Source organism: Dama dama, chromosome 4 (assembly GCF_033118175.1).
Source record: "Dama dama isolate Ldn47 chromosome 4, ASM3311817v1, whole genome shotgun sequence".
NCBI lineage: Eukaryota > Metazoa > Chordata > Mammalia > Artiodactyla > Cervidae > Dama > Dama dama.
Genome location: NC_083684.1, coordinates 21150907 through 21295085, shown reverse-complemented (window position 1 = coordinate 21295085; position 144179 = coordinate 21150907). Strand labels below are relative to the sequence as shown.

Here is a 144179-nt window from a genome sequence, read left to right as displayed (position 1 = left end):
ATTCCTTGCAATCCCAAGGACTGCAGCATACCAGGCTTCCCTGTCTTTCACTAGCTCCCAGAATTTGCTCAAATTCACGTCCACTGAGTCGATGATGCTACCTAACCATCTCATCCTCTGCTGCTCTCTTCTTTTGCCTTCAGTCTTTCCCAACATCCAGGTGTTTTCCAATGAGTTGGCTGATCCCATCAAGTGGCCAAAGTATTGGAATTTCAGTTTCACCATCAGTCCTTGCAATGAATATTCAGGGTTGATTTCCTTTAGGATTGATTAGTTTGTTCTCCTTGCTGTCCTAGGAAATCTCAGCAGTCTTTTCCAGCACTACACTTTGAAAGCATCAGTTCTTTTTTTTTTTTTGAAAGCATCAATGCTTTGGTGCTTAGAATTCTTCATGGTCCCACTCTGATATCCATATATGACTACTGGAAAAACCATAGCTTTGACTATACAGACCTTTGTCGGCAAAGTGATGCCTCTACTTTTTAGTACACTCTCTATGTTTGCCATACCTTTCCTTCCAAGGAGAAAGCATCGTCTAATTTCATGGCTGCAGTCACCATCCATAGTGATTTTGGGACGCAAGAAAATAAAATCCGTCACTGCTTCTATTTTTCACTCTTCTACTTGCCATGAAGTGAAGGAACTAGATGCTATGATCTTAGTTTTTTGAATGTTGAATTTTAAACCAGGTTTTTCACTCTCCTCTTTCATCCTCATCAAGAGGCTCTTTGGTTCTTCTTCATTTTCTTCCATTAACATGGTATCATCTGCATATCTGAGGTTGTTTATATTTCTCTGAGGAATCTTGATTCCAGCTTGTGATTCATCCAGCCCAGCATTTCATGTGATGTACTCTGCATATAAGTTAAATAAGCAGGGTGACATTTTTCAGCCTGTCGTACTCCTTTCCCAATTTTGAACCAGTCAGTTGTTCCATGTAAAGTTCTAACTGCTGCTTCTCGACCTGCGTACAGATTTCTCAGGAGGCAGATAATATGGTCTGGTATTGCCATCTCTTTAAGAATTTTTGACAATTTATTGTGATCCACACAAATGCTTTCACATAGTCAATGAAGCATAAGTAGATGTTTTTCTGAAATTCCTTTGCTCTCTCTATAATCCAAAGAATGTTGGCCATTTGATCCCTGGTTACTCTGTCGTTTCTATACACAGCTTGTACATCTTGAAGTTCATACTGCTGAAATCTAACCTGAAGGATTTTGAGCATAACCTTACTAGCATGTGAAATGAGTGCAATTGTACAGTAGTTTGAACATTCTTTGACACTGCCCTTCTTTGGAATTAGAATGAAAACTGACCTTTTCCAGTCCTGTGGCCACAGCTGAGTTTTCCAAATTTGCTGACATGTTGAGTGAAGAACTTTAACAACATCATCTTTTAGGATTTTAAGTAGCTCAGATGAAATTCCATCACCTCCACTGGTTTTGCTTGTAGCAATGCTTTCTAAGGCCCACTTGACCTCACACTTCAGGATGTCTGGCTCTAGGTAAGTGACCACACACACCTTTATGATTATTCTGGTCATTAAGACCTTTTTTGTATAGTTCTTCTGTGTATTTTTGCCATCTCTTCTTAATCTCTCCTGCCTCTGTTAGGTCTTTCACTGCACCCATCCTTACATGAAATGTTCCCTTGATTTCTCCAATTTTCTTGAAGAGATCTCTAGTCTTTCCTATTCTATTGTTTTCCTTTACTTCTTGCATTGTTCATTGAAGAAGGCCTTCTTGTCTCTCCTTGCTATTCTCTGAAACTCTGCATTCAGTTGAGTATATCTTTCCCTTTCTCCCTTGCTTTTAACTTCTTTTCTTTCCTCAGCTATTTGTAAAGCTTCCTCAGACAACCACTTTTCCTTCTTGCATTTCTTTTTTTGGGGGATGGTTTTTGTCACTACCTACTATTATTAACCTCTGTCCATAGTTCTTTAGGCACTCTATCTACTAGATCTAATCACTTGAATCTATTCATCACCTCCACTGTATAATCTTAAGGGACTTGATTTAGGTCATACCTAAATGGCCTAGTAGTTTTCCCTATTTTTTTTCAATTTAAGAATGAATTTTTCTATAGTGACAAAGGAATCAATCCATTGATAAGATATCAAAATTTTAATTTTTATGTACCCAATATTAGAGAACCTAAATATGTAAAGCAATTAGTAACAGAACTAAAAGAAGAAATATACAGTGATATAATAATAATTGAGGGGAATTCCCTTAAATAATAATAGGGGACTTTAGTACTCCATGATTGAAAAATTCTTAAAGAAATGGGAATACCAGACCACTTTACCTGCCTCCTGAGAAATGTGTATGCAAGTCAAGAAGCAACAGCTAGCACTGGGCATGGAAGAACAGAGTGGTTCAAAATTGGGAAAGGAGTACAAGGCTGTATACTGTCACCCTGCTTATTAAATTTATATGCAGAGTACATAACATGAAATGCCAGGCTGAATGAAGCTCAATCTGGATCAAGTTTCCTGGGAGAAATATCAATAATCTCAGATATGCAGATGATACCACCCTTATGGCAGAAAGTGAAGAAGAACTAAAGAACCCCTTGATAAGGATGAAAGAGGAGAGTGAAAAAGTTGGCTTAAAGCTCAACATTCAGAAAACTAAGATCATGGCATCAGGTCCCATCAATTCATGGCAAATAGATGGGTGAGCAATGGAAACAGTGGCTGACTTTAGTTTGGGGGGGGCTCCAAAATCACAGCAGATGGTGACTGCAGCCATGAAATTAAAAGATGCTTATTCCTTAGAAGGAAAGTTATGACCAAACTAGAGACCATATTAAAAAGCAGAGATGTTACTTTGCCAACAAAGGTCTGTCTGGTCAAGGCTATGGTTTTTCCAGTGGTCATTTATGGATGTGAGAGCTGGACTGTGAAGAAAGCTGAGTGCCAAAAAATTGATGCTTTTGAACTGTGGTGTTGGAGAAGACTCTTGAGAGTCCCTTGGACTGCAAGGAGATCCAACCAGTCCATCCTAAAGGAGATCAGTCTTGGGTGTTCATTGGAGGGACTGATGCTGAAGCTGAAACTCCAATACTTTGGTCACCTGAAGTGAAGAACTGACTCATTTGAAAAGACACTGATGCTGGGAAAGATTGAAGGTGGGAGGAGAAGGGGATGATAGAGGATGAGATGGTTGGATGGCATCACCGACTCAATGGACATGAGTTTGAGTAAACTCTGGGAGTTGGCAATGGACAGGGAGGCCTGGTGTGCTGCTGTCCATGGGGTCACAAAGAGTAGGACACGACTGAGCAACTGAACTGAACTGAACAGATATATAGCTTGCAAATTTTTTTTCCCCATTTTCCAGTTGCCTTTTTGTTTTGTTGACTGTTTCCTTTGTTGTGCAACAGATGTTTTCAAATTTGATGTATTTTTGTTTATTTTTTGTTTTGTTGCTTTCCTTTTGGTGTGATGCCCCAAAACATCACTGCCAGCACCAGTGTCAAGGAGAACTCCCTGTATGTTTTCTTCTAGGAGTTTTACAGTCTCAGGTCTTACATTTAAGTGTTTAATCCATCTCAAGATCCTTTTGTAGTATAGTTTAAAATCAAGATGTTTGGCATAGTCTGGGGGTCCAGTTTCATTCTTTTGCATGTGAGTATCCATTTTCCCAACACCATTTACTGATGAGATGATCCTTTCCCAATTGTATGCTCTTTGGTGCCCTTGTCAAATATCAGGTGACTGTATATATGTTGCTTTATTTGGGGGCACTCTATTTTTTTAAAAAGTAATTTATTTTATTTTGGTTGCACTGGGTCTTCATTGCTGTGTGCAGGCTTTCTCTAGTTGTGGAGAGAGGGGGCTACTCTCAAGTTGTGGTGCAGAGGCTTCTCATTGCAGTGGCTTCTCTTGTCATGGACAACAGGCTCTAGGTGCAGAGGTTTCAGTTGCAGCACACAAGCTCAGTAGTTGTGGCTTGTTGGCCCTAGAGTGTTCAGGATTCAGTAGTTGTGGTTGTTGTCATGTAAGTTGTGGCTTAGTTGCTCTGTGACATGGACATGTGGAATCTTCTTGGACCAAGAATGGAACCCATGTCCCCTGCATTGGTAGGCTGATTTTTATCCACTGTATCACCAGGAAAGTCCTGGGCACTCTATTTTGTTCCATTGATCAATGTGCCTACTTTTATGGCTATCCCATACTGGTTTCTTTGTTTTGTTTTATTTTTGGACATGCTGCTTGGCTTGCAGGATCTCAGTTCCCCAACCAGGAACTGAGCCTGGGCCATGATAATGAAAGCCTGGAATAACCACTGGATGACCAGGGAACTCCAGAACCTTACAGTTTTGATTACTATGTCCTTATAATATAGTTTATTAAAAATTTTTTCCATGGGAAAGGCATTTTATTTTAAATATCACAGACTGCACATGTCAATCTCAAACTCCAGTCTACCCACCCTTCCCCTTGGTAACTATAAGTTCCTTTTCTAAGTCTGTGAGTCTCTTTCTGTTCTGTAAGTAAGTTCATTTGTATCATTTAAAAAAGAGTCCAAATATAAATGATATCACAAGACATTTCTTTGTCTGACTTACTTCCCTTAGTAAGATAATCTCCAGGTCTATCCATGTTTCTGCAAATGGCATTATTTCATTCTTTTTAAAAAAACTTTAATTTTTTATTGGGGTATATCCAATTAACAATGTTGTGGTAGTTTTAGGTGAATAGTGAAGGGACTCAGCCATACATATACATGTATCCATTCTCCTCCAAACCTCACTCCCTCCAGGATGTCACATAACATTGTGTAGAGTTCCATGTATTATATGATAGGTCCTTGTTGGTTATCCATTTTGAATATAGCAGTATGTACATGTACATTCCCTGCTCCCTAACTATCCCTTCCCCCTGGCAACCATAAGCTCACTTTCTAAGTCTGTGAGTCTCTTTCTGTTCTGTAAATAAGTTCATTTGTATCATTTCTTTTTAGATTTCATATATAAAGGATGTTATATGATATTTATTCTTCTCTGTCTGACTTACTTCACTCAGTATGACCCTCCCTAGGTCCATACATGTTGCTGCAAATGGCATTATTTCATTCTTTTTAATGGCTGAGTAATATTCCATCATATATATGCATCACATCTTGTTTATCCACTCAGCTGCTGATAGACATTTAGGTTGCTTCCATGGCTTGGCTATTGTAACCAGTGCTGCAGTAAGCATTGGGGTAAATGTATCCTTTTAAGCCATGTTTTTCTCTAGATATATGCTCAAGCGTGAGATTGCAGGATGATATTGTAGACCTATTTTTTGTCTTTTAAGCAATCTCCATACTGTTCTCCATAGTAGCTGTCCCAATTTACATTCCCACCAACAGAGTAGGAGGGTTCGCTATTTGCCACATCCTTTCTAGCATTTACTATTTGCAGCTTTTTTGATGATGGCCATTCTGTCTGGTGTGAGGTGATATCTCATTGTAGTTTTGATTTGCATTTCTCTAAAAATTAGCAATGCTCTCTAAAAGTTGAGCCTCATTTTATGTGTGTCTTGTCCATCTGTATGCCTTCTTTGGAGAAATGTCTCTTTAGGTTTTTTGCCCATTTTTGGACTTTTTTTAAAATTTATTTTTTGATATTGTACTACACAAGCTGTTTGTAAATTTTGGAGACTCATCCTTCATTGGTCACATTGATTGCAAATGCTTTCTCCCATTTTGTGGGTTGTCTTTTCATTTTGTTTATGGTTTCCTTTGCTGTGCAAAAGCTTTTGAATTTAATTAGGTCCCATTTGTTTATTTTAGTTTTTATTTCCATTACTCTGCAAGACAGATCAAAAATATAGTGTCAACATTTATGTCAAAGAATGTTCTGTCTTTGTTTTCCTCTGAGAGTTTTATAGAATCTGGTCTTACATTTAGGTGTTTAATCCATTTTGAGTTTGTTTTTGTGTATTGTGTAAAAGAATGTTCTAATTTCATTTTTCTTTACATGTAGCTGTCCAGTTTCCCCAGATCCATTTGTTGAAGAGACTACCTTTCCTCCATTTTGTAGTCTTTCCTCTGTTGTCAGAGATTAATTGGCCATAGGTGCGTGGGTTTATTTCTGGCCTTTTTATTCTGTTACCTTGATCTATATATCTGTTTTTGTGGTAGTACCATACTGCTTTGATGACTGTAGCTTTAGTGTAGTCTGAAGTCAGAGAGCCTGATTCCTCCAGCTCTGTTTTTCTTTCTCAAGATTGCTTTGGCTATTGAGGGTCTTTCATGTCTTCATACAAATTTTAAAAAGATTTTTTTTTTTGTTCTAGTTCTGTGAAAAATGGCATTGGTAATTTAACTCAAATTGCACTGAATCTATAGATAACCTTTGGTAGTTTAGCCATTTTCACAATATTGATTCTTCCAGTTCAAGAACATGGAATATCTCTCCATCTGTCCATGTCATCTTTGATTTCTTTCATCAGTATCTCAAAGTTTTCCAAGTATAGGTCTTTTGCCTCCTTAGGTAGGTATATTTCTAGGTATTTTATTGCTTTTGATGCAGCTGTAAAGGGGACTGTTTCATTTCTTTTTCTGATCTTTCATTGTTGGTGCATAGACATGCAACAGATTTCTGTGTATTAATTTTGTATCCTGCTACTTTACCAAATTCATTGATGAGCTCTAGTGATTTTCTGTGTATAGTATCATGCCATCTGCAAACAGTTGCAGTTTTACTTCTTTTTTTCCAATTTGGATTCCATTTATTTATTTCTCTTCTTGATTGCTTTGGCTAGGACTTCCAAAACTATGTTGAATAATAGTGGTAAGAGTGGACATCCTTGCCTTGTTCCTGGTCTTAGAGGAAATGTTTTCAGTTTTTCACCATTGAGAACAATATTTGCTGTGGGTTTGTCATATATAGCCTTTATTATGTTGAGATAGGTTCCCTTTATACCCACTTTCTGGAGTTTTTATTATAAATGGGTATTGAATTTTATCAAAAGCCTTTTCTATATTAAGATGATCATATAGTTTTTATTCTTCAATTTGTTGATGTGATGTATCACATTGATTGACTTGTAGATATTGAACAGTCTTTGCATCACTGGGATAAATCCCACTTGATCATGGTGTTCAGTTCAGTTCATTTCAGTTCAGTCACTCAGTCGTGTCCAACTCTTTGCGACCTCATGTCCATTGAGTCGGTGATGCCATCCAACCATTTTGTCTTCTGTTGTCCCCTTCTCCTCCCACCTTCTATCTTTCCCAGCATCAGGGTCTTTTCCAATGAGTCAGTTCTTCGCATCAGGTGGCCAAAGTATTGGAGTTTCAGCTTCAGCATCAGTCCTTCCAATGAATATCCAGGACTGATGTCCTTTAGGATGGACTGGTTTGACTTCCTTGCAGTCCAAGGGACTCTCAAGAGTCTTCTCTAACACCACAGTTGAAAAGCATCAATTCTTCGGTGCTCAGCTTTCTTTATAGTCCAACTCTCTTACATGACTACTGGAAAAATCATAGCTTTGACTAGACAGACCTTTGTTGGCAAAGTAATGTCTCTGCTTTTTAATATGCTGTCTAGGTTTGTCATAGCTCTTTTTCCAAGGAGCAAGCATCTTTTAATTTCATGACTGCAGTCATCATCTGCAGTGATCTTGGAGCCCAATAAAATAAAGTCTGTCACTGTTTCCACTGTTTCCCCATCTATTTGTCATGAAGTGATGGGACCAGATGTCATGATCTTAGTTTTCTGAATGTTGAGCTTTAAGCCAACTTTTTCACTTTCCTCTTTCACTTTCATCAAGAGGCTTTTTAGTTCTTCTTCGCTTTCTGCCATAAGGGTGGTGTCATTTGCATACCTGAGGCTATTGATATTTCTCCTGGCAATCTTGGTTCCAGCTTGTGCTTCATCCAGCCCAGCGTTTCTCATGATGTACTCTGCATATAAGTTAAATAAGCAGGGTGACAATATACAGCCTTGACATACTCCTTTCCCTATTTGGAACCAGTCTGTTGTTCCGTGCCTGGTTCTAACTGTTGCTTCCTGACCTGCATATAGATTTCTCAAGAGGCAGGTCAGGTGGTTTGGTACTCCCATCTCTTTAAGAATTTTCCAGAGTTTGTTGTGGTCCACACACTCAAAGGCTTTGGCATAGTCAATAAAGCATAAATAGATGTTTTTCTGGAACTCTCTTGCTTTTTCAATGATCCAACAGATGTTGGGAATTTGACCTCTGGTTCTATAGTTCTTCTGTGTATAGAGGTATAGAGGAAAACAATAGAATGGGAAAGTCTAGATATCTCTTGAAGAAAATTAGAGATACCAAGGGAACATTTAATGCAAATGTGGGCCCAATAAAGGACAGAAACTGTATGGACCTAACAGAAGCAGAAGATATTAAGAAGAGGTGGCAAGAATACACAGAAGAATGATACAAAAAAGATCTTCATGACCCAGATAATCACAAGGGTGTGATCACCAGCCTAGAGCCAGACATTTTAGAATGCAAAGTCAAGTGGACCTTAGGATGACTCAGTAGTTTCGACTCACAGACTGGAGTTCAGGCTCAATAATTGTGAATCACAGGCTTAGGTGCTCTGCAGCATGTGAAATCTTCCCAGACCAGGGATCGAACCCATGTCCCCTGCTTTGTCAGGCAGACTCTTATCCAATGCATCATCAGGGAAGTCCTTATAGTTGATTTCTAATCTCATGAGAGTTGTGGTTGGAAAAGATACTTGATTTTATTTCAATTTTCTTAAGTTCACCGAGGCTCACTTTTTAGCCCAGGATACGGTCAATTCTGGAGTATGTTCCATGTGTACTTGAGAATAATAGGTATTCTGCTGCTTTTGGATGGAATGCTCTATAAATATCCATTAAGTCCACCTGATCTAATTTGTCATTTCATGCCTTTCTTTACTTATTGGTTTTATGTCTGAATGATCTGTTCATTCATGAAGTAGGGTGCTAAAGTTCTCCACTATTATTGTGTTACAGTCCATTTCTCCCTTTAAGCTCTTAGTATTTGACTTATATATTGAGGTTCTCCTATGTTGAATACATATATATTTACAATTGTTATATATTCTTCTAGGATTGATCCCTTGATATTGTGTAATGTCCTTCTTTGTCTCTTGTAATAGTCTTTATTTTAAAAAGTCTATTTTGTTTTAAATGAGTACTGCTACTCTAGCTTTCTTTTGATTTCCATATGCATGGAATACTTCTTTTCCATTATCTTGCTTTCAGACTATATGTGTCTCTAGATCTGATGTGGGTCTCTTATAGATAGCATATATATGTGTCTTGTTTTGTAACCGTTTAGCCAGTCTGCTGGGACATTCAGCCCAAGCCTGCCAGGACTGCTGGTTGACCTGCACTGTGGAAAGGAAGAGAGCAAGGGCCAATGACTGACAAGTCCCCTGGCCCACACTTGTGCCAGTGATGGTGGAGGACCCAGGCATGGATTAGTATGGTGGCATGCACATACCACCACCATCTCCTGGTCCTGCATTCCCTTCCTGGGAAAGGGGTCCATGGAGTCACCCACCAATGCCCTCTGTCTCTCATCTGCATCTGCCTCTCCCCTTTCCCAAGGGTCACCAGCTTTCTTCTTTCTCTGGGTTCATCTGGCCATTCAACATCTTTTGTGATTGCATGTGAATTTTTGGCAAGCAGATTGTTATCCACTGTACCACCACGAAAGTCCTATAATTTTTATATCAAGTAGTAAAACATCTGCTTGCAATACAAGAGAACTGGGTTTGATCCTTGGGTCAGAAAGATCCCCTGGAGAAGGTAACAGCTACCCATTCTAATATTCTTACCTGGAGAATTCCATGGACAGAGGAGTCTGGTGGGCTACAGTCTATGGTGTGACTGTAAAGAGTGAGACACAAATAAGCAACTAATACTTTCACTTATAATTTTTAGTGTAAAGATATTTCACCTCTTTGGGTAAAATTATTCTTAAATATTTTATTACTTTTGATGCTACTATCAATGGGGCTGCTTTCTTAACTTATCTTTCCTGTAGTTCATTGTTTGTGTTTAAAAATACGACTGATTTTTTAAAATATTTATTTATTTAATTAATTTATTTGGCTATGCTGGGTCTTAGTTGTGGCATGTGGGATCTTCAATATTTGTGGTAGCATGTGGGATCTAGTTCCCTGGATAGAGACAGAACCTGGGGCCCCTGCATTGGGAGCACAGAGCCACTGGATGGCCAGGGAAGTCCCCTGCAATGGATTTTTTGCATACTGAATTTTTTTGTTCTGTAACTTTATTGAATTAATTTACTAGTTCTAATGACTTTTGCTGTTGTAGTTCTAGCTATATAAGATTGTGTCATCTGCAAACAGATAAATTTTCTTCTTCCTTTACTATTTGTTGTCATTCAGTCACTCAGTCATGTCTGACTCTTTGTGACCCCATGGACTGCAGCATGCCAGGCTTCCCTGTCCTTCACTGTCTCCTGGAGTTTGCTCGAACACATGTCCATTGAGTTGGTGATGCCATCCAACCATCTTATCCTCTGTCATCCCCTTCTCCTCCTGCCTTCAGTCTTTCCCAGCATCAGGGTCTTTTCCAGTGAGTCAGTTCTTCACATCAGGTGGCCAAAGTATTGGAGTTTCAGCTTCAGCATCAGTCTTTCCAATGAATATTCAGGGTTGCTTTCCTTTGGGATTGATTGATTTGAACTCCTTGAAGTTCAAGGGACTCTCAAGAGTTTTCTCCAACACCACAATTCGAAAGCATCAATTCTTTGGTGTTCAGCCTTCTTTGTGGCCCAACTCTCACATCCTTACATAACCACTGGAAAAACCATAGCTTTGACTATACAGACCTTTGTTGGCAAAGTGATGCCTCTGCTTTTTAATGAACTGTCTAGGTTTGTCAAAGGTTTTCTTTCAAGGAGTTTTCTTTTGATATCATGACTGCAGTCACCGTTCGCATTGATTTTGGAGCCCAAGAAAATAAAGTCTGTCACTGTTTCCTTTGTTTCCCCATCTATTTGACATGAAGTGATGGGACCAGATGCCATGATCTTCATTTTTTGAATGTTGCATTTTCAGCCAGCCTTTTCACTCTCCTCTCACCTTCATCAAGAGGCTCTTTAGTTCCTCTTCGCTTTCTGCCATTAGGGTGGTGTCATCTGCATATCTGAGGCTGTTGACATTTCTCCTGGTGTCATGATTCCAGCTTGTGCTTCATTCAGCCTGGCATTTTGCATGATGTTACATAACTTATATAAGTTTATATTATATATGTTAACTTATATAACGTTCATATAAGTTAAATAAGCAAGGTGGAAATATAGAGCCTTGATGTTCTCCTTTCTCAATTTTGAACCAGTCTATTGTTCTGTGTCCAGTTCCAGCTGCTGTTTCTTGACCTTCATACAGGTTTCTCAGGAAGCAAGTAAGGTGGTCTGGTATTCCCATCCCTTTAAGAATTTTCCAAAAATAATTTCCACTTACGTAGGCTATATATCTTTTTCTCATTTAATTGCTCTGGTTAGGACTTCCAGTACCATGTTGAATAGAAGTGGTGAGAGTGGGCACCCTTGTCTTGGCCTGATCTTTCCCCTAAGATCAGGCCAAGACAAGGGAACCCACCAAAAAAAGATACCCCATGTCTAAGGACAGAGGAGAAGCCACAACAAGATGGTAGGAGGGCTGCAGACATCAAAATCAAACCTGATACCTGCCAGAGACTCTCGGAGGGGACAGATAAAAACTTGTGTGCACCAGTACCCAGGGAAAAGGATTAGTGACCCCCAAAAGAGACTAAACCAGACCTGCCTGTGAGTCTTTGAGGATTTCCCACAGAGGCATGGGTCAGCAGTGGCCTGCTATAGGGATGGGCACTGGCAGCAGTAGTCTTGGGATGTGTGGAATGGTGGCATAAGTCCTCTTGGAAGAGGTCACCATTAGTCCTACCATAGAGCCACCGGGTGGGTGACCCACAAACTGGAGAACAATTATACCAAAGAAGATCTCGCATGGTTGTGAAGGTTCTAGGCCCCACATTAGACTTCCCAAACTAAGGCAAAGGGCTCGGAATCCCCAGTTTTTAAGGTCAATGGGATTTGGTTACAGAACTTCCACAGGATTGGTGAAAACAGAGACTTTTGGAGGACACAAACAAAACCTTGTGTGCACCAGGACCCAGGGGAAAGAGCAATGACAAAAGTCCATATAGTCAAGTTATAGTTTTTCCAGTAGTCATGTACGAATGTGAGAGTTGGACCATAAAAAAGGCTGAGCACAGAAATATAGATGCTTTCAAACTGTGGTGCTAGAGAAGACTCCTGAGAGTCCCTTGGACAAGGAGGACATCAAACCAGTCAATCCTTAAAGGAAATTAACCCTGAATACTCATTGGAAAGACTGATGCTGTAGCTAAAGCTCCAATACTTTGGCCATCTGATGCAAAGAGCTGACTCATTGGAAAAGACCCTGATGCTGGGAAAGATTGAAGGCAGGAGAAGAAGGGGACAACAGAGGATTAGATGGTCGCATGGCATCACTGACTCAATGGACATGAGCTTGAGTAAACTCCAGGAGATGGTGAAGGACAGGGAAGCCTGGCATGCTGCAGTCCATGGGGTCACAAAGAGTCAGACACAGCTGAGCAGTTGAACAATAACAGCAATAAAGTTATTAGCTATGGGTTTATCATATGTGGCCTTTATTATTACTATACATAATTTGTTGAGAGTTTATCATGAAAGGATGATAAATTTTGGCAAATGCCTTTTCTTCATCTGAGATGATCATATGATTTTCATCCTTGAATCTATTAAAGTGGTGTATCAGCATTATTGATGTGTATATGTTGAATCTCAGTGTTAACTTCCACTTGATCACCACCATATAATCCTTTTACTCTGCTGTTAAATTCATATTCCTAATATTTTGCTGAGGATTTTTACATCTATGTTTTTCAGGGATATTGCACTGTTATTTTCTAGTTTTCCTTTCTTGTTTTGATGTCAGGGTAATTGGCCTTCTAAAATAAACTTAGAAGTATTCCTTTGCCTTCAGTTTTTTGCAAGAATTTGAGAACAACTGGAATTAATTCTTTAAATGGTAAAATTCACTAATAAAACCATCTTGTCCTAAGCTTTTCTGTTTGGGAAGATTTTAAAATTACTAATTCAGTCTTCGTGCTTGTTACTGGTTTGTTCAGATTTTTAATTTCTTCATGATTCAGTCTAGACCTTGTACTGACAAAATCAATTTTACTTTTCCCAAGAAAGTGAAAGTCGCTCAGTCACTCATGACTCTTTTTGACCCCATGGACTATACAGTCCATGGAATTTTCTAGGCCAGAATACTGGAGTGGGCAGCCTTTCTCTTCTTCAGGGAATCTTCCCAACCAATGAATCGAACTGGGGTCTCCTGCATGGCAGGTGGATTCCTTACCAACTGAACTATCAGGGAATGTTGAAGTTTGCTTTCTCACAGTTTTGCAGAGTTGGGCCAGCTTTCTGCACGTGCTCACAAGCTTTGTGCCAATGCTTGTACTTGCCACCTCAGGGGCACACACAGGATGCTGGCTGCAAGGCAGAAGACTGTGTGGGTGAGGTGTCGAGAGTGTTGGGAATGCCTTTGGGCCAGTTGCGGGGATCCACTGGTAAGGCCTCTTCAGAGGTTTGTGGGTGATCCTCTAATGGAGTCTGCAAAACAGTTAGAAGAATTCACATCTCTTTGATGCATTCCAAGCACTGCCTGCTGTGTTCCCAGCCTCTCCTCACTCTTAGCTGTGTAACTTACCTTGTATTCTGGATAGGGTAAGGAAGAACTGGGCCTCTTTGACAGTGTCCTGCACAGCTGGGGGAAAAACTGGGCACTCACTCACATGCTCTCACTTGCCGCTGTGAAAGAAATTCCAGTCCTAGGAGGTCTCTTTTGCTCTGAGATGTGCTACACCAAGGGAGGAATGACAAATAATGTAAAACTGCTTTTTTGGTCCTCTTTAATGTGTCCAGTCTTGGATTTGCATTTGGCTCCAAGGATGTGCTAGAACTTCTTCACTGGACTCCTCGACTTTCACAAAGATACCTTCACTTGTGCGTATTGTCAAACTAGTGTTCTTTGAAGGGAGGATGGTAGAAAACTCCTATTCTACCATTTTGTTGCTGACGCCCCTGTGGTTTACTCCATTGAATGGTTTTTGTATGTTGAACATCCCTGAATTCTGAGAATAAATCTCATTTGGGTCATGACATATAAACCTTTCATATGTTGCTAAATTTGGTTTGCTAGTATTTTGTGAAGGATGAAAGTAGTGAAGTGCAAGTGGTAGTAGCTTAGTTGTGTCCAACTCTTTGTGACCCCATGGCTCCTTTGTCCATGGAATTCTCCGGCAAGAATACTGGAGTGGGTAGTCCTTCCCTTCTCCAGGGGATCTACCTGACCCAGGGATCAAACCCAGGTCTCAGATTCTTTACTGTCTGAGCCACCAGGGAAGCTTTTTGGATTTTAATGTATCAGTGGAAGGAAGGAATGCAAGTACGGCAGTTAAGACTGAAGAACAAAAATTTAAGTTAGAAAGTTGGAAGAACAGTTTCATGTATTGTTATTTCATATTCTAACAAAAATTATCAGTGAAAGAGACCATGAGCTTGACATTGCATATGTGAAAAATTATAATTAAATATTATACAAATATTATAGAACAGTTTGAATTGCACTTTCCCTCAAAAGAAGATCCCCATACAGGAAAATCATGGATCTGGAACCAATTTATTTCATTGAAAGACATTTTAAATTCTAACCATTACTCTTGGATAAATTGTTAGCTCTAGCTACTCATTAAGATTGAATATGAATTTCTTTTCTTGTTCCTTGGCATTTTTTTTTTTTTTTCAAAATTGCAGCTAAAGGAAAAAAATCAACGGCAGCCCTGGGGAGATCCAGCCTGAAAACAGAGATGCAGATTTGGGGTCAAAGTGTTTCCTAAACATCTTGACCCCACAGTCCTTGACCACACAATACGGAGCAGAGGGCAGTACAGATCCCCAAGGCCTGAGTGGCAGGGCTAGAGGCCAAGATGCCTGGGTCAGGCCCTTATGACTTTGGGAGTGTACTGTGGGCACACCAGAGACCCAGGTTCCTCTGTCTTTTATTTCATATCACTTCAGGTGAGTCACTGGTATGGAGGTGAAGGTCCAACCGGGGTGGATGGTCCCTGGAGTGAGTGGTCCGGCATAGCCTGCAGCATTGCACTCGGAGCATCCTTTTGTGGGCTTTTGATCCGTACTGGGTCGCCTTCAGCTCCTTGTGGAAGTGGAGGATAAGCTCAGCCCCATTTTCCTTAGTGGGAATGTGGAAATGCTTGCCTTGGTACAGGATTTGATGCTCACGGCAGACCTGACAAGCAGTTCCTGAAGCATAGACTCCTCCAGCGCCCGCAGGAACACGTTCATGGTGATCTTACACTCCACCATCTGGAACTCACCCCAGGTCCGAGCCAGGTCCAGCAGACTCTGTCGGACTAGTCAAGGCAGGATGACACGGTCCAGTGTCGGAGTCACCAGTTCCAGCGCCCCATCGTCGTGGGTCCAGAAGACGAGGATGTTCATAGTGCCCACCTTGATGAATTGGAGGTCAGGCTCGTATAGCCAGAGGACCTGTTCGCAGCCCTTCTTTTGTGCCTCCTGCTGCACGAACGCGGTGGGCGCTTAATTTTCCCTCAGCTTACAGTCGCTGACCCCACCTACCCAGGCTCAGATGAAGGATGGATCCGTCAGGAGGGAGACAGGGCTCAAGGCAATTCCAGGGAAGATTGCAGACACCTAGCGAGGGTTCCTTCCGGATTACCACCGGCCTCACAGAGAGGCTGGAGTCCACGCCCTCAGGACCCAGTCCTTGTCTTCTTCCACCAGCCGGCGGATGCACTCCAACAACTCAGCTTTGTCAAAACTGCAGGCAGAGGCGCAGGGCTGAACACAGCCTGAGTTCCATGTTGAGCCAAAGTCGGAAGAGGCGCATGCGCTGGTTCCCCGCGTTTGAACGCCTTCAGGTCTTCGAAGAGCTGCAGGGAGTAGTGGAGAGCCGAGCTGGCCGAGAGCAGAGTGAGGTTTTGGAAGGGCTGGATTTGGGGCTGACCCCAGCCCTTCTCCCTGTTCCGTCCCACCATCAGGATGTGATCGGTCAACGCCTTCCTGAACAGCAGGGGTCAGGCTTCTTTTGCAGCTCCTGTGTCATTTCCAGCTGCCCGTCAGCAGCTTTGAGGCTGGATGAGGCATATCGTCTGGGACCACACAGAAGCCAAAGAACAGGGAGAAAATTTGGGGTCCAAATCTCTCTCCCTTCATCCCCTCTAAAGCCTCGTGCTCCTTTCTGAGGGGGCCCCTCCTCCTCCGAATATGAATTATGAAACTACATCATCAGATCATTTTGGATAAAGGGTAAGAATGAATCATGAATTTACTAAAATTGCTTTAAAATCTATTCTTCCATCACCATTAACATAGTTTAATGGTTTAAGATAGTTTTCCTGTCACGAGAACCCAGAGACAGTTTCGATATAAATTTTTCTCTACAAGTGGTGCTTTTATCAATCCAAACTCATTTAGGTAAATGACTAAACAAGAAGCAACCTTATTTGTCACATTGAAAACTTTAAATATTTATATACATTGTCTTCATTCAAAGTGTGCTTACAGGTATTAACATGTAGAATAGAAATTTCACTAATGCCTTTGCTTTCCTTAAAATTGTAGAACAGATATCAGTGCAATAGCCATTGTAATAAATGCTCATTGGCAAATTTTGTCAGAATAAAGTTTACTTTTTTTTTTTCTCTCAGTCAGCTCTTATAACTGCTTTATTCTTGTTCTCTTGTGCTGTTTACAGTGTCTCCCAGAAAAGGAAAACCCCAGTTGGCAGGGAACGTGATGAGGGACCTTCACTGAACCAGCAGTAACCACAGGAGAATCCAGGGGTGGGAGGGAGAGACAAGGACCTGAGGCAGAAGGACTGTGCTAGTTTGCCCATCTCCAGTTGCTCAAATGGGAATAAAAGAGGGAATATTAAATGATTGTCTATGGGACAGAGAACTTGGGAGATCTTGGCCATGATCAGGACGGCAGGATGAAGGCCCAGATTTTAAGCATCTTGTTCGGGTATCACTGGGAGACACTGTGTGGGAGAGGGTGCAGTGCTAAGAGATGGTGGAGGGTGCTGGGGAAGGGGCCCAACTGTGACCAGGGAGGAGGGACCAAGGGCTCTTCTGGGTGGCAGAGATAGGCAGAGCGAAGGGCAGAGGCGCTCATTCTGTCCAGTCCTTCTTAATGGACAGGTTCCACTCCCAGGTGAGGTGGTCATGCTTGTCATGTCGGTGAAGAAGGACTTGTTGTGGTAAGTGCCTCGGGCCAGCATGCCCTTGGGGGCCTGCTCAACTGGAGTCAGAAACTCATATTCCTCTGGCCGAGGCCCATAGCTGCCCACCATGAACGTTGCTTTATCCGCTTTTACCCCCGTCCGATAGGTGTGTTGAACATACTTCAGTCCTGACACAATATCCTTGTTCACTTTGAAGTTAATTTTTACTCTATATTCAACACCTTCCTTTAGGACAAAGTTTTCTTTTTTAAGGGCTTCCAGATCCCCAGTGAGGTCCATGGTGATTGGTCCTGGGGCACTTTCACAAACGAGGGTCAGGCGGGTGACCGTGACGTTGGGGGCTGTTGGGTCTGCTACCACAGGACCGTCCCCCAGGAGCGTTTTCTTGTACTTAGTTAGACTTTCATCATCTTTGTCCATCTCCTGCACCTCCTTCAGGGATTTCTTGGGGGGGGGGGGGGGGGTTGTAGTTGAGCTTGCCATCCAGCTCATCGTCATCCTCCTCCACGTGTGGTTCTGGGGCCTTTTCAGTCATTTTGATCGTGCACCAGCTCGGTTCGAATCAGCTTGGTTCTACAGTCTTTTTGCTTCTTAAAGTTTACTTTCTTAAATTATTTTCTTTGTTATGTTTGCTCCGATTGTTGAAATGTAATTTTTTTAAGTGTAATTTTATGGCTGTCGAATTCCACATTTAAAAATAAACTTGTATTTTGTATATATATTTTTCACTTCATTTTACGAGTAATATTTTTTCTTAAAAATACATGATGAATTTAAAACAAACTGGTCTTTCATTGTAGACTCTTAAGTAGTAACAGATCTAAACAGCTAGACGGTTTTGGAGGGCAGACAAATTGCATATTATTCAAATTTGCCCACTAGGGCCTTAGGCCCTATCATATCGTTAAACGAATGAATTTTTAATCACCAACGCTGGGTCCAGGGCGTTAATGACATCTCTACTCCAATTCCTCAATGATTAGACTTGCGAAACTGAAGTTTATCAAACATGAGGATCTGTGCTAAGCAACTCACTCTCCACCTGCTTTTCACTCTCTCTTCTTCCTCTCAGAGAGGGGGCATGCTCAGCACCATGATCCTATCTGTGCTCAATACCACGACCCATTCATTGGTCGAGCCCGACGCCCTTCACTGCGGAGTCGCGGCAAGCCACGCCCCCATGCCGGCCTGGAGGGGGCGTACCCATTGTTGCGCCAGAAGATCCAGGCCAAGCAATCTGGTGAGAAGCTGATCCGTGTGAAGGGGGGCTGTTCCGCAGACCCTCAGAGCCGGCGCACGTCGCGCCTCGCCCCCTCGGCCCGCGGGCTCTGAGCGAGAGCGCCCGCTCTCACCCGTCAGAGCCTGGGTCTGGCTAGCCTGGGCCTGGCGGGCTGAGGCTGGGCGGCTGAGGTACGAGGGGCGGAGCCCGAGCCGCTGCTGCCGCGGCTGCCTTCAGAAAAAAGCTTGTCTGCAACTTGAGCCAAGAAAGTGAAGATGGCCACCAAATCTTGCCCCGAGTGTCACCAACAGGTGGGCGCCGGGAGCCGGGCACCGAACACGCGGGCCAGCGGAGCGAGTGCGCGCGGGCAGGCGGCCGTTGCCCGTGGCGGTTGGCTGTGGAGAGGCCGCTTCGCCGGGGTCCCGGCGGCCGAGCGAGTGGGCCAGCCCTCGGGCTCTGTGGCCACCGCGGGAGCCCCGAACCGGCCCGGCCGAGCCGAGGGGTTGCCGGGGGAGCGCCCGGAGCCGCGGCCCGGCCGGTGTCCACCTGGCGGCGGTCAGACGGGCGAGTGTCTTGCCCTGTGGCTGGGCTGCGTGAGAGGGGGCGTGGGTTTATCCTGAGCCGACGGGGCGACCTGTCCGGAGCCTCCTCGAGGAGCCTGGCCGGCTCCGGTGACAGCGGCAGGAGTGTGGGGCAGCGGCCCAAGTGGACGAGAACGGTCCCTCAGCCCCCTGCTGCCCCGACGAGAGTGCCTGATGTGCAAACTCCCAAGTCAGGGCTCCTGGCTCCCAAATCCCCCTCCTGCCAGTCAGGGTTGCTTTGTTTCCATTTCAGATGTGTACGGTGGACCCCCCAAACTGTCCCCCCGCCACCTGGACGGATGCTTAAATGTGACAGTAAATAAGGCCTGCAGTGTAGTGATGCTTTCCTTTTAGACTTAAGTAATTAGTGATCTATATACTTTTAAATAATTTGCATAATATCACAAGTCATTAATTTGGTCTAGTTTTTAGTAGAACACTTTAAAATACTAAGACCTCATTAAAGTCCTATTTTTCTGAGTTCTCTCCTCTATAATGTTGCATATTCTTCTAACTTTTTAAGAGGTGAGTTTGCCTTATGTGGTTTCTTGAACTTTCAATATCTGCTTTCTAAACTAAATTCATTAGGTCATGAAGTGGCTTTATGACTGCTGTTGATCTGGGGATCAGATTGACATTTAAACTTAAAAGCTCTCAGCTATGACAATAAACACTGCATGTGATGAGAACAGCATCAGAAGTGTGGTCAGTAAGGATCCTCACAGCATTCCTGAGGCTTTCTCTGCTTCCCTAAATGACAGCCCAGGTGTAAAGAAGAAGAAAAAAAAAGCTCACGCCAATGGTTGCAAGTTATCATGGCTTGGTAGTTTCATGTTTCTTAGCCCATGAGCAAGGCCTTAACTTCCAAGGTTTTGCAGAGAATGGAATGATTATACTGCATTTAGGGAAGCCCAAAGCTGTGGCTTCTCACCAGGAGCCTTCCAGTCCAGATGCCAACAAAGGGTCAGTTTTACTTTAAGCAGTATTGCTTAGTAACACTGCTGCCATTCCATCTTTATTGGGTTAACAGGGTCAGAGTGACAGAAAGGTGACCAAAGGTATTTTTTTCTCATGATGGAGTTTTTTTTACCCTTTACTAATGTGTCATACGTAACCCAATGGAAAAAATTTTTTTACTGACTCCTACGAACAAAGCTAGTGGATATGATGGAATTCCAGTTGAGCTATTTCAAATCCTGAAAGATGGTGCTGTGAAAGTGCTACCCTCAATATGCCAACAAATTTGGAAGACTCAGCATGGCCACAGGACTGGAAAAGGTCCGTTTTCATTCCAATCCCAAAGAAAGGCAATCCCAAAGAATGCTCAAGCAACTGCACAATTGCACTCATCTTACACGCTAGTAAAGTAATGCTCAAAATTCTCCAAGCCAGGTCAGCAATACGTGAACCATGAACTTCCAGATGTTCAAGCTGGTTTTACAAAAGGCAGAGGAACCAGAGATCAAATTGCCAACATCCACTGTATGATTGAAAAAGCAAGAGAGTTCCAGAAAAACATCTATTTATGCTTTATTGACTATGCCAAAGCCTTCGACTGTGTGGATCACAATAAACTGTGGAAAATTCTGAAAGAGATGGGAATACCAGACCACCTGACCTGCCTCTTGAGAAATCTATATGCAGGTCAGGAAGCATCAGTTAAAACCGGGCATGGAACAACAGACTGGTTCCAAATAGGAAAAGGAGTATGTCAAGGCTGTATATTGTCACCCTGCTTATTTAACTTATATGCAGAGTACATCATGAGAAACGCTGGTCTGGAAGAAGCACAAGCTGGAATCAAGATTTCTGGGGGAAATATCAATAACCTCAGATATGCAGATGACACCACCCTTATGGCAGAAAGTGAAGAGGAATTAAAAAGCCTCTTGATGAAAGTGAAAGAGGAGAGTGGAAAAGTTGGCTTAAAACTCAACATTCAGAAAACTAATATTATGGCATCTGGTCCCATCACTTCATGGGAAATAGATGGGGAAACAGTGGAAACAGTGGCTGACTTTATTTTTGGGGGCTCCAAAATCACTGCAGATGGTGATTGCAGCCATGAAATTAAAAGACGCTTACTCCTTGGAAGGAAAGTTATCACCAACCTAGGGTCGCACAGAGTCGGACACGACTGAAGTGATTTAGCAGGAGCAGCAGCAGATAGCATATTAAAAAGCAGAGACATTACTTTGCCAACAAAGGTCTGTCTAGTCAAGGCTATGGTTTTTCCAGTGGTCATGTATGGATGTGAGAGCTGGACTGTGAAGAAAACTGAGCACCAAAATATTGATGCTTTTGAACTGTGGTGTTGGAGAAGACTCTTGAGAGTCCCTTGGACTGCGAGGAGATCCAACCAGTCCATCCTGAAGGAGATCAGTCCTGGGTGTTCATTGGAAGGACTGATGCTGAAGCTGAAACTCCAGTACTTTGGCCACCTCATGCGAAGAGTTGACTCACTGAAAGAGTCCCTGATGCTGTGAGGGACTGGGGTCAGGAGGAGAAGGGGACGACAGAGGATGAGATGGCTGGATGGCATCACTGACCAGATGGGCATGAGTTTGAGTAAACTCCAGGAGTTGGTGATGGACAGGGAGGCCTGGTGTGCTGGGGTCGCAAAGAGTTGGACATGACTGAGCGACTGAACTGAACTGATATGTATAAAATTTTATTATTTTTAACTAGAAAAAGTATTCAAGTTCTCTCAATTAAAACTATTTGTAAGACATCTTTTATGCCAAAATGTGGGCCTTAATATATGTTTCTTTTAAAATTCTTTTTTACTTTCCCTCTGAGCAAGAGAAATTTACTGCTTCTACTTTCTCTCAGCAGTGCTTTATTGTTTTCAATGTATAGATTTTGTACATATTTGTTAAGTTTTCTGTTATGAATTTAATTTTTTCGATGCTACTATAAGTTGAATTGTTTTAAAATTTTCATTTTATCAATGTTCATTAATTATATATAGAAATAAAATTGATTTTTTATTCAAAAATATAAAATTCACCATATAAACCATTTTAAAGTATATATATACTTCAATGGCATAATATATTCACAATATGGTATAACCATCACCACCATCTAGTTCTAGAACATTTTCATCACTTCAAAATGAGACCCTGTTTTCAATTAAGCACTCACTTCCTGATTCATGCTCCCTCTAGTTCCTAGTAACTACGAATTTGCTTTCTGTTTCTGTGGATTTGCCTATTATTGATATTTCATATAAATGGAGTCATGCAATGTGTCCTTTGATATCTGACTTCTTTCATTTAGTTTATCCATATTGTTCTGTATATCAGTACTTTGTTCTTTTTTATGGCCAAATGACATTCCATTGTGTAGATATATCACATTTTGTTAATCCATTCAGCAGTTGATGGACATTTTGGTAGTTTCCACCTTTTGGTTATTGTGAATAGTGCTGCTGTTAATATTCATGTCCAAATTATGTGTGTGTTTAATATATTCTTTTTAGGACATTACTACTCAAGTTTTGTTTTTTGGCTGCACTGCATGGCTTGTAGGATCTCAGTTCCCCAACCAGGGATTGAACCTGGACCATGGCAGTGAAAATGCTGAATCCTAACCAATAGACTACCAGGGAACTCCCACAAGTTCTGTTTTAACATCTGTTTTCATTTATTATATTCCCATGAGTGAAGCAGAAAGATCATACTGTAATTCTGCATTTAACTTATTGAGGAACTGTCAAACTGTTGTTCACAGGAGTTGTTGCATTTTATATTCTCACCAACATCATATGAAAGTTCTAATTTTCCCACATCCTCACCCATACTTGTTATTTTTCATTTTTTAAAAGAAGTAGTATAGTTTGACACCAAAAAAAAAAAAAAAAAAAAACAAGAAAGAAAGAAAATTGTCATGTTCAAAAAGCTTTAAGCTGCAGTGGCTCTTTACAATGATTAACCAAATCCAACAATGGAGAAAAATGGATACTAGTTCTGGAGGCTCCTCTGAAATGTAATTTCCTAGAGCTTGTTATTAATTTAACAAATATTTATTACGTACTTGCTTTGTGTCAGAGACTGTTCTAGTTCAGGAAATAAAACAGTGAATAAAAGAGGCAAATAGTCCTTTCTCCTTGGGGAGGTGGGATTAGAATAGTCATCTTAGTACATGTGAACTGGGATGTTGTTGTGGTTTTGATTTGCAATTCCCTAATAATTAAAGACATTGAACATCTTTTCATGTGTTTCTTGGTCATTTATATTTGTTCCTTGGAGAAATATCTGTTCAGGTTCATTGCCCATTTTTTAAAAAAGTTAATTTTATTTATTTTTGGCTGCACAGGCTTGTCTCTAGTTGCAGCAAACAGGGTCTACTCTTTAGTAGTGGTGCTCAGGCTTCTCTTGAGGTGGCTTCTTCTTGTGGAGCACAGGCTCTAGGGTGTATGGGCTTCAGTAGTTGTAGTATGTGGGTTCAGTAGTCATGATTCCCAGGCTCTGGAGCACAAGCTCAATAGTTGTGGCACACAGGCTTAGTTGCTTTGCAGCATGTGGGATCTTTCTGGATCAGGGATCCAATTCGTGTCTCCTGCATTGGCAGGCAGATTCTTTACCACTGAGCCACCAGGGAAGCCCTCATTGCCCATTTTTAATTGACTTGTCAATTGGGTTGTTTTATTTGAGTTCTAAGTGGTTTTGTATATCCTGGATACTAGATCCTTCAGTTTGGTTCAGTTCAGTTGCTCAGTCATGTCTAACTCTTTGCAAGCCCATGGACTGTAGCATGCCAGGCTTCCCTGTCCATCACCAACTCCTGGATCTTGCTCAAACTCATGTCTATCGAGTCAGTGATGCCATCCAACCATCTCATCCTCTCTTGTCCCCTTCTCCTCCTGCCTTCAATCTTTCCCAGCATCAGGGTTTTTTCCAAAGAGTTCTTCGCATCAGGTGGCCAAAGTATTAGAGTTTCAGCTTCAACATCAGTCCTTCCCATGAACATTCAGGACTGATTTCCTTTTTTTTTTTTTTTTTAAGACTGATTTCCTTTAGGATGGACTGCTTAGATCTCTTTGCAGTCCAAGGGACTCTCAAGAGTCTTCTTCAACACCACAGTTCAAAAGCATCACTTCTTTGGCACTTAGCTTTATGGTCCAACTCTCATATCCATACATGACTACTGGAAAAACCATAGCTTTGACTAGACCTTTGTTGGCAAAGTAAAGTCTCTGCTTTTTAATATGCTGTCTAGGTTGGTCATAGCTTTTCTTTCAAGGAACAAGCGTATTTGAATTTCATGGTTGCAGTCACCAGCTGCTGTGAGTTTGGAGCCCAAGAAAATAAAGTCTGTCACTGTTTCCATTGTTTCCACATCTATTTTCCATGAAGTGATAGGACCTGATGCCGTGATCTTCACTTTTTGATTGTTGAATTTTAAGCCAGCTTTTTACTCTCCTCTTTCACTTTCATCAAGAGGCTCTTTAGTTCCTCTTTGTTTTCTGCCATTAGGGTGGTGTCATCTGCATATCTGAGGCTTTTGGTATTTCTTCTAGCAATCTTGATTCCATCTTGTGCCTCATCCAGCCCAGCATTTTGTATGATGTACTCTGCATATAAGCTAAATAAGCCGGGTGACAACATAGAGCCTTACGGTACTCCTTTCATAATTTGGAACCAGTCTGTTCCATGTCTGGTTCTAACTGTTGTTTCTTGACCTGCATACAGATTTCTCAGGAAGCAGGTAAGGTGATCTGGTATTCCCATCTCTTTAAGAATTTTCCACAGTTGTTGTGATCCACACAAAGTCTTTAGCTTAGAAGTGGATATTTTTCTGAATTCTCTTGCTTTTTCTATGATCCAGTGGGTGTTGGTAATTTGATCTCTGGTTCCTCTGCCTTTTCTAAATCCAGCTTGAATATCTGGAAGTTCTCGGTTCATGTACTGTTGAAGCCTCACTTGGAGAATTTTGAGCATTACTTTGCTAGCGTGTGAGATGAGTGCCTTATCAGACATATGATTTGCAAATATTTGCAAAAACCCATTATGTGGGTTGTCTTTTTACTCTCTTGATGGTACCCTTTGATGCACAGAAGTTTTTCATTTTGATGTAGTCCAATATATCTGTTTTTTCTTTCATTGCTTGTGCTTTTTGGTGCCGGAACTAAGAAACTATTGTGTGACCCAACGTTATAAAGATTTACCCTTTCTCTCATCTAAGGGTTTTATAGTTTTAGTTGTTATATGTATGTCCTTGATTCATTTTGAGTTAATTTTTGTATATAGTGTGATGTAAGAGTTCAGCTTCATTCTGTTATATGTGCATATTTCACTGTTCTAGCACCTTTAGTTGAGACTAGTTTTTCCTCATTGTGTGGTCTTGGCACCATTGTTGAAAGTCGGTTGATGACAGATTAATAGGTTTATTTCTGGACTCTCAATTCTATTACATTGATCTATATGTCTGTTCTTATTGCCAGTATTACACTCTTTAGTTTTTCTTTTCCTACTGATACACAGGATTCTTTTAAAGACTGTTTAAAAAAATTGAAGTATAGTTGATTTACAATGTTGTGTTAGTTTCAGGTATACAGCAGAGTGATTCAGGTGTATGTGTGTGTATATTTATATATCCCTTTTCAAATTTTCCCATTATAGGTTATTGCAAAATACTGAATATAGTCCCTGTGCTATACAGTAGGCCCTTGTTTTTTATTTTATATATAGTTATGTGTATCTGTTAATCCCAAACTTCTCATTTTCCCCCCTTCCCTTTTTGGTAACCATCAGTTTATTTTCTACGTCTGTGAGTTTGTTTCTGTTTTGTAAACAAGTTCATATTGTATATTTTTTTTAAGATTCCACATATAAGTGGTATCATGTAGTATTTGTCTTTCTCTGTCTGATTTACTCTACTTCATATGATAATTTTTAGGTCCATCCATGCTGCTGATTATGGCATTATTCCATTCATTTTTAGAAGGAGTAATACCATGTCTTTATCCATTCATCTATTAATGGACACTTAGGTTGCTTCCGTGTCTTCACTATTGTAAATAGCGCAGCTATAAACATAGGGGTACACGTATCTTTTCGAATTACAGTGTTGTTTGGGTATGTATGTCCAGGAATGGGATTGCTGGATCTTATGGTAACTCTAGATTTTGAGGAACCTCCACACTGTTTTCCATTATGTTTACATTCCCACCGAAACTGTAAAAGGGTTCAGTTTTGTCCGCATCCTCTCCAGCATTTATTTGTAGATTTTTTGATGATGGCCATTCTAACTGGTGTGAGGTGTTACCTCACTGTAGTTTTGATTTGTATTTCTCTAACACTTAGTAATGCTGAGCATCTTTTCAGGTGCCTACTGGCCATCTGTATATCTTCTTTGGAGAAATATCTATTTAGGTCTTTTGCCCATTTATTAATTGAGTTGTTTGTTTTTTTGATATTGAGCTGTAGGAGCTGTTTATGTATTCTGGAAATTAAGCCCTTGTCAGTCACATTATTTGCAAATATTTTCTCCCATTCCATAGGTTGTCTTTTCATTTTGTTTACAGTTTTCTGTGCAAAAGCTTGTATATTTGATTAGGCCCCATTTGTTTACTTTTGCTTTTATCTCTATTGCCTTGGAAGACTGATCTAAGAAATGTCAGAGAATATTTTGCGTATGTTCTTTTCTAGGAGTTTTATGGTGTCATGTCGTATATTTAAGTCTTTAAGCCATTTTGAGTTTGTGTTTGTGAGGGAGTGTTCTAACTTCATTGATTTACGTGTGACTGTCCCGCTTTCCCAATCCTACTTGCTGAAGAGCCTGTCTTTTCTCCATTGTATATTCTTGTCTCCTTTGTCTAAAATTAATTTTTAAAGACTATTTAAAAAGTGAGGTGTAATTAAGGGGGGATGGGCAATATAGGGGTAGGAGATTAAGAACTACAAGCTGTCATGTATAAATAAGCTAAAAGGATATATTGTATAGCGGGATATAGCCAGTATTTCATAACTACTGTAAATGGAGTATAACCTTTGAAAATTTTGTATCAATGTTTTATTATATACATATAGCATATAACATTGTACATCAACTATAATTCAGTTTTAGAAATTAAGGTGTAATAGTGTATAATATACATAATTATGATTACATGTGGTTTAGTTGCTAAGTCGTGTCCAACTCTTTTGTGACCCCATGGACTGTAGCCCACCAGGCTCCTCTGTTCATGGGATTTCCAAGGCAAAAAGACTGGAGTGGGTAGCCATTTCCTTCTCCAGGGGATCTTCTTGGCCCAGGGATCAAACCCCTGTCTCCTGCATTGGCAGGTGGATTCTTTACCACTGAGCCACCAGGAAGTCCTATATATTACAAACATAATTATAAATTTAGTATATAATTGTGGAGAAAATAATTGTACATGATATGACCAACAAAGACTTAATTTCCAGAATATATAAACAGCTTATCCAACTCAAAAACAAAAAAAGAAGCAACCCAATGAGAAATGGGGAGAAGACCTAAGTAGGTATTTTTTCAAGAAAGACATACAGATGGCCAATAGGCACATGAAAAGTGCTCATAATCGCTAATTATTAGAGAGATGCAAATCAAAACTATAATGGGGTACCACCTCACTTTGGTCAGAATGGCCATCATTTAAAAGTCTGAGGTGTGCTCAGAGTAGGGGGCCTGAAGAAATGGCTCCTTTGCTTACAACACACCCAATAGGAATCTGGGTTCATTGTAACAAGAGGCACAAAATTTGTGGTCTTCTATGAACAAGTATCCAACACATGTCCCCCTGTACCTCCACGTGGCTGCTGGGCAGGACCAGTGGGACAGGGCTCAATATTTGAAGGAAAGCTACAGTATTTAGTAGGTGTTTGCCACCTAGAGCCTATTTGGTCCATACATGGGGAGGCCATGAGTGATCTTACAGACATAAAAGCTTTGAACCTCTCTGTTTAAGGAAAAAGAAAAAAAAAATAGATTCTATATGCCATTCTGGAAAAGACAAAACTATGGAGACAGTAAAAAGATCAGTGCCAGGAGTTTGAGGGAGTGAAGGGGAGATGAATACACAGATACAGAAGTTTCTATGAGCAGTGAAAATACTTTGAATGATATTATAAAAATGGTTATATGTCATCAAACTTTTGTCCAAATCCGCAGAATGTGGAACACTATTCGTTTCACTAAAGTGAAACCTAAACGTGAATTGTGGGCTTTGACTTTGGTGCTATGTGTCAATGTAGTTCATTCTTGTTTTTTTTTTTTAAAGGTACTACTCTGTTGATATTGGTTATGCATGTGAGAAGAGGGGTGATATGGGGAATTTCTGTACTTTCCTATCAGTTTTGCTGTTAACCTAAAACTTCTTTTAAAAAGTCTCAAAAAAATTAACGCTCAGGATAGAAGTTTTTGGCAAAACTTTTGTTTCACTTTTATAAATATATGTATATTATATATGTGTATGTGTTTGTTGGATTGTGATTTTTTTTTAACATCAAAAAAGTTTCTAGGCCACTGTAGTTAAATTATACTGACAAATAAAAGCACAAATTAACCTAAAAAAAACAAGTCTACAAGTAATAAATGTAAGACAGGGTATGGAGAAAAGGGAACACTGTTGGTTGGAATGTAAAGTGGTTCAGTCACTGTGGAAAACAGTGTGGCGGTTCCTCAAAAACTAAAAACAGAATTACCATATGATCCAACAATCCCACTCTTCAGCATATAGCCAGATAAAACTATAATTTGAGAAGATACCTGAACCCCTATGTTTATAGTAGCACTATAAACATGGGAGCAACCTAAGTATCCATCAACAGATGAATGGATAAAGAAGATGTGGTGTATCTATACCATGGAATATTACTCATTCTAAAGAAGTATGAAATAATGACATTTGCTGCAATGTGGATGGATCTAGGGTTTATCATACTAAGTGAAGTAAGTCAGAGAAATACAAATACCATATGATATCACTTGTATGTGGAATCTAAAGCAACACAGATGAACATATCTATGAAACAGAAACAGATTCACAGACGTAGAGAACAGACTTGCAGTTGCCAACAGGGGTTGTACGGGAGAAGGATTGGGAGTTTGGAATTAGCAGGTGCAAACTGGTGTATATATAGTGGATAAACAACAAGGTCTTCCTGTGTAGCACAGAGAGCTATATTCAATATCCGATGATAAACCATAATAGAAAAGAATGTGAAAAAGAATATATATATATATATATATATATATAAAACTGAATTACTTTGCTGTACAGCAGAAATTAACAGTGTGGATCAACTACAATAAATATTTTAAAAATTGATATAATTGATGTAATGTTATATTAGTTATATGTATTAGTAATAGCAGTGGGTTAGTTTCAGGTGTATAATGATTTGATATTTGTATATATTTTGAAATGAACACAGAGTAAGACTTTATTTATAGCAGTTTTAGGTTCAACCAAGTTGAGAAGACGGTACAGAGATTTCTTATATACCCTTTGCCCTCCCACGTGCATAGCTTCCTTCATGGTGGCATCTTCCACTAGACTGTAAATTTGTTAAAATTGATGACCTTACATTGACACATCATTGTCACCTGAAGTCCATAGTTTACATTATTATTCACTCTTGGTGTTGTACATTCTGTGTGTGAATAAATATACAATGACATGTACCATCATTACAATATAACTGAGTATTTTCACTGTCCTAAAAATCCTCTGTGCTTTGCCTGTTCATCCCTCCTTCTCCATGATCCCTGGGAACCACTGATGTGTTTACCATCTCCATAGTTTTGCCTTTTCCAGAATGTCAGATAGTTGGAATCATATAGGGTGTAACCTTTTCAGATTGTCTTCTTTCACTTATTAATATCTATTTAATCTTCCTCCATGTCTTTTCAGGGCTGGCTAGCTCTTCTTTTTTAAAAGAATAATATTCCATTTTCTGGAAGTTCCATAGTTTATCCATTTGCTTACTGAGGGACATCTTGGTTGTGTCCAAGTTTTGGCAGTTATGAATTGAGCTGTTTTAAACATTGTGTTCAGGTTTCTGTGCAGATATGTTTTTAACTGTTTAAGGTGAATATCAGGAAGCATAATTGCTGGACTGTAAGATAAGAGTGTGTTTAGATGTGTAAGAAATTGCCAAACTGTTTTCTAACGTGGCTGTAGCATTTTACATTCACAGCAACAATGAATGAGTGTTCTCATAGCTTTACATCCTTGTCAGCCTTTGGTGTTGTCAGTGTTCCAGATTCTGGTTATTCTAATAGATGTGTACTGGAGTCTTGGGATGGGGAATACATGTAAATCCATGGCTGATTCATGTCAATGTATGACAAAAACCACTACAATATTGTAAAGTAATTAGCCTCCAACTAATAAAAATAAGTGGAAAAAAATAAACTAAAAAAAAAGAAAAAAGCTAGACGAAATTCCAGCTGAGCTATTTAAAATCTAAAAGATGATGCTGTTAAAGCACTTCACTCAATATGTCAACAAATTTGGAAAACTCAGCAGTGGCCACAGGACTGGAAGAGATCAAGTTTTCATTCCAGTCTCAAAGAAGGGCAATGCCAAAGAATGTTCAAACTACCGTACAATTGTGTTCACTTCACATGGTAGCAAGGTTATGCTCAAAATCCTTCAAGTTAGGCTTCAGCAGTACATAAACCGAGAACTTCCAAATGTACAAGCTGGGCTTCAAAGAGGCAGAGAAACCAGAGGTCAAATTGCCAACATTTGTTGGGTCATGGAGAAGCAAGGGAGTTCCAAAAAAACATCTGCTTATGCTTCATGGACTATGCTAAAAACTTTGACCATGTGAATCTCAGCAAACTGTGGAAAATTCTTAGAGATGGGAGTACCAGATCACCTAACCTGTGTCGTGAGAAACTATATGTGGGTCAAGAAGCAACTGGACATGGAACAACTGACTGGTTCAAAATTGGGAAAGGAATACAAGGCTGTATATTATCACCCTGCTTATTTAACTTACATGCAGAGTACGCCATGCAAAATGCTGGGCTGGATAAATCACGAGCTGGAATCACGATTACTGGGGGAAATATGAACAGCCTCATATTTAGGTGATACTACTCTAATGGCAGGAAAGTTATGACCAACCTAGATAGCATATTAAAAAGCAGAGATATTACTTTGCCAACAAAGGTCCGTCTAGTCAAGGCTATGGTTTTTCCAGTGGTCATGTATGGATGTGAGAGTTAGACTGTGAAGAAAGCCGAGCGCCGAAAAATTGATGCTTTTGAACTGTGGTGTTGGAGAAGACTCTTGAGAGTCCCTTGGACTGCAAGGAGATCCAACCAGTCCATCCTGAAGGAGATCAGTCTTGGGTGTTCATTGGAAGGACTGATGCTGAAGCTGAAACTCCAGTACTTTGACCACCTGATGCGAAGAGCTGACTCATTTGAAAAGACCCTGATGCTGGGAAGGATTGGGGGCAGGAGGAGAAGTAGACGACAGAGGATGAGATGGCTGGATGGCATCACCGACTCGAAGGACATGAGTTTGAGTAAACTCTGGGAGTTGGTGGTGGACAGGGAGGCCTGGTGTGCTGTGATTCATGGGGTCGCAAAGAGTTGGACATGACTGAGCGACTGAACTGAACTCTAATGGCAGAAAGTGAAGAACTAAAGAGCCTCATGAGGGTGAAAGAGGAGAGTGAAAAAGCTGACTTAAAACTCAACATTTAAAAAAACTAAGATCATGGTATCCAGTCCCATCACTTCATGGCAAATAGATGGGGAAAAAGTGGAAACAGTGACAGACACCATGTTCTTGGGCTCCAAAATCACTGTGGATGGTGACTGCAGCCATGAAAGTAAAAAACACTTGCTCCATGTGTAAAGTTGTCTCTTGGGTTGTTGGAGGAGGGTGTTTGCTATGACTAGTGTGTTCTCTTGGCAAAACACTGTTAGCCTTTTCCGTGCTCCATTTTGTACTCCAAGGCCAAACTTGCCTGTTACTCCAGGTCTCTTGATTTCCTACTTTTGCACTCCAATCTCCTATAGTGTAAAGTAGATCTTTTTTTGGTGTTAGTTCTAGAAGGTTTTGTAGGTCTTCACAGAACTGGTCAACTTCAGCTTCTTCAGCAACAGTGGTTGGGGCATAGACTTGAATTACTGTGATGTTGAATGGTTTACCTTGGAAACAAACAGATCATTCTGTTGTTTTTGAGATGCACCCAAGTACTACATTTTGGACTCTCTCTTGTTGCTTGTGAGGGCTACTGCATTTCTTGTATGGGATTCTTGCCCGCAGTAGTAGATATAATGGTCATCTGAACTAAATTCATCCATTCCTGTCCATTTTAGTTCACTGATAAGTCCTAAGATGTTAATGTTCAATCTTGCCATCTCCTGCTTGACCACGTCCAATTTTCCTTGATTCGTGGACCTAACATTTCAGGTTCCTATGCAATATTGTTCTTTACAGCATCAGACTTTACTTTCACCACCAGACACACCCATAGCTAAGTGTCTTTTCTGCTTTTGTCCAGCCACTTCATTCTTTCTGGAGCTATTAGTAATTGCCCTCTGCTCTTCCTCAGTAGCTTATTGGATACCTTCCAACCTGTGGGGCTCATCTTCCAGTGTCATACCTTTTGCCTTTTCATACTGTCTCTGGAGTTCTCCAGGCAAAAATACTGGAGTGGATTGCTATTTCCTTCTTCAGTGGACCATGTTTTGTCAGAAAACTCTTCACTATGCCCCATCCATTTTGGGTCCCCTGCACAGCCTGGCTCATAGCTTCATTGAATCATGCAAGCCCCTTTGCCGTGATAAGGCTGCAATCCATGAAGGGGATTGGCCCTCTTGGCAGTGTTCAAATAAGCCTAATATCTTTTCAGCTCTTTGAGCTTTTGAAGACAACACATTTCTCATTTACAAATTTTACTTAAGCCTATTTATACTATTACTTACAGATACCTTGAATGGAGACCCTATAAAAAAATGCTCTGAAATTTTGTCCAGGTTGAGAAAAACATGCAGTCCCCTTATGTCTTGCTGGTTATATGGTTCACTGAACCCAAGGTAGATAAGGTGCGACCGGGGAAGCTGGAAGGAGACTCGAGGAGCTGTGGGGACTGCAGACATGTTTATTCTCTCTGGGCAACAGCAGCCAGGAGTCCTCAAATAGTACTGATCTACCAAGACAGAACAAAAGTTGCCCATGGTCAAGTGGGTATGCAGGCACAGTGCTCCAGCTGCTACATAACCATGCAAGGTCAGCAATATTGTTTACAGAACACACGGTAGGAGGGCGTGAGGGAGTGGGGCAGGGGAGCCTGACTGATGCCATGTTGTCTAGGTATTTTCCCCACACCTTAGTTCCTCCAAAGACCTCTTCGCTGTAGAGGCTTTAGCAACCTCTTCCATTGCTGCCTAAAGTCTCTCAGCTACCCATTATGGCCATAAATTGTCTGGAAACTTTTGATGCAAGAAGCTGCCCTCCTTGATCCCATGCTATACACCATTAGTGGTAATTGCTGGCTACATATTGATTTTCCTGGAAAATCTGATGGGTCCTGAGACCATGACCCTGCTTCCTCAGCTGCCTATTATGCCTTAGGTCATGGAAGTACTCAGTACATCATCAAGGCCTCCTTCCCAAAACAAAAGCAGTACCTACAGTATAGTTAAACCTGAGCCTCTGGCATATTCCACCTACAGGAGGGATTGGTTTCCCTTGTCCTCCGTCCTTTGCTAGATGCCATAGTGCTGAAGGATGTCACCCTTCTGTTGGACCTTTTAGATACTTGGGGAGCACCTGGGGATCAACTTAGTGAACATTAAAAGGAGTTTGTACAGTTTTGGATGGCATCACAGTTGATGGAGCCCATGGGAAAGCTGTTGCTGTTAATTCCTTAAGCAGGATGTTCCTGATCAAGGGCAGGATCCGAGGGCTGGCACTACTGGCCAAACTTCACACCGTTATCTTAGCACTATATGCTCTACCCAACAGTCAATTCTTATTAACATTCTTTCTGACTCTTGAGCCATGGCCAATAGTTGGTTGTCTGGTCCTGCCAGTGACAGCAACAACTCCTTACCCAAGGTTGCTCCTTTATGTAAAAAGAATTCTGGGAATCTCTTGCCTTACAAGATACTCAGTATTAACCAAATATTTCTCTGCACATGCTAAAGCCACAATACAAGACCTCATCAAGACATTCTTTATCCCTTTTGAAGTTCCAGATATTATCCACAGTGACCAAGGCACTCATTTCACTTCTCAAAATATACAATGCTGAGCTGCTGAACATGGCATTCAGTGGAACTCTCTCCTTTATTACTCTCAAGCTGCCAACCTCATATAGTGCCAAAATGGCTTAATTAAAGAAGTTCACATTCAATTAAGTGAAATGTCACCAGTTAAGTATGAGGAGTGAATTGTAATAAAATGCCTGACTGGTTTTGATACTTGATCGCTAACACTTTTGAAGCCCTAGCACTTCTATCCATTTCTGTCCTATATCTGGGGAAGTTGATGAGAAAGCTCAGATACTTTCTTCTTTAATGCTGACAGAAAGTTCAAGGCATGTAAGCCACAGCTACTCACATACAGAAACCCTCACCCCAGTCTGTTTCCCTAACTACAGTAAAAACAGGACCACTTTCTTTGCCTTGCTCTCTCAAACCATTTTAGACCTTCTTAGGAGCCTTCCCTGCTCTCCCCAAAAAGACACATTATGAAACCCTTTACATACCTTCCAGGGTCAACATCTGAACCAAATTTTGGATAGTAGGTCCTTTCATCTCTGTAGCGTGAGCACAGTGGTAGAGAGAGGATTTTTTTCAACAACTAGTTGTGTAGCAATTGGATAGAACATGCAAAAACTCAAAAAAACTTTTTCCCCACTTGTTTTTGTTATGGTGAGATACATATGACATAAAATTTATCATCTTAACCATTTTAATTAAAACTGTACATTTTAAGTTAAATTTTAAACCATGAAGCTTCTAGAATAATCTTTATTAACATAAGTTAGGCAAACATTTGTTAATTACACACCAAAAGCATGATCCATAAAAGAAAAATTGATAAAATAATAAATTTGACTTTATCAAAATTAAAACTCCTGCTTTTTGAAAGACACTGATAGAGGACTTGTCTCCAAAATAAAGGACTCTCAAAGCTCAATAATAAGAACATCTAATTAAAACAGGGGCAAAAATTTAAATAGATGTTATACCAAAGTAGACATATAGATGGCAATAAGCACATGAAAAAAATGTTCAACATAATGAATCATGTGGGATATGCATATTACCATAATGAAACCCCACTACTCTACTAGAATAGCTGAAATTAAACACTGAACCTACCAAGTCTTGCTGAGGATATTGAGGAACTGAAACTCTCATACACTACTGGTGACCATGTAAAATGGTACACTTTGGAAAGTAGTCTGGCAGTTTTCTTAGAAAATTAAATACTTACCTACTATATAATCCAGGAGTAGGTAATGACAACCCATTCCAGTATTCTTGCCTGGAAAATTCCATGGACAGAGGAGGTGTGCTCCAGTATCCTTGCCTGGAAAATTCCATGGACAGAGGAGCCTGGCAGGCTACAGCCCTGGCATCGCAAATACTTGGACACGACTGAGTGACTGAGCACACATATAAGCCAACCATTAGGCATTTAGTCAAGAGGAAAAAAAGTATGTCTGTACAAAGACATGTATTTGCTGTATTCATAGCACTTTATTTGTAATAGCTGCTGCTGCTGCTGCTGCTGCTAAGTCGCTTCAGTCATGTCCGACTCTGTGCAGCCCTGTAGTCGGCAGCCCACCAGGCTTCCCCATCCCTGGGATTCTCCAGGCAAGAATATTGGAGTGGGTTGCCATTTCCTTCTCCAATGCATGAAAGTGAAAAGTGAAAGTGAAGTCGCTCAGTTGTGTCCGATTCTGAGTGACCCCATGGACTGCAGCCCACCAGGCTCCTCCATCCATGGGATTTTCCAGGCAAGAGTACTGGAGTGTGTTGCCATTGCTTTCTCCTTGTAATAGCTAAAAACTGGAAATAGTCCATATGTACATCAGCAAGTTGATGGATAAACAAATGATGATATATCCTTACATGGAATAGTGTTTACCAATGAACTTATTACATGGAACAGCATGGACAAATCTCAAAATAGTTATTCTGAGTGAAAGAGGCTAAACAAAAAAAAGAGCACGTACTTATGATTCCATTTATATATAACTTTAGAAAATTCAAACTAATCTATAGTGCAGAAAGCTGGTCAGTAGTTACCTGGGGATGTCCTGAGGTGACCATGTATGATAAAAAGTAGAGCTAGTGAATTAACCAATTTATAAATATCTTTGTTATAATTGATTTTAAAAAACAACATCTTGGACATGGAATTGTTAAACCATGTCTGAGAAATGTATGTCAGGACTTGTTCATTTAGTTTGGCAGCAGAAGGGCAGAAGGAAATATAAAGGGAGAGATGTATGTGGATGTGTTCATGTTTATATTTTACTGAAAGCCACTGATGTGTGTGCATCTCTTGGCTGTACTATAGGAATGCATTTTTAAGTAATTCAGTGGAAACACCTGTTTGCTAATACTTGAATAATTTAGATTGGATAATGAAGCATCTTAGAAGCATTATACTTTATGTACTCTGTTGCTTTATGTACTCAATCTCATTTTTAACTGAACATTAAAGGAATGCGGTATGTTAATACTAATTCTGCCAATATCTTTATCTAGAGACCTGTTGTCATTTTTGTCTTTTCTGAAATTTTTGTCGCCAGAAGCCAGTAAATGCAGATTACAATTTTTTCCTTCCAGGTTGAGTTGATGTAGTGTAGTCTTGGTTATCAAAATACTCATAGCTTTGGGATTTTGAAATGATAAATATTCATGATTTGTGAAACAGCATGATACATAACTATAGGATCTTAATTACATGAAAATGGATGCTTAGTTGTGAAAATACACAGTGAGACCTGGAAGGACACGTCAAATGGTAAACTGCTTGTGATTATGAAGGACTTTGTTTTTTGCTTCTTGTGTTTTTTGATTTCCTATTATGCACATGTTACTTTAAGAAATAAATGTTATTTTAAAAACTTTTGGAAAAGAGAAGGGCAGGAGGGGAGGTTACAAAGGGACACAAGGAAACTTTTGGGGATGATAGATATATTCACTGTCTTGATTGTGATAGCTTCATGGGCCTATACACATGTCAAACCATCAAACTGTACATTTTATTTATTTTATTTTATTTTATTTATTTATTTATTTTTTGTGTATAATAAAGTTTTATTAAAGTATAAAGGAGATAGAGAAAGCTTCTGACATAGGCATCAGAAGGGGGCAAAAGAGTACCCCCTTTGCTAGTGTTAGCAATGGAGTTATATACTCTCCAATGAATCCAAAGAGTGTCTGGAGGTTGCAAAGACCTCACCAGACCTACTCCCATAATTTACATTTTAAGATAACAGAGTTGGCCAGAAGGTTTAATCCAAAAATTGTCCTCAGGCAGGATACATCCTTGTAAAGACCAGACCTACTCCCATAATTTATGTTTTAAAATAACAGAATTAGCCAGAGGGTTTAATCCAAAGACTGTCCTCAGGCAGGATATATTATTGTTATATAATCCTAAGGAATGTAGAGGAAAAAAAGTAAAAAAGTTTGTCCTTTCTTCCTCCTTGAATATCCCAGACCTCTCTCTCCTTGGGGACCCCTAGACTTCTTATCAACCTGCCTAGGAAATGACTCTCTCATTCCCCCCTTTTCTTTTAGGAGAATTATGTTGCCTAGGGAAAAGAGGCATCGTTCTCATTCCACAACTGCTTCCAAGCTGACAAGGGGCGTTGTCCCTAAATTGGTGAGGCAACATATTCTCCTAATCCGCATAGTGAGGATGTCTGATCCAGGGGCCCCAAGTAATAGTTGGAGGAGGCTGTGGCACTCATAGGAGCTCGGACAACTATTTGTAAATTAAAAGCACAAACTGTACATTTTAAATGTATGTATTTTATTGTATGTTTTTTATACCTTAGTGAAGTTGTTAAAGTGATATATATATATATATATATATATTTTCACTTAAAAAATGTGTAAAAATAGAGGCTGGCAGGAAGACTGTGGAGCAGCTGGAAGCTCGCCTGACTCCCAGGACTGCCTCCATCATCATTCAGCACTCTCATCTTGAACTGTAAACTCTTTCCTGGAAGAAGATCAAGTCTTCAAAGAGAACAAGATGGCAGAGGAGTAGGTGGACGTGGAGTACATCTCTCTCCACAGATATATCAGGACTACACCTTCAGGCACAGAAGTGAATGCAGAACACCAGCTGAGAGCGGACAGGAATACCTGACCAGTGGAAAAGAATATATAGAACCACGCAAAACTCAGTAGGATGAAGGAACTAGGGGGAAAAACAGGAGTGGTGGTAGGACTGGTCCTGCCCTCAGTGGGTGGGGAAACTGAAGAATGGGTCCGATCCCCACAACAGGGCAATTGTCTGAGTCAGAGAAGAAACATTTAAGGCTGAGAGTGAAACAGCTGATCTGTGGCAGCCGAAATTGAATGAGAATCAGAGTCCTTGCTGAAGCCATAGATACCCCAGATGGGAATGCTGGTCCCCTGGAAGGTGCAGCAGCTGGGAGCTGGAGTTTAGGGATTGTGGAGCAATCCCAGGGTGAGAGCTGCTGTTGACTGTGGAGAGACAGGTTGAGGGGATGTGAGGGAGGAGATCGTGGTGGGAAATGCTGGTGGAGGAAAGCCAGGCAGCTGTGGAAGCAAGGGGGTACTGCTGAGTCACTGTAGCGGGTGGAGCCATCACCATAGCCTCTCTCTCCCTGCATGCCAGCATCAGTAGCTGAACAGTAGAGAGGCTGGCCCACAAAACACCTGATACACTGAACTACAGAGTAGATCTCACCCAGGGTGCCCCTTTAAGTGCCTGACACACCAATCTACAGAGTAGGACCCCAGACAGGGGAACCCCCACTATGTGCCTGATGCCCCGAACAACAGAGAAGGACCCCAGGCAAGGGAGCCCTAAGTGCCTGAATGGGCGGAGCTACGGAGAAAGACTGGCAAAGAGGCCTTCTGGTTGCCAGCTAAAAGAGGCTCGAAGAAAGGCTCTAATAGGGCTGTAACTCCTGCTGCAGATGCAGTCTGTGTCCCTGCACACTTGGTGCTGCCAGGGTCCCCACAAGCCAAGCAGTTGCACCACCTTCACGCTCAACTCTCACTGGGGCAGAGCTGCCACAGGCAAAAAAAGTCTTTCGACACAGGGTTGCTTCGGTTGTGTCTGACTCTTTGCGACCCTGTAGACTGTGGCCTTCCAGGCTTCTCTGTCAGAGAGAGGTATCCCCAGGCAAGAATACTGGAGCATATTGGCCAATACTGGTTGCCATACCCTTCTAGAGCATTATATTTCCTGATGCCTTAGCTGCCAACCCCCCTGAGTGCCTGGTGCTGCCAGAACCCCTGTGACCCAAGCAACTGCACCACCTCCACACCTGGCCCTCACAGGGGCAAACCCAAGCCCTCCAGGGCAGCCTCAGGTGCAGATCTCCAGTGGATGACCCACATGTAGAGGTGGAAATAAAACCACCATTGAAACCCAAGAGCGGTGTGGCTTAGGAAGAAGACCCAAAACCTCCCCACCAGCTGTACAAGCCGCAAATTAAATCCACATGATCAGCTAGGCAGACTCTCTGTCAGTGGAATATATAAAAGGTCATTGACAGCTCCCACAAAAGAAAACGCACTAGTTCTGATGGCTGTGGACATTGAAGACAAAAACACAGAGGAGCAGGACCAGATTAGAATCTGAGCTGCCCCCACAGCAGGTCCAGAGATCTGCAGAGGGTTGGAGGGCGTTCTAGGGGGGTGAGGTAGACTGTGACTCCGGGCGAGGGAAAGGACTCTGACAGCAGTGACTCAAGAAAAACATTTATTATTCTTATTTTTTGACTTGTTCTATAGATACTTTTGGATTATTTTTTCTTTTTCTTTTTCTCCTTCCCCCCCACCCCCTCTGTTGTAGTTGTTGATTTAATTGGCACTAAGAAATCCAATTAAGCTTTTGAGCTTTTTTTTTCTCAGTCACATTTTTTTTTATTGTTTTCATAATCCTCTGCCTCTTTGTTGGGCTCTTGCAGTTCTGTGGAGTTTTCCTCTTTATTCCCCCCTTCGTTAATTTTAATTTTCAGTTTTTTTACGTATTTTTTTTTTCTACATTTATTCCTTTGTTTGCTTTTCCTACTGTTCTTTTCTCTTTTCAGTTAACCTTTAATGTATAGTAACCTTTATCTACCTCTATTTAACTTTGCATATCTGCTCTTTCTTTCTTTTCTTTCTCTCCTTTCCTCTTAAGATATTTGTTAGTTTTATTTTCATTGCTTTATTCCCCAATTGGCACCTTGCTTTACTCTTGTTTTCCAGTTTGTGCTTTAGTTTTGTTCTAGTAGATATAATTTTTGGTTTCCTTTGTTTGCCAGGTCAATCTATTGTACTTTATTTTTGTTGCACTGTTTTGATTTTGCTTATGGGTGTGTATGTGTATATTCAGTCACACTTTGTGTTGTTGTTATAAAACTGTGTCTCTACATTAGACTTTTGCAGGTCTGTGAAGTTTTCCTCCCCACCCCCCCCCCCTTTCCTCTCTTCTTCCTTTTTTTTCTTTTCTCTTTTTTATGACTTTAATTTTTAATTTTTTTAAACCTATTATATATTTTTTACATTTATTCCTTTGTTTGCCTTTCCTACTGTATTTTCCCCTTGCAGTTAATTTTTAATATATATAAGTCTTCTTCATCTACCACTAGTTAACTTTGCATATCTATTCTTTCTTTCTTTTCTTTCTTTCCCTTCCTCTCAACATATTTGTTAGTTTGTTTTCATTGCTTTATTCCACACTTGGCACCTTACTTTAGTTGTGTTTTCCAATTTGTGCTTTAGTTAGTTTTGTTCTTAAGTGGTAAATAAAATTTTTTATTTCCTTTGTTCACTGGGTCAATCTACTGTATTTTTGTTGGACTGTTTTGACTTCGCTCATGGGTGTATATGTATATGTGTATATTCCATTATTTTTATTATTATTTGCCTGATTTTGTAACTGCCATTTGTCTGGGATTCATTTTTGGTTTCTCATTTTTGGATATTTGTTTTAATCTCAGTAATGCCATAACAAACCACTTGTGGAATCTTTGTTCCTGACCAGAGATCAAGCCCTGACCTTTGGAGTGGGAGCACTGACTCCAAGACCCAAGACTACCAGAGAACTAACCCTAGGGAGTATCAAATAGTGAGAACTCACACAAAGGAAACCACATGAGTACAAAACTGGGCATCACTCAACCACCAGTAGAACCCTGTCCAGGATGCCTCATCTAAACCACAAACAAAACAAAAATACAAACCCAATCATTAGCAGACAGGATTATCGCCTCACTCAGCCTTGCCCATCAGAGGAAAAACAAACAAACAAAAAGTCAGCACAAATCTCACCCTATATGAAGCTCACACAAACCACTGGACCAACCTTAGGAGGGCAGAAACCAAAAGGAAAAAAGAATTCAACCTTCTTCAAGAAAAGAATTCAACTTTCCTTGAAGCCTGGGAAAAGGAGACCTCAAACACACTAAGTTAAAAAACAAATAATGAAAAGGCAGAGAAATACTGCACAAATGAAGGAACAAACTAGAAACACAGAAGTCCAAATAAATGAAGAGGAAATTGGCAAACTACCTGAAAAAGAATTCAGAATAATGATAGTAAAGATGATCAAAAACCTTGAAAACAAAACGGAGAAAATGCAAGAATCAATGAACAAAGACCTAGAAGAATTAAAGAGTAAACATACAGAGACAAACAACACAATTACTGAAATGAAAAATACTCTAGAAGGAATCAACAGCAAAATATCTGAAGCAGAAAAACGAATCAGTGAGCTGGAAGATAAAATGGTGGAAATAACGTCTGAAGAGCAGAATAAAGTAAAAAGAATGAAAAGAAATGAGGACAGTCTCAGAGACCCCTAGGACCATATCAAATGCACCAACATTTGAGTTATAGGGGTCTCAGAAGAAGAAGAGAAAAAGAAAGGGTATGAGAAAATTTTTGAAGATATTATAGTTGAAAGTTTCCACAGCATGGAAAAGGAAACAAGTCAATCAAGGAAAGGAAAAGTCATTCAAGTCCAAGAGGCACAAAGAGTCCCATACAGGATAAACCCAAGGAGAAACACGCCAAGACACATACTGATCAAACTAACAAAGACTAAACAGAAAGAACATTAAAAGCAGCAAGGGAGAAGCAACAAGTAACATACAAGGGGAACCCCATATGCTTAACAGTTGATCTTTCAGCAGAAACTCTGCAAGTCAGAAGGGAATGGAAGAATATATTTAAAGTGCTGAAAGGGAAAAATCTAGAACCAAGATTACTGTGCCCAGCAAGGATCTCATTCAAAATTGATGGATAAATAAGCTTTTCAGACAAGCAGAGGTTAAGAGAATTCAGTACCACCAAATCAGCTTTTACAACAAATGTTAAAGGGACTTATATAGTCAAGAAATACAAGAGAAGAAAAAACATCTACAAAATCAACCCCAAACAATTAAGAAAATGGCAATTTCTGGAGTGGGTTGCCATTTCCTTCTCCAGAGGATCTTCCTGACCCGGGGATTGAACCTGGGTCTCCCACATTGTAGGCAGACGTTTTACCATCTGAGCCACCAGAGAAGTCAAGAGAAGAAAAAACATCTAAAAAATCAACCCCATACAATTAAGAAAATGGCAATAGGAACATATATATCAATAATTAAATGTAAATGGATTGAATGCTTCAACCAGAAGACATAGACTAAATGGATACAAAAACAAGACCCATATATGTGCTGTCTACAAGAAATCCACTTCAGATCTAAAGACACATATAGACTGAAAGTGAGAGGATGGACAAATATATTCCATATAAATGGGAAGCAAAAGAAAGCTGGAGGAGCAATCCTCATATCAGACAAAATAGACCTTTAAATAAGGAAGATTACAAGAGATAAGGACACAACATAATGATCAAGGCATCAATCTAAGAGGAAGCCATAACAATTGTAAATATTTAGGCACCCAACATAGGAGCACCTCAATACATCATAAGACAAACACTAACAGACATAAAAGGAGAAATTGACAGTAACACAAGAATAGTAGGAGACTTTAACACCACACTCACACCAATGGACAGATCATCAAAACAGAAAATTAATAAGGAAACACATGTCTTAAGTGATACATTAGAGGAGATGTATCTCATTGATATCTTCAGGACATTCCATCCAAATGCAGAAGAATACACCTTCTTCTCAAGTGCACATGGAACATTCTCCAGGTTAGACCACATCTTGGGTCACAAACTGAACCTCAGTAAATTTAAGAAAATTGAAATCATATCAAGCATCTTCTCTGACCACAATGTTATGAGACTAGATATCAATTACAAGAAAAAAACTGCAAGAAACACAAACACATGGAGATTAAACAACATGTTTCTAAATAACTGACAGGTTACTGAAGAAATCAAAAGGGAAATCAAAAAAATTCTAGAAAGAAATGACAATGAAAACACGACAACTCAAAACCTATGGTATGCAACAAAAGCAGTCCTAAGAGGGAAGTTTATAGCAATACAATCCTACCTCAAGAAACATCAAATAGACACCCTAACTTTACACCTAAAACAACTGGAAAAAGAACAAAAAACCCCCAAAATTAGTAGAAGGAAAGAAATCAGAAAGATCCAAGCAGAAATAAATGAAAAAGAAATGAAAGACACAATAGTAAAGATTAATAAAACTAAAAGCTGGTTCTTTGAGAAGATAAACAAAATTAACAAACTTTTAGCTGGACTGATCAAGAAAAAAAGAGAGAAGAATCAAATCAACAAAATTAGAAATGAAAAAGGAGAGGTTACAACAGACAATGCAGAAATACAAAGGATTATAAGAGACTATTATGAACAACTATATGACAATAAAATGGATAACCTGGAAGAAATAGACAGATTCTTAGAAAAGTTCAATCTTCCAAGACTGAACCAGGAAGAAATAGAAACTTTGAACAACCCGATTACAAGCACTGAAATTAAAGCCATGATCCAAAATCTCCCAAAAAACAAAAGCCCAGGACCAGATGGCTTCACAGGAGAATTTTATCAAATATTTAGGGAAGAGCTAATGCCTATCCTTCTAAACTCTTTCAAAAAATTGCAGGGGAAGGAACACTTCCAAACTCATTCTATAAGGCCACCATCACCCTGATACCAAAACCAGACAAAGACAACACGAAAAAAGAAAACTACAGGCCAATATCACTGATGAACATAGATGCAAAAATCCTCAACAAAATTTTAGCAAATAGAATTTAGCAACACATCAAAAAGCTCACACACTGTGATCAAGTTGGTTTTATTCCAGGGATGCAAGGATTATTCAATATATGCAAATCAATCAATGTGATACACCATATTAACAAATTGAAAGATAAAAACCATATCTCAATAGATGCAGAAAAACCCTTTGACAAAATTCAGCACCCATTTATGATTAAAACTCTTCAAAAAATGAGCAGAGAAGGAATGTACATCAACATAGTAAAGGCCATATATGATAAGCCTACAGCAAACATTCTCAGTGGTGAGAAACTGAAACCCCTGTATGAACCAGCAATCCCACGCCTAGGCCCTGAGGAAACCAAAATTGAAAAGACACATGTATCCCATTGTTCACTGCAGCAGTATTTACAATAGCTAGAACATGGAAGCAACCTAGATATCCATCGACAGATGAATGGATAAAGAAGTTGTGGTACATATACACAGTGGAATATTACTCTGCCATTAAAAGGAATGCATTTGAGTCAGTTCTAATCAGGTGGATGAACCCAGAACCTATTATACAGAGTGAAGTGAGTCAGAAAGAGAAAGATAAATACCATATTCTAACACATATATATGGAATCTAGAAAAATGATACTGAAGAATTTATTTACAGGGCAACAATGGAGAAACAGATACAGAAAATAGACTTATGGACATGGGGAGAGGGGAACAGAGGGTGAAATGTATGGAAAGAGTAATATGGAAACATATTACCACATGTAAAATAGACAGCCAATGGGAATTTGCTGTATGGCTCAGGAAACTCAACCGGGGACTCTGTACCAACCTAGTGGGGTGGATGGGGAGGGAGCTGGGAGAGAGGTTCAAAAGGGAGGGAATGTATGTATACCTGTGGCTGATTCATGTTGAGGTTTGACAGAAAACAGCAAAATTCTGTAAAGCAATCTTCAATAAAAAATGAATAAATTTTAAAAAATGTGTAAAAATCATGGACTACTTTAGGTAGTAAAGGAATTTAGAAAAGAAACAGAAAACTTCAGGGCTTACAGGATTTGTTCAAAGTCTTTCCTCAAGCAGAGACTAGAAAAACCTATGTCTCAGCACCTTTTTTGTTGTCTTCCATATTACTTTCCCTCAAATTGGCTGTTGTGAATGATCCTTTTTCTATAATTGGCATTAACCCTCTTCTCGTCTCAAGTTTGAATTCTTACATTCATTTTCAGTTCTGTTTTATTATCAGTAATCCATTTATCTAAGTCTTACTCCTTACTCCCTTTTGAAGTCTGTCAAATGTTATCTTTTTTTTTTTAATACATTCTCTCTATCAGCATTTGCAGAACAGGCCAACAACTTCTCTTTCTGGGATTAATGTAATAAATTTCTAACTAATTCCTTTCTTCCCATCTAATCCTTGTTGTAACTATTCTGAAATTGACATTTTAGGGAATGAATTTTTTGTATTTCACATTCTTCCCCTGGCCATTCACATATTAAACATTTGCTAAATATGTGCAATTGTAAAGGACCTGGAGAATAGGAAGGACATGATTCTTAACTCTAATGAGGAGGCATTTAAATATAAATGTGATTTTTACCTTCAAGTTACTGTTGTTTAGTTGAAGATACCACATAAACACTTGAAAAATTTAATAAATAGTAAAATAGAGATTTTTTTTCCTTTTTCCCCCCTCTAGGTTCCTATTGCATATAAATCTTGTCCCTGTGGTAATGTATTTATTAATAGGAAACCTCTAAAAATAACACACTCAGAGAAATGATCACCTTATACAGGTAGTTGTGAGAGTTTACCACCTTTCCATTTTTATGTGTCTATTATATAAATTTAATATTAGTTTTTGTGAGTTAAAATTTTTTTTTTGCTGATGAAGTTGCAATATTAAAATCTATTGAAGTACATTTTTAGCTTTCACTGAAACAGTAAATCAGTTTATGATGATTTGTTCTTTATCCAATTTAAATGTTAACTTCTTCACAATACTGATAAACTTTGTAACAAATTTTAATAAGAATTTTAATTTGACAGTGTTAACTGGAAAAAAGAGAACTTTGGTTTTATTATTAATATAATTTTTAAAAGTACTATTTTGTTCAGTTTGCTGATTTAGACAGAATAAAAAATTACTGATTTTAATTTTGAATTTATAGCTTTCTCTTTAAAGTTGACAAATCTAGATTTATTCAAGAAGTGCATTTAGAGAAGGTGGGTTTTTGTTTTTTTTTCTCTCTGTGATAAGATCAGATTTCTGACAGTGAACCCCAAATGGGAGTAGATTTATTACAAACACTTATTGAGGCTAACGTGTGCCAGGTACTGTGTCTCTTGGCAAAAAAATCTATTCCCAAGACAGATTCAGTGCTATCACAATGGGAAAAAAAAAAAAAAATATATATATATATATATATATATACACACACACATAGGAATGTACATATGGAATATATAGGAAAAATAGCAGCTAGTAATAAGTCTAGGTAGGAAATTAAAATAGGGTACTGTTTTAGAGGATGACTGGAAGATGACTTTTGCTTGAGTGGTCAGGGAATGCATATCTTGAGGAAGTAATATTTTAGCTAATATCTGAATAGATGAAGGGGCTAAACATGAAAATGTTTAGAAGAACATTTCTTAGAAGAAATGGAGTAGTCCTCATAATCAACAAAAGAGTCCACAATGCAGTACTTGGATGCAATCTCAAAAACGACAGAATGATCTCTGTTTGTTTCCAAGGCAAACCATTCAATATCACAGTAATCCAAGCCTATGCCCCAACGCTGAAGAAGCCGAAGTTGAACAGTTCTATGAAGACCTACAAGACCTTTTAGAACTAACACCCCCAAAATATGTCCTTTTCATTATAGGGGACTGGAATGCAAAAGTAGGAAGTCAAGAAACACCTGGAGTAACAGGCAAATTTGGCCTTGGAGTACGGAATGAAGCAGGGCAAAGGCTAATAGAGTTTTGCCAAGAGAACGCACTGGTCATAGCAAACACCCTCTTCCAACAACACAAGAGAAGACTCTACACATGGACATCACCAGATGGTCAACACTGAAATCAGATTGATTATATTGTTGGCAGCCAAAGATGGAGAAGCTCTATACAGTCAAAACAGCTCTATACAGCAAAAACAAGACCAGGAGCTGATTGTGGCTCAGATCATGAACTCCTTATTGCCAAATTCAGACTTAAACTGAAGAAGGTAGGGATAACCACTAGACTATTCAGGTATGACCTAAATAAAATCCCTTATGATTAAACAGTGGAAGTGAGAAATAGATTTAAGGGACTAGATCTGATAGAGAGCCTGATGAACTATGGATGGAGGTTCATGACATTGTACAGGAGACAGGGATCAAGACCATCCCCATGGGAAAAAAAAAATGCAAAAAGGCAAAATGGTTGTCTGAGGAGGCCTTACAAATAGCTGTGAAACAAAGATAAGCTTAAAGCAAAGGAGAAAAGGAAAGATATTCCTATTTGAATATAGAGTTCCAAAGAATAGCCAGGTGAGATAAGAAAGCCTTCCTCAGTGATCAATGCAAAGAAATAGAGGAAAACAACAGAATGGGGAAGACTAGAGATCTCTTCAAGAAAATTAGAGATATCAAGGGAATATTTCATGCAAAAATGGGCTCAATAAAGGACAGAAATGGTATGGACCTAACAGAAGCAGAAGGTATTAAGAAGAGGTGGCAAGAATACATAGAAGAATTGTACAAAAAAGATCTTCACGACCCAGATAATCACAATGGTGTGATCACTCACCTAGAGCCAGACATCCTGGAATGTGAAGTCAAGTGGGCCTTAGAAAGCATCACTACGAACAAAGCTAGTGGATGTGATGGAATTCTAGTTGAGCTAATTCAAATCCTGAAAGATGATGCTGTGAAAGTGCTGCACTCAATATGCCAGCAAATTTGGAAAACTCAGCAGTGGCCACAAGACTAGAAAAGGTCCGTTTTCATTCCAATCCCTAAGAAAGGCAATCCCAAAGAATGCTCAAACTACTGCACAATTGCACTCATCTCGCACTCTAGTAAGCAATGCTCAAAATTCTCCAAGCCAGGCTTCAGCAATACGTGAACCGTGAACTTCCAGATGTTCAAGCTGGTTTTAGAAAAGGCAGAGGAACCAGAGATCAAATTGCCAATATCCGCTGGATCATCAAAAAAGCAAGAGAGTTCCAGAAAAACATCTATTTCTGCTTTATTGACTATGCCAAAGCCTTTGACTATGTGGATCACAATAAACTGTGGAAAATTCTGAAAGAGATGGGAATACCAGACCACCTGACCTGCCTCTTGAGAAACCTATATGCAGGTCAGGAAGCAACAGTTAGAACTGGACATGGGACAACAGACTGGTTCCAAATAGGAAAAGGAGTACATCAAGGCTGTATATTGTCACCCTGCTTATTTAACTTATATGCAGAGTACATCATGAGAAACCCTGGTCTGGAAGAAGCACAAGCTGGAATCAAGATTGCTGGGAGAAATATCAATAACCTCAGCTATGCAGATGACACCACCCTTATGGCAGAAAGTTTAGAGGAACTAAAAAGCCTCTTGATGAAAGTGAAAAAGGAGAGTGAAAAAGTTGGCTTAAAGCTTAACATTCAGAAAACTAAGATCATGGCATCTGGTCCCATCACCTCATGGGAAATAGATGGGGAGACAGTGGAAAGTGTCAGACTTTATTTTTTGGGGCTCCAAAATTACTGCAGATGGTGACTGCAGCCATGAAATTAAAAGACGCTTACTCCTTGGAAGGAAAGTTATGTCCAACCTAGATAGCATATTAAAAAGCAGAGACATTACTTTGCCAACAAATGTCCGTCTGGTCAAGGCTTTGGTTTTTCCAGTGGTCATGTATGGATGTGAGAGTTGGACTGTGAAGAAAGCTGAGTGCCGAAAAATTGATGTTTTTGAACTGTGGTTTTGGAGAAGACTCTTGAGAGTCCCTTGGACTGCAAGGAGATTCAACAAGTCCATCCTAAAGGAGGTCAGTCCTGAGTGTTCATTGGAAGGACTGATGCTGAAGCTGAAACTCCAATACTTTGGCCACCTCATGAGAAGAGTTGACTCACTGGAAAAGACCCTGATGCTGGGAGGGATTGGGGGCAGGAGGAGAAGGGGATGACAGAAGATGAGATGACTCGATGGGCATGAGCTTGAGTAAACTCCAGGAGTTGGTGATGGACAGGGAGGCCTGGTGTGCTGCTATTCATGGGGTTGCAAAGAGTCGGACATGACTGAGTGACTGAATGAAACATGAAAACCAGGGAAGTCAAATTTTAGGCAGGGGGAAAAACAAAGGTAAACATCCTAAGGCTGGATTTATTCCAGGAGTACAAAGTTGGTACTATGGGTTAAGAAAATTTTCCCTCCTTCTTTGTTCTTTTTGCTTAGCAGTTAAAATGACATAAAGCAGATTAACAGGAGAAAGTCAAGTTTATCACATGAGCATGGTAATCCATATAAGTATAGAGAATTTCACAGAAAGCAAGCGAGGTAAGGTCTGTGAATATATATTCTGGAGTAAGGAGAAGGCGGTAGGGGTCTGACGCTTCAAGGGAAAATAAAGTAATTCACAGGAATATAAAAAGAGATAATATTTGGTTGACAAATATTTGCTGGGCCGTCCAAAGCTAATGGGACACAAAGAGGACTTTGATCAAATGGGCTTTGCTACGTTCCTCCCTCTACCACACCTTAAACTTTTCTGTAGTTATCTATGGTGATAGCTTCTTCCTAGGACGGGGCTCCTCTGTTCAATTCCTTTAGGCAGTTAAGAGGGAAGTTCAAAGGTTCTTCCTGAGTCATTTGTGCTTTGATTTTTTTAGCTCAAAATCATCCACAAGTCACAGTGGCAAACTTGGCCCCATCAGTGTAATATAAGGAAATCTATTAATATCATATAAACACTGATAAAGTCTTTGGCAATATTCAGTACCCATTCATGATAGAAACACTGAAGAAAATAGGAATTGAAGAATAATTTAACAAATTATATATGTTATGTGTGTGAAAGTTGCTGTCACATCCAACTTTTTGCAACCCCATGGACTGTCCTGGAATTTTCCAGGCCAGAATATTGGAGTATTCTGGATAACCAGGTAACTGTTCCCTTCTCCAGGGGATCTTCCCAACCCAGGGATTGAACTCAGGTCTCCCACATTGCAGACGGATTCTTTACTGTCTGAGTCACCAGGGAAGCCCAAGCATACTGGAGTGGGCAGCCTATCCTTTCTCCAGGGGATCTTCCTGACCCAGGAATCAAACGGGGCTCTCCTGCATTGTAGGTGGATTCTTTACCAGCAGAGCTACAAGGAAAGCCCTTAATAAAGTATGTATTTTAGTGTTAGTGTCTTACTTAAATGGGGAAACATTATGAAAGTGAGAGTGAAAGTGAAGTCGCTCAGCCATGTCCAACTCTGCAACCCCATGGACTGTAGCCTACCAGGCTCCTCTGTCCATGGAATTTTCCAGGCAAGAGTACTGAAATGGGTTGCCAGTTCCTTCTCCAGGGGATCTTCCTGACCCAGGGATGGAACCCAGGTCTCCCACATTGCAGGCAGATGCTTTACCTTCTGAGCCACCAGGGAACATAAGGAAACACTGTAGGCATATCCACTAATATTGGGAGCAAGGCAAACATTCCCACTATCTCCACTACTGTTCAATATTATATTAGAGGCAAGTTAGCCAAGACAGTTAAATGAGAGGAATCAGTAAGAGGGATAAGAATGAGTAACAGAGAAGTAAAACAGTAACTATTTGTAGACCATAGTATACCTGGACCCCCGGAGAGTCAGTAATAAAACTAACTCAAACTAAAAATTCAGTGAAGGAGCAGGATTTAAAATGAACAAAAATCGGCTTTCATAAGGCAGGCACACCACGTTTTGCTTCACTTTATAGAGTTCACAGATAACTGCATTTTTTTACAAATTGAAGGTTTGCAGCAACACTGCATCAGACAAGTCTTTACATGTCTTTTTTCCAATAGCATTTGCTTACTTTTTGTCTCTGTATCACATTTTGGTAATTTTCACAAAATTAGAAGTGGAGTTTGAAGATGTGACTGAATTGCTGCAATCTCATGATAAAAACTTTATAACACTCAAGGAGTTTCAGAGAAAGTGATTTCTTGAGATAAACTTTATTCTTGGTAAAAATGCTGTGAAGATCATTGAAATGACAAATAATTTAGAATATTATATAACTTAGTTAATAAAGCAGAGGCAGGGCTTGAAAGGATGGAATCCAATTTTGAAAGAAGGTCTACTATGAGTAAAATGCTGTCATACAGCGTTGCATGCTACAGAGAAATCCTTTATGAAAGTGTTAGGGGAACCACTGACTGAAATCACCCACCCTGGCTAGGCAAGATAGTAGCCACTTGCACGAGTTATATTACAGTAGGAGGTTTTGGTAAGGAATATGGAACTAACAAGCTACCATCAATAAGAAGAATTTGGGAAAGGTCAAAATGAGGAAGGAGACGCCAGTCCATATGTTCTACCGGCCTGCCTGAGTTATTCTCCCTGGAATCCACTTTGGTTGAACTTACGTGCACACCACCAGGAAGGACCCTGAGTGTCCGAATGATTGGCCAGAAACAACCTGGAAACTAACCCCATCACCATAAAAGCTGAGACTTCGAGCCACATGGCCGAGCAGTTCTCCTGGGTTGCCTTACCCTGCTGGTCTCTGCCCTGGCACTCCTTCCCAACAAAGTCTCTCGCTTTCTCAACATGTGTGTCTCCTCAGTTCGTTTCCAAGTGTTAAACAGGAGCCCACTCTTGGGACCTGGATGGGGTCCCCCTTCCTGCAACAAAAGTATGAGTTAATTGACGTGGCAAACTTCCTTTTTGTTTTGTTTTAAGAAATTGCCACAGCCACCCCAGCCTTTCGGCAACTACTGCCTTGATCAGTTAGCAGCCATCAACATCAAGGCAAGACTCCACAGCAAAAGGAGAATGACTGAAGGCTCAGATGATGGTTAGTTTTTTTTTTTTTTTTAGCAATAAAGTAGTTTCAAATTAAGGTATATACATTTTTATACATAAGGCTATTACACACTTAATAAACTATAGTATAATATAAACATAATTTTATAAACATGCACTCGGAAACCAGAAACTTTGTTTCACTTGCTTAATTGCAGTATTCATTATTGCCATGGTCTGGAACCAAACCTGCAATATTTCTGAGGTTTGCCTGTAGTAAACAGAACATAATGTTAGAGAAAAGCCCATTTACAACAGCTAACTAGAAGATTAAATACTTATGAATAAATTTAATAAGGTGCAAAACCTATACAAGGAAATTTAAAACACCCCTGAAAGATACTAAAGCAAATTTAAACAAATAGCAAAACATGAAGATGTCAATCCTTTTCAATTTATAAAATCAATGCAACCTTAATAAAAATTCTAAGAAGTTATTTTACTGAGTTAGACTGATTTTTTTAAAGTTCATATGGAAAAATTAATATGCAAAAAATAACCAGGAAAATTGTCAGTTGACTTTCAGGAAGGGTCCCAAGGAAACTAAATGGGAAAGAAAATTTTTTCAGCAAATAGCATTAGTACACCCTGCTGGATATCTACATCTGAAAGAATGCAGTTGGGCCTCTGTCACAGCATACACAAAAACCAATTCAAGTTTGATCATAAGCCTAAATGCAAGAGCTAATAAAACTGTTGAGGCAGTCTGAGTGCAGGTTGAAAAAGAATTTCCAGATGCAGAGAATTTCAGAAGGGATTGAGTTTATTAAGAGCAAGGAGCAGAAATATGAAGGCACTGTGAGTTGCAGTGGGCTGACCTCCTGACAGACCAGGGAGAGTCGACAGTTTTTGTGGGTTAGTGGCCAATTTTTATAACCTCAAGACAAAATTCCTGCTGGAAGGTTGGCCCTAGAGGATTGGTTAGGGTGCTGTAGGGTGACTACTGCAGTGGGCATCTTTGCCTAGTTTGGAATCAGGAAGCCTGCTGGTGATGATCATAGAGGCTTTTGGCAATGGTTACGATGATACTGAAGCTGAAACTCCAGCACTTTGGCCACCTCATGCGAAAAGTTGACTCATTGGAAAAGACCCTGTGCTGTGAGGGATTGGGGGCAGGAGGAGAAGGGGACAACAGAAGATGAGATGGCTGGATGGTGTCACCGACTCGATGGACATGAGTTTGAGTAAACTCCGGGAGTTGGTGACGGACAGGGAGGCCTGGCGTGCTGCGATTCATGGGGTCACAAAGAGTCGGACACGACTGAGTGACTGAACTGAATAAAGGGGCTTAGCTTCAGAGTGACCTTGATTCTGGGCTCTATTTCTGTGGCCTTGGTATAAGGTCTTGCACCTGTGGCCTTGGGGCAAAACTCAACATTCCCCCCTCTTATTAATGGGCCAAATCTTTGGCTCCTTAACACCCTGCTCATGTCTAACTACCTGCCTATCCTCATCTCAGATCATGGGGACCCAGGTCATTGGGGTAAGGGGCGGACACTGCTCTAGTTTCTTCCTGCTGGACAGGAGCAACATGGGGTCCTGGGTTCCAAAGCCTGCTCTCCGTCAGGGTGCATTTGTGGAGGGAGATGAGAGTCCATGGAATGATAACATGGCTTGTTCCAGTGTAGTCTGTGTGCTAACTGGCTGCTATCCTTGTTGTAACATCATCTGGAGATTTAGTTATTGTACTCTAGAAAAACAAACTTGACAAGAAGGTTAGATATACATGGCCCAAAGATTAATAGAAGCAGAAAAGCTACCAAGGGGCCTGGAAGAGGGGCAAGCCTGGAGAACCAGGACCAGACAGACAATGGTTTGTGATGTTAGTGTTTCTCTAGGTAAGAGACGATGAAAGAATTGGGGCTTATGAAAATCTTTGAAAATATCTAACAATCTGAAGACTTGTTCTGTCAGTTTTTCCCAGAGCACAGAGTGCCTCATTTCTGATTTCTACCCTGAACTCCTTTCAGAGGATGTTGAAGGTGGCTGCAGTGGCTCCTGATATAATCTTTGTGAGGCAGACAGCAAGTGCCAGTTCCCAGTTGGCAGGGCTCCTTCATGGCAGTAAATTTGACCATTGGTTTGGGGACATTTTATCTTCATTTTGTCCCATGATGCTAGGAATGCTGATTCCCAGATCTAGTGAAGATTTTTCTGAGAGATCACTTAATATGCTGTTACTGGACTTCTTCATGAAAGTAGTAAAAGTTCTGGACCATAGCTTCCTTACTAGTAGTCTCTTATAGTCCAGGAAAATATTCCATCTTGTTGTCTCTTCGCATATATAGAGTTACATAATTATGATCATTGATCTCATATGGAACTATATATCATCATTTTATTAGAGACTCAGTCACACATTTGGTAATATAAGAGACAACAATTTTATAAAATAGGCACTATAGAAAGTGATATAGCTAGCAGTAATAGTAACTTCACAAGTAAGAATTTAAGAACTTTTATTAGGTGTAGCCCAGAGTATACCTAGGTTATCTGACTTAATCTATTAAATGACTATAGCCAGTGTTAATCTGGTTGTTAATCATGGCGCATCTGATCTTTACCTAAAGATTGATTATCAAGTTAGGTTTCAGAAACAAACTTAGAGTGCCCTTTATTAGCTCAGTTAAATCTTATAACAGTATAACAGCAAAGGACTAGCTGGGAAGTGAGTCTTGGTAAACACAGACCTTATTAACAAAACTAGAATTTAATATTTGGGCTTTCCAGGTGGCACTGGTGGTAAGGAACCTGCCTGCCAATGCAGGAGATATAAGAGATGCGGGTTCGATCCCTGGGGTCGGGAAGATCCCCTGGAGGAGGGCATGGCAACCCACTCCGTACTCTTGCCTGGAGAATCTCATGGACAGAGGAGTCTGGCAGGCTACAGTCCACAGGGTTGCAAAGAGTCAGACACAGCTGAAATGAATTAGTACAGCACACAGAATTTAACATTTAGTGAAACTTTTTTTTTCTAAAATTATTCCCATTTTTATTAAACATAGCCAAGACTAATTTGTTTTTTAAATAAGTTTGGTCCATTTGAACTCTGTGGGAGAATGTGAGGGTGGGATATTTCAAAAGAACAGCATGTATACTATCTATGGTGAAACAGATCACCAGCCCAGGTGGGATGCATGAGACAAGTGCTCCAGCCTGGTGCACTGGGAGGACTCGGGGGAATCGGGTGGAGAGGGAGGTGGGAGCGGGGATCGGGATGGGGAATACGTGTAAATCCATGGCTGATTCATATCAATGTATGACAAAACCCAAAAAAAAATAAAATAAAATAAAGTATATATAGCCACAAATAAGTTTGGTCCATTGACTATAGATATAATAAACCTGTCATCAGATTTTATCTAAGTGGAATTTTTTCTTCTAGAAGTCCCCAGTATACTTTGAGATTCCTATATCAGGAGACATTCTTTTTATTTACCTGATAAGGCTGTTCAGAACCCAAGTGTCTTCAGTTTCTGGAGGGACAAGGCAGAGAGGAAAGATAAATGTTTACTTTACCCACAGGTATAAATTACCAAACTGTTTTGAACCATAAGTAGCTTGAGGAGGAAGAAGCTCTTCTCCTTAAGGTTAGAAGCCAGTAATATGTCAGACAAAAGGTCATGAACATTGTAATTTTATTAGCAGTTTATTTAATCCCATGTAATTAATTTTTGTTCTGTTGTCCTTGCCTGATGATTAAGGATGATAGTAACAGTGATAGTTTTAAAAGAAGTTTGTAAAGCTTTTGTTAAGGCTTATATGATTTGTCTGATGAAGTGGGTGCCTTGATCACTGGAGACTGTAGAACGTATACCCAAGTTGAAGACACACTTTTAACCATTTTTTCCTCCATTGTGAGAGTATCAACCCTGCAGCCAGGAAAGGCTTTATCCCATCAAATAAAAGTGAAATTTGTCAGGGAGCCAAAATCTAAGCAGCCATCTTGAATTTCCTGTAGCCCTGATTGTTTGATTTACAGCATTGTTTATCCATTTTAAATTCTCTGATTTATGAGTAGAAGGGCTAATTTTTGTATAAGCAGACTGAGCTTTGCCTATGTGTGCCATAGTCTTCACAGATCATTGTGAAATAATATTTATTTTATCACAACAAAAGTTGTAACAGTAAGTTTTAAAAACAAATATAAATCACTTCAAGGTGATTTATGTACATAGTGAAGAAATGTACATAGTCTGTTATCAAAAGCTGCCTTCCAAGAAAACTTTGTTCTTTTAACAGGGAGAGAAAACCAAATTCCAGTTGGGTACCAGCTTATATTCACTGTGAAACAACAGTTATTCACTTAGCTAAAGTAACAATAAAAGACTTCAAAGGCAGTTTAATGTCTTAGAAACTTGTACCATGCACAAAACTCTCTTCTCTGGGTCCATTTTCCACAAACCTTTTCTTTTTTCACTTTCTGTGTTCATCACTTTATTTGCCTATTCAAAGAACAGCCACCTGTAAGTTTAGACTTACTTCCCTTTCCTTTGACAAAATGTAATTCCATTCCTTATTACTTTCTTACTGAAAACATTTAAGCAACCATGAACTGTACTTTATATTGCCATTCTGTAGATTGGCAAGCATAAATTACCCAAAGCTGTTATCTCATTTTCTTTTCTTAAAAGTTTCTTTATAGCAAGTTATTTTTTTGTTGACAAATCTGCAATAGATATATTCAGAGTTTAGTTTATTTAAACCTAGGCATAATGAAATTACATTAATGTTGATGAACCTTAAGACATATCTATATTGATTAGATCAATAAACAAACATTAATATCAGGTATTAAATTTAATATTGAGTATTTCCCAGTTCACATGAACCTGAAATTCATTTAATTTTTCTTATATTTTGAATTGTTTGTTTGTAAGTGCTTACTTTAGACCAATTAAATTAGAGCTAATTTACAAATGAACCTCAGCAATATTATCCAAAGACAAAGACACACAATGAGACATACATATATATCCAGACAGAGATCTCACAATTTTCTGTTTGATGTTTAAAATGTCTCTTTGACCATTTTTTTTCTTGGCTTGAAGTTCTACTGATATGCCCAAAGCTGAAGTCTCAGGCAGAGTGGGATATGTATCTCAAGGACATGATAAGAGTTAACTTCACGCTTTTTCCTAGGCATGTTGCTGTTTTCTGAGGCAGGATCAGAGCTCCAAAAAAAGTTTTTTAACAAGCCAGGTTTTTCTAGTTGCACATGCAAAAAGAAACAGTTTTGTAATTTCAAAAAGATTTCATTTTAACCAGTTTTCTATGGAATCTAAAGAATATCATAACATCCAGTGTCAAAAAATGCCATCTTTCCTTTTTGCAGTTATAGTTTCATAGCTAAAATATAGACCAAATAGTGTTCAAATTGGCTCAGATGACAGGGGCAGATTGATAAGATGTTGTCCCAGCAGGTGTTGTTCCTCTGGGGAGGTGAAGTCTTAGTTTGATCAGAATAATCTGAAGGAGTAAGGGAACTAGCAAGAATAGTGGAAGCTTGGTTCCTGCCCCCACCCCCACCTCCACCAAGAGATTAGAGAAGGGGATTCTTTAGAATGTAAGGAGAGTTGTTGTTGTTGTTGTTTCCACCAGACTTTTGATTGTAGGAGAGAGTCCTGGGTTAGGAGATCTGATGGAAGGAGAGACAGAGGGGGATGAGGGGATAGGGCAGCAACAGAAAGACATAAGCAGTATGAGTCCCTTAGGTCCAGATTCTGAGTGCCATTAAGGTTTGAGAATAAGGAATGAGAAAAGAGATCAAGCTGGAGGATTGTGTTGTAATTTAGTGTATCATTAAGAAGCCATTTTTCTTGGTCCCCCAATTCATACTGGCTCCAAGTTTTGTTGAGAAAGAATGTGAACCTTTTCTTTTTAAGATTTTCAGGATCGAATTTTTTCCAGGTCCTGAGAATACAGCCTAGAGGTGAGTCTGAGGGAGGTTCTTGAGATGTACCTGAGCCCATTCTTAGAATGGGGGTACTGAGAATTCACTGGCCACAGAAGGCATCCCAACTGTCCCAATGAACACTCTGTGTGCGACAAGGCACTGTGTGGCTCATGGCACAAATGGCCAGCCATCCCAACAAGCACATCCAACAGTGAGAGGTAACCCCTGAGCATGTGATGTGGCTAGGCACAAGCCTAGGCACAAACTGTGTGAAAATGCACCTGATAGCTAAGGCAGGAAATGACAGAAAAGAATTTCCTGGAACCAACCATGATTCACTGTTTAGCAATTCTCTGAAATGTGAAAGGCACCCTTTGGGATGATTCGGAGGCAGCTCCTAGGCTCTTGTAAATTAATCTGGACTATGGGAGGATAAGAAAGACAGAGAAGACAGGCTGAGGAATCTGCCTTGCAGTCCTGCCAGGAAGGTGGTGGCCTGGAGAATGGGCTCAGTGTTTTGCTTGAACCAGTATGTGCCTGACATGGTGCATGGAAGTTGTCATGCTGGGGGCAGACACTTCTGATAGCCTAGGTGTGTCTATGACCCCCTTATCCTGTCACAAGAGTATTCAAGCGGCAGATGCCCTAAGGGCTTGTAAGTGCCTGAGCTGTGTCTGCACAATTTTAATTGGCCTGGCCCTCAGCTTAAAGGAGGAGGAGGAGAAAGAGGAAAAGAGAGCCCTTGCCCACTTGGGTGGCAGCTACTGGCCCAAAGTGGGCAGTGGAGACTTTGAAACATGCCAGAGAGTAGCCCTGGCCAGAGTTCCTCAATTGCTTCCACAGACACTTGCCTGTTCACGGAGAGTTTGAGGAAAAAGAAAAGAAAGAAGAAAGGCAAGATTGGGGGAGAGCCTCCTAAAATTCCATGTACGGGCCACCAAATGTTGAGGCATTCCAAGTGTGGGTTGGAAAAGAATTTCCAGACAGAACATTTCAGAAGGGAGTGAGTTTATTAAGGGTGGGGAGCAGAGATAACAAAGGTGCTGTGACCTCCTGACAGACCAGGGAGAGTCGACAGTTTCTGTGGGTTAGTAGCCAGTTTTTATAGTCTCAAGACAAAATTCTGGCTGGAAGGTTGGCATTAGGTAATCGGTTAGGACGCTATAGGGTGACTATAGGGGTATCTTTGCCTAATTTGGAATCAGGAAGCCTGCTGATGATGATCATGGGGGCTTTTGGCAATGGTTATATAGGGGCTCAGTCAGATTTGGAGGTGACCTTCATTCTGGGCTCCACTTCTGTGGAGGCCCTGGTACAATGCCTTGCACCTGTGGCCTTGGGGCGGGACTCAACACATATCATAAAACTCTTCAAGGAAAACAGCAGTAAATCTTTGCGACATTAGATTAGGCCATGGTTTCTTACATTCTTTCTTTCTTTCTTTTTTTTTTTTGGTTTCTTAACTATGACACCAAAAGCACAAGTGACAAAACAAAAATAAATTAGACTATATATAAATTTAAAACTTTTTTTTTTTGCTGCAAATGTTATGAAGAAAGTGAAAATACAATTCACAGAATTGGAAGAGCTATATGCAAATCACATATCTAATGAAGGACTTGTATTCAGAATGTATAAAGAACTCTTGAATCTCAGTAATAAAAAAATAACCGAGTTTTAAAAACTGGCATACGATTTGAATAGAATTTGTCTAGAGAAGATATGGTGGCACTAGTGGTAAAGAACCCACCTGCCAGTGCAGGAGACATAATGAGATGAGGGTTTGGTCCCTGGGTTGGGAAGATCCTATGGAGAAAGATATGGCAACCCATTGTAGTATTCTTGCCTGGAGAATCCCATGAACAGAGGAGCCTAGTGGGCTTCAGTCAGTAGAGTCACATAGAGTCAGACACGACTGAAGCGATTTAGCACACATGGAGAGAAGATACTCAGTTCAGTTCAGTTCAGTCGCTTACTCGTGTCCGACTCTTTGTGACCCCATAGACTGCAACACGCCAGGCTTCCCTGTCCATCACCAACTCCTGGAGCTTACTCAAACTCATCCACTGAGTCGGTGATGCCATCCAACCATCCTCATCCTCTGTCCTTCCCTTCTCCTCCCACCTTCAATCTTTCCCAGCATCAGGGTCTTTTCCAATGAGTCAGTTCTTCACATCAGGTGGCCAAAGTATTGGAGTTTCAGCTTCAGCATCAGTCCTTCCAATGAATATTCAGGACTGATTTCCTTTAGGATTGACAGATTGGATCTCCTTGCAGTCCAACGAACTCTCAAGAGTCTTCTCCAACACCACAGTTCAAAAGCACCAATTTTTCGGCGCTCAGCTTTGTTAATACTCCATCTCTCACATCCATATGTGACTATTGGAAAAACCATAGCTTTGACTAGACAGAACTTTGTTGGCAAAGTAATGTCTCTGCTTTTTAATATACTGTCTAGGTTGGTCATAGCTTTTCTTCCAAGGAGCAAACGTCTTAATTTCATAGCTGCAGTCACCGTCTGCAGTGATTTTGGAGCCTCCCCACCACCCCAAATAAAGTCTGTCACTGTTTTCACTGTTTCCCTATCTATTTGCCATGAAGTGATGGGACCAGATGCCATGATTTTAGTTTTCTGAATGTTGAATTTTAAGCCAACTTTTTCACTCTCCTCTTTCACTTTCATCAAGAGGCTTTTTAGTTCCTCTTCACTTTCTGCCATAAGGGTGGTGTCATCTGCATAGCTGAGGTTATTGATATTTCTCCCAGCAATCTTGATTCCAGCTTATGCTTCATCCAGACCAGCATTTCACATCATGTACTCTGCATATAAGTTAAATAAGCAGAGAGACAACATATAGCCTTGATGTTCTCCTTTCCCAATTTGGAACCAGTTTGTTGTTCCATGTCCAGTTCTAACTGTTGCTTCTTGATCTGCATACAGATTTCTCAGGAGGCAGGTCAGGCTTCCCTCATGGCTTAGCTGGTAAAGAATCCACCTGCAATGTGAGATTTTCAGATGGACAATAAGTACATGAAAAGATACTCAGCATTGGAGAAATGCAAATCAAAATCATGAGATAGTATTTCATACACTGATGACAATAATAAAAAAAGACAGAAAGTAACAGGTATCGGTGTAGAAATTGGAAAACTGAAACTCTTGTACACTGCTGATAGAAATGCAAAATTGTGCAACCACTTTGTAAACAGTCTGCCAGTACCTCAAATAGTTAAAGAGTGATCCTATGTGTTCCAGCAGTTCGTAAGGTATATACTTAACAGCTGAAAACCTATGTCTACACCAAAACTTATATGTGAATTATGCTTGTACGTGCTGCTTTGGGGCTTCTCTGGTGTTCAGATGGTAAAGCGTCTGCCTGCAATGTGGGAGGCCTGGGTTCAGTCCCTGGGTTGGGAAGATCCCCTGGAGAAGGAAATGGCAACCTGGTCCGGTATTCTTGCCTGAAAAAATCCATGGACAGAGGAGCCTGGTGGGCTACATTCGATGGGATCGCAAAGAGTCAGACATGACTGAGCAAAGAATATGCTGTTATTAGCAGCCTTATTCATAATGGCTAAAAAGTGAAAACAGTCCTCATGTCTATTTGATAATAAATGTGGTATTATTACTAATAGAAAGTGGTATTTTAAAAGTAGGAATGCTCACTCTTTTCAATGAGGGGTCAAATGAGTTTAGGAATGAAGACAAGAAGATGCTCTGGCAGCAGCAGTCCTGGGAGCTTGAGTGAGTGAGTAAGTTGCTCAGTCATGTCCGACTCTTTGAGACCCCATGGACTGTAGCCCACCAGGCTCCTCCATTCTTGGAATTTTCTAGGCAAGAGTACTGGAGTGGGTTGCCATTTCCTCCTCCAGGGGATCTTCCCGACCCAGGGATCGAACCAGAGTCTCCCGCATCACGGGCAAATGCTTTACCATCTGACCCACCAGGGAGTCCTCAGGTCGCTATTAGCTCAACTATGGTGCCACCAAGCAGGCGACCCACAAACTGGAGAACAATTATACCAAAGAAGTTTTTGCACTGTTATAATGTTCTAGGCCCCACAACAGATTTCCCAATCTGGGGATCCAAAAGGGAATCAGAATCCTCAGGAAATTTGACATTGAAGGCCAGTGGATTTGATAACAGAACCTCCACAAGACTGGGGAAACAGAGACTCTTGGAGGGCACCAACAAAACCTTGTGCACAACAGAACCCAGGAGAAAGGAGAAGTGACTCCACAAAAAACTGAGCCAGACTGGCCTGGGTGTGTTCGGGAGTCTCGGGCAGATGCATGTGTCTACAGCAGCCTCCTGCAGGGTGAGGGACACTGACTGCAGCAGTCCTGGGAAGCATGCTGGCCTAAGTCTTGTTGGAGGAGCTCTCCATTAGCTCTGCCATAGTTTGGCCTCAGACCAAACTACAGGGAGGAAACAGCCCCACCCATAAGCAGAAAATTGGATTAAAGATTTACTGAACATGGCCTTGCCCACCAGAGCAAGACCCAGTTTTCCCAAAAGCCAGTCTCTCAGGAAGCTTATCTATAGCCTCTTACCCTCATCCATCAGAGGGCAGACAGAATGAAAATGACAATCACAGAAAACTAATCAAACTGACCACATGGATCACAACCCTGTCTAACTCAATGAAGCTATGAGCCATGCCATCATATAGGGCCACCCAAGATGGACAGGTCATTGTGAAGAGTTCTGACAAAACGTGGCCCACTGGAGAAGGGAATGGCAAACCACTTCAGCATTCTTGCTGAAGTATGAAAAGGCAAAAAGATACGACACTAACACTGAAAGATGAACTCCCCAGGTTGGTAGGTACCCAATATGCTACTGGACAAGAGCAGAGAAAAAGCTCTAGAAGGAATGAAGAGGCTGAGTCAAAGTGGAAGCAACATCCAGTTGTGTATGGTGGTGAAAGTAAAGTCCAATATTGTAAAGAGCCATATTGCATAAGAACCTGGAATGTTAGGTTCATGAATCAAGGTACATTGGAAGTTGGTCAAATAGGAGATGGCAAGGGTGAACGTCAACGTTCTAGGAATCAGTGAAATAAAATGGATGGGAATGGGTGAACTTAATTCAGATGACTACTATTGTGGGCAAGAATCCCTTAGAAGAAATGGAATAGCCCTCATAGTCAACAAAAGAGTATATAATGCAGTACTTGTGTACAGTATCAAAAACGACAGAATGATCTTGGTTTTTCCCCAAGGCAAGCCATTCAATATCACAGTAATCCAAGTCTATGCCCCAACCACTAACACTGAAGAAGCCGAAATTGAATGGTTCTATGAAGACCTACACCTTCTAGAACTAACACCAAAAAAAGAAGTCCTTTTCATCAATGGGGACTGGAATGCAAAAGTAGGAAGTTAAGAGATTCCTGGAGTAACAGGCAAGTTTGGCCTTGGAGTACAAAATGAAGCAGGGCAAAGGCTAACAGTTTTACCAAGAGAACACGCGAATTATAGCTAACACTCTCTTCCAACGATAAGAGATGACTCAACACATGGACATAATCAGATTGATTATGATCACTGCAGCCAAAGATGATAGAGCCGGAGAAGCTCTATGTAGTCAGCAAAAACAAGACCTGAAGCTGACTGTGGCTCAGATAAGGAACTCCTTATTTCCAAATTCAAACTTAAATTGAAGAAAGTAGGGAAAACCACTAGGCCATTCAGGTATGATCTAAATCAAATCCATTACAATTACAAAGTGAAAGTGACAGATTCAAGGGATTAGATCCGATAGACAGAGTGCCAGAAGAAATATGAATGGAGGTTCCTAATATTGTACAGGAGCTGGTGATCAAAACCACCTCCAAGAAAAAGAAATTTAAAAGGTAAAATGGAAAAAAAAAAAAGGTAAAATGGTTGTCTGAAAAGGCCTTTCAAATAGATGAGAAAAGAAGTGAAAGGCAAATGAGAAAGGGAAAGATACACCCATCTAAATGCAGATTTTCAAAGAATAGCAAGGAGCGATAAGAAAGCCTCCCTAAGTGAATAATGCAGAGAAATAGAGGAAAACAATAGAATGGGAGTGACTAGAGACCTCTTCAGGAAAATTAGAGATACCAAGGGAACATTTCATGCAAATATGGGCACAATAAGGGACAGAAATGGTATGGACCTAACAGAAGCAGAAGATATTAAGGAGAGGTGGCAAGAATACACAGAAAACTATACAAAAAAGATCTTAATGACCTGGATAACTGGTCACAATGGTGTGATCAGTCACCTAGAGCCAGACATGCTGGAGTGTGTAGTCAAGTGTGTAGCCTTAGGAAACATCACTACAAACAAAGCATAAAGATGATGGGATTCTAGCTGAGCTATTTCAAACCTTAAAAGATGGTGCTGTGAAAGTGCTGTACTCAATATGCCAGCAAATTTGGAAATCTAAGCAGTGGCCACAGGACTGGAAAACATCAGTTTTCCTTCCAATCCCAAAGAAGGGCAATGCCAGAGAATGTTCAAACTACTACACAGTTCCACTCATTTCACATGCTAGCAAGGTAATGCTCAAAATTGTTCAAGCTAGACTTCAACAGTTCATGAACTGAGAACTTCTGTATATATAGGCTGGATTTAGGAAAGGCAGAGGAACCGGAGATCAAATTACCAACATACACTGGATCATAGAAAAAGCAAGAGAATTTCAGAAAAAAAAATCTACTCTGCTTCATTGACTATGCTAAAGTCTTTGACTGTGTGGATCACAACAAACTGGAAAATTCTTAAAGAGATGGGAATACCAGATCACCTTATCTGCCTCCTGAGAAATCTGTATGCAGGTCAAGAAGCAACAGTTAGAAATGGACACGGAGCAATGAAGTGTTCAAAACTGGGAAAGGAGTACATCAAAGCTGTATATTGTCAGCCTGATTCTTTAACTTAAATGCACAGTTCAGTTCAGTTCAGTTCAGTCACTCAGTCGTGTCTGACTCTTTGCAACCCCATGAATCGCAGCACGCCAGGCCTCCCTGTCCACCACCAACTCCCGGAGCTTACTCAAACTCAATGTCCATCGAGTCAGTGATTCCATCCAGCCATCTCATCCTCTGTCATCCCCTTCTCCTCCTGCCCCCAATCCCTCCCAGCATCAGGGTCTTTTCCAATGAGTCAACTCTTCACATGAGGTGGCCAAAGTTTTGGAGTTTCAGCTTCAGCATCAGTCCTTCCAATGAACACCCAGGACTGATCTCCTTTAGGATGGACTGGTTAGATCTCCTTGCAGTCCAAGGGACTCTCAAGAGTCTTCTGACAACACCACAGTTCAAAAGCATCAATTCTTCGGCGCTCATCTTTCTTCACAGTCCAACTCTCACATCCATACATGACCACTGGAAAAACCATAGCCTTGACCAGACGGACCATTGTTGGCAAAGTAATGTCTCTGTTTTTTAATATGCTATCTAGTTTGGTCATAACTTTCCTTCCAAGGAGAAAGCGTCTTTTAATTTCATGGCTGCAATCAGTGCAATCTACAGTGATTTTGGAGCCCCCCAAAATAAAGTCTGCCACTATTTCCACTGTCTCCCCATCTATTTCCCGTGAAGTGATGGGACCAGGTGCCATGATCTTAGTTTTCTGAATGTTGAGCTTTAAGCCAACTTTTTCACTCTCCTCTTTCACTTTCATCAAGAGGCTTCATGTGAAATGGCAGGCTGGATGAAGCTCAAGCTGGAATCAAGAAAGCCGGGAGAAATACCAATAACCTCAGGTATGCAGATGAAACCACCTTTATGGCAGAAAGCAAAGAGGAACTAAAAAGCCTCTGGATAAAGGTGAAAGGAGAGAGGGAAAAGCTGGCTTAAAACTGAACATTCAGAAAACTAAGATCATAGCATCTGGTCCTGTGACTTTATGGCAAATAGGTGGGGAAACAATGAAAACAGCGACAGACTTTTATTTTCTTGGGCTCCAAAATCACTGTGGACGGTGACTGCAGCCATGAAATTAAAAAACGCTTGCTCCTTGGAAGAAAAGCTATGACTAAATGAACAGTGTATTAAAAAGCAAAGACATTACTTTGCTGACAAAGGTCCTTATAGTCAAAGTTATGGTTTTTCCAGTAGTCACGTACGGATGTGAGAGTTGGACTATAAAGAAGGCTGAGCACTGAAGAATTGATGCTTTCAAACTGTGGTGCTGGAGAGGACTCTTAAGAGTCCCTTGGACAGCAAGGAGATCAAACCAGTCAATCCTAAAGGAAAGCAACCCTGAATATTCATTGGAAGGACTGATGCTGAAGCTCCAATATTTGGTCATCTATGAGAAGAGCTGACTCACTGGAAAAGACCCTGATGCTGGGAAAGATTGAAGGTAGGAGGAGAAGGAGACGACAGAGGACGAGACGTTTGTATGGCCTCAGTGGACATGAGTTTGAGCAAACTCCAGGAGATGGTGAAGGTCAGGCAGGCCTGGCATGCTGCAGTCCATGCGGCTGCAATGAGTCGGACATGACCGTGCAACTGAACAACAACAAAAATGTTGTATATCCATATAGTTGTTAGGGGAAGCACACTGATTGAAACCGCCCTCCCTGGCCAGGCACCATAGTAACCATTTGCATGAGTTGTTTTATGGCAGGAGATCCTGATAAGGAATACGGAACTAATAGGCCACCACCAGCCAGAAGAGTTCGGGAAAGATCGAGAGGAGATACTACCTGTCCGTCCACTTCCCAGAATCCCTCTTGCTAGCATCCATCTTGGCTGAGCGATGCGTGCGCCACCAGGAAAGACTCTGAATTAGAATGATTGGCCAAAGACCACCCGGAAACTAATCCCATCACCATAAAATCCAAGACTGCGAGCCACGCGGCAGAGCAGTTCTCCTGGGTTCCCTTACCTCCTGCTCTCCACCCGGGTGTCCTTTCCCAATAAAATCTCTTGCTTTGTCAGCATGTGTCTCCTCGGACAATTCATTTCTGAGTGTTAGACAAGAGCCCAGTTTCGGGCCCTGGAAGGGGTCCCCCTTCCTGCAACATAATGAAATATTATTTGACAATAAATGGAGAGGAAATAATGATATATGCTACAATGTGAATGACTTGAAAATATACCATGTGACAGAAGTAGTCATGAACGACACATACTGTAGGATTCCTATCTACATATGCAAATGTATAGACAGAAAATAGATTTACAGCTCAGGACTGGGAAATGGATAGAGGGAGAATGTGGAATAACTTTAACGGGTACAGAGTTTTTTTATGGGAGGTGGAGCAAAAAAATGTTCTAAAATTAGATTCACAGCACTGTGAATACACTAAAAACCACTGAATTATACTTTATTATAATTTTTGTTCCATTTGTTTTTTCTTGAGGCTTCCCAGTAATTCCTTGCGATCTGGCTAGCTGTCTTCAGGATTAAATAGTCTTCTTTAAGATAACTGTTAAATCTTGCCCTAAGCAAAGGGCCTCTCAGGTTAATGCAGAGTCTATTAGGATTTATTCTTGTTTGTTTCTTCCATTTTTAGTGAGATGTAATTGACATACAGCATAAGTTTAACATGTGCAGCACAAGTATTTGACTCACATACATCATGAAATGACTACCACAATACGTTTGGTGAATATCCATCATTTCATATAGATACTAAATAAAAGAAAGAAAAATTTTTTTCTTCTGATGAGAATTTTTAGCATTTACTCTCTTAACAACTTTCACATATAACATAAGGCAGTGTTAATTATATTTACCATGTTGTACATTACAGGTGGCACTAGTGGTAAAGAACCAGCTTGCCAGTGCAAGAGACAAAAGAGATGCAGATTTGATCCCTGGATAGGGAAGATCTCCTGGAGGATGGCATGGTGTGGCAACCCATTCCAGTATTTTTGCTTGGAAAAATCCCATGGACAGAGGAGCCTGGTGGGCTACAGGCTGTAGGGTCAACAACTCAACATGACTGAAGCAACTAAGGAAGCACATGTATGCACATTACATCCCTAGTGCTTATTTATCTTATAATTGGAAATGTGTACTTTTTGTGTACTTCATCCAATTCCCCCACCCCTCTCTATAAGACTCTGGTAAACACAAATATGGTCTCTTAGTCTTTGAGTTTATTTTTGACATGTAATTGGCCTACAACACAATGTTAGTTCCTGGTATACAACATAGTGATTCAGCACTTGTGTACATTACAAAATGATCACCACAATAAGTCTATTACCATCTGGCACCATACAGCCATATACATTATTATTGACTGTATTCCCCACACTGTACATTTAATACCTTTGTTTGTTTGTTCAGTCACTCAGTTGTGTCCGACTCTTTGCGACCCCATGGACTGCAGCATGCCAGGCTTCCCTGTTCTTCACCATCTCCTGGAGTTTACTCAAACTCATGGCCATTGAGTCCGTGATGTCATCCAACCACCTCATCCTCTGACGTCCCCTTCTCCTGCCTTCAATCTTTCCCAGCACCAGGGTCTTTTCTAATGAGTCAACTTTTTGCATCAGGTAGCCAAAGTATTGGAACTTCAGCTTCAGTATCAGTCCTTCCAATGAATATTCAGAGTTGATTTCCTTTAAGATTGACTGGTTTGATCTCCTTGCAGTCCAAGGAACTCTCAAGAGTCTTCTCCAACACCACAGTTTAAAAGCATCAATTCTTTGGTGCTCAGCCTTCTTTATGGTCCAACTCTCACATTGATATGTGACTACTGGAAAAACCGTACCTTTGACTATACAGACCTTTATTGGCAACATTATGTCTCTGCTTTTTAATATGCTGTCTAGGCTTGTTATAGCTTTTCTTCTAAGGAGCATCTTTTAATTTCATGGCTGCAGTCACCGTCCACAGTGATTTTGGAGTCCAGGAAAATAAAGTCTGTCATTGTTTCCATTTTTTCTCCATCTATTTGCCATGAAGTGATGGAACCAGATGCCATGATCTTTGTTTTTTGAATGTTGAGTTTTGGGGGATTCCCTATATTCTGAGTATTAATTTCTTGTCAGATACATGATTTGCAAACATTTCACCCCATTTTGTAGGTTGTCTTTTCATTTTCTTTTTTATTTATTTGACTGTGTTGGGTATTAGTTGCGACAGATGGGATCTTTGTTGTATCATGCAGATCTTTTGTTACAGCTCATGGACTCTTAGTTGTGGCTGGAGCAGGTTTAGTTGTTCCAAGGCATGTAGGATCTTAGTTCTCAGACCAGAGATAGAACCCATGTCCCCTGCATTGCTAGGTGCATTCTTAACCACCAGACCACTGGGGAAGTACTTTTCCCTTGTTTATAGTGTCTTTTGATACATAAAATTCTTAAATTTTATGAAGCCCAATTGATCAACTTTTTGTTAATTTGCATTAATTGTGGTAAGGTGTTTCAGATGGTAAAGAATCTGCCTGCAATGCAGGAGACCAGAGTTTGATCCCTGGGTTGGGAAGATCCACTGGAGAAGGGAATGGCTACCCACTCCAGTATTCTTTGCTGGATAATTCTAAGGACAGAGGGGCCAGATGGGCTACAGTCCATGGAGTTTCAAAGAGTCAGACACAACTGAGCCACTTTCACTGCAATACAAAATATAAAGTTTACTATCTAAACCATTTTTAAATATATAGTTTAGAAGCAGTAAGTATATATACATCTTTGTGCCACTGATGGGTGGAACTAGTTTATCTACCAAATCTGAAACTCTATACCCATTAAGACAACAACTTCCTGTTTTTCCCTCCCCTCAGCCTCTGGTAACCTACCTCTATTTTACTTTCTGTCTCTGTGAATATGATTACTCTATGTACCTCATATAAGGGGAATCATACAGTATTTGTGTTTTTGTGACTGGTTTATTTCACTTAGTACAATGTATTCAGGGTTCATCCATTTTGTAGCATGTGACTTAGTTTATTTCCTTTTTTAGGCTGAATAATGTTGCACTGTGTATTTACCATATTTTGTTTATCCATTCATTGTTTGAATGACATTTGGGTTGCTTTTACTTTTTGGCTGTTGTGAATAATGCCACCATGAATTTGGGTGGCACTGAGACATCTGAGACACTGCTTTCAATTCTTTTCAGTTCCCAGAAGTGGAATTACTGGATCATATGGTAATTCTATTTTTAATTTTTTAAGGAACCAATATACTGTTTTCCATAGTGCTGCACCATTTTCCTCCCAGCAGTACCCAAGGGCTCCAATTTCTCTGTATCTTTGCCAACTCTTGTTATTTTCCATCATTTTGTTGTTGTTGTTGTTAGCAGCTTTCCTGATGGGTATGATGATGTCTTATTGTGGTTTTGATTTGCATTTCCCTAATGATTAGTAATGTTGGGCATTTTTTCATATGCTTGCTGGCCATGTGTCTATGTTTGTTGGACAAATATTTATTCAGGTCCTTTGCCCATTTTTTATTTTTATTTATTTATTTATTTTGTAGAAGTCACATATATTTTACTGGGAAAAAAATGCTTTTAAAATATTACATGGTTTTAATTTTGTTGTTGTAGTAAAGGTGTGTTGGCTTGTGTAGTTGCTATTTGTACTCATTCACCAAATATTTCCTGGTTCCTATTTCTTTTTTTTTTTCTTTTTTATTAGTTGGAGGCTAATCACTTCACAACATTTCAGTGGGTTCTGTCATACATTGATATGAATCGGCCATAGATTTACACGTATTCCCCATCCTGATCCCCCCTCCCACCTCCCTCTCCACCCGATTCCTCTGGGTCTTCCCAGTGCACCAGGCCCAAGCACTTGTCTCATGCATCCCACCTGGGCTGGTGATCTGTTTCACCATAGATAGTATACATGCTGTTCTTTTGAAATATCCCACCCTCACATTCTCCCACAGAGTTCAAAAGTCTGTTCTGTACTTCTGTGTCTCTTTTTCTGTTTTGCATATAGGATTATCATTACCATCTTTCTAAATTCCATATATATGTGTTAGTATGCTGTAATGTTCTTTATCTTTCTGGCTTACTTCACTCTGTATAATGGGCTCCAGTTTCATCCATCTCATTAGAACTGATTCAAATGAATTCTTTTTAATGGCTGAGTAATAGTCCATGGTGTATATGTACCACAGCTTCCTTATCCATTCATCTGCTGATGGGCATCTAGGTTGATTCCATGTCCTGTTTGCCCATTTTTAAAATCAGGTAATTTTTTTTAATTGTAAGAGTTCTTTATATATTCTGAATATTTAACCATTTATTAGATATATGATTTGTAATTATTTCTTCCATTCTATAGGTTGCCTTTTCACTCTATTGATTGTGTCCTTAGCACTGACATTTTAAATTTTGATGTAGTTCAGTTTACCTATTTTTACTTTTGTTGTCCTTGTAATATTATTTAAAAATTCACTTCAATCCACTGCTAACATAAACTAGCTCCTATATAATCTTGGTGTAGAAAATAAGGCTAACTGTGACTTAAAATCCAGAAGCATTAAAAGAAAAGATTTATAAATTTCACTAAATTCAATTCTTGCATGACAAAAATCCCATAAACAAAGTTTGTGGGGAAAAATATTCACAATCTATGCCATAAAAATGATAATTTTTTAGATGAGAATACTTCTACAATTTTTTATTAATTTTTATTGGAGTATAGTTGATTTACAATATTGTTTCTGCTATATAACATAGTACATATATATATATATTTTAGGTTCTTTTTCTATATAGGTCATTACATAGTATTGGGTAGAGTTTCCTGTACTTTATAGTCAGTCCTTATTAATTTTTTAATCTATAAAGAGGTCTTAAAAATTGAGAGACAAAATTCTAACAACCAGATATAAAAATGGTAGTTAGACACTTTTTTGGTGAAACTGTGGGGAAACAGGCACTGTCATACATTGCTTGTGAGAATGCAGATTGTGCTAACACTTCTGAAGGGAGATTTGGCAATACCTAAAAAATGTTACAAACAAAGCTAGTGGAGGTGATGGAATTCCAGTTGAGCTATTTCAAATCCTGAAAGATGATGCTGTGAAAGTGCTGCACTCAATATGCCAGCAAATTTGGAAAACTCAGCAGTGGCCACAGGACTGGAAAAGTTCCGTTTTCATTCCAATCCCTAAGAAAGGCAATCCCAAAGAATGCTCAAACTACCGCACAATTGCACTCATCTCGCACTCTAGTAAGCAATGCTCAAAATTCTCCAAGCCAGGCTTCAGCAATACGTGAACCGTGAACTTCCAGATGTTCAAGCTGGTTGTACAAAAGGCAGAGGAACCAGAGATCAAATTGCCAATATCTGCTGGATCATCAAAAAAGCAAGAGAGTTCCAGAAAAACATCTATTTATGCTTTATTGACTATGCCAAAGCCTTCGACTGTGTGGATCACAATAAACTGTGGAAAATTCTGAAAGAGATGGGAATACCAGACCACCTGACCTGACTCTTGAGAAACCTGTATGCAGGTCAGGAAGCAACAGTTAGAACTGGACATGGAACCACAGACTGGTTCGAAATAGGAAAAGGAGTATGTCCAGGCTGTATATTGTCACCCTGCTTATTTAACTTATATGTAGAGTACATCATGAGAAACGCTGGGCTGGAGAAGCACAAGCTGGAATCAAGATTGCTGGGGGAAATATCAATAACCTCAGATATGCAGATGACACCACCCTTATGGCAGAAAGTGAAGAGGAACTAAAAAGCCTCTTGATGAAAGTGAAAGAGGAGAGTGGAAAAGTTGGCTTAAAGCTCAACATTCAGAAAACTAAGATCATGGCATCTGCCAGGCTTCCCTGTCCTTCACCAACTCCCAGAGCTTGCTCAAACTCATGTCCATCGAGTCGGTAATGCCATCCAACCATCTCATCCTGTCAACCCCTTCTCTTCCTGCCTTCAATCTTTCCCAGTATCAAGGTCTTTTCCAATGAGTCAGTTCTTGGCAGTTCTTTCCAGAATACACAGTTAAGTAAAAAAAATCAAGCATAATAGTATTTATAGTATACTACCTTTTATATAAGAAAGAAGACATAAGACAATACATATATGTAGTTGTTCATTTGTCCAAAATCCATGCCAGTGTGGTTAAACCAGAAAATGAAGTGACTGGTAATCTATAGGGGTGTAAGGAAATAGAGAGATGGGAACTGGGTAGTAGGAATGAGGAAGGAGTGACACTAAATAGGATGGCGAAGAAAAGAACCCAAATAATTATGGAAAATACAATCTTGAGTAGATACAGTAATGTTAAAGACATAAAAGAACCATGGATTAATGCTGTTATCTAGTCAGTAAATGTATTTACCACAGGGGTAAGATTAACAATTCTGTGCTTTATGTGTGTACTCAAACTGAACAAATAAGTAAATATGTTTTAGATAAGAACTGGGTTTTTCATAAGGAGAGGAAGAGGCTAAAATGAACTCTTTTGGGCTGGACTGGAATCTGAGCTATCACTCTATGTGTCAGTTAGTATGCATACATATTTTTCCTAACTGTCCAGTGAAGAACTAGAAGTGATGACACCTCAGCAGTAGTGAAGAAGCTTAGCATCCAATTTTTAAGTATAAGTCTTCAATAAAAGAAACCAGGGATCTTTAGAGAACAGGTCAATTACAGGACTAAGATGGGATAAAGGTAGCTGGAAAATCTTTAGGTGTGCCAGATAATAAAAAAATGTTTTGCCTTTTTTTTTTTTTTAAAGAAAGAAATTGGAGAATATTGCTGAAAGGACACAGGAGCCAAACTAAAGGAGTTCCTAATGGCCAAAGCTGGAATAGTTTGAGCAAAAGAAATAATGTTATCATTGAATTAATAAAGTAAATATCCATGAGCCCTACTGATATAAATTTTTAAGTGAGGGGAAAGGGACAGTTCTTCCTTCATAGTAGGACTTCAGTTTAATAACTGGGGAAGAACTGCAGGAAATAGAAAACCAGCATTAGCTAAACAGTAATTTTTGTTGCAGACAAGATGAACTGATAGGCAGTAAAATCAGTGAGTGAAAATTTGAGGAAAATAAAAGTTTTGTAATAGAATCTAAGTATACAATTTTGTATATGTTCACTGTTCTTTGATGACTGAGTTTTTATTTTTTATTTTCTCTACAGATGTGAACAATACCATGTCTTTGAAAGTTACAAATACTTTTTAAAATATAAATTTAAACTAGGACATAGTGAAGTCATGGCAAGTAGAAATATCAATTCTGTCTTTGGGGAAGGCTCTGTTAGTGAAAGGCTCTGTTAGTGCTGGATGTTAGTTTGAAAAATTTTGTTCTGGGGATCTGAGTTTGAAAAATGAGCCTTTGGGGAAACCCGAATCTGTTTTAAATGAAGATCAGTTGAGAGTTATGGTAGAAGCTAACCCCCAAACAGCAATTCGAAGTCTTGCAGCAGACCTAGGAGTTTCTGCTACAATAGTTTCTCAACACCTGGCTGCAATAGGAAAGGTTAAAAAAAAAATGGACAAGTGGGTAGGTACCACACCAGTTAATGGATGATCATAAACTCAGATGGTTAGAGATATTCTCATCTCTTAAGATTTGAAAGAACAGAGACGTATTTTGGAGAGGATCATAAGCTTTGACAAAAAATGACATTGAAAGTGATCTGGATGATGGATGGATGTTGATGAAGTTTCCGAACATGTGTTCAAACCATCACTGTAATCAAAAAAGGTTCTGGTAATGGTATGGTGGTCTACAAAGACTGTTTCATTACTGCTTTTTAAGCCAGGTATAACTAATGGTAGCATCTTATTGCCAAAAAGTTGAAATTATATATCAAAAGTTTATCTAAAAGTACCCTGTATTGGTTAGCAGACATGAACCTATATTTTTCCATGACATCTGACCACAGAAATCACAAACCACCATAGAGAAGTTAATTGAGGGAAGAAATTTTACCACATTCATCATATTTACCTGACTTTTTTTCAACCGATTACTACCTTTTTGGAACCGATTTTGGAACCGATTACTGTCATTTGGAACTCTAAGAAACAAAACTTTCTCCAACTGAGAAGCAGTAATTGGAGGATTTGAATAAATATTAATAATGCTGAATTTTATAAATATAGTATATACCATTTAATATTTGAGGAAACTTACCAGTTGGGGAAAGCAACTGACACATATAGTGATAGCTTAGATTCCAGTCCAACCCAAAAGAGTTGCTAACAGTGCATATTTTGGGTGAGTATAGCATTTTTTCTCCAAAATATTTAACATTTTCATTTAGCCCATAAAAAGGCAATTATCATGTGGTTCAACTTTATACCTTCCCAGACCCTGGCAGAACATGAATATGGAAAGGAACCTAAGGTGCTGGAAAACTACAAGCTGCCCCTGAGTTTTGGGCTTCTTCACTGGCGGAATGTGGAGCCCAGAGTGTATGTGTATGTGAAAGATGCTTAGGAGTCAGTCATGCAAAGGTCCGAGTAAAGTGGGTTCCAGAGAGATGAGCTGCCTCATCAGAGGCTCTCCGAAAATATTTTTTCACTAAAGAAATGAAAGCATGTTTCTAATACTAAATGCCATGCACACTTGGCTCAGTGATGCTTTTGGATGATAATACTCATTCTGTCACACAGAGCCAGTCCTTTCATTCATACATTTTCCATTCTGATTTCATATGTTTTAAAATATAGGTGGCCTGTCAGAGACCATAGCTAATGGCCTTTTTATGATTTTGTAACTAGATTGCAGTTACTCTTTGTGGCATCCAGGGATTAAGTTGTGATAAAGATACTGGGATGGTCCTCTTCCTGCCTCTTTCCCTGCTGACAACCTGCTATGTCTAATCCATGAAGGAGAGGAGAGTTAAGGAATCTTGAAAGGTAAGAGGTGAGAGGACATCCTGGAATGAATCTTAACCTGGAGGGGAAGAGAGACACTGAAAGGGAGGGAAGGAGAGAAATGGAGGGAGAGATGGAATGGAAATTCCCTAAAGTAAAATTGACTATGATCCCAAGGATTAAGGACAATGGGATGTATTACTGCAGAAAGGAAAAAACAGTATTCTTTCCTTGGGGTAGGTGCAATCCTGCACCATGACACAAGGCTTGGTGAGAAGAGCATAGCATGCTTCCAGTCTTAATTTACTCCCTTTGCTGAATGCCCTGGTCGGGAGTCACATGCTCGTTGTACTACTACATCTATGGGTTTATCAAGGAATCTACAGTTTCTGTGGACTCTTGCTTACTCCCAGGACAGTGACACTTCTGATTTAGCTCAGACTGATGGGGTAAGAGGACTAAGACCAGAAGTGTGGGAAGGACTTTATTTCAAAGGCAGCACAGTTCAGTTCAGTTCAGTCACTCAGTCGCGTCCGACTCTTTGCAACCCCGTGGATTTGCAGCACGCCAGGCTTCCCTGTCCATCATCAGCTCCCGGAGCTTGCTCAAACTCATGTCCATGGAGTCAATGAGTCATGTCCAACCATCTCATCCTCTGCCATCCCCTTCTCCTGCCTTCAGTCTTTCCCAGGATCAGGGTCAGGGTGAGGCTAAATGGTAACAGGGTAAGAGGCAGTGGCTTGGCCATTGTGAAAGAAAGTGGTGTTGTAAAGTTACTTACTCTGGATGGTAGTTGTTCTGTGGCCCACCCATCCTTCCCTCAGTTCTCAAACCCCTGTCAGATTTCCAGAACTGAATGCTGAATTTTGGTCTAAACAATCAGTGGATATCCTTGCCGAGCCCGGATGAGTGATTCTGGTATAGGTAGGAAAACCAAACAGAAGCAGTGAAGTGTAATGAGACAGGAAAAGGAGCAAATATAGGATGGTGAGCTATCTGAGCCGTCTTTCCTATCACCTCCAAGAAGGGATGTAGACCCGAGAGACAAAAATGGACCCTGTTGTGTGGGGACTTGGATCCTGCTGTGCCTGAAACTGGTACTACTATTCATGTTTTTTGGTTATGTAAGCCAGTACCCCTTTTTGTTTAAGCCATTTTGATTTGGGTTTTTTGTTTGGCAAAAAAAAAAAAACCCAAAAAAACCAAAAAAAACCATTCCTGACTGATAATGCTCCCTGAGCTTTACTTTATTTAACCATATCCTTTGCAGGATTTGGGGAGGAAGAGGAACATAATATAAGAATAGGCACAGAGTAGATGCCCAATAAGTAGTATTTAATACTATCAGAGAAAAGGAAAAAGAAGGCGAAGCAAGGCATGGGACACCTCTGGAGGCCCCTCTGTGTCCAGGGCAGGCCGGTGGGCTGAGTTCGGTGCTCAGTGAAGCCTGGTACATGTCTTGAACTGTCCAGAGGTACCCAGCTGTAAAACAGGGCTGGCCTCTTGAGTTGCTTTGAGCCTGTGGCTTTCCTGCAGTGAGTGCTCCTTGATGCAGTGTGTTATTGGCTTCGTGGGAAGAAAAGAAAAACTCTCTTTCAGGAGAAAGATAGCATCTTCTTTGTCTATTATTTGATATTTCTTTTTTTAAAAATCATGAACTGCTCCTTTTTGGAAATCCAGAGAATAGTGTTGTGAACAGAATCAACACAAAATGACTACATTTTCATCATTGTGATGATCGTCTCTCTATTGCTTTGGAAAAGTAGGAACTACAGCTTTAAACTTTTAACTTGTTAATTTAGGAGCTATATTAGATTTTCAAGAAAAATAAGGAATTTTAAGGAAATCAAGACCTCCCAAGCAGCCTAGTGTTCTCATTCTCCTTTCCCAGAAAAGAAAGAGAAGCTTTAAAGGGCTCCTTGGTAGAAGCTTTGAGTATCAAAATAAAGGAATAGGAATGGAGGCTGTTACACCCCACTGCTTCTTATCACCACCCCTCCCCGCCACCCCACCCCGCAGCTTGGGTATACAAAAGGGTATAAAGAATGGCTTTGAGGGAATTCCCTGGTGGTCCAGTGGCTAAGACTCTGTACTTTCACTGCCCAGGCCCTGGGTTTGATCCCTAGTCAGGAAACTAAGATCCCACAAGCTGAGTAAGCTCAGCCAAAAAAAAGAAAAAAAAAACAAAACACCACACATTTAAATGGCCATTTTGGTTTCTCAAGTGCATAATCCCTGTATTAAAATATTATAGTTCCTGCCTGGTCTAATTGCTTACTATGAGACTACAGCACCTACAGCCACTTTAACAGCACACATAAAAGATCTGGAACAAAGTTAGAAGTAGCACTGAACGCCAGTGGAAAGTGGATTCTCCAGCACCCATCTTCAATGTGTCAGATTCTCTCTTCCTCTTTCTCTTGGTGCGTCAGCAACAATAGCTTCATTTCACTTCCTTTCGCCTCAGTTAATTTGCCCATGCTGCTCTTTCTGGCTGCATATTTGCTATTCCTCTTTACCTCGTTAACTCTACCTATCATGCACATTTCTTCCTTGATTACTCCAGGAAGTCCTCCTTGATTACTCTACCCTACCATAGGTCAGATCTCCTTGTCAATGGCCTTAAAGCCTCAGAATCGTACCTTCATAATTGTGATCACAGTAGTTATATATTTATTTGTATTATAGTGTATGTTTGAGTGAGATTCACAACAGCAGGAATTTTATTTAACTCACAAGATTGTACTCCCATCAAGAGCACAAGGTCCAACATATAGCCGGTAACTAGTAGGTATTAAATGAAAAAGTGTCAGGGCCAGCATCATCCACTTTGTAGAAAACCCTTATTTTGTTATCAGTGTAAGAAATATGTTTGACAGCATATAATTGAAAACCTAATGAACAGTGGTTTAAAAACTAAGTCTTGTTTCCTGTAATTTATGAAAAATTTCAAAAATATTTAACTTACAGTGGACCCCAGCTGTATGCCAACAGCCTAGATTGTACCATTAACATTGTACTATACTATATTTGCTTTACCACTTATCTACCCATGTAGTCATCTTTTTTAAAGGTATTTCAATGTGAGTTGCAGATATTAGCACATTTCACCCTAAATACTTCAGCATACATATCATTACTTAGAGTTCAATATTTGCTTAAAGTTTTTTTGAGGTAAAATTTAAATTCAATGAAATGGTTAAATTTTAAGTGTATTTTGCAGTTCAGTTTGAAAAATGCAAATACTTGTGTAACACAAACCACTATTAAGATACAGACTATTACCATCAGCCCAGAACGTTTACCTCATTTTATCCCCACTCTTATCCCCCCAAGAGGGAAACACTGCTTTGATTTTTTCCTACCACGTAATAGTTTTGCTGTTTTAGAATTGCATATAAATGGAATTGCAGGGTATGTTCTTTTGTGAAAGGCCTCTTTTACTCAGCATAATGTTTTTGAGATTTGTCCATTTTGTTGTATGTATCAGTAATTTGTTCCTTTTAAAAGCTGATTCATATTCCATTAAATGAATATACTACAACTTATCTATTTATGTGCTTGATAGACATGTGTGTGTTTTTTCCCTATTTTGGGTCTAATATGAATAAAACTGTTATGAATATTCCTGTACAAGTCTTTTTGTGGATATATATTTTCATTTCTCCTGAATAAATACTTAGGAATGGAAATATGCATCATAGGCTATGCATATATTTGGTTTTCCTAGGCCTTTTTCTAAAGCAATTACAATATTTTATCACCCCTTTTGGGGCTTCCCTAGTGGCTTAGGGGTAAAGAATCTGCCTGCAATCCAGGAAAAGCGGTTTTGATCCCTGGGTCAGGAAGATCCTCTGGAGAAGGAAATGGCAACTCCAGTATTCTTGCCTGGGAAATCCCATGGACAAGGAAGCCTGGCGGGCTACAACCCATGGGGTCACAGAGTCCGACGCAACTTAGCAACTGAGCATGCATGCACATAATCCTTTTTCTAACATTTGATGTTACTAGTTTTTCAAATTTTATTTATTCTGTTGAGTGACTCTTATTTTGAGCTATTTCCCCCCTTTCACATTACAGAGAATCTAGTGAGGCAGGTCACAACTGGGGTGCTACTCAACAATGAGCAACAGAGTCACTTTCTAGTTTTCTTTTCATCCTTCTTAGTGGATTGATGATAATTCCATGCATAGCACCTACGGTGCATGTGTGCTAAATTGCTTCAGTTGTGTGCGACTCATTGTGACCCTATGGACTTATAGCCCAACAGGCTCTTCTGTCCATGGGATTCTCCAGGCAAGAATACTGGAGTGGGTTGCCATGCCCTCAGCCAGGGGATCTTCCTAACCCAGGGATTGAACCCACATCTCTTACGTCTCCTGCATTGGAAGGCAGGTTTTTTTTTTTTTTACCACTAGCACCACCAGTGGGGCACAGCCTCTAAGATGGCTCCCAATGATCTCTGCATTTTTCTGGGCTGGACTTAGTGACTTGTTTCTAATAGAATACAGCAGAAGTGATGTCATGCCACTACTGAGATTAAGTTATAGTCATCCTAGGAGAAGCCAGTTGCCATGTTTCATGACAGGTATGTCAAGAGCCCATGTGATGTGGGACTGGGGCTTGCCAACAATCAGAGTGAGCTTAAAAGTGGATCATGTATGGATGTGAGAGTTGGACTGTGAAGAAAGCTGAGCACTGAAGAATTGATGCTTTTGAACTGTGGTGTTGGAGAAGACTCTTGAGAGTCCCTTGGACTGCAAGGAGATCCAACCAGTCCATCCTAAAGGAGATCAGTCCTGGGTGTTCATTGGAAGGACTGATGTCGAAGCTGAAACTCCAATACTTTGGCCACTTGATGCGAAGAGCTGACTCATTGGAAAAGACCCTGATGCTGGGAAAGATTGAGGGCAGGAGGAGAAGGGAACCACAGAGGATGAGATGGTTGGATGGCATCACCGTCTCAAAGGACATGAATTTGGGTTAACTCCAGGAGTTGGTGATGGACAGGGAGGCCTGGCATGCTGCAGTTCATGGGGTTGCAGAGTCGGACACAACTGAATGACTGAACTGACTGAGAAGTGGAGCTCCCCATTGTTGAGCATTCAGATGAGATTGCAGAACCACATCTGCATTCCTGACTCACAGAAACAGATATGTTTTAAGCCACTAATTTTGGGGGTAATTTGTTATGTAGCACCAATACCTCATTGTCTCATTGTCATAAGATGGCTGCTTTACCTATAAGGCCTCAAGTTCATGCTCCAGAGAGTAAGAAAAGTGTGAAAGGCAAAGGAAAAAGAGGTTTTTTTGGACAAGAATTGCTTCATTTTTATTGGGAACTCAGAGCCTTTCCAAAAATCCCACTCAGGGAACTTTGGTTTATATCTTATTGGCCAGCAGTAACACCACATGACCCATTCCTACTTAGAAGATGGCTAGAGAGAAGGGAGGACGGATGGATAGAGTTTTCATCAGTCAACTGTCAGTGTCTGCCATGTTAAACACTTCAAAAAACCCAAAGATATAAAGACCTCCTCCTTACCCACACAAACCAAGTGCCCTTTTGGGGAAAGTGAAAGTGAAAGTGAAGTGCTCAGTCATGTCTGACTCTTTGCGACCCGATGGATTGTAGCCTACCAGGCTCCTCTGTCCATGGGATTTTCCAGGAAAGAATACTGGAGTGGGTTGCCATTTCCGTCTATAGGGGATCTTCCCAACCCAGGGATTGAAACCGGGTCTCCCACATTAGAGGCAGGTCTCTGCTGTCTGAGCCAAAAGGACCTCAATTCAGTTCAGTTCAGTCGCTCAGTCGTGTCCAACTTCTTGCAACCCCATGAAGTGCAGCACGCCAGGCCTCCCTGTCTATCACCAACTCCTGGAGTTTACTGAAACTCATGTCCATCGAGTCGGTGATGCCATCCAGCCATCTCATCTTCTGTCATACCCTTCTCCTCCTGCCCCCAATCCCTCCCAGCATCAGGGACTTTTCCAATGAGTCAGCTCTTCGCATCAAGTAGCCAAAGTATTGGAGTTTCAGCTTCAACATCAGTCCTTCAATGAACACCCAGGACTGATCTCTTTAAGGATGGACTGGTTGGATCTCCTTGCAGTCCAAGGGACTCTCAAGAGTCTTCTCCAACACCACAGTTCAAAAGCATCAATTTTTCAGCGTTCAGCTTTCTTCACAGTCTAACTCTCACATCCATACATGACCACTGGGAAAACCATAGCCTTGACTAGATGGACCTTTGTTGGCAAAGTAATGTCTCTGCTTTTTAATATGCTATCTAGGTTGGTCATAACTTTCCTTCCAAGGAGTAAGCATCTTTTAATTTCATGGCTGCAATCACCATCTGCAGTGATTTTGGAGCCCAAAAAAATAAAGTCTGACACTGTTTCCACTGTTTCCCATCTACTTGCCATGAAGTGATGGGACCGGATGCCATGATCTTAGTTTTCTGAATGTTGAGCTTTAAGCCAACTTTTTCACTCTCCTCTTCCACTTTCATCAGGAGGCTTTTTAGTTCCTCTTCACTTTCTGCCATAAGGGTGGTGTCATCTGCATATCTGAGGTTATTGATATTTACCCCGGCAATCTTGATTCCAGCTTGTGCTTTTTCCAGCCCAGTGTTTCTCATGATGTACTCTGCAAATAAGTTAAATAAGCAGGGTGACAATATACAGCCTTGAGGTACTCCATTTCCTATTTGGAACCAGTCTGTTGGTCCATGTCCAGTTCTACAGGTTTCTCAGGAGACAGGTTAGATGATCTGGTATTCCCATCTCTTTCAGAATTTTCCACAGTTTATTGTGATCCACACAGTCAAAGGCTTTGGCATAGTCAATAGAGCAGAAATAGATGTTTTTCTGGAACTCTCTTGCTTTTTCGATGATCCATCAGATGTTGGCAATTTGATCTCTGGTTCCTCTGCCTTTTCTAAAACCAGCTTGAACATCTGGAAGTTCACAGTTCATATATTGCTGAAGCATGACTTGGAGAATTTTGAGCATTACTTTACTAGCGTGTGAGATGAGTGCAATTGTGCGATAGTTTGAGCATTCTTTGGGATTGCCTTTCTTAGGGATTGGAATGAAAAGTGACCTTTTCCAGTCCTGTGATCACTGCTGAGTCTTCCAAATTTGTTGGTATATTGAGTGCAGCACTTTCACAGCATCATCTTTCAGGATTTGAAATAGCTCAACTGGAATTCCATCACCTCCACTAGCTTTGTTTGTAGTGATGCTTTCTAAGGCCCACTTGGCTTCACATTCCAGGATGTCTGGCTCTAGATGAGTGATCACACCATCATGATTATCTGGGCCATGAAGATCTTTTTTGTACAGTTCTTTTGTGTATTCTTGCCACCTCTTCTTAATATCTTCTGCTTCTGTTAGGTCCATATCATTTCTGTCCTTTACCGAACCCATCTTTGCATGAAATGTTCCCTTGACCCTTGATATCTCTAATTTTAATGAAGCCATCTCTAGTCTTTCCCATTCTGTTGTTTTCCTCTATTTCTTTGCATTGATCGCTGAGGAAGTCTTTCTCCTTGCTTTTCTTTGGAACTCTGCATTCAAATGGGAATATCTTTCCTTTTCTCCTTTGCTTTTCACTTATCTTCTTTTCACAGCTATTTGTAAGGCCTCCTCAGACAGCCATTTTGCTATTTTTGCATTGCTTTTTCTTGGGGATCATCTTGATCCCTGTCTCCTGTACAGTGTCACGAACCTCCATCCACAGTTCATCAGGCACTCTGTCTATCAGATCTAGTCCCTTAAATCTATTTCTCACTTCCACTGTATAGTCATAAGGGATTTGACTTAGGTCATACCTGAATGGTCTAGTGGTTTTCCCTACTTTCTTCAATTTAAGTCTGAATTTGGCAATAAGGAGTTCATGATCTGAGCCACAGTCAGCTCTTATTTTTGCTGACCGTATAGAGCTTCTCCATCTTTGGCTGCAAACAATATAATCAATCTGATTTCAATGTTGACCATCTGGTGATGTCCATGTGTAGAGTCTTCTCTTGTGTTGTTGGAAAAGGGTGTTTGCTATGACCAGTGTGTTCTCTTGGCAAAACTCTTTTAGCCTTTGCCCTGCTTCATTCTGTACTCCAAGGCCAAATTTCCCTGTTACTCCAGGTGTTTCTTGACTTCCTACTTTTGCATTCCAGTCCCCTATAATGGAAAGGGCATCTTTTTTGGGTGTTAGTTCTAAAAGGTCTTGTAGGTCTTCATAGAACCGTCCAACTTCAGCTTCTTCAGCATTACTGGTTGGATTACTGTGATATTGAATGGTTTGCCTTGGAAACAAACAGAGATCATTCTGTTGTTTTTGAGATTGCATCCAAGTACTGCATTTCGGACTCTTTTGTTGACTATGATGGCTACTCCATTTCTTCTAAGAAATGTTCTTTTAAACATTTTCATGTTTAGCCCCTTCATCTATTCAGATATTAGCTAAAATATTACTTCCTCAAGATATGCATTCCCTGACCACTCAAGCAAAAGTCATCTTCCAGTCATCCTCTAAAACAGTGCCCTATTTTAATTTCCTACCTAGATTTATTACTAGCTGGTATTTTTCCTATATATTCCATATTCCTATATATTCCATGATGACTATTACATTTCTTCTAAGGCATTCCTGCCCACAGTAGTAGATATAATGGTCATGAAATTTTCAGAAAACTCCTCAAGGCCAGGATTACAGGACCTGGGTTCCCAATTCATGCCCTACACCATTCTCCAAGGAAAACTGAAGTACCATCTTCCTCTGTTACTTCTATTCCTCTTTTTCTTTGCATTAGAAGTTTGAGAGTCATCCTGGAACTATCCATGGCCTCTGCTCTCCACCAACAAAATAGCTCCTTAAGTCTTACTAACACTATGGCCTTCATATTTTTAAAATTCCTCTCCTCTATTGTCCATCCTCTCCCCATGCCTCAGGTCTTAATACCTGAGGTGTTTCCTGGTCCAATCATTATCAGCTTCAAATATAATCCTGTTAACTCCCCAAACTAAAACCTCCACTGCCCCACTACACTCAGGAAGAAGCCCACACTACTTCCCATGGTAGCAAAGACCCTGTCTGCACAGCTGGATATGACCCACATTGCCAGTCTTAACTCTTTGTCTTGCACTTGGTGTACTCACAACATCAAGCTACCCCTGATTTCCTTAGGGATTCAATATTGGAGATAACTCTACAAGAAAGCCTTCTAGGAACACCAACTCCTTTGACAATGTGTCAGCTGACTTTCTCAGTAGCTGTGTACAGATCCTTTTCTCTTTTGCCGGGGTGGAGGAGTCAGGGGGTGGTGAGGGGTTGTCCTATGTCATATTAAGTTAACCTAGTAGGCAATTCACATAAACACAATACTATATGGAATATGTCTCCCTCCTCTTCCTGCCCTCCACTTCTTTTTCTAGTCTCTTAATGTTAATGTAACCATAAATATATTTTCATATTATTTGACACAATCTTAAACAAGGTATAGTGTACTTTGCTTTTCCAATTAATACTATTTTGGAGATCATTATATCACTTCATATAGAACTATCATTCTTTTGAAAAACTGCAATAATTCCGATGTATGCATACCTAAATTTGCTCAGGCAATTTGTTGGTGGACACCTGGGCTGTTTCTGATCAAGCTGTGCTGCGAAGTGCAACATCTTCACACAAATGCATTTGAGCACAGCTGGAGAATATATTTCAAATTCTTAGGGATGGGATTGCAAGATCAAAGGCGAGGTGAATTTTAAATTTTGATATTGTAGTCAACCGAATTACTCCTCCCAACAACTCATTTGCCCTGTATTTGAATGTTAGGCCCTCTACACCTCTAGACTACGTGTTTGAGGACAGGCACCTCCCAGTATTCAAACCTGTCTGGCAGATTTGGCCCTCAATACATATTTGACTTAACGAATTTCATACCTCCCTGTGCAGAGCCTAAGGCTGGCATCTAGCAGACTCATCAGCTGTCTATTATAATTTCTCAACGATTAGACTTGCTAACATTTACTGAAGTCTATCAAACGTCGGTATCTGTGCAAAAAGTCTAAACTCCCACCTGCTTTTTCACTCTCACCTTCTTCCTCCGGGGAAGGGGGCGTGCTCAGCAGCACGACCCGCCCCTTCTGTGCTTTCGTTGGTGGAGCCCGACGCCCGTTACTGTCGAATCCCGGCTAAGCCACGCCTCCACGCCGTTCATCCGGCCGAGAGAGGGCGTGTCCATTGTCCCGTCGGAAAATCCAGGCTGTGTCTTCTCGTGAGAATCGGGACCCGCTGGAGGACCGGAGCCGTGTGGGTGGAAGCGTGTTCCGCAGTTCCTTGGAGCCGGCGCACGCCGCGCCCCGCCTCCTCGGCCCGCAGGCTCTGCTCGAGTTCGCGGACGCGCGCGCGCGCACCCGTCAGAGCCTCGGTGTGGCCAGCGGGGACCGCGCGGGCAGAGGCTGGGCTGCTGAGGTACGAGGGGCGGAGCCCGAACCGCCGCCGCCGCCACTGCTGCTGCCGCCGCCGCCGCCTGAGAGAAGCATGTCTGCAACTCGAGCTAAGAAAGTGAAGATGGCCACCAAATCTTGCCCCGAGTGTGACCAACAGGTGGGCGCCGGGAGCCGGGCACCGAACACGCGGGCCAGCGGAGCGGGTGCGCGCGGGCAGGCGGCCGTTGCCCGTGGCGGTTGGCTGTGGAGAGGCCGCTTCGCCGGCGTCCCGGCGGCCGAGCGAGTGGGCCAGCCCTCGGGCTCCGTGGCCACCGCGGGAGCCCCGAACCGGCCCGGCCGAGCCGAGGGGTTGCCGGGGGAGCGCCCGGAGCCGCGGCCCGGCCGGTGTCCACCTGGCGGCGGTCAGACGGGCGAGTGTCTTGCCCTGTGGCTGGGCTGCGTGAGAGGGGGCGTGGGTTTATCCTGAGCCGACGGGGCGACCTGTCCGGAGCCTCCTCGAGGAGCCTGGCCGGCTCCGGTGACAGCGGCAGGAGTGTGGGGCAGCGGCCCAAGTGGACGAGAACGGTCCCTCAGCCCCCTGCTGCCCCGACGAGAGTGCCTGATGTGCAAACTCCCAAGTCAGGGCTCCTGGCTCCCAAATCCCCCTCCTGCCAGTCAGGGTTGCTTTGTTTCCATTTCAGATGTGTACGGTGGACCCCCCAAACTGTCCCCCCGCCACCTGGACGGATGCTTAAATGTGACAGTAAGGCCCACAGTGTAATAGTTATAAGTTTTGGCGAAATATGGAGTTTTCTTTCCTCTTAAAATATATTATTTTTGCCGTAAATAATCGTGAATCCTTTCTGTACATTGTTTTAAATGGAATATAATTGAATTACGTCCCCATTGAAGCCCTTGCTTTCTGGGCTCTCCTCACGTTCCCCTACCCGCCGCGGTATCCACTGTTAAAAATTTAGGATTTCTGCTTCCAGATCTTCTAAAAAATATGTATGTGGTTTTATGAATTTTAAATGACTGCTTTCCACACAGAATTAATGGTGTCACAGCTGTAATGTTTTAAATTTCATTTACTCTTTTAGTTTAAGAACGCCTCATTTTTCACCCGTTCCTCTAAAACCTTATAATCTAATGAGTTAAAACTCTCAGTTAAAGCATTAGTACTAGGGCCCTTGTTTCACGCCAACATGCTGATCTGGGTGTGTTTTTTCCTTTTCCACTGGGAGAATTTTTTCAAAATGACTACCTCTCTCCTCCCCCTTTCTTTTTTTTTTTTCTTTCTTTTTAAAATGAGTAATTTGAAATGGCTGAAGATTCTTTTAATGAGCTGATTATAGAGCATTCTTTAAGGAGCAAACTTAAAGATTGAGCAAATCTTTTAACAGAAAATGTTACATGTTTTATTTAGTGTCTTTTATGGGTAATGGTAGATGTACTGATTAGAGGAAGACTGTGCAAGGAAAATTATGGTTTATTGATTTTATGAATTTATTGAATATGCATTTTAAAAGCAGTTTAGCCATGTTTTCCAAACCAAAGTTAAATTTCCATTCTTACCATTGAACTAAATTTGTAAAATTCTGAAAAAATTGGACTTCTTTATTTAAGTCTCCTTGTCGAAGATTATTTCAATATTTAAATCATTTCCATTTGTTCCAATTAATTGTGCAGAATTCTAAGGTTTACATGGTATGCATTATGCATTCCAGTGTCTATAGGACATCAATTAGTGTGAATCATGACCTTGCAGTACCTGGCATAAAGTAACCTTAACCTGTTTTGAATATCCTGGTTGAAGAAAGAGGAAAGGATTGTAAACTTGTAGGAGTCTTTGTATCTGTTCATCAAAACGTGATCAGCATTTTATTTGGAAATACCGTATTTCATTTTGTTTGTTAACACACACAACCCTTCTCCCAGCTCCCGTAACAAAATACTGTAGATTGGGTAGCTCAAACAGCAGTAATTTATTTTGTTATAGTTCTGGAGGCTGGAAGCCCCAAAATCCTGGCAGAAAAGAGAGCTTTCTGATAGCTTTTCAAAGGACACTAATGCCATCATGAGGGCCCCACCCTCATGAACTCATCTAAACCTAATTATCTCATCTCCAAAAACCATTACATTGAGGAGTTGGGGCTTTAACAGATGAATTTATTGCTGGGATGTTTTTGGCGGGGTGGGGACACAATTCATTGCATAGCAAGCTACAACATAATTTAAAATGTTTATGTTGTCTTTTATTCTGAATACTTAAGATAACTAAGATAACTTAAATGATGACCAATTCAAATTTTGGTAATTCTTAAAAGCTATTCGTCTTTTACTAACTCAATCGAAGAAAATAATAGATTAATTTTAGCTTTCTAATTATTTGAAAGTACAGATTTCTTATAAATGAGAAAAATTATAACCCTGAAAGCCATTTTAAAAAAACTTAAAAAAAAAATACTGCTGTTATTCTAAGTTGCCTGGTTAACATTAAATTACAATTTAGATACAGTTTATAAGCATAAATGTAAAATCTTTAAAGTTTGAGGAAGTTGCCTCAGCTGAGTAGATTTACACATGTTCTGTATTTGTAAGTTTAAAAACAGGTACAGAGATCAGTAAACAAGAAAGACCTAGATTTTCAGTTGCTTTATAACATCCCCTTTTACATGCCTCTATTGAAAATATAGTTCTGAAACATCTAAACCACAATACTTTTCATTTTTAACGGGTTTCACATCCACTAATTCAAATTACTGAGCCATTTTGAGTATAGTAGTAGTCAAGATCCTTTTTATTTTTCTGGTGTCTTTGGTGTATGTTTCTGTTTTTGCATTTTTGTTTTCTTCTTTATTGGATCAGCTTTTTCCCCCTTTTTTGGAAAAAAGTTTTAGAAAATTTTATGTGACCTTTAGCAAATATGTCTGCTATAGGTAACTTTCCCCTTAGCAACAAATAATATAGATGTATTCTCCATAAAGTGGTTATTTTTTGAGCTTTTTTAAATCAGTGAAACAATATAGGGAGGGCCAGAATTTTGTCTCCATAAAGTGGTTATTTTTTGAGCTTTTTTAAATCAGTGAAACAATATAGGGAGGGCCAGAATTTTGTTTTGTGCAGTTTTTTTTAAAGCTTGTCTTACTTGTAAAACATGTGCAAACAATCCAAATACCTGTTTTTCAAGGAATAAATTGATTCACAAGCCATCAGTAAGCAAAACTGAATTTTTTTCTTCCATTTTAAAATCCTGAAAGTATAGCATTAGAACTTTCATTACTGTTGTTTTTGGCATTGCAACTGAAATTTGAAGGAAGTTTAGATTTTTAAAAAAAATCTAAATTATACAATAATTTAAAGAGACTAATATTACTGAAGTTGGCCACCCTGCTTAATAATTCTTTTTACAGGATCTGTGTTGTGGTGGTGGTTAGTTGGCTTTTTTCCAGGGTTGGTGTGAGGGAAAGGAACTTTCCATTTTCAAAAGGCCTTTAGGGTGATTTAGCTCAGGCACCTAAATGTTCCTTGCACATAAGATGCTTTCACTAAGGGATGTAAATCAGCCTATCGATTGTGTTAGTCATCTGAAAGCCAAATGTTAAATTTCTCATCTAACTGTAGCACTCTGTTATTTCTGGATTGGGTTGATGTATTTTTTGTGTATAAGACACAGAATTAAATTTCAATTTGTTGAGTTTCAGTAGCTGAAAGAAAATGGCTGTTGAGTAGCAAAGGATCTGTTGAATAAGAACATCGTGTTCTGTTGTTTTTTTGGGTAGCATTAACTTAAAACAATTTATATTACTGCGTATGCCCTTAATGATGTGTTTAAGTGTAAAGGAAATGAGTCAGTACCTTTGAGCTTGGTTTCTATGAAGATGTGAAATTTTAAAATGACAAAACTTATCTATTTTAGGCATATTTTTCACTAATAAGAAATGTAACATTACATTTTCTGCCATTTTTTGAAAGAATCTCATTATATTCTTGATAAAGGAACCTGTTAGACATACTAGAGTTTATTTTTGATTATTTTTGTAGAATTCATTGTTATTTTTCATGAGTACACAACAGAGTTCTTTCTTTAGTATTTTTACTGCAAAGAAAAGGAATTCTCCCCAAATTATGATTTAGCTTATTTAGATCAAATATTTATATTCTAGAATATGACGCATTCTGTACATAAATGGATGAAAGCTTTATAATCATAATTAAACTTTTACAGCAAATGGAATTTATCTTACAAACCGGAATTGTAATTACTATTTTGTGAGTACTTTTTGTTGAGATTAATTTCTGGTCCTTAGTGAATGTGTCCCCAGTCCAAGGAACATTAAGGTTAATATTAGTGAAACAATTGTAGAGGAAAATCTAAAACTTTTTTCAGTAATATTTGACTTAAAAAAAACATTTATATGAAATGGAGAAAGGAGCCTCTTGTAAAAATATTTTATAGATTTAGAAACAGAAGCCTGGAGAATTTAAGTGTTTTATCAAACTTCCTTCCTGGACCTGAGATTATTAAAATCCTAGATCTCAACTCCTGCTTTGTCCTACATTCTTTGTTGTTTATACTGTACTTTTGCCCCTCAAACTGGTTGTTGTAAACTATTTTGTTTTCCTGTCAGTAGTAATTGGCATCTTACCCTCTCATGTTGGAACCTGGGTTGTTTTCATTTCTTTACCCTCTGAAATGTCTTATAGATCTATCTTTTCTCTATTTCTAATCTCCTTATTCCAGTGGGGCCCTCAAAATGTTATGCTGGGATTACGTTAATGACTTCCCAACCATGCCCCCCCAATATATTATCAACTGCTGTTAAACTATTATCAACTGTTGTTAAACTAATATTTTAGGAAATGATACCTTTTTTCCAATATATTTTCCTTGGCTCTGATCGATCCTATTGTGGTTTTCTGTTGTTCACTTACATCAGCACACTTTTATTGTGTATTTGCTGTAGTCTTCGTGTTGTAATGCGTTAGTAGAATGTGAAGATGTAGAGGACCCAATACCTATCTCATCATTTATTGTAAGGAGGTGGGGTTTAAATAAACCCATGATTCCTATTTCAGGTAACTTATCATTCAGCTCAAGAAGCTAAATAAACACTAAGAAGTTTAACAACAGAAAAGTAGTAATAATAAATTGTGCTTTTTTTTTTTTGTCTGTAGGTTCCTGTTGCATGTAAATCATGTCCCTGTGGTTACATATTTATTAGCAGAAAACTTTTAAATGCAAAACACCCAGAAAAATCACCATCTTCTACAGGTAATTGTGAGAGTTTACCATATTTTTAGCTTTTCAATGTAGAAAATTAAAATTAGTTTTTGTGAATTTACTATTCAATTTTTGTTGAATTTAAATAAAATCTATTGAAGTATGTGTTTGGTTTTTATTAGCTATTGGAAATAGGCTTTATGACATTAATATGCCATTCATTCTAATTTAAATGTTAATTCACCAATGCTGGTAAAGCTTGTGACAGATTTTCTGTTTGTTTTTGGAGGATGAAGAGCCACTGAAGGGCTTAGGGAGTGACCTAATCTGATTTAAGAAAAATTTTTTTTAATGTTTAATAAAGGTATAATTGACATCCAATAAATTGCACATATTTGAAGTGTATCTTTGATAAGTTTTGTTTACACTAATCAAACAATTACCACAATGAAGATAATGAATATGTCCATCATTCCCGTAAGTTTTCTAGTTCCTCTCTGTGATCTAGCCATCTTATTTCCCCTTGCCTCAGATAACCACTGATCTGCTGTTACTGTTTTAGAACTTTGTATTATATAAATGGAATCATATAGTATGTACTGATTTGCCTGGCTGCTTTCACTGAGCATGATTTAAGATTCAGCCATATTGTTATATATGTCAATAAGAATTCATTCCTTTTTATTGTTTAGTTTTAATAGTATTCTTTGTGTGGATATGCCACAATTTGTTTATCTGTTTACTGCTTGATAGACATTTAGTTTTTCCCCTCATAATGCTGGTAAAATTTGTAACAACTTTAATTTTTTTTAAACTGGTGGCTGAAAAAATATACAACCCGATTTTGATGTGACTATAATTTTTAGACACATTGATTATTCTTTGTTATTCCCTGATATATCTAAAAATTTTTTTTGTTTGAATTTTATCTTCCCATTAATATAGACAGATTGGGTGTATTCAGTGGATATATTTATTAAAAATGAAATTTTGTCATCTTTGATAAAATAAAAGAAGTTTGTATGTTTTTGAACCCCAAATAACAGTATATTGATTACAGATGTATATGTGAGCACCTGCTGTATGCTAGGCACTGTTCTAAGCCTTGGGTCTAAAGTAGTGAATCAATCTACTCTCAAGGCAGGTTCACTGCTGTCATAGATCTTACTACATTCCTGTGGGCAGGAAATAGAGAACAAATAGGGAGAATATCAACTTGTAATAAATGCCTTGTAAGGAATTAAAATAGAGTGCTATGGTGTCTGACTGTAAGACTGCTTTTGGCTTAGTGATTGGGGGCTTCTCTGTTCAGTTCAGTCCAGTCAGTCAGTTGTGTCTGACTCTTTGTGACCCCATGTGACCCCATGGACTGTAGCACACCAGGCTTCCCTGTCCATCACCAACTCCCAAAGCCCACTCAAACTCATGTTCATCGCGTCGGTGATGCCATCCAACCATCTCATCCTCTGTTGTTCCCTCTTCCTCCCACCTTCAGGGAGGGGTCAGCATCAGGGTCTTTTCCAGTGAGTCGCTTCTTTGCATCAGGTAGACGAAGTATTGGAGTTTCAGCATCAGTCCTTCAAATGAATATTTAGGACTGATTTCCTTTAGGATTGACAGGCTGGATCTCCTTGCTGTCCAAGGGACTCTCAAGAGTCTTCTGCAACACCACAGTTGAAAAGCATCAATTCTTCAGTTCTCAGCTTTCTTTATAGTCCAGCTCTCATATCCATACATGACTACTGGAAAAACCATAGCTTTGACTAGACGAACCTTTGTGGGTAAAGTAATGTCTTTGCTTTTTAATACACACTCTGGGTTGGTCATGGCTTTTCTTCCAAGAAGCAAGCATCTTTTAATTTCATGGTTGCAGTCACCATCTACAGTGATTTTGGAGCCCAAAAAATAAGGTTTCTCACTGTTCCCATTGTTTCCCCATCTGTTTGTCAGGAAGTGATGGGACCAGATGCCATGATCTTAATTTTCTGAATGTTGAGTTTTAAGCCAACTTTTTCATTCTCCTCTTTCATTTTCATCAAGAGGCTCTCTAGTTCTTCTTTGCTTTCTGCCGTAAGGGTGGTGTCATCTGCATATCTGAGGTTATTGATATTTCTCCCGGCAGTCTTGACTCCAGCTTGTGCTTCATCCAGCCCAGTGTTTCTCATGATGTACTCTGCATATAAGTTTAAGCAGGGTGACAATAATAGGGCTTCTCTGAGAGGTGACATTTTAAGCTGAGACTGAATAGGAACACGGCAGCAGGGTAGTATCCATGAAGAAGACCATTCTTGACAGAAATTGCAATTGCAAAAATTCTAAGGTTGTTAAAAGTTCGATATATTTTAGGAACAGAAGGGCCTGCATGGTTGCAATGTAGACAGTAAAACCAGGAGAGTGTTTGAGATGAGGCCAGAGGGATAAGCAAGGGCCAGATTATTTAAGGCTTTTAAACTAGAGTAAGATTTTGGTTTTTGTTCTTACCATGTGAGAAGAAATTATCCCTGGGAGGTGGAATGAGGCTAGGGGACGGTGCCATGCTTTGATTTGCCTTTTAGAAAGATCATTCTGACTACTATATAGAGAATAGTTTGTGGGGTTACAAGATGGAAGTGAGCTCTTGAAGTATGTTAACTGAGTAAGGGCGCTGGATTAGACAAAGAATAGTTATAGTAGGAGATGATTCAAGGATTAATTATATTTATGTCTGTGGGAGGCCTGTTTATCCTAGGTCTATGGAGAGATGGGTGGAAAGTTGTTTATTTTTTTTTTTTAAGATTATTTCCTTCCTTCATTTTTTTAATAATTATATTTATTTTTAATTGATTTAGTGATTGCTTTAGAATATTGGTTTGATTTCTGTCATACAGCAAGATGAATTAACCGTAGGTGTATATATGTTCCCTCCCTCTTGAACCTCCTTCCCTCCCTACCCCACCCCTCTCGGTTGTTACAGAGCCCCAGTTTGAGTTCCCTGAGTCATACAACAAGTTTCCATTGGCTGTCTGTTTACATATGTTAGTGTATACGCTTCCGTGCTGCCCTCTCTATTCATCTCACCCTCTCCTTCCTCTCCCCTGCTCTTGTCCATAAGTCTGTTCTCTATGTCTGTGTCTCCATTATTGCCCTGCAAATAGTTTCATCAGTACCATCTTTATAGATTCCATATATATGCGTTAATATATGATATTTGTTTTTCTGCTTCTGACTTACTTCACTCTGTATAACAGGCTCATCCACCTCATTAGAACGGACTCAAATGCATTCCTGTTTATGGCTGAGAAGTATTCCATTGTATATATGTACCAGAGCTTCTTTGTTCATTCATCTGTTATTGGACATCTCTTGTGTCCTAGCTCTTGTAAATAGTGCTACAATGAACATTGAAATACATCTGGTTTTTTTTTGGTGTTGGTTTCCTCAGGGTATATGCCTAGAAGTGGTAATTGCTTGGTCGTATGGTAGTTTTATTCCTAGTTTTTTAAGGAATCAACATACTGTTTTCAGAAAGTTGTTTTAATTCCATTTCTGCCTCTGAGTTTGCTCCTTTTCAACATGCTAATGGATTTACTACTAATTCATTAGTTCTTAAAGACTGTTGCTGGATAGGGTTATATAGGATTGGGTTATATAGGCTTATATGGAGTCAGTTATATAGGAGAGAGCTTGTTAAAAATCGATTCCTGGTTCTTGCTTCCTAAGAGTTTGATTCAAGGAATGGAAACTCTGGAATGATTCACTCAGTAGATTTGCTGGGGAGGCATGTCAACTCATTTCTGAGTCTCCAAAATGAGTAAGACATGTCCATGCTGTTAGTGGGACAAGTATGTTTATTTTATTTATTTATTTATTTATTTTAATTTTAATTTTTTTCATTTATTTTTATTAGTTGGAGGCTAATTGCTTTACAATATTGTAGTGGATTTTGTCATACATTGACATGAATCAGCCATGGAGTTACATGTATTCCCCATCCTGATCCCCCCTCCCACCTCCCTCTCCATCCGATTCCTCTGGGTCTTCCCAGTGCACCAGGCCCGAGCACTTGTCTCATGCATCCAACCTGGGCTGGTGATCTGTTTCACCATAGATAATATACATGCTGTTCTCTCGAAACATCCCACCCTCGCCTTCTCCCACAGAGTCCAAAAGTCTGTTCTGTACATCTGTGTCTCTTTTTCTGTTTTGCATATAGGGTTATATCATTACCATCTTTCTAAATTCCATATATATGTGTTAGTATACTGTAATGGTCTTTATCTTTCTGCCTTACTTCACTCTGTATAATGGGCTCCAGTTTCATCCACCTCATTAGAACTGATTCAAATGAATTCTTTTTAACGGCTGAGTAATATTCCATGGTGTATATGTACCACAGCTTCCTTATCCATTCGTCTGCTGATGGGCATCTAGGTTGCTTCCATGTCCTGGCTATTATAAACAGTGCTGTGATGAACATTGGGGTACACGTGTCTCTTTCAGATCTGGTTTCCTCAGTGTGTATGCCCAGAAGTGGTATTGCTGGGTCATATGGTAGTTCTATTTCCAGTTTTTTAAGGAATCTCCACAGTGTTCTCCATAGTGTTTATTTTATTTTTATTCAACAAATATTTTTGAGATCCTTCTGTATACCAGTTATTCAGGTGAGAAATGAGGTAAGGTAGAAACGTAATGAGAACAGTGAAAAGGGTCAGATACTACAAGTGTTAAGAAGTTAGAATCAACTGAAGGAGAGGGAAGGCTTTAGAATGACTCCCAAATTTCTTATTGTGATTAGTGGTTAGAAAGGGAAGATAAAAGGGAAGACAAGTTTTGAGGGAAAGATGAAGAAACTAGATTTGGATATAGTTGTGAAATACCATCTCTGTAGACTTTTTTTTTTTTTCCCCCAGTTGGAGATATAATCTGAAGCTCAGGGAGTAGCCTTAACTAGAGATAAAGGTTTCAAATAATCATGGTTGTTGACATCATGGGAACGGATGAGCTAGTTTTACAGTCTATAGGGAAGGAAGAGAACTCTGGCAGACTCCAGTCTTTATGGGTAGAAGTAGGTAGGGAGGTCCTGTCAACTGAGAAAAAGTGTCAGCTGTAGGAGAACAACCAACAGTGGTTTTTACATGAGTCAGGGTGATAAGTGAGAAGCAATTCATTATTATTTTACATTTGGCATTTCCTAAGATTCTGTTGTTTCATAAATTAGAGTAGCCTTGTGGCCTTGAGGTGCAGATGAAACGTTGAAGCCTAGAAATCCTAGGGAGGAGGAAGAAGAAGAACCAGCAAAATAAACAGAAAGAATAGAAAGGACGGAGAAATATCAGGGATAGACTTTGCTATCTAACAGGCAAGTTGGGCCATGGAGTACAAAACAAAGCAGGGCAAAGGCTGACAGAGAACACACTGCTCATAGCAAACACCCTCTTCCAACAATAACAAGAGATGACTCTACACATGGATGTCACCAGATGGTCAATACTGAAATCACATTAATTATATTCTTTGCAGCTGCAGGTGGAGCAGCTCTATAGTCAGCAAAAACAGGACTGGGAGCTGACTGGCTCGATCATGAACTCCTTATTGTCAAATTCAGACTTAAATTGAAGAAAAGTAGGGAAAACCACTAGACCATTCAGGTATGACTTAAATCCCTTGTGATTATACAGTGGAAGTGACAAATAGATTCAAGAGATTAGATCTGATAGAGTGCCAGAAGAACTATGACAGAGCTTTGTAACATTGTAGAGGAGGTGGTGATCAAAACCATCCTCAAGAAAAAGAAATGGAAAAGGCAAAATGGTCGTCTGAGGACACCTTACAAATAGCTGAGAAAAGAAGAGAAATGAAAGGCAAAGGAGAAAAGGAAAGACACATGCAGAGTTGCAAAGAATAGCAAGGAGAGATAAGAACGCTTTCTTAAGTGAACAATGCAAAGAAATAGAGGAAAACAGTAGAATGGGAATGACTAGAGATCTCTTCAAAAAAGTTAGAGATAACAAGGGAACATTTCATGCAAAGATAGGACACGATAAAGGACAGAAATGGTATGGACCTAACAGAAGCAGAAAATATTAAGAAGAGGTGGCAAGAGTACATAGAAGAACTATACAAAAAAGATCTTAATGACCCGGACAACTGCGTTGGTGTGATCACTAACTGAGAGCCAGACATCCTGGAGTGTGAATGAAGTCAGGTGGGCCTTAGGAAGCATTAGTACAAACAAAGCTAGTGGAAGTGATGGAATTCCAGCTGAGCTATTTCAGACCCTAAAAGATGATGCTATGAAAGTGCTGCACTCAATATGCCAGCAAATTTCGAAAACACAGCAGTGGCTACAGGACTAGAAAAAGTTACTTTTCATTCCAGTTCCAAAAATGGGCAATGCCAAAGAATGTTCAGGCTACCATACAGTTGCACTCATTTCGCAAGGTAATGCTCAAAATCTTTCAAGCTAGGCTTCAACAGTTCGTGAACTGAGAACTTTCAGATGTACAAGCTGGATTTAGAAAAGGCAGATGCTTTCCAATTTTGGTGCTGGAGAAGAGAGTTCCTTGGACTGCAAGGAGATCAAACCAGTCAATCCTAAAGGAAATGAACTCTGAATATTCATTTGAAGGACTCATACAGAAGCTCCAATACTTTGACCATCCAATGCAGAGAGCTGACTCATTAGAAGAGACCCTGATGCTCGAAAAGATTGAAGGCAGGAGAAGGGGGGGACAGAGGATGAGATGGTTGGATGGCATCACTGACTCAATGGACATGAGTTTGAGCAAACTCTAGGAGATAGTGAAGGACAGGGAAACCGGGTGTGCTGCAGTCCATGGGGTTGCAAAGAGTTGGACATGACTGAGCAACTGAACAAGCTATGCTATAGAACCAGAGGAGGAAAGGGTTTTAAGAAGGGCTGTTGTTTAGTCCATAACTTGTGTCCAACTCTGCAACCCCTTGGACTGTATAGCCCACCAGGCTCCTCTCCTTATGGGATTTCACAGGCAAGAATCTTGGAATGGGTTGCCATTTCCTCCTCCAGGGATCAAACCCACATCTCCTTCATTTAACAGGCAGATTCTTTATCACTGAGCCACCAGGGAAGCCCTTAAGGACTAACAGTAATCAGAGCCTGGAAATCAGTTTGGTATAGTACAGACATGAGCTATATGTTGTTACATGGAAGATCTGGCTTCAGATTCAGATTCTAGTTTGGTAAGTGTAACAGATTAATTAACCTCCATGAGCAGCTGCTGTTTACTTGTATATACATAGATTTATAGTATCAACCTTAGAGGACTGAAGTGTAGATGAAGTGCATATGAAAATGTCTAATGTAAAGAACTATCACACAATTGCATTCATCTCACATGCTAGTAAAGTAATGCTCAAAATTCTCCAAGCCAGGCTTCAACAATATGTGAACTGTGAACTTCCAGATGTTCAAGCTGGATTTAGAAAAGGCAGAAGAACCAGAGATCAAATTGTCAACATCTGCTGGATCATCGAAAAAGCAAAAGAGTTCCAGAAAAACATCAATTTCTGCTTCATTGACTATGCCAAAGCCTTTGACAGTGTGGATCACAACAAACTGTGGAAATTTCTTCAAGAGATGGGAATACCAGACCACCTGACCTGCCTCTTGAGAAATCCATATGCAGGTCAGGAAGCAACAGTTAGAAATGGACATGGACCAACAGACTGGTTCCAAATAGGAAAAGGGGTACATCAAGACTATATTTTGTCACCCTGCTTATTTAATTTATATGCCAAGTATATCATGAGAAACACTGGGCTGGATGAAACACAAGCTGGAATCAAGACTGCTGAGAGAAATATCAATAACCTCAGATATGCAGATGATACCATCCTTGTGGCAGAGAACGAAGAAGAACTAAAAAGCCTCTTGATGAAAGTGAAAGAGGAGAGTGAAAAAGTTGGCTTAAAGCTCAACATTCAGAAAACTAAGATCATGGCATCCGGTCCCATCACTTCATGGGAAATAGGTGGGGAAACAGTGGAAACAGTGTCAGACTTTATTTTTTTGGGCTCCGAAATCACTGCAGATGGTGACTGCAGCCATGAAATTAAAAGACACTCCTTGGAAGGAAAGTTATGACCAACCTAGACAGCATATTAAAAAGCAGAGACATTAGTTTGCCACCAAAGGTCCATGTAGTCAAAGCTATGGTTTTTCCAGCAGTCATGTATGGATGTGAGAGTTGGACTATATAGAAAGGTGAGTATTGAAGAATTGATGCTTTTGAATTGTGGTGTTGGAGAAGACTCAGAGTCCCTTGGACTGCAAGGAAATCCAACCAGTCCATCCTAAAGGAAATCAGTCCTGAGTGTTCTTTGGAAGGACTGACATTGAAGCTGAAGCTCTAGTACTTGGGCCACCTGATGCGAAGAACTGACTCATTTGAAAAGACCCTAATGCTGGGAAGGACTGACGTCAGGAGGAGAAGCGGACAACAGAGAATGAGATGGTTGGATGGCATCACCGACTCAATGGATATGAGTTTGGGTAAACTCCAGGAATTGGTGATGGACAGGGAGGCCTGACGTACTGCAGTCCATGGGGTCACAAAGAGTAGGACATGACTGAACAACTGAGCTGAACTGAAATTGAAGTCACTCAGTCATGTCCAACTCTTTGTGACTCCGTGGACTGTAGCCTACCAGGCTCCTCCCTCCATGGGATTCTCTAGGCAAGAATACTAAAATGGTTTGCCATTTCCTTCTCCAGGGGAATCTTCCCAACTCAGGGATCAAACCCGGGTCTCCCGCATTGTGGGCAGACGTTTTAACCTCTGAGCCACCAGGGAAGCCCAACTGAACTGAATGTAAAGAAAGCTAGATATGTTATATGTACATAAATACTAATTTTTATAATTAAATTTCTTAAAAGTAAGATTTGCCTTGGCTAGTCCATTATGTATAGGGAATTGAGATGAGTTTAATTTTTTAAAAAATCTCCCCAGTTTTATCAAGTTTTAATGAATGTTGTCAGTAGGATCTAGAACATTTCAGTTTTAATTAGCAGAGAATTTATAGGAGAAATGAAAATGGCTAATATATACCTGTAAAGATAATACTGACAAGCAGTTTTTGGTGAGAATAAGCTCAATTTGTTCCAAATCTTTAAATTTGGTTTTTCACATGGGTGTTCTGGATGGTTTAGTGCATCAAGAGTGCTATTTTGCACTTAATAGCAATGGATATACCTTTTTCCTTTATACATTTTTTGTTTTAAAAACTGTAAAGAAAAAATAAACTGGAAGTCTAAATGAGATACTAGTTTATAGAAGACTTCCTCTAAAGGTAAAGAAAAAGACTGAAAACAATAAGATATTGGGATAGCTCAGTAATACTTAACTGTTAATTTCTCAGTGAGTACAAGCTTTAGGTTAAGCAACAACCTCCCCATTTTTACTGGGGGAAGGAACAAAGGGATAGAAATATTAAACCTAATTTTTAAATTATTCTCTAAGTTCACAGGGAAGGGCTGATAAGTAAGCAAAATCTACAAACTGCATACTGACTTTTGTTAAGAAAGAAAAATGGAGAAATGATTATCACTAGTACCTTTGAGAAATCCAAAGTCACTCAACATTAATTCAGTAGTAAGTTATCCTTAACTCTGAATTACTTGACAGTGAAGATTTGGTGTTGTTATTTCAGAAAAATTGTTCATTACAATTTTATTCCTGAGTTTAGGTCCACAGCACAGCTGTCATACTAAAATTTCTTTCGTTGTGCTATAAGGACAATCTCAATTTTTCTTATATACTTAAAAAAAAACCCATGTGTTCTTATTTCTGGAACTAATTTGTAAAAATTGTTTTAGACCTGAAAAAATCTTCATGAAAGATACGTGGTGGTACATTTTCTATCTTCCATTGGAGAGTACCTTTACTTTGTTGTTGTTGTTGTTCAGTAGCCTAGTCGTGTCCGACTCTTTGCCACACATGGACTGCAGCACACCAGGCCTCCCTGTCTCCCACGATCTCCTGGAGTTTGCCCAAGTTCATGTTCATTGCATCAGTGATGCTGTCCAGCCATCTCATTCTCTGATGCACTCTTCTCCTTCTGCCCTCAATCTTTCCCAATGAGGGAAAGATTTTTTCCCTTGAGGGACTTTTCCAGTGAGTTGTCTGTTCGTGTCAGATGGCCAAAATACTGGAGCTTCAGCTTCAGCATCATTCCTTCCAGTGAATATTCAGGATTGATCTCCCTTAAGATTGACTGGTTTGATCTCCTTGCTGTCCAGGAGATTTCCAGGAGTCTTCTCCAGCACCACAGTTTGAAGGCATCAATTCTTTGGCATTCTGTCTTCTTTACAGTCCAGCTCTGAGAACTTACATGACCACTGGGAAGACCATAGCCTTGACTGTATGGACCTTTGTCAGCTGAGTAATGTCTCTGCTTTTCAACACACTGTATAGGTTTGTCATTGCTTTCCTGCCAAGAAGCAATCATCTTCTGATTTGTACTCACAAATTGCCTTTACTTTGTACTCACACTTAAATGTCATTGTCATTCTTCCTTGTTACTCAGTAAGTCCTTTTCATCTGAAGGCTCAAGTCTTCAGCTTAGGGAAATGTTCACCTATTTCTTCTCCCCCATTCTCTTTTCTTTCTGGCATGCTTATTGGATAATTGTTGTCAGGATCACCATCCACAGAAAACCTGACTGACACTGGATTGGACAAACAGTTTACTTTTCCTTTAGTGAAGAAAAACGAAGTTGGCATTACAGTTGGCCCTCTGCATCTGTGGGTTTCCATGTTTGCAGGTTCAGTCAACCATGGGTTGAAAATATTCAGGGGAAAAAATTCCAAAAAGTTCCAAAAAGCATAACTTGAATTTGCTGTGCCCTGGTATTTACATAGCATTTATATTGTATTAGTTATTATATCTAGACATGACAGACTATACAGGTAGATGTGTGTAGGTTTTGTGCAAATAATATACGATTTATATAAGATACTTGAACATCTACAGATTTTGGTATCTGTTGGGGGTTCTAAAACCCTCATTGGTACCAAGGGACCACTGTACAGGACTGTTCAGTGTTGTACCCAAGGACCTAAGCTCTTCCCTTTCTTGAGAAGATTTGGCTTTCATGCTCATTGTTGTTCAGTCACTAAGTTGTGCCCAACTCTTTGTGATCCCATGAAATACAGCACACCAGACTCCTCTGTCCTCCACTGTCTCCCAAAGTTTGCTCAAATTCATGTCCATTAAGTTGATGATGCTATCTAACCATCTCATCCTCTACTGCCTCCTTCTCTCTTTTTTTTCAATCTTTCTCAGCATCAAGGTCTTTTCCAGTGAGTCGGCTCTCGTTATCAGGTGGCCAAAGTATTGGAACTTCAGTTTTAGCATCAGTCCTTCCAATGAATATTCAGGGTTAATTTCCTTTAGGATTAACTGGTTTGATCTGCTTGTAGTCCAGGGGACTCTTCAAGCACCACAACTCAAAAGCATCAATTCTTTGACTCTCAACCTTCTTTATGGTCCATCTCTCACATCCATAACTACTGGGAAAACTGTAGCTTTGACTATATGGGCCTTTGTTGGCAAAGTGATGTCTCTGCTTTTTAATACCCTCTCTAGATTTGTCATAGCTTTCCTTTCAAGGAGCAAGTGTCTTTTAATTTCATGGCTGCAGTCACTGCCCACAGTGATTTTGGAGCCCAAGAAAATAAAATATCACTGCTTCCACTTTTTCCCCTTGTATTTGCCATGAAGTGATGGGACTGGATACCATGATCTTAGTTTTTTGGATGTTGTGTTTCAAGCCAACTTCACTCTCCTCTTTCACCCTCATCAAGAAGTTCTTTACTTCCTCTTCATTTTCTGCCACTAGAGTGAAATCATCTACATATCTGAGGTTGTTGATATTTCTCCTGGTAATCTTGATTCCAGTTTATGATTCTTCCAGCCCAACATTTCGCATGATGTACTCCGCATATAAGTTAAAAAGCAGGGTGACAGTATACATCCTTGAGTACTCCTTTCCCAATTTGGGACTAGTCAGTTCATGCTCATTGTTACAAAGTAATTGTTGTACATCCACGCATCCCCTAAGTATTCTAAGCAGAAAGAAGAGGACAGACACAGACAGGACAAGGCAGCCATGTGCTGTGCTTAGTCGCTCAGTCGTGTCCGACTCTTTGCGACCTCATGGACTGTAGCCTACCAGGTTTCTCTGTTCATGGGGATTCTCCAGGCAAGAATACTAGAGTGGTTGCCATGCCCTCCTCCAGGGGTTCTTCCCAACCTAGGGATCATACTCCTTAAAAAAAAATAATAAAACTTTCTGGAAACCTTATCCAGTTCCACTTATATGTCATTGGTCAGAACTAAGTTTCATGGCCTCTTCACCTGCAGGAGAATCTTGGAATGTATATATTTTAACTGGGCACATTTCCCTCTTGACTAGAGCAGGATTCTATTCTTAAGGAAGAGGGGGAGAATGAATATTGGGTAGATAATTACAAATTATATTATAGATGAGTATTAGATTTCTTTGATCTTTCCTGTATTTCTCTTCCCTTATTGTCATATATTCTGTCTTTGTTTTGTTCCAGGAAATTTCAGTGTTTTCCTTGTCTCATAATGGACATGCCTGAATTCTGTGTTCAGACATGTCCATTATTCGTCTTTTTAAAAATTAAAAAAAAAGTATCTTTTTGGCTGCATTGGGTCTTAGCTGTGGCATATGATCTGCTCTCTATTTGTGATGCGCAAGCTTAGTTGACCTGTGGCATGTGGAATTATAGTTCCTTGACAGGGGATTGAACCTGCATCCCCTGCATTGGAAGGTGGATTCTCAACCACTGAACCATCAGGGAAGTCCCTATTTAACTTGTCTTTTGCACTTTGTTATTAGCAGTTCATTTTGTTTTTTAATTTCTTCTTTTTCATTGAATCTTATTTTTTCATATCTTTTATAGTAAAATTTAGTATTTTAATAATTTTAAATTGTATAGGTTAGTGGCATTGAATACATTCATTATCATGTGCTTAATCATCACCATTATCCTTCTCCAGAACTCTCCTCATCTTCCCAAACTGAAACTCCATACACATGAAACAGTAACTCCCCATTTTCTTCTCTCCCCATACCATGCCCCAGACCGCCTCTGTTCCTCCTGTGCCTGTGAGTTTGAACTTGACTGCTGTGGTTATCCTCTTACGTGGGATCATACAGTGCTTGTCCTTTTGTGTCACAGCATAAGGTCTTCAGAGTTTATCCATGTTGTAACATGTGTCAGAATGTCCTTCTTGAATAATATTTGATTGTATGTACGTACCACATTTTGTTTATCTCCTAATGCATTGATGGTCACTTGAGTTGCTGTCACCTTTTGGGTATTATGAAAAATACTGCTGTGAACAGGTGTGTACAAATACTGCTTAGTGCCCTTCTTTCATTTCTTTTGGATATATGCCTGTATGGGGAAATGCTGGATCATATAGTAATTCTGTTTAATTTTCTGAGGAAGTGTCATGGTGTTTTCACTGTTTTTCTTTACCACCAGCAATGCACAAAGTTTCCAATTTCTCCACATCCTCAGCAACACTTGTAATTTTATGTGCTTTTCCTATTAGCCATCCAATGGGATTGAAGTGATGTCGTGTTGTGATTTTAATTTGCATTTCCCTTATGATTGGTGATGTTAAACATTTTTTCATGTGTTTATTGGCCATTTGTCTATCTTTGGAGAAATGTTTGTTGAAGTTCTTTGACCTTTTTTTCGTTGTTGAATTGTGGAATTCCAGAATTTTTATTCTGGATGTTAATTCCTTACCTGATACATTTTTGCAAATATTTTTTTTCTTCGATTTCATGAATTGCTTTGTTTTGTTGATAGTGTCCTTTTGACATACAGAAGTTTTTAAATTTTAAATGAAATCCAAGTTGTCTAGTTTTTATTTTGTTGCTTGTATTTTTGGTGTCCTATCCAACTATGGTGTTGGAAAAGACTCTTGAGAGTCCCTTGGACTGCAAGGAGATCCAGCCAGTCCATCCTGAGGGAGATAAGTCCTGGGTGATCATTGGAAGGACTGATGCTGAGGCTGAAACTCCAATACTTTGGCCACCTCATGTGAAGACTTGACTCACTGGAAAAGACCCTGATGCTGGAGGGATTGGGGGCAGGAGGAGAAGGGGATGACAGAGGATGAGATGGCTGGATGGCATCACCGACTCGATGGGCATGGGTTTGAGTAAACTCCGGGAGTTTGTGACGGACAGGGAGGCCTGGCGTGCTGTGACTCATGGGGTTGCAAAGAGTCGGACACGACTGAGCGACTGAGCTAAACTGATCCAAGAAGTCACTGGCAAGTCCACTGTCATGAAGCTTTTTTTGTTTTTCTTTTTTTTTTTTCCCTAACCCTTTTATGGGTTTAGCGGTTATACTAGGTCTTCAATCCGTTTTGAGTTAATTCTTGTAGGTAGTGTAAGGGTCCACTTGCATTTTTGGCCTCCAGATATCCAGTTTTCCCAATTACCATTTGTCGCAAGTTCTTTTTTTTCATGGCTGTTGTTCCTGAAAACCATTTGACCATGGATTTGTTTCTGGATATTTTATTCCGTTCATCTGTTTGTCTCTGGTAATGCAGTACCATATTTTTTTGATTACTGCAGTTTTGTTAGGAAAAGTTTTGAAATCAAGAAGTGTGGTTCTTTGTTTTGTTCCAAGATTGTCTTTCTGTATGGGGTTTTGAGATTCCATATGATCAGGATGGAGTTTTTTGTTTCTGCAAAAGAATGTTAATGATATAATACTCTCTGAAGATATTATCTGAAATATTTTAAGATGTTTTTGTTTCCTGAAATACCTTTGTTCCTTATGGGTTTTGTTGTTGTTGTCTTTTTTTAGCCTTGACCAGGGATTTAACTTGAGCCTCAGCAGTGAAAGAACAGAATCGTAACCACTAGACCACCAGGAAACTCCCTGTTCCTCATGTTTTATCTTGTTCCTTCTCTCTTACTCTTTTTATTTTCCTCAAATAACCGGTAATCCTTAATTATCTGTTGATACTTGTAAATGAAGGCTTTGGTTTATCAGTGTAGATGACTTGCATGAATATACTACACTTTAAAAAATATATATTTATTTATTTATTCATTGATTCATTTTTGACTGCACTGGATCTTTGTTGCTGCACATGGCACATGGCTCTTCCCAGACCAGGGATTGAACCTGTGTCCCCTGCATTGGCAGGTGGATTCCTAACTACTGGACCACCGGAAAAATCTTCTTGAACTGTTTTGAAGGTCCATTTTGACATCATCTTTTTAGTGTATAATTGGAAGAAGTTTATTTTTAGTGTGTATTTGGAAGAAGGTAATGTTTGAGGTTCTGTATAATTGGAAGAAACAGACTTTTAGATGTCAGTTAGGTAAGCTGGGAGATGCTGTTGAAATCCGTGATTGCCAAAATAAGAAAAGCGTCATTCTGAGGCAGAATTTGAAATCCTTTTTAGTGTTTCTTTTTTATGAGGAATTACTTTTTTTTGTTTATTTCTTATTTCTAATGTGTGTGCCTGCTCAGTTGTGTCCTGCTGTTTGTGACACTATGGACTGTGGCCCCCCAGGCTCCTCTGTCCATGGGATTCTCCAGGCAAGAATACTGGAGTGGATTGCCATTGCCTCCTCCAGGGGATGTTCCCGACCCAGGGACTAAACCGAAGACTCCAGCGTCGCCTTCATTGCAGTTGTATTCTTTACCACTAGCACCACCTGGGAACCCCTTTCATATTTCTATGATATGGAAGTTCAAAGTCCCCTTAAACATTGCTTGGTTCTGAAAAGCTTTATTTCTTTATGTCAGTTGCTTTGTATACATAGGCCCAACTGTCCTACAGTAGTTCTAGAGTTATTCTGATGATCACTCTGTGGCCTACTCTTCCTTACTATACTTTTTGTCCTATCCTGGGAGTGTCTTTGGGAAGAACAGCTACCCTTTCTATAGAAACCATTTCATAGTCTTATTTTGAATTTTAGTTTCTTCTTTTCTGGTTACTTAATCAGAGTCTGTCAGTTTGCCAGCTTGCTGGAATTCTGTAATTTCAGATTGCTAATAGCACTATTTCCTGTTTCAAGCCCTGCTGATTTATTGATTTATTTTCCTTTTTCCTTTTACCCATGTTTATTTGCATTTCAATAGAATTTTTGAGAACATAGTGAGATAAATGCATGTACTCAGTCTAATTTTGTTTATTTAGCACCACTTAAATGTGTAGTTAATGTTCTAGTTTCTGTGAATGAGACAGACAAGTGTCCCAACTTTCGTAGAGCTTATACTTTGGTGGGGGAGACATATTGAGCATGTATGTAAATAAAAAACAGACTATAGTAATAGTAGAAGAAAGTAACTTGGGCTTGGAGACTTGGAGTGACCTGTAAATTGACATCTGAAGGAAATATAGCCTGTCTCATGAAAAGTGTTGGGAAGAGAGCTCTAGGCAGAAGGATTAGCAAATGTAGAGCCTCAAGAGGAAGAAGGAACTTGTTTTAGAGGAAGACATGTCTGGAGAGTAGTGAACAAAATGGCTAGTGGTATGAAATGAGATGGATGAGAGGTGAATGTCAGGTCTTATAGTAGGACTTGTAGTCTTTTGTCAGGAAATATGACTTTATTTTAAATAAAGTGAAAAGCCTAATGAAAGATCTTAGAAAAGGAACTTACAGTCTGGTTTTTTCTTAAAGGTAATTTTGGCAGCTGTTTAGGAAATATATTTGGTTTGGATGTTACCCACAGAAGTGGGAGAAATGAGGAAATTGTGGATATATTTTGCACGGAGTACCTGTGGACTTTTGTGATGATGGAAGAAACAGTCTGAGTCACAAATGACTAGGTTAATTTGGCTTTTGTAACTCTTGGTGCTATTTACTATTATGTTGCAGGAGGGAAAATCAAGAGTTATTTTTTGGGGCACTTTTGAAATGCTTGTGAGTCATACAAGTGAAGCTGTCAGGTAGGCAATCTAGAGCTTTGGGAAGAAGTCACAGCTGAAAGTATGAATTTTAGACCATTAAAACAGCAACACTTAATGTTTTGGGTCCATGGAGTATCTGAGTTCAGGACAGAGTCCTAGGACTTTAATATTAGAGATGGAAAAGAATCTGCAGGGAGGAGAAGACCCCAAAGGAGATAAAAAAGGAATGGCTGGATGATGGGGAGCCTGGAGAACCTGAAAAATCAGGGAAATTAATTTCAAGGAAAAGAGTGGTCCTCTTGAATTTTTGAGAAATGGTAATTAAGATGATTAAAGAGAGATGTCAGTTAGATTTGCCAACAGAGGTTTTTGTTCTTGATGATCCTTTTCATTGGGTTGGGAACTACACTGGAATGAAGTGATGGATGAATGGGAGGTGAGAAACTAGAGGCAGAAAGTACAGATGCTTCTTTTTTGAGAAGTTGGCTATGAATAAGTTTGCAGAGATGAGTGGGTAGCTGAAGGAACAAACTTAAATTCAGTGTTAAACTCTAAAAGGCCTACTGTAAAAAGCTTTACCAGTTACTATTTCTTTCAACTTTTAATTTTTTTCTTATATTTTGTTTAAACTTTTTAAAAATATTTTAAATTATGAAAGTATGATAACACATTTATTGGAGACTTGGAAAATACAGATCAAAGTTACATATAGTTCCATTATGTATTACAATTATTTTTTAAGTAGATAAATTAAGCTTTTTTAGGTGGAGTTTCTGCATCAAAGTCTCAAAAATTAATAGAATGAATAAATAGAAAAGTAGAAGGATATAGTAGACTAGCCTTATGAGCCAATTCAACATAATTAAGACTTATACAATTTTCACACGACAGCAGGGTACAAATTGTATTGAAGTTCCTATAGACTATAACTATACACCAGGAGACCCTGGAACATATCCAGGGACATAAAACGAGGTGCAAAAATTTCATCGTCTAAAAGTATTGAAATCAAACAGAGTCTGTTATTCTCTTATAACTGTGGAATTGTGTTAGAAATGAATATTAAGAGATACTTGAAAAGAGCCCACATATTTTCAAGTGCAGTGTGACATTAACCAAGAGAGATCTTTGTCTTACCCATTGAAAGCCTCAAGAAAGTCAAAAGACTGAAAAAACACAGGGTGATTGTGGAGAAGAAAGCATTTAAATGAGAAATTAATATAAAAAATACTTTTAAAACCCCATATTTGTGGAAATTAAATGCCCACTTTTAAATGATGGGTGTATCTAAGAAGCCGTAACAAGAAAAATTAGAAAATATTTGTAAAGAATAAAGATGAAAAGAGAAGTTATCAGAATTCATTGCATGTAGCTGAAACTGGTCAATCCAGTAAATGCAATGTGATATCTTGAATTAGGTATGAAAACCAATAGTGGACATGCATAAAATTTTGTGAAATTTGAACAAAATCTATACTTTAGATAATACTGGAATCACAGGTTAATTTCCTATTTTTTTAAATAACATCGTATTTTATATTTTCAGAATTGGATTAGAAATTTCAAGCCTCATTTAAAATTGTTTTTTTAAAAAAATCACTAAAATAATAAGCTTTCTGCCTTTAGCAGTAATACTAGATGCCATAATAAATGGAACGGTATCAAATCAATTTTATTTTTCAGAAATTCTAAGCATACACTGTCACATCCACATCCATTTCTTCTCTTATGTATCATTTTAAAGCAAATCTCATATAATTTCAATTATAAATATTTCTCATTATATGTTTCTGAAAGGTTGACCTTTAAAAGCTGAAACACAGGGCCTTCCCTGGTGGTCCAGTGGCTGGGACTCCATGCTCCCAATGCAGGAGGCCTGGGTTCAATCCCTGGCCAGAGATCTAGATCCCACATGCTGCAACTAAGACCTGGCACAGCCAAATAAATAAATTTTTAAAACTTACATGCAATAAAAAATAACACTAATTCTGTAATACCAAATATCCAACTGGTGTTGAAATTTTCAGGTTTCTCATAAATGGTTTTTAAAAACAGATTCCAAATAAGGTCCTCACATTGTATATGGGTGATTCCTCTTTTGACTCTATTATTTTCTTTTTTATTCCTTGCAAATTATTTGTTAAACTAATAACTTTCTTAAAGTCTGGAATAATCAAATGTTCTTGCATTATCTGGTGTATGTTTCATTTGAGACCTGGAATTAACTAATTTTCTAAGGATATGGTATTTGGAAATAGCTATTAATATTTTACTTAAATTTATTTTACTTTATAGTAGCCTATTGAGCATACTTAATTTATATAGCCTTTCAATTTTTTCCCTTTAGTGTTTGGGATATGAATTTTCTTATTTGTTTTGCCCCTTTACCACCACTGTTTTAGGCATTTGAGGAATTTTCTTTCTTTTAAAGTCAGATATGTATTAAATTTATTGTTTGTCTTACCCAACCTTTTAATCTGTTTGGAGTGAGAAGGAGTGGCTCCTTGCATTAATTAAATCACCATGTTGAGTAAAGTTACTCTATTGGATTCTAATTGGGATAAATATGCTCTTAAGAATGTCAGAAATGACCTTATCTGTAACTAAAGTGAAAACTGCTTACTTCCCTAGTGTTTTTATGTTTTCCCTAGATACCTTGTTTGTTTTTTTCCGTAACATTAATATAGTATAGCTAAGGTCAGTTTTACTTATGTGTATTTTATATATTTCAATCTGTGATTTGGGTAGGGGGAAAAAAGGAATGGAATATTTATTTATTTTCCTTTTTAATACTTCACCATTTTTAGCTTAGAAACAGAGAAAAGGAAAAAAGCAGAAAGGTTGCCTTGGAATTGAGTGAATTTACAGGGCTGAATAATCAAATAGAGATACTTGTTTTCTAATATTCCTCCTACCTTATATGTTAATATGGATCTGAATTCTGTTTCTTTTTTTCTTCTGCATGGGTTTGAAGGGCATATATGTTATGGATGTAATCTTATAAAATATGCAAGGCAGCAAACTCTAGCGCTATTTAGAAAGAAAAAGAAAGCAGTGTGAACATGGGCAGACAGTTCTTGCTTAAGCCCTAAAATATATCACTTTTATTCATCCATACAGAAAACAAGCATGAGGCCAAGAGGAGGCGAACAGAGAGAGTTAGGCGAGAGAAGATCAATTCTACAGTAAATAAAGATTTAGAAAACAGAAAGAGGTCTCGAAGTAACAGCCATTCAGATCATATCAGACGAGGAAGAGGAAGACCTAAAAGTGCATCTGCCAAAAAACATGAGGAAGAAAGAGGTATGAGTAAATCCAAGCAGTTTTTTTTCCCCCCAAGTATTAAAGTTTTCTAAGATCTTAATTAGATAGTAGTGAAGAAACTATTTGGTAGGCATTGAACTCCTGGATTTAAAATTCCAACTTATATTTTAGTTTGTAAAAGCATTTTCTCTCAGGTAGATGCTTGTTTTTTTTTAAAAAAAAAATCCATAAATTTAATTCTTATTGGAAAAATAAAGGCTTAAGTTAGGTAAATTCACTTTCTTATAAACTGATGATAGTAAAGTTCAGAGACAATAATTTGTGTATGACATCCTGAATAAGTCTGTTAAAATGGTTCTACTTTTTTAAAAGATAAATCTAAGTTCTGTTAAGATATATTTCAAACTATTATACTGTGAGTTTTAAAAATTTACTATTGAAAGTGTTCTTCAGTTTGAATTTTCAGTGTTCTTCAGTATCCAAAAGCTAAGGTGAATTCTTCTTGGATAGTAAGGTGAAGTCTTCTCTGTCTAAAGCATATTCATATTCTCCTTATAGATTTTATCTTTTCTTTGGATAAGTAGTGTGCCTACCAATAACCATCAACCATGATGTTTTTAACCATCAAGTTAAACTTCAACTTCTTTTTCTTTGATTTTTGTTTATCTTTTAAAAAACCTTTTATTGTGGAAAATTTTTTAAATTACACAAAAGTGAAAAGAATAGTATAATGAACCCCCATATGCCCATAATTTCAAGCCAGTAATTAAATGAAAAAGATAGTTGCTTTCTATAATTCTTTTAAAATCTCTTATCAAGTAAATCAACTGTACTTCAATTAAAAATAAATAACAATGTTATTAGACATCAAAAAAACCTGTTAGAATAATTTCATCTTCAGTGAAATGCGTTTAAAATTTCTTATGTTATTTGTGAGCTACACTTTGCTTTTTCAGGCATTCAGTCTTAAGTATTCAGGTATTCACCCATAAATATATTTTAGACATTGAGAATTTCTTACCTGTTCACCATTTCTCTGTTTTGTGTGTTTCTATTTGAAAAAAATTACTACTGTTAGTGTAAATAACTTCATCTTTATAGGTTTTATCAAAGTTAAAGATTTCTTAATATCATAGGACTAAAGGATTAAGGTTATTAATGTCTTTGACTATATTCTGTGAAGACTGTGCTTAGATACTCCTTAATCCCTTGGCTAATTTCAGTACTTATTCTTTTTTCTTCTATTATGCTGATCTTCCAGAGAGTTTGAGTTTTCTTCTCAGTTTGAATGTGTTTCTTTAATAATGGGGTGAACAGAAAATATATGCCAAAGACTGTTTCAAAAGGGAAACTAGGTAAAGGAAAGTCTAACAGAGAAAAAAGAGAAAAGGAAAATACTGCTTGGCCCAGAAAACAACATTCTTTACAGTTGAAGTAAAGGGAACATAATCCAAAGAATGGAAAAGGAATGCCTCTGGTGGTGGGTCAGAGGAGATGAGAAAATAGATAATGACAGTCTTTTCTCTGGGGAAATGAAGACTCTGTAGTTCTGGTACTCACTGTGCAGGTTTGAATCTTTTATTTTATGTTAACCTGAAAACAGAAGCATTTATTTGGCCAAATTTTTTTTCAGAAATTTTTAGTTTGTTATAGAAAAGTTTTAAGAACGCTGTTTCTAGAGTAAGATATGCTTTTACTACAAACAAGGAAGACCTCAAAGCAATTTTTGTATAATAAAATGGAATCTTTTAATGTAGGTCAGGAACAGGGGCAGTCAGCAAGCTTTTTATGTAAAGAGCCAGATAATATTTTAGGCTTTCTGGGCTATAAAGTCTCTGTCAAAGCCACTCTGCTCTGTCATTGTGTCTGGAAAGCAGCCATAGAAAATATGTAAATGAATGGACATGGCTGTGTTCCAGTAAGACTATAAAAACAGGTTGCAGACTAGATTTTGCTCTTGGGCTGTACTTACAGTCCCTGAAGGCACACCATGTTTCCTAAATATAATACTGGTGGGAAATATGAACATTTAAAATGTCTATATATTTTAGAATAGACTTCTTTGATATGCTTCTTATTGTTTAGTGGCCACTTAAATTCAGTATTTTTCCCTGCTCATAGGACGCTTAAAGAATTTGAAGCAAGCTTTACCTTTATTTTAATAAGGAAAACCTTACAATGTGTCTAAAAGCACATTTTTAATTGACTTTATTTTGTATATTTTGAAAAAAATAGAAGAATGAAAGGAAATCTTTTTAGACATCTAGGTAACAACATTATCATAAAAGCCAATCATTAAACTTAACTTTTGGTTTGTTTAAAATAAGTCTTCATTTTATATGTGGGGGTATGATTATTCTAGATATTAGTAATGTAACAGTGACATTTTCACTGATTGAAATTTATTAACCAATTTTGAATATCTTATTAATGAACATAGAGAATTAAGGTAGACTTCAAGTTAAAGATGGTAGATTGAATAAACACATCTAGCTCTGTGCTCTCCCCAAACCCTAGTAAAGTAGGAAAGGGACTTTTTGTTTTTTCAAGGGCAAAGTTCCACAAGGAGAGGCAATAGGAGAAGCAGCAAAATTCTGGAAAGTAATAACGTCTTTAGTAGACCCAAGAAACCTAAATTGTAAGCGCCTTTGAGAAAAGCTAAGAAAGAAACCTTTTTTTGTTTTACATCTTCCTTAAGGTCAGCAATTTTTTGCATGAGTTATGTCTGGAAGTGTAGAGGTGATTTGAAAGTCTTTTTTAATACCTTGCTAGGGCTGTTATCCTTTAATAAAAGATAAGGCAAAAGAGAGTTTCTGGTTTCAGAAATACCAAGCATCATTGAGGGCAGGGCTATCAAATTAAAATGAGGAAAGTTACGTAAAAATTAGAGATGGTAAATATTGAGTTCTCCAGTCAGGCTTTCATAAAGGAAAAAAAAAAAGTAACTTGGATGAGTTTTTGCAGGGTGAAAAGAAAATGAAAACTGCCATTAATATTCTTTGTAAGAGTAGTTGTGGTAGTAATGAAACAAAAAGGAATTTCCTTTTTCTTAAAAGGAAATTGAAGATGTCAAAAAAGTACCTGGGAAATGAACTTTAAAGTGAGAATCTTATATATATATATATATATATATGTGTGTGTGTGTGTGTGTGTGTGTGTATAAAATATGTAACTTTAAAAATGAGAATCATATATGTGTGTATGTGTATAGATATGTCTATATGATTTGCAAAAATGTCAAACTTTAACAGAAATCTGACAGACAAAATTGAAGAAATGTACCAGAATGTATAGCAATAGGAAAAGAGATTAAAAATAGAATAGAAAACATAAGAAATTTAGAGGACCAGTTTGAGGTCAACATATGTAAATAATTGATGTTACAGAAAAAGAACATAGAAGATGAAGGAGAAGGAAGCCATCAATGAAATAATTCAAGTAATTTTCCCAAACCTGAAGGACACTGAATTTCTGTATTGAAATACCCCACCGAATTAAGTGGATGGTTAAAACAAGATATTATGCAAAATTATATCATCACAAATTATCTCTCTTTGGTTAAAAGGAAAATCCTTCAAGTTTTCAAAGGAAATAATCAAAATGGTACAGTGAAATACTCTCCAGCAAGGAACAAACTACTTGTGTATGAACAACATCAACAAACTTCAAAAGCATGTTGAATGAAAGAAGCTAGACACAAAACAGTACTTACTGTACAATGCCATTTATATGACGTTCAAGAACAGGCAAAATGAATCTATGGTGGTGGAATAATATTTCTGGTAGGGTGGGGAGGGATTGACTGGAGAGGAAAATGAGAAATTTTCATATCTTTATTGTGGTGTGGGTCATCCAGTTGTACACTTAAGATCATATATTTCATTTTATGTAAATTAGCAACAACTTAAAAAATAACTATAAAAAGTGGCATAGAATTTTCTTAGCAGTGGCACCAGTATTTGGAATATAGTATTTTGCCTTTAAATACTAAGAGGAAATCTTCAGGTCTTTACTTAATCACACTAGTAACTAGTGTGAAGAAAGACTCAAGACACTTTCTAATATTTAGGATCTCAAAAAATTTGCTACCCATACTCCCTTTCTCAGGAAGCTACTGCAAGATACATGGCATCAAAATGAAGAAGTAAACCAAGAATGTATCCTGAACTTAGAACACAGGGTCCAGCTCAAGAGAGAGATGAGAAGAATCTCCAGCATGATGTTGACGAGAGATCTCAACATGATAATTGTGCAGTAGGCCTAGAAAGCAACCATGTCAGATTGAAGTATAGCAGAAGACTTTCTTAAAGAATTTCTTCAAGAAGATAAAATTGATATATGTAAACATTATGAAAAATTTATCCAACTAAAAGAGAATTTGGGTTCAGTTAGTAATGAAAACTAAGCAAATGAAGAAAGAGAATCTTTTCAGGGAAAACAACGTACAGGAAAAGTGAAATAATTTATGTAATGAATAATGTAAGCACAACATCAATCTCATCAAAATGATAATATAACTGTAATGGGAAGATGTGATAAGAGTATGATGGCAAGAGACAAAAAACAATAAATCCTAATTTTTCACAGTGGAAAGTCGGTTTATAATGCCTGAAACCAGAAGTCCAAGATGTTGCATCAGATAAATGCTGTTAAAGTGCTGCAGTCAATATGCTAGCAAATTTGGAAAACTCAGCAGTAGCCACAGGACTGGAAAAGATCAGTTTTCATTCCAGTCTCAAAGAAAGGCAATGCCAAAGAATGTTCAAACTACCGCACAATTGCACTCATTTCATATGCTAGCAAGGTAATGCTCAAAATCCTCCAAGCTATGCTTCAATAGTATGTGAACCAAGAACTTCCAGATGTTCATGCTGGATTGTAGAAAAAGCAAGGGAATTCCCGAAAAATACCTACTTCTGCTTCGTTTACTACGCTAAAGTCTTTGACTGTAGATCACAGCAGACTGTGAAAAATTCTTAAAGAGATGGAAATACCAGACCACCTTACCTGCCTCCTGGGAAACCTGTATGCAGGTCAAGAAGCAACAGTTAGAACTGGACTTGGAACAACAAACTGGTTCAAAATTAGGTAAGGAGTGCGTCAAGGCTGTAAATTGTCATCCTGCTTATTTAACATATGCAGAGTACATCATGTGAAATGCCAGGCTGGATGATTCACAAGCTGGAATCAAGACTGCCGGGAGAAATATCAATAACCTAAGATATGCAAATGACAGCACCCTCATGGCAGAAAGCGAAGAGGAACTAAAGAGCCTCTTGATGAAGGTGAAAGAGGAGAGTGAAAAATCTGGCTTAAAACTCAACATTCAAAAACTAAGATCTTGGCACATAGATGGGGAAACAATGGAAACAGTGACAGAGTTTATTTTCTTGGGCTCCAAAATCACTGCAGATGGTGACTGCAGCCATGAAATTAAAAGACGCTTGCTCCTTAGAAGAAAAACTATCACAAACCTAGGCAGCATATTAAAAAGCAGAGACATTACTTTGCCAACAAAGGTCCGTATAGTCAAAGCTATGGTTTTTCCAATAGTCATTTTCAGATATGAGAGTTGGACCATAAAGAAGACTGAACACCAAAAAATTGATGTTTTCTAACTGTGGTGTTGGAGAACACTCTTGCGAATCCCTTGGCCAGCAAGGAGATCAAACCAGTCAACTAAGGGAAATCAACCCTGAATATTCATTGGAAGGACTGATGCTGAAGCTGAAATTCTTAATATTTTCCTGACGTGAAGAGCTGACTAATTAGAAAAGACTGATGCTCGGAAAGATTGAAGGCAGAAGGAGAAAGGGACAACAGAGGATGAGATGGTTGGATGGCATCACTGACTCAATGGACATAAGTTTGACCAAGCTCTGGGAGATGGTGAAGGACAGGGAAGCCTGGCATGCTTCAGTCCATGGGGTCGCAAAGAGTCAAACACGACTGAGTGACTGAACAACAAAAGCAAACTGTATACTTGTTTAACTGATTAAAAATCAAAGCATAGTGAAAAATCCAGAAAGAAGTAGAATCATAGTAGAACCTGAAAAAGTAATTTGTAACCCACAAAGATGATAATCATGATTTTAGCTGGCTTGAGATAATAGGTGGTTCTTCTTTTCTGTTTTAGTTTTCTGTATTTAAAAAAAAATTCTACCATGAACTTGGATTACATTTGTAATCAGATGGGGTAAAGTAGAAATAAATGTTGGTTATTCTTATTTTCTGTAGCAGGGCTAAGATGAAGAATTTATTATATTCATAAAGGCACCATTGATATTCAGAAGGGACCATATTTAGGGTGAGGAAATTTTTTGATTGAAACAGTGAGCTCATGCTACTGAGAAGAAAGAAATATTTGAGATTCTTACAGAAATATTAGACTGTATAGAAATATATATCCAGTCTCTATTTAGTCTTAGAATTAAGTTCATGCATTTTAGTAACTCCTTTGTCTAATTTTAATATTTCAGTTTAGTAACATGATACTTTATACCATTTAGTATGCATCATAGTATTATGTATAGTATTTATTATCATTTTAAAAACAGTGAAAACTTTAAAAGATTACTAAATCTACTGCCTTTATGTTAAAAGCTTTCCCTTTTTCTTTTAACAGAGAAACAGGAAAAGGAAATTGACATCTATGCTAACCTCTCTGATGAAAAGGCTTTCGTGTTTTCAGTCGCCTTGGCAGAAATAAATAGAAAAATTATTAATCAAAGACTTATTCTCTGATATTTGTCTGCAAAATGTGTTGAAACTTTCTTCAGGATTACATCAGCAAATTCTCAAAACAGTTGTGGACTCTCAGGAGCATTCTGATTGCATCAATAAGGGCCCTTGATTGTTTTTTTCCTTATCATTTAGCCTGTGCCACACTTTGGGAGTGAAGCTATAGGCTTGGACTGTTTTGGGATTTCCTTGTTTACCAAGGAGTATTGTCAGTGTTTGTGTTTGGGATATATTGTATTTACTCCAAAAAGAAAAAAAAAAAAAAGGAAACAAACTGGTTGGCTGTTAAAGAATTAAAGGATAGGGTTGGGAGTGGAAGTATGAAAACCAGAGAAATAAAATGATAGTTTTCAGGTTTGCCACCAGAGATGCAATATTTTAAATACTTTGAGAAAGAGTGACTTTTAAAAATATATATTTCAGATTTGAGCACTAACATTGCATATTTACAGTTCATTTAATAAATTGGCAATTGATATTTTATTGAATGGGGAATTAATATAAACTAAGTTTTGTCTTAAATTGATTTTTTTTTGCCTTTTATTTTTATGACTTAAGGTATGGGTTATATTTAGAAGCTACTTTCTAGACAGTTTGGAAGTTTGGGTGCTATATGAAGAAAAACATTTAAGGATATATCATACTTCAGATATAAACACTTTGTTTTCTTGAATGTAATTTATTTATTGGTTAAAAAAAACTTTTTTGCTCTCGAGATGGTGCCTGTTAACCTAAACATAGAATATATTTATTACATGCAAAATATTTCTTAGATAGCCACTTTTAAGCAGTAATGTTCTTTCCGAATGGATGTTCATTTATACATCCTGAAAATTATTTAAGTTGTTACTTAACCTCACTCTGGAGGAAAAAGAAAATAAACCTTAATATTGAAACTAATAGATTAAATAGTGTGCTATAAGCTTTTTGTTATAGTGAAATTTGTGAGCTATATTTAAATTATTAATTTCCTAGTGTTAATGATAATTGTTTATAGTTGATTTGTTTTATACTTAATGCTTTTGCATTTTTGTATATCAATTTTGTGCTTAACACATTCAAACTTGGTAATGACTTTCCTTATTTTAAGTTGGTTGTGGCCTCTCCCACCTCCCCCCCTACTCCCCAAATCTTTTTGGAAATTCTAAAGCCTTATTAAGGAAGGTAGCAGCAGTTAGACTTGCCCTTGCTTAAGGGAGAATTTTCCTTACAATTTCAACGACAGCATTGTCAGCTTCAGGCTGTTTCTCCCATTACTGCTCAAAGGAAAAGAGGTTTACAATTTTTTTTTCTTTATTTAAATGGTAGCCAGCAGAGGGAGCTTAAGAGGTACTCTAGGTAGGATATAGGATTTTTCCTAAGAATCCCTTTTGCCTCAATCTCCATATTTACCTGCAAGTACTACTACATTTATCTTTTATGCATTTTAAAACCCTGGTAATAAAGTTTATTCCCAGGAATGTTAATGTGACTTTTATCTATGAAATAAAATGATAAGAAACTTTTCATTTTGAGAAAAAAAGTTAAATGATTAATATCTTAAAATGCTTATGAACTTATATAGGCATACCTCCAAGATATTGTGGGTGCAAATCCAGACCCCTCCAAAAAAGCAAATATTGTGATAAAGCAAGTCACATGAATTTTTTGGTTTCCCAGTGCATGTAAATGTTATGTTTATATTGTATGATACTATAATTTATTGTGTATAATAGTATTATGTCTTTAAATATATATATATGTACACCTTAATTTTAAAAAATACTTAATTGCTAAAAAGTGCTAACCATCATCTGAACCTTCAGAGACTCATAGTCTTTGCTGGTGGAGGATCTTAGCTTGATGTTGATGACTGTTGACTGATCCGGGTGAAGTCTGAGGTGGTCGTGGCAATTTCTTAAAATAAGACAGTAATGAAGTTGCCTCATTGACTGCCTCTTCCTTTCATGAACAATTTCTCTGTAGCATGTGATGCTGTTTGAAAGAAGTAGAACTTCTTTCAAAATTGGAGTCAGTCCTCTCACCCTTATTATCCTGCTTTGCTAACTGAGTTTATGTATATTCTGAATTCTGTGCTGCCATTTCAACAGTCTTGACAGCATCTTCACTAGGGGTAGAGTTCATGTCAAGAAACCACATTCTTTACTCATTTATACAAAGCAGCTCTTCATATGTTAAAATTAGATCATGAGGTTGGAGCAATTCAGTCACATCTTTAGGCTCCACTTACAATTTTAGTTCTCTTGCTGTTTCCATCACACCTTTGGTTACTTCCTCCACTGAAGTCTTGAACCATCCATGAGGGTTGAAATCAGCTCCTTCCAAACTCCTACGTATGCTGATATTTTGACTTCTAACCATGATTAACAATGTTCTTAATGGCTTCTAGGATGGTGAATCCTTTCTAGAAGGTTTTCAATTTATCCATACCTATCAGAGCACTCACTGCCTATGGCAGCTATGGCCTTATGAAATATATTTCTTAAATAGTAAGTCTTGAAAGTTGAAATTACTCTTTGATCCATGACCTACAGAATGGATGTTATGTTAGCAGACATGAAAATAATATTAACCTTGCTTGTACATCACCATCAGAGCTCTTTGGTGACAAAGGTGCATTGTCAATGAGCATTAATATTTTGAAAGGAATCCTATTCTGAGGAGTAGGTCTTAATAGTGAGCTTTAAATAGTAAATCATGTTGTAAACAGATGTGCTGTCATCCAGGCTTTTTTTTTCCATTTGTAGAGCACAGAGTAAGTTTAGCATAATTTTAAAGGGTCCCATACATCAAGGCTGTATATTGTCACCCCGCTTATTTAACTTATATGCAGAGTACATCATGAGAAATGCTGGGCTGGAAGAAGCACAAGCTGGAATCAAGATTGCCAGGAGAAATATCAATAACCTCAGATATGCAGATGACACCACCCTTATGGCAGAAAGTGAAGAGGAACTAAAAAGCCTCTTGATGAAAGTGAAAGAGGAGAGTGAAAAAGTTGGCTTAAAGCTCAACATTCAGAAAACTAAGATCATGGCTTCTGGTCCCATCACTTCATGGGAAATAGATGGGGAGACAGTGGAAACAGTATCAGACTTTATTTTTTTGGGCTCCAAAATCACTGCAGATGGTGATTGCAGCCATGAAATTAAAAGACGCTTACTCCTTGGAAGGAAAGTTATGACCAACCTAGATAGCATATAAAAAGCAGAGACATTACTTTGCCAACAAAGGTCGGTCTAGTCAAGGCTATGGTTTTTCCAGTGGTCATGTATGGATGTGAGAGTTGGACTGTGAAGAAAGTTGAGCACCAAAGAATTGATGCTTTTGAACTGTGGTGTTGGAGAAGACTCTTGAGAGTCCCTTGGACTGCAAGGAGATCCAACCAGTCCATCCTTAAAGAGATCAGTCCTGGGTGTTCATTGAAGGACTGATGTTGAAGCTGAAATTCCAATACTTTGGCCACCTGATGCGAAGAGCTGACTCATTGGAAAAGTCCCTGATGCTGGGAGGGATTGGGGGCAGGAGGAGAAGGGGACGACAGAGGATGAGATGGCTGGATGGCATCACCGACTCGAGGGACATGAGTTTGAGTAAACTCCAGGAGTTGGTGATGGACAGGGAGGCCTGGCGTGCTGCAATTCATGGGGTCGCAAAGAGTCAGACACAACTGAGTGACTAAACTGAACTGAAAGGTTTTCAGAATGGTAATGAGCTTTGGTTTCAACTTTTAAGTCACCTATTGCAGTAACCCCTAAAAGAGAGTCAGCCTGTCCTTTGAAGCGTTGATAGCAGGCACTGACATCTCTCTACCATGAAACTCCTAGGTGGCAGCTTCCAATATAGGCTTTTCATTTACATTGAAAATTTATTGTTTTAGTGTAGCCATCTTCATTATTTATCTTAACCTAGGTCTTCTGGATAACTTAACAGCTTCTACATCAGCATATGCTGCTTCACCTTGCATTTTTATGTTATAGAGACAGCTTGCTTCCATAAGCCCCATGAACCAACCTCTACTACCTTCAAGCTTTCTTCTGCAGCTCCCTCACTTCTTGGCCTTCACAGAATTGAGAAGAGTTAGGCCCTTCCACTGGATTATGTTTTGGCTAAATGTGGCTGGTTTGATCTTCTGTCCATATGGAAGATCTTCATATTGGCCATAAGGCAGTTTCCCTTTTCATTTATGTGTTCACTGGAATAGCACTTTTAATTTCCTTTAAGAAATTTTCCTTTGCACTCACAACTTTGCTAACTGGTGCAAGAGGCCTAGCTTTCAGCCTATCTTGACTTTTGACATGTTTTTCTCACCAAGCTTAATTATGTCTAATTTTTGATATAAAATGAGAGACCTGTGACTTCTTTTACTTGAATCTTTAGCGTCTTTTTAGAGATATTAACTGACCTTAATATTGTGTGTTGGAGGCCAGGGGAAAGGTGGGAAGACAGAATGATCGGCTGGTGGAGTGATCAGAATACATTTTTATTAAGGTCGTCATCTTATGTTGTCAAAGTTCATGGCACCCCAAAACAATTACAGTAGTAACATCAAAGATCACTGATTATAGGTCACCATAACAAATATGAAAATGAGAAAATTCAAAATGTGAGAATTACCAAAATTGACACAGATGCAAAGTGAGCAAATGATGGGAAAATGGCACCTATAGACTTGGTTGATGTAGGGTTGCCACAAGCCTTCGATTTGGTTTCAAAAAAGGCGGTATCTGCAAAGCTCAGTAAACTGAAGTATGCCTGTGCTTATTTAGGTCCCCAGAAAAAGCAAGAAGCTTATGGAGTATGTATCTCTAAGCTGAAGACCCTTAGAGGAAAGTCATGTTAAAGTAGTCAGTGGAAGGACTTCCCTGATGGTCCAGTGGTTAAGACTCACTGTTTCTGCTCCAGGGGGTGTGGGTTCAATCCCTGGTCAGGGAACTAAGATCCCGTATGCTGTGCTGCATAGCCAACATAAATCTTTAAAAACAAAAATTAGTCATTGGAAACAGGAAGGGAGGAGGTGGGTAACTAGGCTGGAATTTGCCACATAGAAAAGTAATTGTTTCAAATGTTCAAATATTAAATCATTGGCTTATTTAAAAAGTTCTTTCGAAGGGCAAATCTTAGGCTTCTCTTGTTTGTGATGTAACCTGTTTAACCAATTTCTCTAAAAGTCCTATTTGTTGATATTATGTATATAAGATAACTCATTATAAAGATGAATTTGTCTAGGCACATTGTAGTGGTCTCAAAACAGTATTTTGTCACTAGTGTTAAAAAAGCCTTTCTTGTCAGCAGATGTCCTAAAAGCATAATTATAGTAATTTTAATTATATAATGCAAAATTTGTTCTGCTCTAGTATTTATTAATGATATGATTATTCAAAATGCCCTAAAATGATTCCATGATTAGGTCTGTTGAAGGTATGTTCTTTCTTAAATGTGAGCAAGATCAAATAAAAGTTATTTGAGGGTTGTTAGGCAAACCTATACAAACTTGTATGTTTACCTTCCTAGCCAACTCCATACTGTTCCAAAATGTTTCAGGGGGCACGTGAATGCTTGAGATTTTGTATGTTTGGTGGTGGTTTTTATTTAAGTATGCTGCTGCTGCTGCTAAGTCGCTTCAGTCATGTCTGACTCTGTGCGACCCCAGAGATGGCAGCCCACCAGGCTCCCCTGTCCTTGGGATTCTCCAGGCAAGAACACTGGAGTGGATTGCCATTTCCTTCTCCAATGTGTGAAAGTGAAGCTGCTCAGTTTTGTCCGACTCTTAGGGACCCCATGGACTGCAGCCTACCAGGCTCCTCCCATGGGGTTTTCCAGGCAAGAGTACTGGAGTGCGTTGCCATTGCCTTCTCCATTTAAGTATGAACATTTCTTATATGTTTATGGGCAAGTTTAAACTAAGAGGGAAATACTACAGATGACTTCTGTGGCAATCAGTGGAAATGATCACACAGCTTGAGACAATTTATATCATGATGAAATAAAAATTTTAATTACACATGACTTAGAAATTTAGCCAAAGTAAATTCACATGTCTTTAAATTTCAGAAATACTTTAAAAATAATGGTAGGTATCCCATGATATCTATTCAGTTCAATTCAGTTGCTCAGTCGTGGAATTTTTCAAAAGATTCCAAGATAATTCTTATATGCATCTGTATTTTTAAAAGTGATACAGGTTTTTCTATTAAATGCTAGTTTTGGTGGTATAAAATTCTATAAGCTTTCTGTTGACAGTCATGATACAATGATACAACGGTCAGTTCAATCACTCAGTCATGTCCAACTCTTTGTGAACCCATGGACTGCAGCACGCCAAGCTTCCCTGTCCATCATTAACTCCCAGAGCTTGCTAAAACTCATGTCCATCGAGTCAGTGATGCCATCCAACCATCTCATCCTCTGTCATCCACTTCTGCCTTCAGTCTTTCCTGGCATCAGGGTCTTCTCCAATGGGTCAGTTCTTCACATCAGATGGCCAAAATATTGGATCTTCATCAGTTGTTCCAATGACTATTCAGGACTAATTTCCTTTAGGATTGACTGGTTTGATCTCCTTACTGTCCAAGGGACTCTCAAGAGTCTTCTCCAACACCACAGTTTGAAAGCATCAGTTCTTTAAAAGGTGCTCAGCTTTCTATGGTCCAACACTCACATCCATACATGACTACCAGAAGAACCATAGCTTTGACTAGACAGACTTTTGTCAGTAATGTCTCTGCTTTTTCATATGCTGTCTAGGTTCGCTTTTCTTCCAAGGAGCAAGCATCTTTGAATTTCATGGCTGCAGTCACCATCTGGCATGATTTTGGAGCCCAAGAAAATAAAGTTTGTCACTGTTTCCATTGTTTCCCCATCGATTTGCCATGAAGTGATGGGACCAGATGCCATGATCTTAGTTTTTGAATGTTGAGTTTTAAGTCAGGTTTTTCACTCTCCTCTTTCACTTTCATCAGAAGTTCTTTAGTTCCTCTTCGCTTTTTGCCGTAAGGATGGTGTCATCAGCATATCTGGGGTTATTGGTATTTCTCCCGGAAATCTTGAGTCCAGCTTTTGCTTCAGCCAGCCTGGGATTTTGCATGATGTACTCTGAATATCAAAGTTTAATAAGCAAAGTGACAATATACAGCCTTGACACACTCCTTTCCCAATTTGGAACCAGTCCGTTGTTCCATGTCCGGTTCTAACTTGCTTCTTGACCTGCAATAGAGATTTCTCATGAGACAGGTAAGGTGGCCTAGTATTCCCATCTCTTTAAAGTTTTCCATGGTTTGTTGTGATCCACACAGTCAAAGGTTTTGGCATATTCAATAAAGCAGAAGTAAATGTTTTTTTTGAGCTCTCTTGATTTTTCTATGATCCAACAGATGTTGGCAATTTGATCTCTGGTTCCTCTGCCTTTCTAAAACCAGCTTAAACATCTGGAAGTTCTTAGTTCATGTACTGTTGAAGCCTCACTTGGAAAATTTTGAACATTACCTTGAGATGAGTTTAATTGTGCAGTAGTTTGAATATTCTTTGGCATTGCCTTTCTTTGAGATTGGAATGAAAACTGACCTTTTCCAGTCCTGTGACCACTGCTGATTTTTCCAAATTTGCTGGCATATTGAGGACAGCAGTTTAACAGCATTATTTTTTAGGATCTGAAATAGCTCAGCTGGGATTACATCACCTCCACTAGCTTTGTAGTGATGCTTCCTAAGGCCCCCCTGACTTCAGACTCCACGATGTCTCACTCTAGGAGAATGATCACACCATCGTGGTTATCTGGGTCATTCAGATCTTTTTTGTGTAGTTCTTCTGTGTTTCTTGACATTTATGTTTCTTGATAAAAGTACTTAGAAGTGATTTTCCTGAGATAAGAATTATAATAGAGAAGTAACTTTCTAAACCTTGGTAGTTATACTTGCTTTTCTAATTCTGAATGTAGAAAGGTCTTAGCAATATATTTAACTTTTACTTTCCTCTCAAGTTGCATCTTTATCCTTTGAAGAAATTGAGCTCTTTACGTACTTCATAATAAAGCATTAATAAAATTTGTTTGATTTTGCATACAAAATATGCTCAAGATACAGATAGTCACTCACATTGCAAATTTAATGCGTTCTTCCCTAAAAATTTGTATATTATTTTTTGAAATTCCTTTAAAATTATTATATTCCTTTAAAATTATATTATTAATATATATTATAATATATATTATATATATTTTGGTACTTCCATGGCAGTTCAGTGGTTAAGACTGCAGCTTCTACTTCAGATGGCTCCAGTTCGATACCTGATTGAGGAAGTAAGATCTCACATGCCATGCAGCATGGCTAAAAAAAGAAAAAATGTAAAAAGAAAGATCGCTATTTCCAGTCTACCTTCTGGTTTTGGTTTGATGCCTTATTTTCTTGAAATCTCACTAGCATTTTCTATCTTTTTAGCCTTTAGAACATTTTTTTTTAAATAAATGAATCTCATTACAATTAAAACTTTGTGCATAGCTGTTTTTTTCCCCTTAATACTGTTATCTACTTTGTTTTTATTTGGAGATATATGTCATATCTATGTGCCTGTCATTGTTGTTCAGTTGCTACATTGGGTCCGACTCTTTGTGACCCCATGACTGCAGCACACCAAGCTTCTCTGTCCTTCCTTATCTCCCGGAGTTTGCTCAAACTCATGTCCATTGAGTCAGTGATGCCATCCAACCATCTCATCTGTTGCCCCCTTCTCCTCCTACCTTCAGTCTTTCCCAGCATCAGGGTCTTCCAGTGAGTTTACTCTTCCCATCAGGTGGCCAAAGTATTGGAGTTTCAGTTTCAGCACTAGTCCTTCCAATGAATATTCAGGGTTGATTTCCTTTAGGATTGACTGGTTTGATCTCCTTGCAGTCCAAGGGGCTCTCAGGAATCTTTTCCAGCACCACAGTTAGAAAGCATCAATTCTTCAGCAGTCAGCCTTCTTTATGGTCCAACTTTCACATCTATACATGATTACTGGAAAAACCATAGCTTTGACTATACAGACCTTTGTTATCGAAGTGATGTCTCTGCTTTTTAATACGCTATCCAGGTTTGTCATAGCTATTCTTACAAGAAGCAAGTGTCTTTTACTTCGTGGCTGCAGTCACCATTGCTAGTGATTTTGGAGCCCAAGAAAATGAAATCTAACTGTGTTTAGTTTGTTCTTTTTCTAGTTCCTTGGAGTGCAAAGTGAGGTGGTTTATTTGAGATCTTCCTGGTGTCTTAATATAGGCTTTTATCTCTATAATCTTCCGTATTAGAACTGCTTTTGTAGCATTTCATAGGTTTGATATGTTGTGCTTTTGGGTGTGCTCAGTCATGTCTGACTCTTTGTGACCATGTGGACTGTAGCCCACCAGGCTCCTCTGTGCATGGGATTCTCCAGGGGTAGGTTGCCATTTCCACCTCCAGGGGATATTCCTGACCCAGGGATTGAACTTGTGTCTCCTGCAACTCCTGCATTGGCTGGCAGATTCTCTACTAGTGAACCACCTGGAGAGCACCTGTTGTGTTTTGGTTTTCACTTTTTTTCATATTACTTGATTTTCCTTTTCATTTCTTCTTTGATCCATTGATTGTTCGGGAGCATGTTGTTTAATCTCCACATATTTGTGGATTTTCAGCTTTTCTCTGTTACTTCCAGCTTTACACAATTGTCAAAAAAGATACTTAGCACGATTTTAGTCATCTTAAATTGATTAAGTTTGTTTTATGTTCTATTATGTGACCCACTCTGGAGAATGCTGAATTTGTGCTTGAGAATAATGTGTATTCTGCTGTACTGAGTGGAATACTTTACATTTGTTAGATCTATTTGCTCTAACGTATGATCGAGTTAATTTACTTGTTGATTTTTCTGTCTAGATGATGTATCCATTATTTAAAGTGAGATATTGAAGTCCCCCTAGTATTGTTGTCTGTTTCTCCCTTTAGATCTGATAGTATTTCCTTAACATATATTTAAGATTTCTGATGTTGAGTGCATATATATTTATAATTGTTGTATCATCTAAATGAATTGACCCTCTTGTCATCATATAATGACCATCTTTGTCTCTTGTTACCATTTTTGACCTAAAACTTATTTTGTCTGATGTTAGTATAGCTACTTCTTTTTTCTTTTGGCTTTCTATTTGCATAGAATACCTTTTGCCACCCCTTAACTTTGAATCTATGTGTATTCGTAGAGTTGAGATGAATCTTTTATAAGCAGCATATTGTTGGCTTTTGCCTCTTAATCTATCCAGCCTCTGTATACCTTTTGATTGGAGAATTCAGTCCACTGATATTTAGAGTAATTGATACTTGGTAATACCATCTTACTGTTTTCTAGCTATTTTGTAGTTTCATTTTTTTTTCCTCCTCTCTAGCTGACTTCTTTTAAGTTGATGTTTTTCTGTAGTAGTAGTATGCTTTCACTTCCTTTTCTGTGTCTTTTGTGTATATTTTGTAGACTTTTGCTTTGTGGTTGCCATGAGGTTTCCATAAAACATGAAATAGACTTAACAGTTTATGTTATGCTTATAACAATTAAACTTACATCATGTGTAATTATATCTCATATAAAATATTCTTTTACTCCCTCTTTTGTGTTTTTGATGTCACCATTTACATTTTTTGATTGTGTATCTATTAGCAAATTGTTACAGACATAGTTATTTTTAATGCTTTTGTCCTTTAACCTTTATTCTAGAGTTAAGTAGTTAGCAATCAACAAATTACAGTATTGGGGTATTCTGAATCTGATTATTTCCTTACCTTTACCAGTGTGTTTTGAATTTTCATGTTACTAATAAGCATCCTTTTTCAGCTTGAGGGACTCTTTTAGCATTTCTTATAAGGCAGTCTTAGTAGAAGCAGTGTAGTGTTAGTTTTCAGTCATATCCGACTTTTTGTGACCCCGTGGAGTGTAGCCTGCTAAGCTCCTCTGTCTATGGGCTTCTCCAGGCAAGAATACTGGAGGGGGTTGCCATTTCCTTCTCCAGGGGACCTTCCCAACCCAGGGATCAAACCTGGGTCTCCTGCATTACAGGCAGATTCTTTATTGTCTGGACCACCAGGGAAGCCCAAAGCAAATTTGGTGGTGATGAAGTCCCTCTACTTTTGTTTATTAGGGGAAGCTGTAATCTTGCCTTCAGTTCTGAAGGACAGTTTTGCTGGGCTAAGTATTCTTGGTTGGTAGTTTATTTCTTTCACCACTTTGGGTATATTATCTCATTCTTTCTTGGGCTGTAAGGTCTGTGCTGAGGCATCCACTGATCGCTTTATGGGAATTCCCTTGTATGAGAGATTTTTTTTCCTTGCTTCTTCTTCTTTTTTTTTTTTAATTACACTGTGTGGTATGCAGTATCTTAGTTCCCCAGCAGGACTGAGCCTTTACCCCCTGCAGTGGATGCATGGAGGCTTAACCACCCGACTGCCAGGAAGTCCTCTCTTGCTTCTTTTAAAATTCTCTCTTTACCTTTAGTTTTATTATTTTATTTATTATTTATTTTATTTTATTTTATTTTTTATTTCTTTTTTTTTTTAAATTACACTGTGTGGTATGCAGTATCTTAGTTCCCCAGCAGGACTGAGCCTTTACCCCCTGCAGTGGATGCATGGAGGCTTAACCACCCGACTACCAGGAAGTCCTCTCTTGCTTCTTTTAAAATTCTCTCTTTACCTTTAGTTTTATTATTTATTTATTATTTTATTTATTATTTTATTATTTACCTTTACTTTTATTACTATGTGTCTTAGAGAAAAACATTTTGGATTGAGATTTTGAGTTGACCAATTTGCTTCATGAACTTTGATGGCCAAATCTTTCCTCATATTTGAGGGTTTCTCAGCCATTATTTATTAAAATAAGGTTTCTACTCCTTTCTCCCCTATCATACATTATTTCTTTTGATAGTGTTCCATAACATCTATAGGCTTTGTACATTCTTTTTCATTCTTTTTTCTCTTCTCTTGTAAAATTTCAGTCTGTCCTTTAGACCATGGATTTGCTCTTCTGCTTGTTCAAGTCTGCTCTTGAAGCTTTCTAGTCAATACTATATTTTAGTCTTTGTATTCTCCAGCTCCAGATTTTCTGTTTGGTTCTTCTTTTAATGTTTTCTTGAGTTTCTTATTTTGTTCTTGTATTATTTTCCTGATAGCATTAAACTTTTCATCTGTGTTCTCTTGTACCTCTCTGAGTATTCACAGAATAGTTATTTTGAATTCTTTGTCAGGCAGTTCCTGGATATTCATTTATTTGGAGCTAGATACTGAAAGTTTATTGTATTTCTTTGGTGGAAACATATTTTTCTTGACTCTCTGTGATCCCTGTAGTATTGTATCAGTATCTGCACATTTGAAAAAGCAGTCACTTCCTCCACGCTTTATGGACTGATTTTTTTGCAGGCAGCCTTCTACCTACTGATAGGGACCCATACTGGTTATGTTGCCCTGGTCTAGTGATGCAGCACACCATGTGTAAAGGTGTATTTGACACTGGGTCCAATGATATATGATGTCTCTTTGGCACAAGGACATTGGGGTCCACAATATTGACAACTGTGTGGCCTTTGACAAGCTTTGCAGAAATTCTGCTTGACTTCAAGATCTTTTGGGCTAAGTGCACCTCCAAGACTGGTAGCAGGGCAGAAAGTATTGGTTGGAGCCAGCAAAATGCACAAGCTTGGCTGCAGGGGCCAGCTGCATGTCCCTGTGTAGTGGGAGAGGTCACTTGCAGATAAACTCTTAGTGAAGGTAAGAGCAGATATCTGCTAGAGCAGAGAGCAAGGGCTAAGGCTCACTGGCATTTTTCATACTGTTTTTATGCCAGTACCATACTGTTTTGATTACTATAGCCTTAAAGTACACCTTAAAATTATGAAATGTGATGCTTCCAGCTTTGTTCTTTCTCAGCATTTATTTGGACATTCAAGGACTTATGTGTTTCCATATAAGTTTTAGGAGTCTTTCGTTTGCTTTTACTTATGCAAATTTCTAAAAAATGCTGTTGGAATCTTGATAGGAATTGCATTGAATCTATAGATGGCATTTTAACAGTATTAATTGTTCAATAGATGTCAGGTGAGTATATGCTCCTCGGTTTTTGCCTCATCACAACAAAGATTTGGAGTGACGGACATTAAAGCCCCCTAGGCGTGTCACAGCTCTCCGGTCTTAGACAGACCGTGTTATAGCTCTTAGGTCTCGAATGGACCATGTTATAGCTCTTAGACAAATCATTGTTACAGCTCTATTTTATTTAGAAGACAGCAGGAAAATCCATCTTTGAGGCGTGAGGGCACGTCGATCCAAACACGCGAAGAGAAGAGCGCCCCATCGCGAGGGAGGGGGAGAGAGAGAGAGCCCTTTGGCTCCTCTTTTTATGTTTTTTTCTTCCCCCTGGGCATGTCCTATGCAAATTGGGCTTAGTCAGGAGCGCTGTTCTTCGTGGAGTCCTCACTCTGGTCCTCGGACCTTCCTTTGACCTTCCTCTGTTCTATTTTTGTGGGCTTTTCCCTTCTTCGTCTTTTAGCCACCGCCATTTTGGACTCCTTTTCCCTATTCTAACTACCTAACAGGATCTTGATAGGAATTGCATTGAATCTATAGATGGCATTTTAACAGTGTTAATTCTTCAAATCCATGAACATTGGCTACCTTTTCGTTTATCTGTGTTTTTTTCCATTTCTTTCATCAAAGTATTGTAGTTTTCGGAGTAGAGGTCTTTCACCTCCTTGGTTAAATTTATTCCTATACATTTAATTATTTTTGATGCTACTGTAAATGAGATTGACATCTTTTTTCCTTTTTCAGAAAATTTGTTGCTAGTGTATAGAAATGCTGTTACTTTTGTATGCTAATTTTATGTCCTTTATCTTTACTGAATTCATTGATTAGCTCTAATGGCTTTTTAGTTGCATCTTTAAGATTTTTTGCTTCCCTGGTGGCTCAGATGGTAAAGTGTCTGCCTGCAATGCAGGAGACCTAGGTTCAATCCCTGGGTCGGGAAGATCCCCTGGAGAAGGAAATGGCAACCCACTCCAGTACTCTTGCCTGGAAAATTCCATGAACTGAGGAGCCTGGTAGGCTGCAGTCCATGGGGTCGCAAAGTGTCAGACATGACTGAGCAACTTCACTTTTAAGATTTTCTATATGTATGATCATGTCATCTGCAAGCAAAGACAGTTTTAATTTTTCCTTTCCAATTCTGATGGAAATGGAAACCCTCTCCTGTATTCTTGCCTGTAGAATTCCATGGACAGAAGAGCCTGGTGGGCTACACTCCATGGGGTTGCAAGACTTGGACACGACTTAGTGTAAACCACCTAAACCACCAGTCCAATTCTGATACCTTTTATTTCTTTTTCTCCCACCTGATTTTTCTAACTAGAACTTCCAGTACTATATTGAATAGAGTGCTAAGATTGGGCATGTTCTCTTCTTTCTGCTTTTAGAGGAAAAGCTTCTAACTTCTCACCACTGAGTATAATGTTAGCTGTGGGATTATGATATATGGCCTTTATTATGTTGAAATATGTTTCTTCTGACTAAATTGTTAAGAGGTTTTTTTTTTTTTAATCATGAATGGATGTGGGGTTTTATCAGATGCTTTATCTGTGGAGATGATAATTCTTTTCTTTCATTCTATTAATGTAATATATCACATTGATTGATTTATACACGTTGAACCATCCATGCATCGTAGGGATGAATCCCACTTTACTATGGTGGTGAATGACCCTTTTAAGTTGCTGCTGAATTCAGTTTGTTAGTACTTTATTGAGAATTTTTACATCTATACTATATTTAGGATATTGGTTTGTAGTTTTCTAGCAATGTCCCTTTCTGGCTTTTGGTATCGGGATAATGCTGGCCTTGTAAAATGAGTTTGAGAATGTTCCTCCTCGTTAATTTTGCTTGTTTTTAGCTTTAATATGACATCTATTGGCTTTATTTTTTTTTTAATCTTGTCTCAGTTTAGTTTTTCATCCAGTTTTATGGAGATACAATTGACACACAGCACGATAAGTTTAAGGTGTATAGCACAATGATTTGTCTTACATTCATCATGAAGTGATTAGCACAGTAAGTTTAATAAACATCCATCATCTCATGTAGATACAAAATTAAACAAAAAATATTTTTCTTTATGATGAGAACTCTTAGGATTTACTCTCTTAACAACTTTCACATAATATATAGCAATGTTAATTGTATTTATTGTATCATGCATTACATCCCTAGTACTTACTTATCTTATAACTGGAAGTTTTTACCTTTTGACCATCTTCATCCAATCACCCTCCCCCCCCCACCTGTAATCACAAATCTGATCTCTTTTTCCATGAATATTCTTGTTTTTGAAGTATAATTGACCTATGACACTGTGTTAGTTCCTGTTACACAACATAGTGATTTGATATTTCTATGTATATCAAAATGGTCACCACAATACAGTCTGGTTGTGATTTGTCACCATATAAAGATATTACATAGTTACTGACTTCTCCCCACACTACACATTTAATACTTGTGACTCATTTATTTTGCAGCTGGAAGTTTGTACTCCTTATCTCCTTCATCTCTTTCTTTTCTCCCCTCATTCTACCCCAGCCCCCAGCAACCATCTATTTGTTCTCTCTAGCTATAACACTGTTTCTGTCTTGTTATATTTATTCATTTTTTTCTTTAAACTTCACATATAAGTGAAATCATGCAATGTTTCTCTCTTACTTCACTTAACATAATACTCCATAGGTCCATCCATGTTGTCCCAAGTGGCAAGTGACTTATTTGGGACCTTTCTTGCATCTTAATATAGACATTGATTGTTATGAATTTCCCTCATAGCACTGCTTTTGCTGCATCCCATAAGTGCTGGTATGTTTAGTTTCCACTTTCATTTGTCTCAAGAAACTTTTTAATTTCACCTTTAGTTTCTTCTTTTATCCCTTGGTTGTTCAGGAGAGTGTTGTGTAATTTCCATGTGTTTATTAGTTTTCCCATTTTCCTCTTGTTATTGATGTCCAGTTTAACATTATTGTGGTCAAAGAAGATACTTGGTATGAGTTCAGTCTTCTGAATTTACTAAGGCTTATTGCAGCCTTGCAGCCTAACATACGGTCTTTCCTAGGAAGCTTCCATGTGCACTTTAGAAGAATGTGTTTTCTCTTGTTGGATAGAATGTTCTATATGTGCCTATTAGGTTCATTTGTTCATAGTGTTGTTCAAGTCTGCTGTTTCCTTACTGATTTGCAGAATTGTTGAGGGTGGGGTATTAAAGTCTTCAACTATTATTATAATACTTTTACTTCTTTTTTTAGCTCTGTTAGTTTTTTCTTAAAGATTTATTTTTATTCTTTTGGCTGTGGTGGGTCTTCATTGCTGAATGTGGGCTTTCTCTGGTTGCCACATAGCTCTGGTTTTTTGCTTTTTATATTTAGGTGCTCCAATTTTGGTTGCATAAATACTTTAAATTGTTATGAATTCTTGATGGAATGACCCCATTATTATGTAATGACCTTCTTTGTCTCCTTTTAAAACTAAAGTCTATTTTTTCTGATATAAGTGTAACTAGCCCTGCTTTTTTTTTTTTTTAAGGAAAAACAAAAAAGGATTTTTAGGTATATTATCTTCTGATTGGAGAATTTAATCCATTTATTTTAAAGTAATTATTGAAAAGTAAGGACTTCATTGACTTTTCTTAATTGACATTTAAAAAATTGTTTTCTGGTTGCTTAATTAAGATTAATTATTGTTAAGATTAATTGTTCCTTGTTTTTTATCCTGCCCTCTTTTTTCATGTTTTGATATCTTTTGTATTAGTATATTTTGACTTCTTTATCACGTTCCTTTGTGTAATTGCTATAGGTTTTTCTCCTTGTGGTTACAATGAGGTTTACATAAAATATCTTAAAATTATAACATCCTATTTTCAACTGATAACTTAATTTCAGTATAATTTCTAAACTTTGCACTTTTTCTTCTCCCCTTGACATTCTTATTTATTGCTGTTAATTTACACATTATTCTATTGTGTAACTAATAACAATAACTAATTATTGTAGTTATGGTTCTTTTTAATATATTCAGTTTTTGTTTTGTTTTGTTTTTTAATTTATTTATTTATTTATTTTTTCAGTGGGTTTTGTCATACATTGATATGAATCAGCCATAGATTTACACGTATTCCCCATCCCGATCCCCCCTCCCACCTCCCTCTCCACCCGATTCCTCTGGGTCTTCCCAGTGCACCAGGCCCGAGCACTTGTCTCATGCATCCCACCTGGGCTGGTGACCTGTTTCACCATAGATAATATACATGCTGTTCTTTTGCAACATCCCACCCTTACCTTCTCCCACAGAGTTCAAAAGTCTGTTCTGTACTTCTGTGTCTCTTTTTCTGTTTTGCATATAGGGTTGTCGTTACCATCTTTCTAAATTCCATATATATGTGTTAGTATGCTGTAATGTTCTTTATCTTTCTGGCTTACTTCACTCTGTATAAGGGGCTCCAGTTTCATCCATCTCATTTTTTAACTTAAGTTTTAAGTGAACTTAAGTAAACTTAAGTAAACTTAAGTTTTAAGTGAACTATGAACCATCATAACCAAATTACAGAACCTAAATTTGTACATTTGCCATTCATTTTACACTACTTTTGAATGATGTTATTTATTGTCCTGTACTTCCACTCATAGAATTCCCTTTAGCATATCTTGTAAGGTAGGTCTAGTGGTAACTCTCTCACTTTTGTTTGTCCAAGGAAGTCTTTATCCCTCCTTTATTTCTGAAGGACAGCTTCACTGGGTATAGTGTTCTTGGTTGACAGTTTTTTCTTTCAATATTTTGAGTATGTTGTCCCATTCTCTGTTGGCCTGAAATGTTTCTGTTGAGAAATCTGCCTTTAGTCTTATGTGGGTTCCCCTGTATATAATTTCTCTCTTTTCATTTGTTGTTTTAAAAATTATTTCTTTATCTTTCACTTTTGACAACTTTAATTATAATATGTCTTGGTGTGGCCCTATTCAAGTTCAACCTGTCTTTTAGCCTCATGGATCTGGACATCCATGTATGTCCCTAGGTTTGAGAAATTTTCAGTCGTTTTGGTTTAAATATGCTTTCTATCATTTTTCTCTTGTCTTCTTCTGAAATTCCCATAATGTGAATTTTTTTTTTTTTTCCATTGTGTACCATAAGTCTGTAGACTTTCTTCACTCCATTTCATTCTTTTTCTTTCTTTGACTGGATAATTTCCAGGGTCCTATCTTCCAGGTCACTGATTCTCTTTCCTACATGCTTGAGTCTGCTTTTGAAACTCTCTAATGAACTCTTCATTTCTGTTAGTGTAGTCTCCTACTCTGGGATTTCTGTGTGATTGTCATTTTGGTAGTTTTTGTTGCTTTGTCAAACTGTTTTGTTTGTTTGTGCATTGTTTTCCTAATTTCTTTTAGGTGTTTGCCTGTGTTTTTTTGTAGTTTACTAAATTTTAAGAGGATTATTCTGAATTCTTTGACAGCTTGTAGATCTCTCTTTACATCGGTTATTTTTGGTGTTGTTTCTTTTGGTGGTGTCATATTTAGTTTTTCATGATGCTTGATTCCTTATGTTTGTGTCTGCACAGTTGAGTACTTGGATTTCTCTTACAGTCTTATCTGTTTGCTTTGGAAGAGACAGATTTTCCCCAGTCAACTTTGTTCAGGTTTCTGGGCTTGTCTGCTGATAGTGTCCTCGGGCAAGAGGAGCCTATTGTTATGGTCTGTTTTTCCTAGAGGTAACTGTTTGAGTTCTGAGGTTGGGAATGAGGGGATGTGCCACTGCAGGAGAGCACTTGGGTAAAAGTGCCGGGTTGACTCCCTACCCTGAGGCTAGCCTATGGGAGGGGCTCTACAGTTGCCTGGATTCTCTGATCAGGCTCACTGGATGGTCAGGACTGGGTACTGCATTCAGTGGTAGAGAGGGCTATGAATTAGCTTTTCTGACCTGGTGGGGCAGTAGGATGGGACCCAGGCCTGTGTGGTTTGTTGTTTGGGACCCTGAATCAGGTGAGAGGCCGCACTGAATTCTCTGGTCAGATGAGGCCACTGGTTTTGCTCTGCAGATGGAGAAATCTATAGTCTGTGCCTCTGTTCAAGTGCTACTGTAAGCAGGGCTGTTGGATAGGCTGTGAAGCTTCCCATCTGTTCAGATTCCCAGATCAGGCATGTTTGAGACTGTATTCAGCTGTGAGCAGGGCTACGAATGTTTCCCTATCCAGGCACAGTGGCAGAAACAGCTCTGGAAAAGCTGGTAAAGCTCTTTATTGTCTTAACTCAAACTGACCTGCTCTGCCTGCCCTTCTATTGGCTTGAGCAACACTGGGCCACACAGCTTGCATGTGTTTTTGCCGGTTTTTCTAATCACATAGGGCCAGGAGGGTAAGAGGTCTTTGATGTGGGGTTTTATATAAATGTGAGTTGTGATTAATGCATCACATTCCATAGTTTGAGTAAAATATTCTTATGTAGCAAATACACAGTCACATAGAATCTCATTTTCTGTAGGTATTTGAATGATGCTATTTTGCATATCTCTTGCCACATCATGTCATGAACTACCAGTGTCTTTTTTACTACTGAAGATAGAGTCATTAGTGCCATTAATAAGATTAGAGAACCAATTCCAGAAAATCTAGAATCAATTTCAAAAACCCATCCTTAAGATTCTGTTTCTCTACAATCACTTCTGGTGTCAAAATCTATATCAGTCTGGGTTCAACTAGAGAAGCAGAAACAGAAGTATATGTATATTAAGAGATTTATTGGAAATAATTGGCTTACACGATTGAAGGGGCTGGCTAGACAAGTCTGAAATCCACAGGACAGGCAATCATGAAGGGCAGGTTGGAACTCTCAGGCATGGGATAAAACTGCTGTCCATAAGTGGAATTTATTTGGGGAAGCAAGGTATGTAGCATAGTACCTGAAAGGTGTTCAGAACTAACACTAGTAATTATTACATGGAAGAAGTTAGAGTAGAGGAGCAAAAACAGGCTTTTAGAGCCATGGAATTGATCTTTTTACCAGTCTGCTTTCATTATACTTGGTATTGATATATTCCTTTTCAAGCAGAGAAAAGAACATCTAGTGTATAAATATCCCAACCCCTGTCCTTATTGGGGTGGTCAAGGAAAGCTTGGGCTGTAACTAGGATTACTTTCTATTAGGTCTTTGGCACTGTACCTTGCTGAGTTCTTTGACAACTCAGTAATGTGTAGAATGGCGGAACCTCATAAAATCAGGGGCTCAATTCTTGACTACAGATTTCAGGCACTGATATTAAAGCCCCAGGGATATAGGAGGTAGTTGAGGATTGACTTTTTTTCTTCCTTTCTCATCTCTCTAAGACAACAGTATGATGATTGGAACAGACTTGAATCCCAATGGGAAAAATCTGTCATATCCTTAGACGGATGCTTATATCTTCACTTTCATTCAGCCTTCCATCCTAGTGATAATCCACTTTGTTTGGGCATTATCTCTATCAGTTGACTGTACTCTTTATGTAATCCACATGTTTCTGGTGATGGTGGAGGTTTAGTTGCTAAGTTGTGTCTGACTCTTGTAATCCCATGGGCTGTAGCCCACCAGGCTCCTCTGTCCATGGGATTTCCCAGGCAAAAATACTGGAGTATTTCCTTCTCCAGGGGATCTTTCTGACCCAGAGATTGAACCTGCATCTCCTGCATTGCAGGTGGATTTTTTACTGCTGAGCCACCAGGGAAGCCCCTGCACTTTTCAAAGTCTTCTCTAAATCTTCTACTAGGGATATAATCTCTTGGTTTGTCCCTCACTCAACTCTCCACATTTTTTGTAGTTAACAGTGAGTGTTCACTTGATAGACCCCTCATTTGGCTATAATATGCCCTCCACGTATATCTTGGTCTGTAAATTTTCTAGATATCACTACTGTAAGGAACTGACGAGGCAACTAACTTGCCCAAGGTCGTTCTTATTGGTCATGTGAACTTGAACAAGTTACTTAGCCTTTCCGAAACTCTGAGGTGGACATTAAAATTGTACCTAATTCATACAATTGTTAGAGGATTAAATGAGTTTATGTAAAGCACTTGGTGCCTGACTGGTTTTAGGTGCTTAGAGGTAGTGTGATTATGCCGTTGCTACTACTATTGACTGTTTCAGCTTTAACACTTGCACTTGCTTATTTCTTCATTGACACTAAGCCTTTGACGACTAAGCTCTTTCTCTGTGTCGTCATCTTTTTATCTCAAGAGCCCTAATCCTTTGACTGCCTGAAGAATGATTTTATTGTGCCATGCTGTCTGTTTCGGGGGTAGGGGCGTGAAGGGATGGCGTGCCAAACTGTTTATAACCAAAAGGCCAATAAAAGTGTCTTGCCAAATAAAATGTTGAACTTCTTAAATCTAAGATATCAACTGTGAGGCACACCCTTATTTTATGTAATGCTAAAGAAGTAAACCAATTAACCTCTAGAATTTTTTATCTTATGCTTGATTGAAAGTTATTTTGATGCAGGTCTGTGAGAGGACACAAGAGGCTGCCTGGTCCCTGGAGAGACCCCTCCACCAGGAGGACCCATGCAACTCATGGGCCTTTCCAGGCCCAGGTGCAGCCTCTGAGGGAAACTGGTCCTGTGGCATGGGCCCATGTTCAAGGGCTGGGAAAGTGTGCCGTGACAGGTGACCTGCTGATCAGGGAGTCTTAATTAAGTGACACGGGGAGCTACACTGTGTGGGTAGAAGCCATCAACAGGACCCAGAGGGCAACTGGCTGGCCTGAGATTGGCGAGTTGGAAATCCCAGGTATCTCAGTCAATACCAGCTCCATGGCAGAGAATGTGGATTCTGTGGCTGCCATCTGCCACACCAGTGCCACTGATGACAAATGGTATGTGAGTTACACACAGGTATCCAACTATGACCCAGACAGCAAGACACTTATCATCCAAAGGGTCAGCATCTACAACACACCTCTTCAGTGTGGGATGGAAATCCTCCCACACATTACTGAGAGAAGTGAAATGATCTTTCTGACAGTTATCTACGGGCCCTCCAGTGTGCTGATCAGGAGTAAGCCTGGTAACCTAAATGGCGAACTGACTGCTGAGATTGGTTCCAGCAGTGGAGATGGAGTATAGCTCCTATTCCAGATCAGAATCCAAGTGGATCCACAGTGGCTCCTTTCTGAACTCCTCAGAGGAAAAATTACCCTCCTGAATCTGACCTTGGACCAGATGGTCAGATACAGATATCAGGAAGTCCAGCTCCATGTGCCCCGGCAAAATTTTCACCATCTCAGGATCCTTGCTGGTATTTCTCATCATGGTGACAGTAGTAGGTAGTATCCTCTTCTGTGCATTCCTCATCCATACCCTGATCAGACATTACTGTGAAAGTCACTCAGTCATGTCCAACTCTTTGCGGCCCCATAGACTATGCAGTCCATGGAATTCTCCAGGCCAGAATACTGGAGTGGGTAGCCGTTACCTCCTCCAGGGGATCTTCCCAACCCAGGGATCGAACACAGGTCTCCCACATTGCAGGTGGATTCTTTACCAGCTGAGCTACCAGGGAAGCCCACCAGGGTAAATCCACCAGGGCAAATCAGCCTACATGACTATCCACCTCAAACCTGGAGGATGAGACCAGATCAGTAAGGAGGATTCCAACTCCTCCTCCACTTTCTTAGTTTGACACCATGCAATCATCAGATATGCCCAATCTCAACATTGCCAAGGACAGAGAAATGGAACAACCCATACATGCCCAGCAACTGGGAACTGCTTAAATGGGATGTAGTACGTGTTGAGTGAATCTGTCTTTGTTAGATACCATGCTGGGGAAACCTGCTTACTGATGCAGAGAATGTCCAAAACTTGATGCCAAGTTAGAAATGCATAATGCAAACCTGCATCTGATAGGATCATGTTGTGAAAAGTATAGATTAGTTAAATGATATAGATGTAATATTATAGGATATATGTATGTATTTTCCAGTTTTATGTGTTCACACACATGCATATATATATATATTTTACGCATATGTATACACCTGTGCAAAAATTGTGGAAAATGTTAACTATCAACAGTGCTATCTCAGTTTTCTTCTTTGCAATTTGTTGTATATTCTGAAGTAGTTTTTTTCTTCACAAAGTATACGTTGTTCTTACAATTATTTAAAAAAAAAAAAGTAAAGTTAAAACAGCATGAAGTTTTTTAAAAAAAGTTATTTTGGTAGAGATTAGTTGGTCACCAAGGACGGGGGTGGGGACGTTGAGAACATACTGTTTAAGGGTACCAGGTACAAATAGTAGATAAAGAAGTTCTGGAAACCTGGTGCACAACATGGGGATCATAGTCAACAATACTGTATTACAAACTTTAAAATTGCTAAGAGACTAAATCTTACCTATTCTCACTACAAAAAAGAAATTATAAATATGTGCCATTGTTAGCTAGCACTACTGTCATTTTTATATGGCAATATATAAATGAGTCAAACCAATACATTATACAACTTAAACTGTGTAATATTATATGTCAATTATATCTCCATAAAAAAAGAAAAATATGTCTTGAACAACTTTTTTAAAAAGTTAGTTTTGACTTATTTAGACATAGAATCAATGACAATATGAATGGCTATGGCTGATTTCACTCATGTGGATTGATCACCACATCACTAACTGCTGCCTGGTTGATGGTCAAACACTACTGATTGTGAGATGCACATGAATTTCAGAAATATTAAAATGTGAAGAGTGAAAAAGTACATCTGAAAGCTAGTGAAAGGTATTTTCTTTCTCTTCAGCCAGTCCTCTAGAATGTAGAAACTTTATTTTCTTGGTATTCTATTGAAGACTTCAGGTATTTAAATCTTTTAAGAGAAAATACCTTGGCTGAGACAAGTGTTGTTGATTCTCATCTCAATCGTAGGGGTTCTGTGAACATGCATATTAAGGATTTGATCTTTTTCATTTTATTAAATGGAAAGCAAACTCTAAGTTATATCCTTCCTCAAGAGATGTTTGCTGCTATCGATAAAAGTGAAAAAGTGAAGTCGCTCAGTTGTGTCCGCCTCTTTGTGACCCCATGGACTTTAGCCTACCATGCTCCTCTGTCCATGGGATTTTCCAGGCAAGAGTACTGGAGTGGTTGCCATTTCCTTCTCCAGAGGATCTTTCTGACCCAGGGATCAAACCCGGCTTTCCCACATTGTAAGCAGACGCTTTACCATCTGAGCCACCAGGGAAGTCCTTGCTGCTTGATACTTAGCCACAATTTCATAACACTTTAATTTGATCTCAGGGCTGTAGAACAACATTTTGGAGTCAGATAGATTTATATTCTGCCACTTACTAGCCGTGTGACTAGGTACATTACATTACCTTCCTAGGCCCCAGTTGCCTTATCTGTAACCTCGTCATAGAGTAAATAGAAAATGTATATAAAGTGTAAAATGTTTGCCTACAATTGCTGTCCAGTAAACTGCTGTTTTGATGAAAATGGTATTCTACTGGAGAGCTGAGAATATGTTCTGTGAAAAGCTGGATGTCAAGCTTGGCAGTAGTGTTGCCAGAGTCTTGCCTGGGGTCAATCTGGCCTGGAAGCGTTGTTTTCTTATAGGTTGTTCCTCAAGACATGGTTAGGTAACTTTACTTTTAGACAATGACAGTTAGTGCTAGTAAATGCCATATTGTTCAGCGGCAACAATCTTGGAGCAAAAGGAAATGTTCGGAATGCAGAAAGAATCGTTTTGATCATTTGAGAGGGATTTTGAAATAGGAATTCATTACTAAAGGTTGCATGCTCAGTCGCTCAGATGTGTCTAACTCTTTGTGTCCCTGTTGACTGTAGCCTGCCAAGCTCCTCTGTCCATGGAATTCTCCAACAAGAATACTGGAGTGGGTTGCCATTTCCTCCTCCAGGGAATTTTCCCGACCCAGGGATCGAACCTGTGTCTCCTGCACTGGGAGGCAGATTCTTTACCACCGAACCACCTGGGAAGCCTAAAGTTTGATGCTGCTGCTGCTAAGTCACTTCAGTCATGTCCGACTCTGCAGCCCCATAGACAGAAGCCCACCAGGCTCCCCCGTCCCTTGGATTCTCCAGGCAAGAACACTGGAATGGGTTGCCATTTCCTTCTCCAATGCATGAAAGTGAAAAGTGAAAGGGAAGTCACTCAGTCATGTCCGACTCTTAGCGACCCCATGGACTGCAGCCTACCAGGCTCCTCTGTCCATGGGATTTTCCAGGCAAAAGTACTGGAGTGGGTTGCTATTGCCTTCTCTGGCATAAAGGTTAGGAATAGATAAAATTATGCAGTCACCCATGAAATATGTATTGAGTACGTTCTCAGTGTCGGGTGCTC

The 144179-nt window shown here is 39.1% G+C and overlaps 1 protein-coding gene, 1 non-coding gene and 2 pseudogenes across 2 annotated transcripts; 2 read left to right on the top strand and 2 right to left on the bottom strand.

The window, feature by feature from the left end:
* Window positions 1-15113: 15113 nt before the first annotated feature.
* LOC133052606 (branched-chain-amino-acid aminotransferase, mitochondrial-like) lies at window positions 15114-16265 on the bottom strand (annotated as a pseudogene).
* An 856-nt stretch (window positions 16266-17121) lies between these two features.
* Window positions 17122-17871, bottom strand: LOC133050187 (rho GDP-dissociation inhibitor 2-like; annotated as a pseudogene).
* Window positions 17872-27765: 9894 nt separating this feature from the next.
* LOC133055358 (small nucleolar RNA SNORA11) lies at window positions 27766-27894 on the top strand. The gene has a single exon (XR_009692643.1). It is a non-coding gene; the product is annotated as a small nucleolar RNA SNORA11 (small nucleolar RNA).
* Window positions 27895-86594: 58700 nt separating this feature from the next.
* On the top strand, window positions 86595-121498 carry C4H16orf87 (chromosome 4 C16orf87 homolog). The gene is made up of 4 exons (XM_061138440.1): window positions 86595-86798; window positions 91799-91895; window positions 111905-112087; window positions 118674-121498. The coding sequence occupies exons 1-4, from the start codon at window positions 86733-86735 to the stop codon at window positions 118790-118792; spliced, it is 465 nt and encodes a 154-aa protein (XP_060994423.1). The 5' UTR covers window positions 86595-86732; the 3' UTR covers window positions 118793-121498.
* The last annotated feature ends 22681 nt before the right edge of the window (window positions 121499-144179 follow it).

What these genes read in the sequence shown, in the direction of transcription:
- C4H16orf87 (XM_061138440.1), top strand. Translation starts at nt 86,733, where the DNA reads ATGTCTGCAACTCGAGCTAAGAAAGTGAAGATGGCCACCAAATCTTGC. An exon ending in GCCCCGAGTGTGACCAACAG is followed by an intron (nt 86,799 to 91,798) that starts GTGGGCGCCGGG and finishes TTTTGTCTGTAG; the next exon opens with GTTCCTGTTGCATGTAAATC. An exon ending in AAAATCACCATCTTCTACAG is followed by an intron (nt 91,896 to 111,904) that starts GTAATTGTGAGA and finishes TCATCCATACAG; the next exon opens with AAAACAAGCATGAGGCCAAG.